Raw genomic sequence first — 114,530 nt, forward strand, 5'->3', positions numbered from 1 at the left:
ATCATCCGCCATTCCCAAGTCAATGGTTCTAGATACTGACCCAATATCATATCTCTAAAACAAGATCCAATCAACAATTTTAAGCACTATTTTCGTTCTCAGTGATCCAGCATTAGTAACGTTTGACTACATTTTTTCGGAAAAATATTGGCTGTAGACCAGTGTATTTGTTTACCAAACTTCTCTTTCTGTTCTGGAAAATCTAAAGTTCTGATGGAAAATTCTACTAACTCTTGAATTCAAATTTTAGTAAACATGTTTAATACTCGCAAGCACGACAAAAGTCAGTGAGGAATTACCTCCATTCACAGCCCTCATTCATAATCATGCTAAACGTCAGGTATGCAAATGCTCTATGCACAATCAAAAGCAAAAGTCAAGCAAACAAATTTTTAAAAAAAACACACACACAAAACCTTCCGTCATAAAGAAAAATAAAGATTTATACAATAAAGCTTTCTTTTACATATTAGTCAAAATTGTATATGATACTATAATAATTAAATTATATAGGAAGGTGTTTTTCGCTCCTTTCTTGTGGTTTCAGATGTGAGAGAGTTTGGTCCGGAAGTTTAATATTTCTGAATTACGAAGTTGGTTAAACCAGAGTCACTTCTGTCAGATTGCATTCCGTCGTTTACATCCTCGAAGTTTGGAACACTTGCAGCGAATTGACTGGATTATCTCTACAGAAATAGTCATTTGCCCCCCCCCCCCCCATAAAGCAGAAAATCTTGAATTGCGATAGTCTTTTTTTTATTTTAAAAAAATGGATTTACATATAAAACGAAGCATTTATTATGATCATTCGCAGTTATACAGAGGAATTTATATGATTCACACATTAAAATGCTCTAGAAAATAGCGAAAACAATAATAGTTTTTTCCTTTTTATTCTGAAGTTTTTTCCCCAAAAGTTTGATTTGGCCCGAATATCTTTCACAAAATCTCTTTCGGCCACACGTTGACATACGTGACACGTTTCAAAGATGGGATTAAAGGTTCATAAATATAATTATATTTCCAATATTTAAAATTAATTTGTGACAAATACAACTGTTTTGTAAAATAAAATAGCTTCTCCATAATTATAATGTCATCAAAAAATGAAACATGTTGTCAATATCAATCAATTCAGAACGAGGTTATTCGGATTTTAACATCTTCGCTAGCCAAAGTTCCGATATGTTAACCCTATCTTCACGTTAGTGGCTCGAGCAGATATTTTAGTGCTTCGTTCTAGCGACGTCTATTGGACTTGATGAGTTGCCTTTCTTAATATCTAATGCCTATTAACCAACAGCGTGTAACAATGGCGCTTTGTACATCGGCCGAATATGGTGGAAGCAACTGACTTCAACAGGATACTTTGTAAGTTCACCATCGAAAGAATGAGTAGATACGATAGAGAAGCCATGTCTGGTGTATTTTAGTGAAGTGTTTTTTATAAACACGGACCGGCAGTGAAAAATTACTTATTTGCGAGTCCATTCAAGTTGTGTACTCCCCTTGTCTCGATCATGTAGGAATTTGACCAACTTAATTTTGATTGGATGCTCACAGACCCGACGCACATAAATATCTGCTCGTCCGCCAAGGCGTAGATACGGTTAATATATCAGAACCTAGGCTAGCAAAGAGAGGCTTTTCCGTACATTTTCTTTACTAACAGAAATTACTGAAGTACCGCTACAGTGAACAAGTGCGCACCACCCAAAAATAAAAATACGGAAGAAACAATACCGTAACATACATGTATACTAGTAACACCGCCGACATCATCTTTCTAATATCAATGAATCTAGTAGATGTGAGTACTATATCTTTAAACCTTTTAATGTTGAAAGATAATATGTATTGATGTCATTCTACTTAAGGAAATCACAAAATGTAGAATAAGGACTGGACATGATGGGTTGGGTTAGATAGGGATAACATGGTTTGTTTCTATTGTTTAAATTATATCTACATATAACAAGATGAATACCATACACTAGTTTGTGTCCCAGAAATGACGATTTAAGAAAACGGCACTTGGATATGTTATATTCTTCTGTATTCTACAACAGACGTTCACTTGTTTGTGGGAAATGATCGACCTACAAGTATGAAAAGAGGAGTGTCCAAATTTATGATATTTACGACAAGAGAGATAAAACAGAATATATGATTCCAATTCCAAATATGATTCTACATTAAGTGCAATTTGTCTATTTTTGTATATATATTTATGTCCTTTTAAATTTAATTATTAATAAATTAAAACAAAATATATTTTCTCTTAACTCTTTAAAGGTCTCAATACCAACTTGAATCAATAAATATGAACATGTAGCCGACACGCTAATACGTTAATACGCGTATTCTCTCTCTCTCTCTCTCTCTCTCTCTCTCCAGATAATACCGACAGAAGTAAATTGACACCTCTGAAATGACATTTTCACCCTGCCATCCAGGTAAAAAGATAATTAGATGCGTTATTTTGTCTTTCTGGCCCTATCTCCTTTCACAAACATCCACGTGTATATATAGCCACACATCACATGTTCACCAAATCATTCATGAACACAGGCAAGTTCGATACATTTACTTATTTTAATGGTCATTTTCTGTTTTCTGTCTATCTGTTTCAGTATCCTTATTCACTCAGGTACACAAGCAAATATAAAATCAAATTTTCACCGAACCACAAAAACAAAAATGCAGATAATTATTTATTTCTGATTTACTATTTCTACCTCTCTTCACAACAACGCACACACCTGAGTACTAAGATAAAGTATCAATTTAGGGTTATCTTTTTTCACTCTCAAGATGGATGCGCAGAAACACATATAGTTTGAAGAGACTTCTTTAACGCAACGATTCTCTCGAACAGAAACAAACATAAATTGATTGATATTCCTCTCTCACTCTTTCTTTATTTATGCATCCACCTCTCTCTCTCCATCACACACACACACACACATCAACAACGATAACAACCGGCAACAAACACACAGAGGCATACACAACATGTGAAACATGCAGATTACATCTAGGATTGAAAACTCGCCGATCTCGCATCTTGCGAAACAGTAAATTCATGGATTGAAACATATAATAATAATAATAATAATAATAAAATTGTTTTAAAAATGAAATTATCCTGTTCTTACAAATTGGGTATATTTTCCATAGAAATATAGTTAACATCAAAGAATTATTATTTTCTATATTAGTCCCAATTTATTCGACACTGGTAACAACTGTAAATTATAACGAAACTTTTACGAACAATTACTATGATTAAAGTTCCATGTATACGTTTCTATTCTTGCACATGATCCAATAGGTGTTGAAAGTGTCACCAAGTTTGATACGTTAGAATAGATTTTATTGCAAATCAATAATAATAATAATAATAATAATGAGGACTTTGTATAGCGCATACTCTTTAGAAGCTCTAAGCGCTTTACAACATTAGACAACACCTATAACATAAAAACATATATAATGATATGATTACAAACACAAACATAGAAAACATTAGAAAAAACATGCTGATTATATTTAAGGCAGGAAATATTATTACGTCTTTAAGTTTGTTCTTGCAGTCGAAATAAGTTAGTTTCGAGAGTACTCTTGAATGTGATCACTGTGTCTTTGTGTCTTAGTTCAGTGGGCAATTCATTCCACGTTGCTGGGCCCTGGTATGCAAAAGAACGTTATCCATATGACTTTATTTTCATAGTGGGAATAATGAGTATACGATTGTCAGAAGAGGAGCGTAAGTATCTTGCTGGTGTGTACATATGGGTGAGGTCGGATAGGTATGTTGGACTAGAGTCCGTCATTGAAAGGTAGCACAGAGAACAAAATTTTGACTGATTCTGGATCGAATGGATAGCCAGTGTTGGTACAGAGCAGCGGGGAAGTGTGCTCTGAACGTGGTACTCTAAGTATGATCCGAGCAGCTGTGTTTTGAACTTTTTAAAGTTTTTGGAGTAGATTTTGAGATGAACCGGACATAACTGAGTTACAATAGTCCAGTCTTGAAAGTACTAATGAACACGCAAGTGTTTTAGTGGCATCAGTTTAAAGATATTTGCGAATGGAGCTGACGCGTCTCAGCTCAAGATATGCAGCCTTGCATATGTTCATGACATGTTGGTACAATGTGAGAGTACTGTCCAGAGTAACACTCAGGTTTGGTACTGATTGTGTGAATTTAATGTTGGTGTTGCTGATATTTATTGTTTGAGGTAAAGGATGTGAATGAGAAAGTCTTTGTGTTGTAATCAGAATGGCCTCAGTTTTATCATCATTCATATGTAGCTTGTTACGTGTCTTCCATGATTTCACATCTGAAATGCACCTCTCTACACTCTGGATGGTAGCATCAGCTTCAGTTGGGCGGCTAGATTTGTATATTTGGGTGTCATCAGCGTACAATTGGTGAGACACTGGATGATGATCTATGACACTTGAGAGCGGCTGAGTGTATAGAATGAAAAGAACAGGTCCAAGAACAGACCCCTGTGGAACACTACAACATAGATCAACTGGGCTGGAGTGTATTCCATTTCCAGATACAATTTGTGTCCTGTTGACCAAGTAGGACTTGAACCAGTAAGGCGGTATCATGAATGCCAAATACATGCTGGAGATGGTAGAGTAAGATATCATGGTCTATTGTGTCAAATGCTGCAGCCTAATCAAGGAGGGCGAGGACTGTAATTTTTCCGCTATCCAAAGCAGAAAGAATGTCATTAACTACTTTAAAAAGAGTAGTTCCAGTACTATGTCAAGGGCGATATCATTGCTAAAAAGACTGTTTGAATTCAGATGAGATACAAGCTGGGATAGAACAACATTTTCTAAGATTTTTAAAATATGAATAGGAGATTAGAAACTGGGCGGTAGTTCTTTAAATCGGTATGGTCTAGTGTTGGTTTCTTCAGCAGAGGCTTTACAATGGCAGTTTTGAAAAATGATGGGAATACCCCTGATGAGAGAGAGAGAGAGAGAGAGAGAGAGAGAGAGAGAGAGAGAGGTATTAATAACATCAGTTAGTGAAGGCAATACTGGATCTATGCACTCAAGCATCACTGATGTTGGAATTGGATCAAGTTCACATGACTTTGGTGCACTCATCATCAGGATTGTACGTACGAAATCCATAGAGACAGGTTCAAATGCTGCTAATGGTTGCCGCTCAAATAATGTTTCCCAACTGTATGGTGACGACGAGTCAATTGAAATTGTGGTGTCAAGCTTATCTCGAATGGTTTGTACTTTGTCACGGAAGAAATCTGCAAACATGTCCGGAAGGTCGACTGGAGAGAAGGTAGTTGGAAGTGGTATAGATTTGTTCCTTGACATTAGCTTGTTAGCAATCTCGAAGAGCTCTTTGCAGCTGGAACTTTCGATGATCTCAGTAGCGTAGTGGGCTGATTTCGCTGCATGGACTATATTTGTGACATTCTTCTTAGCGGCTTCATAGATTTGCTTATGAATAGTGAGTCTGGTGGAAAGCCAAAACCTTTCAGCTTTACGGCGGTCTCTTTTAGCAGTGCGAAGCTGGTCCCTAACACTGCTATACCATGGAGAACACGTTTGAATTGATACTCTGCACTTGGTAGCTGGGAGATGTTTGTCGAGCAATGAACGCAGGCAGTTATCGAGTTGTTCTGCTGTAGGAGGTAAGCAAGTTGTTAGGTTTTCTTGGATGGATATAGATGGAGCTCATAGCATATTTCTATAACTCAGAGCCAATGGTCATAATTCCTCTGCTATGAACTAATGTTCACGTTAGCCTCGAGGATATACACGTACATGTATGTGAACCAGTAAATCTGGTTAATATTGTTGCTGACTTAGACGCATTTTAATTAAACGCTAACATTTTGGGTAATAGTAAAAGTTAGTACAGGAGAAAATGTATAGCTACAGTCTTCTTTCTCTTTAATTCACAACTTTATGATAAAGATATTTATGTGTTTTGTTAAAAAAAAGGATAAAATTATTATCATGTGATTAATGTATTTTTATTGTATATGTACAGACGACAATATATGCAGATATATTTTTGTCTTAAAACGAAGGAGTTAATGTATCTGTCAAATGAAAATTCCGATTGCGTTTGTATCCACACAGTACTAATTATTCACTTCCCAAAGCCTTGTATTACTGAACCCAGCATATACAGACAATAATGCATAATTGTTCAGGCTTGAAGTAACGCACATTAACCAACGAAATAATTTGTCAGAGTCCTGTTGTAACGAACTTTATTACCAAGAGGAAATAAAGCAAGATCCTCTCATTTACACATTATTACATGTGTGACTATTTCGGATGAAACAAACAGTTATTTTCTGCACTGGTTATTTATAATATTTTGTTTACAGGAGGGGCAAAATTGAATACAAAAAATATATAATTCCTGTAGTGAAATGTTGTCCACGTTTTAGTTACTGCTACTGACTTATCTGCATTGCTGCGTTTGGCGAGTTAGACATATGGAATTTGGTCACAATTAGTACTTCCAGTTCAGTACCCGTAGTTCTAGTCTATTTTTAGAACATTTTTTATCTCTTATTTTGGTGGTGATAGAAGAGTTATATTCATGCATTTTTGGTAGGGATATAAAGGTAATTGTTTATTCTTGAGAATATGAACTCAGGGTGTGGTTTTCCGTGTGTATTTTGGCGACAATTCACAGTGAGTAATATGGCTTTGGTGATTATCCGGAAGTGAAATATGTGTTCTGTATACATGCTGCTCTGTTGACAGTTCAGCCTCACAAAGAAATGCAGGTCAACCTTTGACAAGAACTTCACCGTGAAGTCATCTTTGAAGGTATTTTAGATTAACATATGATTTCTATTGATTGTCACACAGTGGAAAGGTCAGTATTGAGAAACAAATGTAGACAACATATAGTAAAATTAATTGTGTTACATGTCCATATGGTTCTTGCAATCGGAATACGTCATAGCTTTCCCCATGTTTAATAAGATTCCGCAGTAGGGTCCAAGCGATGTCTGGTCTGGTTCCCTGAGATCTTTACACGCCGTGAATCTTCCTTCATAACGAAGTGTAACGGAGTTTTGAGAGGTCAGGGAGCCAGACTAAGCCATTCCAGGTTCTAATCTACCCTAGTTCTCTAGGTATTGTTCAATAATGATTTAAGATATTGGGTAATAAAGAAAATAAGTAATGAAGGAGAACCAGTCTAGATTCACACTCACGTTGGACCAAGGAAGGCGGCTCTCTATCCGGATCCTCGTCTAGTTTAATATGTTTTTGATACAAGCGATAAAAACCGATAGCACACGAATGATGGAAAATGAAACTAAAATGGCGAATGTTAGGGAAAGAAAAACTTGTGATATAGTTTTGAAGGAAATTGAAGAAGAGAAAAAGTTGGTTGAGGCTGCAAAATCTGGAAATTTAGAGGATGTGAAACGGCTTCTTGAAGCGGGCGTTTCACCAGATGCATCAGAATATAATAGGAGTTTGTTTTACAAGTCACAAAATTACATGACTCCTCTTCAATATGCATCTGTGAACGGTTACACGGACTTAGTTCGGTTATTGCTTCAGTACAAAGGTATAACGCTAGCAAGAGTAGAACCTTATCTTTTTACTTCGAAGGAAAGGAGAGAGAGCGGTATATAGGAGAGAAGTACACACACACACACACACACACACACACACACATGTATATATATATATATATATATATATATATATATATATATATAATCACGTCGGCCAATTATGCACGTTGGGTAATTCTGTGCAACACTATGTCATTTCTGTAAACATTGGATCATCTGTTATAATTTGTCAAAAATCCCATTTGTATCGAGAAAGAATGATCGTACCATAGCTAAGAAACGTGATATTCATAAAGTGTACAAAAACATACCACATTTTGTCGAATAATGCATATGAAAATGTGATTTTTAAATGTCAGCATGAAGACCCAATCCATGACCTTGAACCTGTAACCCATAAAGTCCTATTTACTAAGTGTCTGTTAGAAGCATACAAATATAACATTATATAAAAGATGGAAATGTTTGCCTTAAAAAAAACTCTGCATCTTAATCCAAGTTTCCAGTGTTGCAAGAATTTGTCCCACACATACAAAATCGTCTGCTACCCATCATGTCAGTTTGCTGATAGAACGGGATTCTCACGAAAAGTTCCCGGCGTATAGTCTCTAAATTATTTAGTGATTTTCCCCCATAAACAAGATGTAAACACATTACATCCTATTCATGTTGTTTCTCTCCCACATAAAAACATTTTTTTAATAAAATGTAGAACTTTACTTATTTTTTTACAAGATCTGTTTAGTTGGCTTAATATCACTTGCTGTTTATTGGCATTATTATATTGAATTTTGTAAAACTAGCTATAAACCTGACCTAATTATTCGACTGAACTGCTGATAGAAACAGTCCAAAGCAATGTATTTCATTTCTATTGCCCGATGGATAAAAATTACATCTTTTCAAAGCTGTGCAAGAATTGGACGACATATCATGAGTCCTGAAAACATGGGGGTGGTCTCCCATGTGTCCAAAATTAATATTATTTTGAGTAGAATATTCTGGTGACAGTTGTCTCTTTTCAAATGGTAAGCACTGCAATATTTTATTTTCATCAATCAGTTAAATAAGGTATTCGTTTTGCTTTACTATTGGAGATGGAAACCTTAGGTTCGCCGAAATGCCAGACAGCATTGTATGTATATATGTATGTATATGTATATGTATGTATGTATATATATATATATATATATATATATATATATATATATATATATATATATATAACATGGCATTTAAAGTGTTGGTGTAACTCAATTTGATATACCTATACTGTTGGTATATCAAGTTGTGATCAGTCCTTTGTGCAGTAATATGCAAATATAAACATTCTTGCAACAGAAGTTAATTCTAGATCAGTGATCAATTTCCATACGTTATAATCATTAGTGACATATGCAAATAACAATAAAAGTTATTAATAATCACCGTTTTCTAAATAAATTTAATATGGTACACATTTTCATTACAATCCTTTCTGCTTTCTGTTTCCCCCCTCTCCTTTCACGCATAATGGACAAACTATGCAGAAATGTGGAGTGAGAGAGATAAGGAATTTGGGCTGGATTAAAACCTTGAAATAGAAATTAGACCATGTAACATACAAGAATATCAGTGATACAAATTTGCAACAATGATACAAAGTTGCAAACCATGTCAACATGAAATGGTAAATTTCTTGGTTACATGGTACACATACTGTAATATATTTAATGTTTTGTTGTTTTTGTTTCTTAAACATATTTTAATGTTCTAAAAGTCAATTATTATTAATTAAATATGAAAATGTCCAAAGGTCTTTCTCTCACTCTCTCTCTGGACCATCGTAACAAGACCATCGTAACAAGATGCAGGCTAAAATCTTTGAAATGACAGATGGAGAGGATTTTCATTTGTGTCATCCCACAACATCTCTGGACTTATGAATGATGGCCAAAAGTTAAATTAAACCAACCAAAGGATGAGAGAGAGTTTTAAAGTCAAACCAACCACAGAGAGAGAGAGAGAGTTTATGGTCAGTGGTACTGTTACTAAAGCAGAGTATTGACTTAGATCAGCTGTAAAAATATTAAAATATTTTAAGTACCTCATGTTGGTTTGTCATTTCACTAAGTTTCTGACTGCTTTGGTAGTCTAGTGGTTAGAGCATTCGCCTCAAATGCAGGGGATCATGGGTTCGATCACATGCAGAGTCATACCAATGACTTATAAAAATGGTACTAACAGCTGCCACACTTGGTGCTCAGTATTAATAGGTTAGTGTTAGGATTGGTCAGCCTAGTGTCAGGATAATGTGACTGGGTGGGACATGATGCTACATGTCTGTGGCATGATGCTCCAGTGCTAGATATCACTATAAACTGCAACACTGCAGATATCATAGCGATATGACTGAATTTTAAAAAAATCTATGTTAAAAATTCAAATCACACACACACACACTAAGTTTATGTTCCGTGTTAATTTCCATGCACCAGTACGTAAATGGCTAAGCATTCATTTGAATGGCGAAGCTAACCAAGTGTTTGTAGTGCTCTACTTTCATCATTAAAACCATCTTTCATGTTTAAATCATAAGTGTGTATTATATTGATTTAATCAATGTGAAGAAAAATAGAAAGTAAAAATATAAATCAACTTATCAATATGCAAAGGTGATTGAGAATAGCCACAAAGGACATAGAACTATATTTTGTAGTGGACACATTCGTGGATGTGGGGAGTTCACTCAGTTAATAAACAGCTGCCTGTAGTAAATCTTAACTCGAAGGGCAAATACATGTATTTGTATGTGACATAAATAAAATAGATGTACAGTATGTATGCTGTATCAATGATATACCACTTGTAAAGATTGTTCATATTAAAAGGAAACTTGGCAAGACTTGTTCTAGAATATTCTGTTCAAAATAATATTAATTTTGGACACACAGGATTAAACCCCTGTGTTTTCATGACTCATGATATGTCAACCTATTCTGCACATAGCTTTGAAAAGATACAATGTTTATGCAGTGGCCTATGGGAAAGAAATATGTAACTTTGGACTCAGCATTACTGTCAGGTAATTAGGTTAGGTTTTTAGCTGGTTTTACAAAATTCAAAAGGTCAAAAAAAGCCAGACAGTGGTATATATATATATATATATATATATATATATATATATATATATATATATATATATATGTAGTGTATGTGCGTGTGTGCATGTATATATATATATATATATACACACACGCACACTTCTGTCGGGCTATTCTGCACATCAAAATTTTCTGTCTCCAGTATTGGTGCAAAATGTATGCCAAATACGACATGTTTCATACATCAATTTAATATTTTTACTTTGCCAGTTTTAAAACTAGTGCAGAAGAATAATGATGATGGTAACTTGTTCCATGCAGCATACATTCTGAGATTCTAAGACAAGATTTAACCAGATACAACCAAATTATTATTTAAGTAGGTGGAAATGATGGCAGTGATTGAAGGTCACTAAATCAAATCAGAACAGATTTTGAAAGTTTACTATTTGCTGCTAGGAGGCCCCGAATGGTCTGAAGCGCTCTCTGTTACGGATCACTGCCATCTCACCTCTGTATGCGTGGGTTCAAGTCTATGATTCAGCTAACGTGGGTATGTGAGAAAGCTTGCCAGTAGCTTCTCATGGGTCGGTGGTTCATCCCAGGGTTTTCACAGGTTCTTCCTCCACCATTAATGCTGGCTGCCATGTATAGACTATCTTGTACTGAAATATGGCATTAAACCCAGCAACATCAACAACAACAAATTTCTGCTAGGTATTGCAGCCCAGATACATATAAAATAATGATATCAGGACTACCTCCTGATGTGGACACCAGGGTGAAAGAAATCAATGATCTGATAATTGACCTATGTGAAGACTTCAACCTACAGTAAATTCCACAATACACATCTTTCTTTCTTCAGAACCAGGATGTCAACCTACGTCTCTACCACAGAGACAAAACTCATTTAGGTAGATAAGGAACCTCTCAACTACTGAGAAATATTAACATGTATGCCTCAATTTTCAGGCACTATAATTATGAAGAGTATTGTCTCTACTGTCAAGAAACTGCGTACGTGACACATATGCCATCATGGCAAACAAATTGTGTGCTTTAGATGCCATAAATTTGGACACAAATGAAGACTCTTGTCAATCAATTTTTTTATACATACTAGAAAGTTGGCAAAGAGGAGAAGGCCACTGCTTCATTTATAACAAATCTGGTGAGACTCTTGACTCTAATTATCCAATAAACAAAGTGCAAAAGTTGTAAGTGCAAATGTTTACAGATTTTCAGGGTCTGTATGTGACTTTTAAGATGCTAATACTGTATATTTGAACATTTAAATATAGAAATAGGATGTTGGAATGATAAAAATAGTATGGAGACAATCTCAGTACCCCATTGCATGATGACATACATATAATTGATATGAAACTAAATACAAAAGGTTTTAACACCGGTCACTTAAATGTAAGGTATAGTGGGAAAAATAGAACAGATGAAGTTAATGTTGTTTTCCAAGGAAAATACAGTAATATACATGTTTTAGGACTCACTTAAACCAAATTAACTGCTAACCACAATAATGATCTATTTCACTGTCAAGGCTACAATAAACCATTAGGCAGGGACGGAGAGACAGCAGGGGGTTGTCTTGTATACATTAGGGAAGATGTAAATGCAGAAAGGCGACATGACTTGGAGTCACATGAAATCGAGAGTATCTGGGTGGAAATTTCTCAAAATAATGCAAAATCATTCCTAATTGGTTTCATTTATAGGCCAGCTTCCTCCTAATCAATTTGGAATGATGACTTTTTGAAACAAATGGAAAATGTTCTTGCACAGGAGAAAGAAACATATATACTCTGTGATATAAATAAGGACCTTCTCAATACTCAAATAAGGAACAACTGGATGGAATTTATTGAATCATTAGGCCTAGTCCAGCTGGTAAATGATCCCTCAAGGGTAACAGAAAAAAATCAAGCACTCTTATTGATTACATTTGTACCAGACAATGTGGCTTGTGTTAATGTACCGAATGTTGGTCTTATCCTACTATTTGTTACCAGAATGGTTAAATGCAAGAGAAATAAGAAAAATAACCATAAAACTAACACTTACAGATCGTTCAATATTTTTTAATGAAGAACAATTTCTCAATGACATATATAAAGTTACATGGAATATGATCCAAAATTTGGGGGCCCAGAGTGGCCAAGTGGTCTAAAGCGCTCTCCGTTACAGATCACTGCCATCTCACCTCTGTCTGTGCGGATTCGAGTCTCAGATTCGGCCGATGTGTGTATGGGAGAAAGCCTGCCAGTAGCTTCTCTTGGGTCGGTGGTTATTTCATGGGGTTTTCCTGGGTTCTTCCTCCATCATTAATACTGGCTGCCATGTATAGCCTATCGTGTGTTGAAAAATGGCGTTAAACCCTACAACAACAACAACAAAAATCCAAAATTTGGATGACATAGATGAAGCTCTGAGAATGTGGGCTGATTTATGGATGTAGTCTCTAAGCATGCACCACTGAAAGTACATCAAGTAAAGAATGAAATCCAATCTAATTGGCTTACTACTGAAATTCTTTATGCTATGAAAACAAGACCAACTCAAGGCTATGGGAAACTGCACAATATAAAGTTTGGAGAAATAACAAGCATTTTTTAAAAAAGCTGTAAAATAAACTTATCAGTCATTGCTTGAAAACAAAAAGGGCAACACACACTCCATTTGGAAAGTCTTCAATGAACTCACTGGAGGAACATGTATATAAAGATCAGACAAATAAAATTCACTCATTTCTGGTAAATGACACCATAGTCACTGATGACACTGACATTGCAAATGTTTTCAATGAATGTTTTCACCAACATTACCACAAAGTTAAAAGAATCAGTGATAGCAAACAACTTCAGTGAACTGATAAAATTCTGCAGAAGCAAAATCTCTAAGAAGAGATGTTTCTCTATCCCACCAGTATCAAAAAATTTTGTTTAAAATTGTCTCAGTGAACTTGATACTGTACCAAGAAAGCTACAGGACTTGATCAGATTGGTCCATGACTCATTAAATCTTCTGCCTCTGCTATTTTAGATAGCATAACATTCATAATCAATTTAAGTATTGCAACCTCATCTGTCCCCAAAATATGGAAAACTGCAAAAGTACTAAGGGACTGAATATCATCAGCAGATCTCTATGCAGATGACACAACATGTCAGACATTCAAAACACAAAGCATGAACTCGAAATTTCCTTACAGAATGCCCTAAACAAACTGGACAACTGGTGCACATGCAATGGAATGTTGGTTAATGTTGTTGTTGTTGTGGGATTTAACGCCATTTTTCAGCACACGATAGGCTATACATGGCGGCCAGTATTAATGGTGGAGGAAGAACCCGGAAAACCCCGGAAAGAACCACCAACCCACGAGAAGCTACTGGCAAGCTTTCTCACATGCCCACATTGGCTGAATCTTAGACTCGAACCGCTGCAGACAGAGGTGAGATGGCAGTGATCCGTAACGAAGAGCGCTTTAGACCACTCGGCCACTCAGGGCCCCGGAATGTTGGTTAATACTGGTAAAACTAAAATATTACTTATCTCGATACAGCAAAAAAGGACAAATCTTGATAGTGACGAACTATGTCTGACACAGAAGGATACAAATTTGCAAATGGTCTGTCATGATAGACTACATGGTGTTTTGGTAGATAATAACCTATCATGGACTGAACATATCTGCAAAAAAGTCAATTTAAGTTTATGGCTTCTCAGTAAGAAAACATATTTTCTCCCTGAAAGGCACAGAAAAGTATTTTATAACAGTTACATACAACCCTATTTAGACTACCGTAATACAGTATGGGGTAATTCAGATGATACAAACATATCAAAGCTGGTACATCTTCAAAAAAGAGCATTTGGGCTAATATCAATCCAGAAAGAAAGCAATGAAAATTTAGCTGGTAAGTTAAAAAAATATTACCTATTAAAGACTGAATCCATTTGAGAAAAGCTAAATTAATGTACTGGATATCCAATAATAGTGCTCCTCAATATTTACAATTACTATTCCAGTTTAGGTTGCCTGGCAATACTCCCCACCTGTGATCCATGTCTACCAAACGGTATAAAATTCACAGACCAAATGAGGAATTATTTTTAAAAAGTTTCCACTACCCTGGAACTTTGCTCTGGAATAGTATTCTAGTTGAGATTAGAAATGCCCACTCTTATTTCCTTCTTCCAAACCTAGCATATCCAGTGGCTTTAGAGATGCAGCTAAAATAGATAAATTCCGTTGTATGAGGGCCTCAAGGTAGATTAGTTCTTAGCTAATTGTGTTACCCTCTTTAAATAAGGTCATTATTATTATTATTACTATTATTATTATTATTATTATTCAGGATTAAGAAAATTATGAACATGTTATGTTACACAGATTGGTTTCATTATTTGAAGTAAGACAGCAAGGACGCATGATAGTGTGATCCATGCTAAATTATCAAAAATATTTGCACTGGAAAATAAATTGCACATGTGCAAATTATGCATCAGGTATTGAATCCCTATCTTTATTTTTTCATTTATCCAGAAAATCTGACATTTTTTCCAAATGTATGCATGAATCTACCTGCCTGCACAAAACTCCCATCATGTCCAGTTCAAGAAGTGATCCTACACGAGTTCTAAATACAATGTGGTGCATTGAGACTTATGCACACAGAAGTGGGAGGCTAGCTGTTGAATTAAGTTGACATTTACTCAAATTAAATTGCTGTTCTAAACTTTGATACTCAGATAGTTGACCAAAGTTTCAGGTCTGACTTTTGCATGATCTACACTTTATGTGTCATCAGATAACTTCAGATGAAAATTATTGATCACTGTGGAGTTTTACAATGGTTGCCAGGTACTAAACAGAGTCAAGAAAAGAAGACATTTGGGTCTATCATAATAAATAACAGGGTAATAGGAATTTATTTCAATATATGCAGCTTTCATTATGACATCACAGCATATACTTTTCAATATGGTTTGTATAGGATTACACCTTTGGGTGGATGTTATCCAAGATTGTCCATAGACTTTAATATTGGTTTTACCATTTTTATGTTTCTTCTTCAGATATGTCACCCAGTCGTAATACCTTAGGAGAACTACTACTACCTCACAAATCAAGATAAACCTTTATAGCTAAATATCTGAAAGTTACCTGCCCACCTAGGTGGTAATAAGGGTGATCTCCCCTTGATACCAGGATTGGCACCAAATCTCATGAATTTGTCCGTTACTGCTTCTGCTCATGCTGAGCAGTGGTCACGCTACCAGGCAAAGTGGGGGACTAAGTCACCTAAAAAGTGAAAATTTTGCCTTTTTCTTTTAGGAAAGCAAAAACAATTTCACACTGTCATTTTTTTTAGATGTACATTGAGTGACCATAAATTTTGAGATGCTCCCTCGCCATAACCAGTTATTTTGGATGTTGTAGCTCAAGGCAAAATGTGGGCATCAAGCCGTCAAATAGCTGGTGTTGATTTCAGTTGCACCAACAAACAATCTCTTGTACATTCACTCGCATGTGTTTTGATTCACCATTAACCCTTTCCATAGTAATTTGTAACAGAAATGTGTTGTATGTGTCTCTGGTTGTAGCAACTATCACTGGCTGATTTCTGCAAGTTACCATTTTATGATAAAAACATTTGTGTTTTGAAACTTAAACTATAATATATAAATAGTAATTTGTGTTTTAAGAACAGAATAGGTGACCTGAAAATCTTAACTGCAGTGTGTGCATTATTTTCTTCACAAAATCAGTTTAAAACCATAAGTGAACTTGTCAAGGGAAATAATAGTGAACATTGCTGTGTGTGGGAAGTACCACTCTGTTAGAATGTCTGTTTTTGTAAACATTTGGGCAAATATATTAATGAAAATATTCAACTCATAGAAAGTAAAATCTAAATATTATTCTATTCATGATTTAGCATAAAAATTCATTTGTGTAGGTCCCAATGTATAGGACTGTTGTGGGATTCGAGAAGCACTGTAAGGTCAAAGTTGTTTTCACTCATTTTTGTGAAAATACAAAGAAAAGCAGTGAATCAGATTCTGTTTAACCAATGCCTGACATTAATACATGTATGTAGATCAATAATAAACCATAAATTTGCTATCCTATCAACAAACTGTTGTAGCAAAGCTAAAATGTGAGTGGTTACATTAAGAAAGCCCATCATTCTAAAAAATAGATGCACTTTGGTTGGAAAGATTTTAGTTCATTCATATATTGCCTTTAATGCTTCATTGTGTTACAGTGTCTGAATAGTTATGGTAATTTTATTGCAACAAAGAAATTGAGATGAAAAAAATGGTGCGAAGATATGTATGCATTTACTGTCATGTACATGTTATAGGGGTTGTTTCAAGCAAGTTTACACTTTTTGTTTCAACTATTATTTTATAGTGAACTTTCATAAAGAAAGCATTTTTACAAACTTGCAATTACAATACTGTAATCTAGTTTTTCCAATCAGTTAAAATTAATTAGAGTACATAGCTTCTACAGTGCTTTTGAGTCATGTGGTCAAAATACACTGCATATGAATATGATATTTTTTTAAAAAGTAAACCAAATGAATATATATAATAAATATAATTCTTAAAGTTTCTACTTGAAAATAAAATATTGCTTAAAACAGATGTTAAATATAGATATACTACTGAGAAATAGAGGGTGAGGGAATGAAAACATATACATGCACAGTATATATATAGAGAGAGAGAGAGAGCATATCTTGCTTTGTTTCCAATTCTTCCTGCTAAGCTCTCACTTCTTCTTCTGTCCAAAAGGAGAAGTTACTTCTTCCTAAAAAGTCTAGCTTTACCCCTGGCTGGGTAACACGCTTTCTATAGAGAGGCCTCACATAATCCAGACAAGCATTATGGAAGTTTTCTACCTCAAAACATGTTGGATGAGTTTCATCTTCTATTGGAAGTTTATTCCATCTGTAAATTTCCAATTTTTTTGTTCTTTGTAACTTTCAGTATTTGTCACTTTGCTGTCTTCGCACACACTTAGGTACGTAATGGTGTCCCCTCACATTTGCTATAGCCATATTAATATGTGCATGTCTGGTGTAAGATATAGAAAACTCATTTAGTATTGCTGTATAATTTCAGTTAAGTTTGTATACTATATTGTCTTAGCATCTAATTTCATGGTTGCACACAGGACACTTTACTGATTTTACCAGTATAGAACGTCATTAGGCCTTTCCTGCCGGTAATATTGTCTCATAATGGATATTGTAGCATCTACTTCATAAGAATCAAAAGTGATGTTTCACTTTTTATGTGCAGGTTTTGTGTGTAATTCAGAAAACTCATTTATTTTACTGTATAGCTTTTACTCTGGTAATTGGATAAATACAGGTAAGCTTTCTATACATGGTTTACTCAATAGTGGCCAGCTCATATGTGTAACTACTATAAGGAATGCTTCATTCGTTTTACCTGTATAGGCAGTCAAAAATTGGCCTTCCTATGGTTGCTGCTAGAATTGATTATTTCAGCTTCCATCTCATACTTTTTCAGTAGACTGACCCACATTGTGCTGCTAAGCACTTCCTGTGGATGATGCACAATCTATAACACACTCTCATGGATCAGTCTAACCTGCATAGTACTGCCAGGCACTTAATGTGGATGATGTCCAGTTTATGTAGGCACTTACTTTGGTCAATCTAACCTGCATGGTACCTGAGTGGTCACTTCAGCATATAATGTCCATCATGATACCTCAGTTCCTAAAAGATGTCTCTTTACTTGCCTACATGCCTCTGCCATCCAAATGGAGCCTTTCGTTACACCTTATAGGGAAGGGGATTTATTCCTTCGTGCAGACTTGAAGAATTTTTCTGCCCACTCCCATCAGAGTTCTGTCCTCTTTCCTCTACATCTGCAAGGTCTACAGTTCTAACATCAGGTGATCATAGTCTACTGAAGAATCTATGTGTACTTTCAATTGCTTGCACAATCTGACAAGTTGCTGACATTTTGGGACTACATACATTATCAATTAGATGTTCCAAGTGTTGTGGACTTTTTTATCAGCAATGCCTCCCTTCAGTTATCCATTTGGACACCTATGAGCTGATTCATAACATTGTAACCATGGGATCAGTGATGCATCTAATATGTATGGTGATCTTTAGTAGGTGGAACACAGCTTACCTTCTCCCACCCCACATCTTACCAGAAATACAAGGGAACATATTTATAGAATGGCACACTTTGTAACAACAGCTCAGAACTTAAAGTCGTTTAAACAAGATGCAATGCTCTGTACCTCCACCTTTCTTAAAGACCATAAACAAACCTATGCTTGCAATCTTAATCATCTAATCTCTTCTAAAATGATTAGGTTGATGGAATTCACAACAAGCCACCAAGGATGCATTCCTTCCATCATTCAGTCTCAGCTGTAGCAGAGGGATTTGCAAGGTAGCCAGCAAAAGATCGTAAGGATGTCCCTAGAGCACACACAGCTAGGAAGAATTCCTACCTAATCTTCAACTCTTGAAAACCACATTTCTCCCATACCAATTGGAAGAGTCAAAGGGAGGTTGATCATTTTCATCAGCATTCCACAAGCCCCTCACCATCTCAGATGACATACATTCATGCCCCTTTATCACAGATCTTGGTAGGGTAAAGACTCCAATCTTTTGTTGCCAAATGGGGAAGGTTTATTATGACCCGTGGACCTGAAAGCTTTTCATTGGTGGCCAGAGAACCTACTTGAGAATGGAGTTCTCATTGTCTGACAACTCCACTGGTGACAGTTTGAGTCATATCACTATGATGTCTGCAGTTTAAGGTCTACATATCCTACACTGGCTAATTTATTGGAGGATTCGTTGTCCTGTAAGAAGAAATTAGTACAAACTGAATGGTCTCTTCATCCTGTAGTTTTCACTCAGTAGATGCTCGATGAGGTCGACCTATGTTGGACCTATTGATTGCCAAAATCCCAACCATTCTTTCACCAGTATTGGATCAGAAAGGCCTGGATAATTGATGCTCTTTCTATGGATTGGAATGGCCAGATGTATATACTTCTCCAAGACCTCTTGTATTAAGGTTACACAAAAATTAAAAGAATCAGAGTACTCATCCTGGTTGCTTCACTCTGATGGGAAACTTGGATCATCCTCTATAATCTTGCAACAGAATCGCCATGAATTAAGATATTCTCTCAACTGTGCTAAGCAACCACAATGGTACATATTTCATCCCAACCCAGAGTTACTGAACCTGCATGTCTGGATCTTTATAAAATATGCCCTTAAGGAGAAACATTTCTCAAAAAAATGGTGGAGAATCCCTTAAGTGAGGTAGTCATCCACCTTAGAGACACACAGAGGCAACAGAATAATCTCATTGGAGTGCACATGAGCACTTTATACTAATGTAGGCATCCATACCTCAATAGCTAACTTCCTTTGGCTCTTCGATAAGAAACAGTTAGCACTAATCACAACTGAAAATACTATTCCATGATCACTGGCACATGGTGTTATCATGGAAGAGAGGATATCAGAAAAAACAAAGTGGAATTTATCATGAGGATTAACCTGGCTGAACAAGACATTATTTGAACTGCTCTCAGGAGCTTAATTAGTTCACCCCTCATATCAGTCCTGCCTCTTTACTGCTTTTGCAATCAGCATTCAAAATCAGTGAATACAGTATTGGTGAACCTATCTACATGAGCTTCAACAAGAGGGATCAGTATCACTCATGAATCCCACTGCTTTCATTGCCAAAAACAAGCTACTGGTAATAATTCCTGTCTACTCTGGACACTTCATATCAAGTTCATCTATAGGACCCAGTGCGAGCTCTGAAGTGGTATTTCAAGAAGACAAGCAGTTCCATTGAGGGCCATCATGACTAATTTGCCTTCAAAGAGCAGGAGGACAAGATATCAACATAGACACTTTCATCCTGAATAAATTGGTTATCAGTTCTACATATCCGACTAAACCCACGCCATTGAATTTGCTTTGCATATCAGCCTTGAAGATAGGACAGTCTCCATAAACCAGAAACATTGCATATGAGTGAAACTGTTCTCAAGTGGTAATTATCCATGTCAAGGGATGGAGATCCAAGTACATGTCTCCAGTGTTTATCAAAAAATCTTTCATCCTAAAAGGCTCAGTTTGATCTGGAAGAGCCTTTACCAGTGGTGCAAAAGGTTACATTTCCAGGTTGTCTGAAAGCATCATAAAGATGTGGCTTCATGACCTCCACTGGGTTTGTATGAGAGAAAATTTTCCCTTTCGAAACCACTCCCCTACATATGGTGTCTATTTTCCATTTGGGTTCTCTAGAAGCTGTCTTACATACTGTAGGAGACTGGAGATGGTCTCTCCAGGGTTAGGGGATGTATATCTCGCCACCTATAACCAATTCTCCTCAGATATTATGATTGGGTGACTATTTGAAGAAGAAACCAGTTTATCCTAGTAAAATATGTTTTCTTTGATAATACTTTCCCAAGCATAACAAACATACATCCTTCCAGCCTCCCTGCAGTTACATCCATGTAGAGAACATGCCCTGTACAGTCTTAATTCACTGGATTTGGTGCCAGTCTTGGTATCAAGGGGAGATCACTGTCACCTAGGTGGGGAGATAAATTTGAGCTATTTAGCTAAAAAGTTTTAGCCTGGGAGGGCTGGCTTTGCAAGATAGTAGTAGTTCTCCTAAGGTATTATGATTGGGTAAGTATTAATGAAGAAAAATTTTTACTTGAAAAAAATTGTATTTCCTAATGACCTTCCAAAGGAGTGTGGATATATAATGATCCACATAAAGTTAATAATTGTCATTTGAAGGTATATGTAATCAGATTCTAAAAAAGTGACATCCATTACTGAAATAGTTCATACTGAATGCCCAGATGACCTTACTACAGCAGTAAACATTAAGGTCTTTTTGAAGTACAGATTTTTAAGAATGTAATATCACATCAAAAACTAAATTACAAGCAATTTAAGTTAAATGATAAATAACTGTTTCACATAGGTGGAAGTTTCTGGATAGTGGCTCATTTTTAGCATTTTTCAGAAACATTGACGTTAAAAATCTTATTTAATTGCAGCAGTTTGTGAATAGGCTTGATTCAGCATATTAAGCTGATGTCTCTAATGCTGCTTAACAGCTTAGACCATTGCCTCTAATTCACCAAATCATAAGCTACTGATTTATAACAGTGCACTCTACAAATAAGATATATTATGTTGGGTAGTTTTATCACCTGTTTATGAGATCAAAGCATAGTGTGTTTTCCTGAATAATTTTAGAAATGCTTAAAATAACAAATAAATTTCTCAAAGACCCTGATACATGGGTAAGTATAATTTTTTGGTGTGTAAATGTTATAGTCATTAAAAATAATGTAAATATTATGTTGGTTGTAATGCAGTCTGCCACAATATACGTACTCATGGTTACAGGTAAATTTTAACTACAGTGTATTGATATGCATTATATCAGTCATGTTTTGATACTTATAGTTCTTTTTAAGTCACTTTTCCAGTCATCATTGTAGATTGGGTTATTTGTATTATTAATTGCAAACTCTATCCATTTAGATTTTTAGATAATAATTCCATAAATTGTTTCATGTGTCTATTGCAGTTAAACAGGTATATTTTGGCAAACCTTAAAATTAAGATTTTAAACAGAAAATAATGCAAAAACTTCATCAGCATAAAGTAAAGCACATTCGTGAAAAATCAGTGAATATTCTTCATTTAATGTTGATCTTGTTGGGTTTTTAAAGTGTTTACTTTATATTCAGATTTGTAGAAGTTTCCAGTTTTTAAACTGAAAAATTAAAAGTCTAGGATTGGTGTACATGTACATTTAGTCAGATAGCAGTTTTACAGATATAGCAGATGCAATTACATTTTTAACAAAAACTTCAAACAAGGATTTGTTTCAGCTGTTGGAATACTTATCAATAATCTCCATTTTCAGTATAGACTGCTTAAGAGAACATTTTTACAGAAACAAATATGTGATGAATCGTGTGTAAGGAAGTATAATTATGTCATTAATTATACCAATAAAGACCATTCTGGTGGCCTACATGATTAGAGCATCTGCCTTGGATGCAGGAGGTTGTAGGCTCAAACCCTTGCTGAGTCACACGAAAAACTTCTAAAAATGGTACTTCCAGCTGTCTTGCTTGGCACTCAGCATTAAGAGGTTAGTGTTAGGACTGGTCTGCACTTGGGGGTCAAGATAATGTGACTGGGTGGGACATGATGCTACATATCTGCAGCATGATGCCCCAGTGCTAGACATCACTATAAACTGCCATACTGCAGACATCATAGCAGTATGACTGATAAATTGTTAAAGCTTATAATGTTAAAAATCCAAGTCACACACACACTTTATTCTAGTAGTGTTTTAGGAGCGTGAAAGTGGATTAATAATGATAATAAAACAGCTAACAAGTTGGATGAGGATGTTGCCAGTCAGGTGTTGGCAATAAATTTAATCAGTTTTGGGGATTTTAGAAAATGTAGAAAAAAAATATTGACAGCACTTTAACATTATAGGTCATTAATATTTGGTATAAAAACACCAAAATGGGAATGCTACTGGGACCTCCCAACAGGACATTTTTACTGCACAGGACCATATATGGAAGTCTTGTGGTATATATTAAAAGACTCTAGTGCCACTCATTGAGGACTTGTACCATGGGCCAATGCATAAATTGAAGATGATATTACTGTGTAGATATGCAGGAAATAAATCTGTTTGAATTTTGGTTATTAAGAACACCCGTATTCTATAGTTCTTATTCATAGAAGATCTAAAGTTTTACAGATGTCTTCCATAATATAGATTATAATATTAACAATTTTTTAAAACATTTTTATTTGCCAGCTGATGTTGATGCTAAGGACAGATTTGATGTGACAGCACTCCATATGGCAGCGGAAAAGGGCCACACCGATTGTGTGAAGCTATTGCTGGATGGGTGTGCAGATTGTAATATCAGCACAAAATACTCTAAACATGGCTCCTATACAGGTAAGGTCTCACAAAGGATTCCAATGAGTAACATAATTAAGGACTTGAATTATGGCAGTTTATAACACAAATACAATCTCATCATTTGAATCAGAGAATAAGTTCCCTCAATATATTAAATTGGCCTTTGGGCTGAATATAGGCCCCAATTACAGTGTGATTAGGTCACATTCCCAGGGTAAAACAGTAAAATATTTTCAAATCATCCATAATTCCCAGTTTCAGTACGAACAGATTCCAGGCCTTCTTTTGTCACATGACTAGAATCTTAAAGTTAATTGTGGACTTGTGAATCAGTATTACTTGCACATTATGGTTGCATTCTAAAGCAGTAAAGGTACTTGGTTGGTCAAGCTGTCAAAAGTGCTCACCTTTACCAGTCATTGTCATCTCACCTTAGTCTTATTGGGTTTTGAGTCTTGGTTCTTAGTCAGTGTGTGTATATGAGAAAGCTTGTGCAAGGCTTCCTCTGGGCTGGTGGTTCTTATTGGGGTTTTCACAGGTTCTTCCTCCACTAGTTATACTGCTTGCCTTGTATTGCCTATCTTGCACTGAGAAATGGCATTAAACCCAAAACAACATTACAAAAATAACGCTTATGTTTTTAGTGAAATGTCAGGAACAAAGGTTATTAGGTTCTAACAGATTTGATTGTTCTGTATGAAAATGTGTCTGTCTCCCAAGTTTCTTCTTCAAATATGTTACTCTGTCATAATACCTTAAGAGAGCTGCTATTACCTTGCAAATCCAGCTCTCCCAGAAAACTTAATATTGCTGTGTAATTTTCGCTTTGTCTGGATACTTACAGGTAAGTTTTCTATATTATTTTTTCTTAGCATCAATGTTGTAGTTATATACTTGACAGTTTACTGATTTTACCTGTATAAAACTTCATTGGGTCAGGTAATATTATCTCACAATGGATGTTGCAGACCTGCCAACTGTCATCATTTGGGCATGAATTTCATGATTCTCGATACCGATTCACAGATTCATGTTGCATGCAAAAAAAAATCATGAATCCTCCAATTCTTAGTCACAGAAATCAGGAAGAAAATAACTTTGTCTCATTAAATACTAGTCAAAATAGCAGCAGTGGTCACTGATGCCAGTAATGACCCAGTATTGGTAGTTGTGATGTTAGTAAAACTATCTCCAGTTGTTACAGTTTGCCCTGTAGCAAGCATTGTAAAGTATGTAATCTATATATAGAACAAAAGTTTTACAAATATTCATGAAGAAAACTGGGATGTGGCTGTTTTTCTTTTAAAAAAATGGCACATACTCAAAGCAACTGTAATTTTTATTTTAAAAAAACACTAAATGAAGACTGATTTTTTGAGTGTAGGAATTTTTGAGATATTGAAAGATTAGGATGTATTGGAATTTTCTTGAGTTCATATTTTTCTACGATGTGCCGACACCACTAACCATTAACTGTTCAAAATATCATCTTCTGGATTAATACCATTTTGCAATTAAGCTACATTACAGTTACAATGTTTTCACCTCCAGGGAAAAAGATATGTATTCCACAAAAAGTAAAGTATACATTGGAGTACACCAAAGTTTGGCCTTGCATTCAGCCATCAAACATCGATGTACATTATGCTTTTCACTCAGTAGTGTCCAGTGAATTTTAGAATTGGAAATGTGCACGTGGGCTTGTATTGTTGCTGATTTTAATCAAATTGAAGCATGGCGTGTCATGCTAAAAATACAATTTTGTACTTCCAAACTCAATCGTGTTTCGAGAAAACACAATTTTCAGTAATCTTCAAAAGTAGACGAAATCCCACCGTCACCACTTTCAGTATATGCCCGTTACATGTAGCATGTATAAACGGTAAACAGTTATGATTGGAGCTGATGTAAAACTATCCCATGCGCAGTTTAAATGGCAGCAATTAAAGGCAAAGAGGTCTGGTCTAAACCTCCATTTCACATATGACTTAACTGGCTACCAATAGCTGTTGAAGATGTGTTTGAAGGCTGCAGTGGGTGAGCCCCTCATTGTGTGACAATATCAAAAAGGGGAACTTTTGTGCGTGTGGAATCAATATCCGGACTTGACAAATTTCAGTCATGGCTTGTAAGCTTAATTTAGTCACCAGCCCTGGGCTTCTGTCTAAAAAAATTATTTTTGAGCACTGGGTATAGGTAGTCAGAAAATTGGCCTTCCTACTACAGGTAACTTGCTACTAAGATTGATTATTTAGCAGTACTCTAATTCTCTACCTGTACATGCCACTTGTGCCTTTTACAGGTATTTGTCATAGTGTGAATCTTAACTGGGACACTCCCAACTTCATAAAACAGGATGTGTGCTGCACTATACCTGTATATATTTCTGTTCAGTTTTTGTCTAACAGAAATAGACCATGGACAAGACCAAATTGACAACCACTCTACATGTATAGTTTTCTCTGGTTGTCATTCTTTGAAAACATGTCAGACTTGCATTTTAAGGACAAGAGTCGATGTGTGACAAGTCTGTGGGTACTGAAGGGGAAGGCACAGAAGCATACCTTGAAGGGTGAAGACATCACCTTGCACACAAAGGTTCAAAGCCAGATCATATACTGGGGAGTGAGATATAGAGCAACAACAGCCTAAGTTACCATCTTGCATATCAGAATTTATGGAATGCCTACCTGGATCAGTATCCCATACCCAGCCCCAGCCTCAAAAACTGAACAGCATCACGCCAGCCAAGATAGCCACATTCCTTCATGACCAGATTTGTCCACATAATTCTGACCAAGATTGGCAATGACACAATTGATCATACACTGTCAGCTACCAGAAAAATGAACTTGTCCAGTTCCATGACTCTCACTGAGCCTCAGTAACCATGAGCCCAGTTATACAAGAATCTAACCCTCATAGTGCTGCTAGATTCTTCTTGCAGACACCATTCAGCTTATACAAGCACTCTCATGGATCAATTTAGCCTGCATGGTGCTGCAAGGCACTACTATAGATGATGTCCAGTCAATGCAGGCAATGTCATGGATCTGTCTAACCTACATAATCCTGCCTGATACCTCCTGCATATGACACAGTTTATATAGGCACTCATGGATCAATCTGAACCCACAAAGTACCTCTTACACTGCTGGCATACAATGTCCAACTTGGTGCATCACTTTCAAAGAAATGTCTCTTCACTTGTCCTTACATCTTTGCAACCCAAAGGGAATATCTATTTAGCGACTTCTTGGAAGTAATGGGATCTAACTCATGCTGCAAGTGTAGTGAGCCACCATCCTTGACATTCTTCTACAGCTTCTTTGCAGGTGGCACAAGAGACATCTGCTTTACTACTTCAGTCTAAAAATGAAAAAGTTCCCATTGTTTCTATTAGATCTTATTATGATACTCAGCCTTATACTAAGTTATAGGCTTGGACTGAAGAAGTTTTCCACATACTCCCATTGGAGTTCTACTCTCATTTCACTACAATACTTGCCAGTTGTACAGTTTTGAGACCAGGTGATCATTGATACACAATTTCAAAATGACCTCTGCAACAAAGAAAACTGAAGACAAGATCTTGGTCTGCTCTGCAGCAGACTGCAACAGAGAGAAATAAAATTGATTCCAATTAGTTTTGAAATAAATATTTATAGTTGAAAGGGACTATTTTATACATATGTGAATTTTATTCTTCTTTAATGCAGTGACATCTGTTCAAAAATTTTTGTAAAAGGAGAATTTAACATGTTATCATTGATGAATGGTTTCACACGCACTGCCTATTGCTTGCTCACCCATTATTTAGTTACGGGTGTTGTTTTAGTGACTTGCAAACATGCTGCATCATTAATTTATGCATTTTTTGTGCTTTGACTTATTGCTGATGGACTCACTGTTCTGGCAGGCACACTTTCCATGAAGGATCAAGTCATTCACACAGAATGTTCTCTCCACCTATCAGTCTTTCTTCAGATTTATGCGGTTTGGGGGTGTCTGATGATAAACTTGTTTGTGACAAGGTGGAATAACAAGTCTACCTTCATCTCCCTTGTTCCAGACCCAGAAGCATGAGCTGTGGATGCACTGACAATAAATGGGGAAGGGTTCTGGGCCTTTGCCTACCCGCCCACATTCTCAGTACCAAAAAAAATCTAGAAATTAGCCCCTCTCTGATGGCCAGGCAGAATCTTCTCAAAGAACCACTCATGCAAGTGTTCCACCTCTACCTGGAATGTTTTTTTCTTCATGCATGGCTTGTGTCCAGACATCCTTGTGGAGCAAACAATTTAAACCAGCTACTCAGAAGGCTTATGAGGGAAAATGTCTGGTCTTCAGGGAATAGTATCAAATCAGTAATATCATCCCTTCAGTTGCCTCAATTATACAACTGGCAAGCTTTTTAATCTGGCTTTAGAGGAGAAAAAGTTGGCTCCAATTTCTATCAAAGGCTATTGCTAAATGATCTCTGACACTTTCAGACATCATGGTAAACACAATGTTGAACTTGATGAAGGTCTGTCAGATTGGTGACCCTTATGATGACAAGACCCAATTAAGAGTCAACACAGCCTATTAGTTTTGCTGGATTTGCCAGCAAAATCTTGTAGGTAAGAAGATTTTGATACAGCTTTCTTAAATGTATGGCGATCGGTATCATGTGACCTAAGGCTTTTGTCTATTATGAGAATGGGTTATCATTCACTTGGGGAATCCAGCCATATTTCCGTACAAGGATAACTGAGATAGAGGTTAGATGCTCAGCATTCCTTTCTCCTGTTACCTATTCTCATAATGTTAATGTAATGGAGGAAAATATTTGAAGAAGAAAGCAAAGTTTTAAGTAATTTGTGTATTTCAGAGAATACTTACCCAATCTTGTCAATTAGAAACCCTCTCAACCATCCTGCCATGCGAGCATCCGTGTTCACACATCACTTAAAAACTGGTGACACCTGGCATTGGCAATGGTAGGTAATAGGCAAGAATTATTGCCTTCTGTCCATGTGAAATAGATCGAAAAAAGACAATTTTCATCTTTTTGGTAAGGTTTGATTTTGAAGCTAATAGGCTTATTATCAGACATGAGAAAGCTTGCTAGTAGCTTCTTGTGGGTCGGTGGTTCCTTCCGGGGTTTTCCTGGGTTCTTCCTCCACCATTATTACTGGCCGCCATGTAAAGCCTATCATGTGCTGAAAAATGACATTAAACCACACAATAACAACAACAACATTATTTTCAGACAAACAGAATTTAATGACAAATTTTTACCACTTTTTTCATGCATTGTTTTCATTATCTATATTATGTAAAAACCCATTTGATATAAAGTAAGAATCCAAAGCCTCTCCTTAATATGTCAAAACAGATATCATTTATTGGTGCAGTAATAAAACTGCACAAGTAGATCACACACAGTGTACTTTACAGCTAATGTAGTCTCTCTCTTTCTGTCATAAATCTTGAATAAAATTATCAAAGTTTTGGAACAATCATAGCATGGAATGATTTATTGAATCTAAAGACCTTTCAGGTTGATACAAATAATTCCAATCTGCCATAAAATATGGCTGCAATTGCTAAAAGCAGAAAAACCTTTAAATGACTTTTTGTTCTACAGATGCATTACCTGATCACATTTCATTAAAGAAAGGACAACATAGTGGTTCAACAATTGTAAGAGATTCAAACTAGCAGAGGACATTCATAAAACATACCTGCGCTGTACCAATTGTTCTTTATTGCGCGCATGTGTGCAGTATGGACAGAGTACATAGTTTAATGACCCTAAAATGCAGCTCAATGGCCACAGAAAAAGAGCATTATCTAATTCTTCTCAGCATCAGGTACTGAACCAAAGTCCCAGTCGACAGTCTCTGAGAAGTCTTGTGGCAGATGGCAAGATGCCCCCCTCCACTCTTCATTGGGGCCTTGAGTGGCCAAGTGGTCTAAAGCGCTCTCCGTTACGGATCACTGCCATCTCACCTCTGTCTGCGTGGGTTCGAGTCTCGGATTTGGCTAATGTGGGTATGTGAGAAAGCTTGCCAGTAGCTTCTCGTGGGTCCGTGGTTTTTTCTGGGGTTTTCCCGGGTTCTTCCTCCACCATTAATACTGGCCGCCATGTATAGCCTATCGTGTGCTGAAAAATGGCGTTAAACCCTACAACAGCAACAACAACCACTCTTCATTAAGATTCCAAAGATAATGCCAGATCTTAATATAGTTTGAATCAGAGACAGTTCCAGCCAGGAGTTAAAATTATGCATTCTCTCTCGAATAAATAAGGATTTATCAAGATTGTTGACAACAGAACAGGATTTCAGAATCCCATTGGGAATAAGTCTTCAGCTTTGCGCATGAGGCATGAAAATTAAGATTTCACCCCACCTTTGAGGACTGAGAGTGCAGAGTCATACCTATCTCAGTGCGTAAGGTGTGAATATGCAATACTTAGTACTCCATCCATGCACAACAATATCTTTGCTGAACTGTAGTGTGTATTACTTGACTCAAATGAGTCACAATTTGACTTGTACAGACTGATGGCTGGCCGACCTTCCATCTGGCTGTACCATCCGACCATCATGGCATTTATTATCTGCCAAATACCTTTCCGACTGTTGACCAGCAGGTCCAGCCTTGTGAATGTGCAATGTATGACTACAATAGTCATGATTCACATATCTTGGACTGGCAAACTTGGACTGGTCCATCCATATATTCTGACAACTATTGTGTCCTATTCAAAGCATGCTGCACAGTGAAACTGATCAGCTGGACCAAACATTAATATACAACTTCAGAGCAAACCGACTATTAATAGAACGTCCAGCTGAGCCGAACTGGCATTCTGATATACTGCCACTTTTAATGGCGTATCCTATGGAAATGATGATATCAGTGATACGTCATCATCATTGGGATATAAAGTACTCCTTCCATTGGACCCAAGAGGTACAAGATATGGACAGTCCCTAGCTAGATGACAGGGATGAAATGTAAATGCCTGAGCCATCCAGTTCAGCAGTGGAAAGGATGGAATTCAGCTTTAAGGCAGCTATAGAAGGAATCTATGATATTCAGTCTCAGTCCGAATATCTGCCTCCTCCTACCATCATTCCTACCTACAAGGTCAAAACCTCTGTTGATGTGGATGGTGACTGATAGTCCATCATTTAGGACATTGCCTCAATCAGCAAAAGTTGCAGAAGTCAATGGACTTCTATCAGGAAAAAAATTTGACCCCGATAAGGCAAAAGCCTTTTTTCCACGAGTCATTTGCCAGCTAGTTTCTTGTCTCACTGGTATAAGTCACACTCTGGTGCATATTATTTGGAAATACTTAATATTGACAAGAATTTTTCCACTTTTGGCATGGCTACACCACTTTGTTATAAAGTGGATTAGCAAATCTTCAGTGCCACCTCCATGCTAGTGAAGAACATTATAGCAGTTTACCCTCTACTTGATTTAGCATCCTGGCAATTTTTTGCCTCTCAGAGAAGGCCAGAAGTGATCACACCTGGGACTAAGTGAGCTGTATAGCCAAGTTTGTCAATAGGGTCATCTAACACCCTTATGTTTTCCTGCAACATGGACTTAGATGAGATGCACACTTATTTCTGTTATCAAAAAGGGGGAAACTAATAATAATACCCTCCACTGCTCCCAGTAATCAGTTGGGAGTAGGGAAGAGCATTAAGCTTAGCATTAGTTTCCCATTTTGTTACTGATAGAGACATATTTATAAATTTCACATTGTAAGATCTGTGAACAACGAAGCAATTCTAGGATTTAAATATGTACTCATTTATTATGGAAGTTTTCCACTCTGTTGTGATAACCCATTTTTGTTATATGCCTATCATAAGGCAGAGCATATTATGATAGAGCTTCCATTTGTCTTGTACCAGTTTCATTTCCATAAAAGAGCTTGTGTTGTCCACCATCTATAGTTACCACACGCTGTGGATTTCTTGTACATGATGTGCAGTAAGGAACATGTACATGATGTGCAGTAAGGAACATGTACATGATGTACAGTAAGGGACATGTACATGATGTGCAGTAAGGAACTTGTACATGATGTACAGTAAGGGACATGTACATGATGTGCAGTAAGGAACATGTACATGATGTACAGTAAGGGACATGTACATGATGTGCAGTAAGGAACATGTACATGATGTACAGTAAGGGACATGTACATGATGTGCAGCAAGGGACATGTACATGATGTACAGTAAGGGACATGTACATGATGTGCAGTAAGGGACATGTACATGATGTGCAGTAAGGAACATGTACATGATGTGCAGTAAGGAACATGTACATGATGTGCAGTAAGGAACATGTACATGATGTACAGTAAGGGACATGTACATGATGTGCAGTAAGGAACATGTACATGATGTACAGTAAGGGACATGTACATGATGTGCAGTAAGGGACATGTACATGATGTACAGTAAGGAACATGTACATGATGTGCAGTAAGGAACATGTACATGATGTGCAGTAAGGAACATGTACATGATGTGCAGTAAGGAACATGTACATGAAAAATTATTTCTGCACAACAATTAAAATGTTATGCAACCTATATGACTTTTGGTATGGTTTATATTTTTATTGATTTTGGGAATGAAATGTTCAAAGTCATGGTAATTATAACTTAAAGAAGGAAGATGGTGAACAGTAATATTAGTTCATCTCAGAGACCATTTCATATACAGTAGCATAAAATCTAGCTTAAAGATCATCTCAAGTCTGTATATTATCCACCTCAAAGATTATCTCATGTTTGCTTAGTATCTACTTCAAAGACTATCACATGTCAAGATCTTATCCACCTACATCATTTCATGTTAACATAGTATCCGCCTGAAAAAACATCTCATTAACATATTATCAACCTCAGAGATCTTCCTATGTTAACATAGTATCGATGGCAGAGACCATTACATGTCAAGATCTTGTCGACGGCTCCGGTGGCCTAGTGGTTAGAGTGGCCGTCTTGGAAGCAGGAGATTGTGGGTTCAAACCCCAGCCAAGTCATACCAAAGACTTACAAAAATGGTACTAACATCTGCCTTGCTAGGTGCTCAGCTTTAAGAGGTTAGTGTTAAGATTGGTCGGCCTGGTGTCACGATAATCCGACTTGGTGGGAGATCATGCTACATGTCTGCGGCATGTTGCCCCAGCGCTAGACATCACTATAAACTGCCACACTGCAGACATCATAGCGATATGGCTGAATAATTGTTAAAGCTATGTTAAAAATCCTAATCACAAACACACACAAGATCTTGTCCACCACAAAGACTCACTCGTATCAGCATTTACCTCAAAGAATGTACTCATCAGTGTCTTTTACACCTCAAAGACCATCCTGTGTCATAAAAAGACCTCATGTCAGCATATTACCTGCCTCAGAGACCATCTCAAGTCAGTATATTGTCCACCTCATGTTAACATAGTATCCACCAAAACAGGTTAGCATATATTACACATAAAGATGATCTCATTAGCATAGTATCTGCCTCAAAGACTATGAGGTATCAGTCTTCCCAACCTCAGAGACCACTTCACATCAGCATCTTGTCACAGCAGCATCTTATCTTCCTCAAAGACTATCTCACATTGGCACATTATCTGCCTTGAAGAGAGTCTCACGATAATATATTAGTTGTTTAGAGTTTGCAGCAAAAATGGCTGGAGTCAAGTTCTTTTTAAACATTTCATCTTTTTGTTACAATTTTCAGCTGTACCGCATCCGGGTGGGACAACTCCACTCCATCTGGCTGCTAGCTCTGATCATGTGGCCTGTGTCACTCATCTAATTTGGAATGGTGCAGATTACAATGCAGTGGATGAAAAAGGGAGAACAAGTCTGTACATTGCATCACAGAAAGGATTTGAGAGATGCATACATGCTCACTTAAATAATGCTATATGGAGGGACATTTTATCACTACCTGTAAAAGAAACAGGTATTTATTTTGTTATATACTACAGTTAGCCACATCTAACATGTACCCAAGTGATGATAGTATACCAGGCTTGACTTTGCATTAAGGGCAAGCAAATCAGGTCAATGGTATACAGCTAAAATCATAAGTAGGAGAAACAGGATAGACCCATTATTTGTTGGCACATTATCCACCAGTAGGCTATGTTGCAACAGTAGGCATTCGCTTCTATACTCTTTGGATCAACGAAGAATTTCCGCTGATTAATCAGTAGTGATGTAAGAAATTAATGAGAAAAAATTATGAATAATTCCCATTTTCTAATTGAATTAAACAAGATAGACAATTACATCAGAATCGTTTCTGCATTACATTTTCACTGTCTCAAATGCACATGGGACAACATATGGGGAAAGCTGTGGAATGAGAGAGAAAAAGAATTTGGGCCTGATAAAACCTTTGAAACTGGACTTAAACCAAGTAAGCTAAAAGAACCTGGGTCAATGTAATGGTATGTGTACACTTTCCATGTGATTTAAATACAGTGTTCACAATACCAATGATATAAATTTGCAACAGCTTGTCAAGATTAGTCTGTACATTCTTGCTGAAGAGGGGCAGACATACAGTAATATTTCATTTTTATTTTTCCCCTTTTTTAAAACCTAAAATAAGGTTCTAAATACAGACTATTTAAAATATCTGCTCCCCCCTCCCTTCTATCTCACTTGCTTGTTAAGGCAGCAGACAAATTGACTAACAAAATGACATAGGGATGGACAATAAAAAAATGCTTTTATGGCAAGTCTTTCCCACCATCACCAACACCACCATGTCTCTCTCTCTCTCTCTCTCTCTCTCTCTCTCTCTCTCTCTCATTGGTTGGGCTGTGGGTATATTTATGTTTCCACAGTGTATTTCTCTCACTCACTTTCTGTCTGTGGATCTGGACTGTCATAAGAAGTAGGTGAAAATCCATGCAAAAATGAGCATAGCAGATTTTTGCCTGTGATATGCGATGATGTTTCTGGTGTTATGAATGATGGTAAAATTTACAGTCAAATCTATTAACAGCATTGTGAAAGAGAAATAGAGGATAGAAACAACTTTATAGTTGGTAGCAATATTATTTAAGGGAATAATAATGATTTATATCAACTGTAAATAATTTAAATGTTTAAATTACCTACTTTTAGTTTGTCATGTTGCTTAGTTTATATTTCCCACATTTTTCAGGATACTTGCTACTAAGTGAATGGCTGTGCAATCAGTGTTCAGAAAGCTAACCACGCTGTGTTTGGAGTTCTCTCCTTTCTTTATTTAAACCTTGTATCATGTTTAAATCATATATTACGACTCTATGGTCACTAATAACAAAAAACAAAACCAACAAGTTTTGCAAAACTTAACAAACAATTTAATTATCAAATTTATAAATGAAACTGTGAGATAACTTAAAGTATTATGAAGTGAATCCAAACTAATCATTGCAAAGGTCTATGAAAGTCCTGAATGAATGAGAAGTTCCTTATAAATTTCAAGACCAGAAATGTACTTATCCTTCAGGAACCATGACATTGTCAAGATGTTGTTATCCAGAATTCCTTTGAGTAATTTGCAATAGTTCCAGAATAATATTATAGTCCAAAAAATAATGAGCACTTTCTATTTCCACTGAACAGTCCAAACAAATATTTTTCATCTTAAATAATATTGAAGTACAACATAAAACATGTCTGCAGACTTACAACAGGAACACAAGAAGATCACATTACTCATTTTGTATCAGACTTGCCTATTCATGTCACCTATCCCAATCAATGTAAAGTTAAATATTCTTCCAGAAATATTAAAACACCATCAGCCAACAAGTAATTAGGTCATAAGTGCCATTTAAGTCTTATTATTAAGATTATTATTAATACATGTCACCACACACGAAAACATCTATTTATAGATCCTGTGCAATACTAAACTCTTAAGATACTCAAGTCACGTAGGCAAAATTTAACTAAAGATATTCTGTAAAATTTATAGCCATGAATAAAAAATGATAAAAGTTAGATACAGTCATGTACCAGGAGTTAAAAACATAGATATACATAACATATATGTGTATCATATATTTATTTAATCAGTATGAATGAAAATGGAAGCTCAAAAAAAAAGAAAGGAAGAAACTTATAAAGTTGCAGCGAGGATTGTGAATAGCTGCAAAAGTAAATGACTACATTTTGTAGCAGACACACTGGGCAGGGATGTGAAGTTCATTCACTGTCAATACACAGTTACCTGTAATCAATCTTAACTGCATTGGAAGTGCAAGTATATGTATTTGTATTTGATATTAATAAAATATTTGTATAGTATGTATATGTACACTGTATCTTTGATATTCCACTCGTAAATTTTTCATTAAAAGGAAACTTGGCAAAAGCCTCATTTTCCTTCCTCTCAATGAAAAATTTGTCTCATGGTATATCAGTGATACAGTGTACATACTGTGATTTGAAATTGAATGGTTTTTAATTCAAGGGCTGATGTTTCCATGAGACAACATTTAAAGATTTTTAAAAAATCACTTTGAAGGCTAATTTACATTGATTGTCAAACACAGATTTAAAAAACAACATAATTATTACCTAAAATATCAAGTGGAGAGTAAACAGAACTTTGAATATATCACTTAGAAATATAATATTTCTAAATCAGTATAAAAAAATATTACAGTTACTTTGCAAATGAATTACGTTCTTCACTAATTTTGCAATTTAAATTGTTTCAAAACTTTATTCTAATCAAAGCCATATATATTAATACTCTTCAATCAATTATCATACTATTGGTATGATCTGTTTGTGATATTTAAATTTGGTTTTTGTGCTCATTTTGAAGGAGTACCTTCTTTTGGTTTCGTACTGCCATGTTTATTTTCACAGTCTGAGTTATTCTCATTCCTAGAGGAAAAACTCAGATTACTCCCCTGAACCATTGTATTTGTTTGTATTAATATGTAAATGTGAAAATTAATTTTGTTACAACACCATGTCACTAAAACAGTAAAATTGAATGATGCACACTTTGTAGCAGTAACATTAGAAATGATTAGGTATGAAATAGTCACTTATGTCCTAGAAGTATGACAGAATAGATAGAGAATCAATTGAGATCAATAATTACAACTTTTTTGCACATATTATGACATCATTGGAAGAGATATGCAGTACTTATCATAATCAGTTCTCTTCAGTTTCTATTTGCCATTTTTAGTCTTCACAGCCGATTTCCCATCAAACTTTATAAATGGTGCTAAATTCCAGTCATCTCAATCAATGTCACGCAAAATATCCTTTTATCTTACAAAACAAAGGATCAAAGTTGACATCTATGTCATATATCAGTAATCCCACACAACCATTACAACTTCTCATTCATGCATCAAAACCTGGGAATATCGGTCAAAAGGATATGTGTGTGTGTGTGTGCAGAGATTTACCAATCCACTTGCCTGTCTCCATGTACAGGCTCAAGTTCAATTTGGGCAAGCTCTAATTTGCAAGGCACTTGCCCACAGGCAAATCCAAAATTAGAGAGGAATACAAGATACAGTGTATGTGTGTGATTAGGATTTTTAATGCAGCTTTAACAATTTTTCAGTCATATTGCTACGATGTCTGCAGTGTGGCAGTTTATAGTGATGTCTAGCACTGGGGCATCATGTTGCAGACATGTAGTATGATGTCCCACCAAGTCACATTATACTAACACCAGGCCAACCAGTCCTAACACTAACCTCTTAACGCTGAGCGTCTAGCGAGGCAGCTGTTAGTACCATTTTTGTAAGTCTTTGGTATGGCTCGTCTGTGCATTTGAACCCACTACCTCCCGCTTCCGAGGCGGACACTCGAACCACTAGGCCACCGGAGCGGTCATACAAGATATAATAAATTTTATTTAATATTGGTGGGCAGGCTAAAATACAGTAAATCTGTGTGAACTAATTTACTGACAAGGGGTCATGTTCAGTTAGTAATGCTAATGTTCTGCAAGTTTTATACCCTGCAATCTCACCACAAGATGTGTGTGTGTGTGTGTGTGTGTGATAAGTAATAAAGGGATTTGAGGTGGTTCATGAGGACTTTCAAGTCTTATAATACAGATCTTCTGATTTTTGCTTTTTGTATTGTTGAATTATTCTCAAGACATTTAAAGAGGAATATTTAATGAAGCCAGTGATTTTGTAGTTCAGTTTATGTCAAAATGCCAAAACATAATCTTTCACCCAATAATATAAAAAAATGAAAATGAAAAAAGAAAAAAAAAAACAGGCTAAGAAATGTAAAATTCAGGAATACCAGCTCTGAAACATTTCTCCTTAGGATGAACTGGCTTAGTGGAGTACTGGATTGCAATGACTGAGCAAAGTTTTAAAAAAAACAGCCACAGTAGTTCGATATTTCTTGCAGGCTGAGTGTGGTTGTTTTGTCATTGCCACTTTCTAATGCTGATAGAGTGAAGACATTTTTCTCAAAATAAAATTATTCAGATGTAAATCTTGACCATAAAACCATTGAGTGCCTGTTAAGTGTGAGACATAATCATCACGATAAATGCCCTTAATGATCTTGTGAATGAAACTAAAAAGCTTGTTGATTTTACTTTGACAAATTTTTGGTAGTGAACTACAAGATATACACCTGTTCCTTTGTTAGATTGTCATACACAGCTCGTAATAATTAATCACAATGGCAGACTAATAGTATATTTTCTTTCATGTCTCGGTCTAGGAAATGACATATTAGAGAAGATCATTATGACCCTCAGACTAAAAAAAGCCAGAAAGTTAGCAACAATTGCAAGGAGAAGGAGAACAAATCATCCTAAGGAAATCTGAAGCATCAGTTACAAAATACTGCACAAGTGTTTCCCATTATTCAGCACGAGACATGAAATCATGAGCATCAGCTACAAAATACAGTGCCAGTGTTTCTCCTTCAAATACATTCCCCAATCACATTAACGTTAGGGATATAAGCCTGCTACCTCTCGAATCCAGCCCTACTAAAAGATGAAACTTCGTCTTTTCGGTCTATCTCATATAGACCAAAGGGCAATAACTCTTGCCCCTTACCTCCCCTTGCCACCACCGGGTGTCACTAGTTTTTATGTTGTTGTGGAGTTTAACGCCATTTTTCAGCACGATAGGCTATACATGGCGGCCAGTATTAATGGTGGAGGAAGAACCCGGAAAACCCCGGAAAGAACCACCGACCCACGAGAAGCTACTGGCAAGCTTTCTCACATGCCCACATTGGCTGAATCTTAGACTCGAACCGCCGCAGACAGAGGTGAGATGGCAGTGATCCGTAACGAAGAGCGCTTTAGACCACTCGGCCACTCGGGGCCCCCACTAGTTTTTAAGCTTCGCTTGTACTGATAACACATACATTATACCTCCAAACAATCCAAGCCATCTTAGCGTTAAATTGGACCATCCGAAGTTAAATTTGGATTTATTGTGTTGGACAATCATTCTTCTACAGGTTCTATACATTATTTTAACAATTGTTTTTCAAAATTGAGTGACTTTGTCACCCTTACGGATTTCATTTACTAAAGACCATGTTACACACGCTATCGTGGAACTCGTGTTGTCAATTAAGAGTTAACGCGATATTGACTAATTTCGCTTACTCCGTTAGTAACGGTTGTGGTATTAGCGAATTAATAACATGCTGAATTGATAATTTGTGCTTTGTTTTCTTTTCTTGTGTCGTTTCAGTAGAAATGTCAACCAAATGCATGAAATGCAAAAAGTTCAAAGCAAAAGAAGACAACCATGACTCTTGTATTTTATGTACTAAGTGTACATCATCTATACCATGCAGCGTGTGTAATACTTGGACAGAGCAAACGTGAGCTGATGTAGTCCAGAAGGCAGCGAAAGGGAGGGTTAGACGGAATAAGTCGAAGAAAGATAGCATTGATGTCCTCGGTATACATCCAAAGACAGCCTCCATTGCGAGCCTTGTGGGGGATGTTGGGGTCCCCCCCCCCTCCACCTAAAGTTTGTCATCTGCAACCATCAGCCACAATAACATCAGCGGCAATGGAGGAAAATAATGTTGACAGGGTACAACAGTCCAACTTTGAACAGATGCATTGTTTGGTTCAGGAAACGACGACACAGCTATTGACATCAGGCCAGATATTACCCTTATTTCCCTCGCTCGCTTCCACAGCTTTTTCTGACTCTTTGGGGGAATGTTCCCCCAATGTTAGGCTGCCCAGTGGGCGTAAGTCCCCCCGCATGTCCGAGTATGGCCTTCGGGCCTGTAAGTCGGGACGCATGGGGTTCTTACCGGATCCATCGGATCCATTTCTTTATACAACCTCTACATCACCGGCCATCCAGCTGTCCCAGCATGGGGACCCTATTGCTAAAACGGTCCAACCAAACATGACTTACGGGGATTTTAGTGATAAATCCGTTCGTCAAGCTGTACCGCCGGCAACATACCAATACTATGGCGGAGATTTTAGTGAGAAATCTGTCCGTCCAGCCAGGCCATTGGAGCAGCCAGTACCAGTGATAGCAGTACCGTTGCCAATATTCAGACCGACCACAAGCCGGACAAACCAGCCAGCAGGGCCGGCCGTCCATATGTTCACGGCTTATCCACAAGGGAGAGTTAGTGATGGTGTTAAGGATGACGGAATCGCGTCATCTATGCCACCTGGTATGCACTATCCAGAAATGCAAGCTATTACAGAACACGACTCGGCACACAGTGAGGGTGACAAAACTCCTGCAAATCAGCCGTACGCAGATCCAACCATGGAACGGACTGAGTTTGGCTCAAGGCAGCAGTGGAAGAAATTTATAGGGTGTTGGCAACTTCAGAATGCCCTCCACCTCCTACCGCCACTCAAGACTACAAAGTTAAGACGTCTGTAGATCTTGACGGGGAGGAAGAGACGCCGTCCTTCCGGCTCCTTCCCCAGTCGGCAAAAATTAAGGACATCAATGATCGTCTATCAGGACGAATAGGTGATCCGGGGAATGCTAAGGCATTCTTTTCAGAAAGCCAAGTACCAACGACGTTCTCGTGTCGCTGGTACAAAACTCATTCAGACGCCTTCAGTACGGATCTTCCGGCCCTGGACAAAAATATGGCAGCAGTTCACATGTCCGCTCCACTGTTTTACAAAGTGGACAAAAATGTGTTCCATGCCACGTCAAAGATAGTCCGGAACATAGTCGCTACATCTTCAATGTTAGACTTGGCTTCATTAGCCATTTTTCTGACTCACAGAAAAATCCGACAATGACCACGCTTGGGAAGCGACGGCCCGGATTGCTAGAGTTATTAACAGGACAGCTCACCATTCCATGGCTAATATGTTGACTGCTTCTGCCAACTTAGACCTGTTACGATGTGATGCAAGTCTGCGGTCCATGTCGCAAAAGCCCCATCATACTCTGGCTTTATGGATGACTCCGTTTGGGGTCACCTTTACTCTTTGGAGGAAAAATTGAAGAAGTTCGGAAGCAGGCAGCTCAGGAACTGCCCCTCCAACTCGCCGCCCAACCCTCGCAGGCGTTTAGAAAAAATCAGCCTCTGCCACAGTAGAGGGATGATTGGCGGACCAGGGACAAGGGATCCTTACAATCAAATGTGCAGTATAGATCCCAACCCAGTGCCAGGAGATAACAGTCTAATCAAGCTAGGAGGCAACCATACAGAGGCGGTAAGAAACAAAGTTTCTCCATCTTCAAGTCTCCTAACTCTAAAAATTTACATACCCTCTCTACCACCCACGGACAGCCAACCTGTGGGCGGCTGCCTCCTGCAATTTCAGGACCACTGGACCACCTTTTTTTCCTCAGAACAGTTGGGTGATCCAGGTCATTTCGGAGGGACTTCGGATTTCATTTATCCAACCCCCTCCCCTGTCCTCCTCTGCCCTCTTCACGGACGTACCGTCTGATCGGGAGAAGGATACCTTTCTACAACAGGAGATACGGTTGCTCATAGAAAAACGAGCAGTGGAGATTGTGGAAAAAGAAAAAAAGAATAGCAATCGCCAGGGTTTTATTCCAGGCTGTTTCTTATCCAGAACACAAGGCAAGTTGAGGCCGATCATCGACCTGACTCACCTCAACCAATACATTTTACCACCGAAATTCAAGATGGAAATGGCGAGATCAATCCGTCTTTCCATCCAGCGGGATGAGTATGCCATCAGTCTAGATATGACCGACACATATTTTCACGTCCCTATCCACCCCGCGTCATGGAAATTTCTCCGATTCGCTTACTGCGACGCGGTTTATCAGTTCCAGGTCCTACCCTTTGGCCTCAACATCAGCCCTTGGGCTTTTACCAAGGTTATGGATTGCGTCGTCACCCTGTTCCGCTTGACTTCATCTACAGGGATGGCAGTGTACTTGGACGACATCCTCCAGAAACATATGGTAAGTTCTATTCTGCTCAAAGGCAGAAACGATCTTTTAGCACTTTTAGATCATCTAGGCTTTCTCATGAAGTGGGAAAAGTCCAATCTCCGCCCATCCCAGTGTTTTGTCCATCTGGGTATGGAGTTTCTCACCGATCTGAATCTGGTACGGCTTCCTTGCGCTCGCGTAATCCGGATCGTCAAACTCGTCGTGTCCGTTTCCAACAGGACGTGGATTTCAGCGAGAGAATTCTTGCAACTCCTCGGATTATTCAATGCGGCGGCGGACTTGATCCCGCTTGGCCGTCTTTTTATGTGTCCCTTACAAATGACATTACTGGCACAATGGCTCCCCTTTTCAAGTCTCCTCGATCAAACAGTAATGATCATGCCCGAGATACGATCGTTCCTGCATCAGTGGCACAACCCCGGTTGGCTGTCCATGGGGATTCCTCTGGAGATGCCCCAAGCGGAGATAATGGTATGTACCAACGCCAGTACCTACGGTTGGGGTGCCCACCTGTTGCTGGACTTCACTACAGTCAGCGGCACGTGGGAGCCAGGGGAGAGGCCTCTCCAGATCAACCTTTTAGAAATGAGGGCTGTCATCAATGCCTTTCATTTCTGGAAGGATCAACTCTCAGGAAAAACTGTCCTCATTATGTCAGACAACTCTATGGTGGTGACTTACCTCCTCAAACGAGGGGGCACCAAATCACCAGACCTGTGCATTCTGATCTGGCTGTTTCTACGTTGATGCGACAACCTCCACATCAACCTACAAATCAGACACATTCCCGGCAGACTCAATACCTTGGCCGACACTCTATCAAGGAAAGGTCAAGTCATTCACACAGAACGGTCACTCCATCAGTCAGTCTTTCTTTGGATTTGCACACTTTGGGGGCGTCCAATGATCGATCTTTTTGCGACAAGGTGGAATCGCAAGTTGCCCACCTTCATCTCTCCGGTTCCAGACCCAGAGGCTTGGGCCGTGGACGCTCTGTCAATCAGCTGGGAGGGGTTGTGGGCATTCGCCTACCCTCCCACAGTTTTGGTACCGAAAATAATCCAGAAGTTAAGGGGTCAGAACTGTCGGATGATTCTGATTGCCCCTCTCAGATGGAACAAGTCCTGGGTCACCAATCTACTCGATCTAGCGATAGATCTACCCAGGAAGATTCCAACCAGCCGAAATCTTCTCAAACAACCGCAGTCACAGGTGTTCCACCCCTGCCCAGACTGTCTTCTTCTTCACGCTTAAGGCTCTTGTCCGGGCAGCCTTGCGAGACAAACAATTTAAACCTTCGATTGTGGAGAGAATCTCAAGAGCAAGAAGGCCCTCCACTCTGAAGGCTTACGAGGGAAAGTGGCGTGTTTTCAGGGACTGGTGCCATATCAATAACATCGTCCCTTTGAGTGTCTCACTCCCTCAACTGGCCGACTTTTTTCTCTGGCTTTTCGAGGAGAAACAGTTGGCCCTAATTGCTATCAAAGGCTACCACTCCATGATATCAGACACATTCCGCCATCATGGTAGATGTGATATTGGGCATAACAAAGATATTAGATTTTTTTGCCAATTTTGATTTCAATCGACCAAAATCCCTCACCCTGTTTCCAAAATGGAATCTGTCCTGGGTTTTAACATGGCTCAATTCAGACAAATTTGAACCTTTAGCCCACACTTCGTTAAAGCTACTATCATACAAAACATGTTTCTTGATAGCCTTAGCTTCAGCATGCATGGTGAGCGAGTTACATGTCCTTTCCAGTGACCCGAACTTTCTTCAGTTCAGATCAGATGGTTCGGTGGTCCTCCTGACACAACCAGGCTTTGTAGCCAAAAATAGGTTACCATCCATTGGCAATCAAAGAATCATCATTCACTCGCTCTCTTCCATAGATAAGTCCAGAGCAGCAGCCATGCAAGATCCTGTTCATGCACTCGAGCACTATTTAAAATGCACAGAGGCGTGTCGGGACACACGTAAGCGCCTCTTTCTTCCGGTCACAGCTGGTAAACGGGATATCACCCCTCAAGCCCTTGCTTCATGGCTGAAGTGGGTTATACACTCAGCGTACTCTGAGGTCTCACAAGATCAGAGTCGCTTCATGAAGATTACGGCTCATGAGATTAGAGCAATCTCGGTGAGCCTGGCATTCGAATGCAATGTTTTGATCTGAGATATAATAAAAGCTGTTGGCTAGCATGCAGAGTCAACCTTCTCCAGTTTTTATCTCAGAGATTTGGCTTCGCAGAGGCAAACCTTGAATCTGGTAGGTCCGGTGTCGGCAGCCCAGATGACCACCAGACCCATTTAAAACAATCAACACAGCCTATCAGCTTCACTGGATTTGCCAGTGAAATTTCGTAGGTAAGAAGATTTCAATAACTATCTTCTTAACCGTATATAGGGGTCACATATAATGGAACCCTAGGCTGTGTTGCTGATGAAATTAGGAGAACGGGTTATCGTTCAGATGGGGAATCCAGCCATCATTCCCTAGAAGGTACCCCAAGTGGAGGTAGGATGCTCAGCATTCCCTCCTCCTATTACTTATTCTCCTAACGTTAATGTGATCGGGGAACGTATTTGAAGGAGAAAGCAAATTTTTAGTAATTTGTGTTTCTCCGAGAATACTTACCCAATCACATTACTTAAAAACCCTCCCAACCACCCTGCTATGCTAGCATCCTCGTATAATATATATCGCTCAGCTTAAAAAATGAGTGACACTTGGCGGTGGCAAGGGGAGGTAAGGGGCAAGAGTTATTGCCCTTTGGCCTATATGAGATAGACCGAAAAGACGAATTTTCGTCTTTTATTAGGGCTGGGTTCAAGAGGTAGCAGGCTTACATCCCTAACGTTAATGTGATCGGGTAAGTATTCTCAGAGAAACACAATTTACTAAAAATTTGCTTTCCCATTATTCAACATGAGACAAGAAATCATGAGCATCAGCTACAAAATACAGTAGCAGTGTTTCCCTTTATTCAACATGAGACAAGAAATCATGAGTATCAGTTTGCTCCAGGAATAAGAAACAATCCCAGCTATGAGATCATGACTCAAAAATGTGTGACTCTTGAGATTTCAGGTTTGACTTTAGAGACTTTGGGGTCAAGGGTCAAACTTCTCTTCAGTTTTGAAATCTATTGAGAACCATGTATGTGTGTGTATATATATGGCTCAAGCTCCAATGCCACTGTTTTTTCATAAATTTTACAATTGTTTCAATCCTAATCAAAGTTTGGAAGGAAGGAAGTGAATGTTTAAAAAACAACTATCTGACATTAACCATTCTTTGAAATAATCAATATATTAGGTTTAAATGATGTTTGGATATTCTGTTTAGAATTAAGAGGTGCTGCCACATAATTCATTTGCTGAAGTTGCTCATATTTCCATTAATTTTCGGGATTGCTCCAAAAGGAGTGACACCATGCATTTGACAATTCCGCTTGTGACTAATAACAACTTTTGAATATGGCAGACAAATTTTTTCAAGAGGGAAGGAAGAGAGCTATGTCTGCCTTTTTAAGCAGATCTGAGAAGTTTGAAATTAAATAAGTTTGTACACATATCATAAACAATATGTTTGACCTTTTTCTTCATTACATATAAAATTTATTTATATTTGGATTACCTACTGCATCTGACATAACATGGTGTTGGCTTTTTCTGTTTTTAATGGTGGCATTATCAAATCTTGTGTTCCTGTGTTTGTCTGAAATTAGTTGATGCCTGGTGTTACTATGCTCTAGGCACACAGACCTGCATTGTGCTTACCTTCTGAAGGGTGAATTTTCACCAAAGTAGATATGCCGACGGTGTCAGACATTATTGTCAAGTGTGTTGACTTTCACACTGTAAAACAGTTTTGTTTGCTATGAACTAGATTGTTGCTTAGTCACATTGGTGTTTAAGGTGATGAAATAGCAGGTGAAGTATATAAAGCTGCCATGCATTCATGTGTTTCTGAATGGAAGATTCCATATACTGACTTCATATATTGTATAAATAAGCATGTTCTTCATAACTGACAAAACACGTAAAATGAAAACTCAACAAAAATGTTTGGAACATTTACCTCCCCCCCCATTTTGATAGTGGCATCCCTCATATAGAACATGCTGCAGAGATGAGGTGGTGTTGTGTATTGGACACATATACCTGATATATGCACATCTTCTGAAGGGTGAACATCAGCTGGATTGCATACCTTGTCAGCATCCACTGACAGTGGAACACATTTTGTGTGTTGGAACACATTTTGTGTGTGTGTGTGTGTGTTTGTGGTTATGTAACAAATTTGGAGCATATGTTTTAAGGATTTTACGTGTTTTACATTTCTCTTTTATTTTATAAACTTTTATTTAATTTTAGCATCTGTATATTTTAACTTTCATTGTTTAGTACAATTTTTTTGCTTAGGTTTTTTTGGAAGGCTTTATCTTCCTATTTGTTTTTGTTTTGCAGTTCTTTAAATTTTTAGAGCTATATTTTTAATTTGCACCATACAGCTTATAGTGCAGACACTCGCAAAACATCGGGGCCTTTGTCGTGTTAAAACTGCCAGCATGTCAGTAGATGCTTTTTCCTTGTAGAGGTGAATTTTTATTTTCTTCTGAAGGATCTATTTTTTATTATTGTAGCAAAACTTCATGATCGTAAAATACAACAGAGAATACAGTTGCTTGTGATTATTTAAGACAGGTCACACCTCTATGACTTTACAAACATATGCTCATGCTTCTTGAGGTGCCAAAACTCTATGTGATAAAAGCCTTCAGATTTAGAGAGTGAATAGTAAACAGTGTCCACATTTGTTCAGGTCGTTTTTGGAAGTACAATATTAGATTCAGCACCAGTTTGAAAACAACTGTAGCCTTGATTTGTGCTGTTGTTATGAGTCTATGCTCTTAAAATAAGTAACAGAAAAGAATGAAGACAACAAGCTTTGTAAAATTTAACAAATAATTTATTTCATAGAATACAAAGTAAAAAATGAGAAAAATGAACTTACCATTTTACTAATTAAATCTAAAAATAATCCAAGAGTTAAAAAACACAAGTCCTATCAATGAAAAGTTCTACATGAATCAAGTCCCAATGAAATTCAAGATGAAAGGCATTGATGTCAGAAATAGTCATTGTTGTACTGGTGTGTCAACAGTCTCTTTCCAGGGAAAATAATCACTTGAATTCATTAATTTGAAGAAAATAAAAATTCAGCTCAAACTGGTTACAACATAATACAACTTAACTTGTCAGATGGTAAAGCATGACTAATAGAATTCTTATCAAAACACCAGTTATACGCCTAAGATGCAAAACATATTCCCAGATGATTCATCAGTTCATCCTTCTTGAAAAAATGGAAATTTGTTTACCAGTTGACACATGCTTTATATCACATAGTCCAAGTATAACCTTGACTCAACTTAATGATTCTTACTTTGAGAAAGATATAACAAAAATTAAAAGTTGTTTACCAAAACTGTCGCTGGTTTTGAAGGTCAGCAACTAGTTACAATGTTTCAGTTCTGGACAATGTAAAATCCAGTAAACAATGTTATATTACAATAGCATGTAATGAAATATAAAAAAATTAAAACTGACAAACAATTAAATTAAATATACATAACACTGTAAAGATCTCAAAATGCCATGTGTTGTTTTTAATTTCTATTTTAGTTGTATCACCTCTGCTGGCAATAGTAATAGTTGTTGATAGTTATAAATGTAGAGAATTACTAAAGACCGATGCCATTAGGCCAACAAAAGAACCAGTTACTTTTCTGTCTTGTATCATTCACCTTATTCTTTCCAGGTGATACTCCCCTTCACGAATGTGTGAAGAATAACATGTTTTCGTGTGTTTCGGCTTTATTGAGACATGGCTCTGATGTTAACCATCGGAATACACAGGGGTTTTCTCCCCTTCATCTAGCTCTGAGAGCTGGGGAGAGATTCTCCATGGAGATACTAAAGGAACTGGTCACCAAGGGTTACAATACAGATGTCAACAAACCAGATGGATTGGGTATGTTTTTAACAGTATAATTGCTATCAAAGAAATATGGCAAGTTTAGTTGATTAGGTTTAATTATCAGCGTTTTAATAACTGTTTAATTTCTGCATTAATTTTGTTGCAGTGGTGCAGTGTGCACACACATCACAATAAAAACAGTATGTTACAGTAGATTGAAATCGAATAAAATAAAGACTGGAAGCACTGTTTCATAGACTGTTGAAGACCAGAACCTTTCAGAATGACCCCAATGTTGGCTGGCATGTGATGTCCTCAGGGAGAATGTTCCATGGATCAGGGGAAGAAACAATTTTTGTAGATGGTAGTACTTTATATATGTTGGAAACTTGTGCAGTATCCCCTCATTATAGAGGTAAGATATCGCTCAGAAAATGTGTGAACTAGCTGTTGAGTATTTTTGTACATCGTTGTAGCTCTGGTAGTAATTCATCATGTTTGCAAGGTCTCTCACCCCAGTTAGCTCAGCACAGCTGTCATCCAGTTGGTATGTCAGTGGTTTTTCATAACAAATATGGCTGCTTTTCTCAGGATTAGGTCAGCACTGTTGATGTCAAGATTAGTATTTGGGGCTTTGCTTGTAGATCTATTTCTCCAGCAAATATATTACCTGATACATTACATTAGGATAATTTTCCTTGCTATCTCTAAATCCATCCGTCCCAAACAGAAAGAAAAGTGTTATTTGCTATATATTATATAGACGAAGGAAGGCAGTTCTTATAGGTTAACTCCCCTTTCTATCTGCTAGGTGGCTATTACCATATCTAATTTAAACCAGCCGCCACTTGCTGTCATCCATGGTCTGTTGTCCTTTGAAAACAGCTCAAGGGCTGCAAATAAAAAAGAGCAATATGAATTTCTTCACAGCATGAGTTACTGAGCCTATGTCCCACTTCAGAATGTCTCACAACTCTCACGATGGATGCTGATATGCTCAATCAACCTATCCCCCATGAAGATTCAGAAGACAAAGCCAGGTCTTAATGCACATGGAATGAGTGACAATTTCATGCTTACATGATCACGTTACAAATAATCCCTCCCATCTTTCCTCAGCAATGTGAGTAGTCTTTAGGATGTTGCTCAAGTTAAAAACTGGTTTAAGCCAGATATACCTGGTGGGTAGAAAGTTTCCTTGTGTATATAATATATACTCAGATACTTTCCATCTTTCTGGAAGACTGGAAGTATAAAAAAAAGTTATCCTGTAATGTGACCAGGTAAGTATTTTAGGAGAAACATAATTTGCTAAAATGTGTGCTATTTAAGTATAGGTCAGACAGGTTCAGGTTTCTGTTGTTGTTGTGGGGTTTAACGCCATTTTGCAGCACACGATAGGCTATACATGGCGGCCAGTATTAATGGTGGAGGAAGAACCCGAGAAAACCCTGGAAAGAACCACCGACCCACGAGAAGCTACTGGCAAGCTGTCTCACATACCCACATTGGCTGCATCTTAGACTCGAACTGCTGCAGACAGAGGTGAGATGGCAGTGATCCGTAACGAAGAGCGCTTTAGACCGCTCGGCCACTTGGGGCCCCGGTTCAGGTTTCATTCCAGAAATGGAAAAATTGGTGCCAGAAAAAAATGTATTTCACAGATATTCTTGCCTGTTTCTTAACTATTCATTGCATTATGGCAATCAAAATGTGAATGACTTGCCCAAGCATTTTCCAATCAGTAGATGTGAAAAATATTTGTCACTAGTTAGCTCTTGAAAAGTTTCTTTGTTTGATGACTTATGCAACAAAGACAGTTTTCCAGTTTACACCCATTGCATTTTACGGAAAATCCATGTTCCTACAGTGGACCTTAATCCTTTCCACGCTGTGTCATCATGGATTGTTCACGTCATGTTTTGTAGTTTTAATGTCTCAGAAGTCACAGCAATAAAATTATGTTATCTTGCATGTCCACCACATCGTGTGCAACTCACCTGTTCGTTCAGCTGCAGTACACAGTGCTGATTCTCTTTTTAATCTGTACACAATACCATTTAATATTCAAAGACTCACCCACTAAAAAAGCAATCACGTGTATTTGAGAGATTACAGATTTCTGATCAAATAAAGCTGAGATTATTTGTGTTTCACAAAATATACAAAGCTTAATTATAGTAATTTTAATAAGAGAGAGAGATATTCTGCTTTTAAATACCAAAATGGGGGGGAGAGAAATCACATGTAAGTATTAAGGGGTTTCATTCTGACAGCCACTTTTAAATTGTCGCTTAACATGTTCCTACACAATGAAATATACACAGTACGATTCAGTATGCATCTACTGCCTGTTTAGTACTTGTGACCCAAATATACTTGTCCATGCTACACATTGTTTCAGGAACTAGATTACTATTACCATTGACCGATTGCTTTCACTCAAGCTTTACAATGATGCCTAATTCTATGATCAACGGTTCAATAAACGTACTTAGAATTTGCTGGTTTGGTCATCTGATGAATTGACATGTAATATGACATAACAGACGGGTGAAAGTGATGGAAAAAGTGTAATCACTTTAATATATTAAGTAGGAGATAAACTTGTATGTATTATTTTTAATTATTTGGTACATTACATTCTTTCGGTCTGCATGACAATTGCTGCAGTAGCAGTCAATTTCTCCCGTGCACAGGTCATCATCTTCTTCTGCAGTTCAATGGAAATGCCTACTATTATGCAGACTTTGTTGCGAAATGGGTTTCTGCAGTAGATTCATTTGTATTTACTGTACAGTAGATAGCCTCTAGTTTTGTGTGTCTGTTTATTTTTTCTTCTAAAGACTTTAATTTCTTCTTATTCATGCCTCTTTTTCCTCTTTGTTTAGTTGGTAAGCTGAACACATCATATCTATCAATAATGCCTTGTATGCCGGAAGTGGCTAAACTATGTACACCACTCCCTCGATAACTCGCGCACATCGGGGTCCAGAAACATCGACTGCATTATAAGTGAGGCGCAAGTTATCGAGGGACCTATAAAATAAGCCCAAAACCAATGAAGTGATTGACGACATAACGGAGAAATAAGGGGGGGGTAGGCAGATTATACTGTTGAATACTTACTTTATAATCGTTCTGAGATTAACTGTTAATAAATATCTCTTCATAACGGTGTACTTTATTATTTCCTCATAGGACAACATTAATTTCAGGATAAATTATAGTATATTGAGGCGATTATCGAAAACATTATTCCACGTGGTTTCCGTTCGCTTAACATGTGTACCACTTCACACAATGTGTACTACATCACTAATTTTTATGTTTTTCGAGAAACAGTGTCGATCAAACGATAGATAGATCTGAATGCGATAGAAGTAAAATGGAAAACAAAAAAAACAAGGGTTAATCAGTACTAACATATTTAATTGGTCTACAAATTTAAAACAACGTAAATTAGAACAAGTTAATACTTGCCGTTTGTGCCACGCTTGACAAATATCAATTCACTTTTTGAAAAAAATCAGTTTTTTTTTGTGTGTTTTTGTCCTTGGTTTCTCTGCTGCCGAGCAAAATCCCTCAGATTTCTCAACTGCATGAGCTTTACGTAGTCAACATTTTGGGTCTCCAGCCACCTTATGGCAATATCAAAATATTTGATTACTTCCTGTGCAGAGGGGTGGGGGGGTGCACCATCTGCGTCTGCATCACTTTCAACACCTGTGTTACTCCAGTTAGAATCATCTTCTGCTGCAAATTTGTTCGCTATAGAAATAATTATGATTTCATCTGACATGTATTCGGCTGTGGGGCAATCATTGTCAGCACAAATCCACTCCTCCATATCATCAAGAGAAACACCCATCTCAGGACCATGAGTCTGTATGAATTTCTCTCAAACAGCCTCGGCATTAATGACATCAGTTTCACTGAAACATTCGAAGTCACTATCATCGTCATTGTCTCTGTTACTGTTTTGCTTTATGTCAAAGGCAGCTCCAAGACTCTTAATCCAGCACCCGAGGTCTCTTGTAATCGATTTTTTTTTTTAATGCAACAAACACTTCCCCAAGTTGTTGATCAAAACAAAGCCGGCATGTACATGTAATTAGGTTCTCACAGAAGTACTCGCGGGTTTTGATGTGACGGTCGATTGACTCTTTTCATGTTTTCAATGAACAGAATATGTTGTGATTATAATGTTTACACTAAAACGGAATTAAAGGATTAGAACGTGACTTTCACACAGGAAGACGTTTAATTGGTGTTTATTTCATTCTCTGTTGCCACCTGTTACCATTTACCAGAAGTTTTCATTGATCGCTATTTCACCAGACTGTTTATATACAGTATACTGACAACTATTTATCATAAAAACTTACATAATATATGATATCTTTAAACAGAGGTCTTGCTAGGATTTTAAAACTGCGTCTTTCTGCCTCTGAATTCTATCACTAAATATCAGTACATTTTCTCACTCGGCCACCAGTCAAAGCCTTTGAACTAGCCGCCTAGCTCTTGCATCATGTTCTTTTTTTTTAATGTACTCTTATAAAATGGCAACAGTACATCAAAGAGTCTTTCAGTCACTGAATTCTGTCATTGTAAATATCAGCACAGTTAACTGATTAACACATTTTTCCACAAAGCAGGTGGCTGAAACAGGACTGGCAAATCTTTGAATTTTCCCGCACACCTATTACATGCGTACGGAGGACTCCCGCCTCAGTGATTTTCTGCGTCCCAGATCAAACATTGGCGTCCAAATATGCGTAATTAAGCGTTTTCGAGATCTCTGAAATTAATTCTTCTTTAGAACTTAAAAATTTCAAAATATGGATTATATTTTTATGGGCATTAATCACCATTTTCGATGATAAAACGAGCAATGTATCAAGGTTTAATTTATCAATTCTTATCGTAATTTTTTCATGTTCAGCATATTTTAAAGATATTTTAAATACATTTTCTCTGGAAAAAATCGGGAGCCAAGACGGACACCGCGTTATAAGCAGGATCGCGAGTTATCCGGGCGCGAGTTATCGAGGGAGCAGTGTACTATGCATTTGCCAAGTTTATAACATTTATCTCAGATTGCACTGATTGTTATTAATGTTCTTATTTTTCACAGCTTTAAACAGATATCCCTTGTAGAACTTCCTTCACTCCATACTACAACTGGAATAGGTTTTGTCTTCAGAGGTTGTAAATCCCTATTATTTCCTGTTTATCTTGAACCGGTTTGGTTTGAGCTTTATCTAAGTGGAGTTTCTTTTTGTTCATACTTCATGCCACCCTCACCCCTCCACCCTGTTGTTTAACTAGTACTGTATTAGGCATAAGCTGAAAACATCATATCTGTCACTAATGCCATGAACAGTCACTGATAGACTTCAATACTGTGTAGACCAATATGGTGCATTTAAAAAATGATCACACTCTTAAATAATCAGTCATATTCTAAGTCTGTGGATAAAGGTATTTGTATACTGAAAAGTTTAGGAGTTCATCAAGGCCATTAGACCTATTTTTATAAAATTTAAGTTAAACCATAAGTCTCTAATTGGGAAAATAAAAAATAATTATATTTAGTTTTTTAGATAGCCAGTGTTTCCCTTTATGCACATTTGTGCATCAGGGATGCACACTGGAGAAAATTGATGCACACATTTTGCTGCCATGCATTCTTTTGATGTAAAGGATTTGCATAATGCAGTTAGGATTTATTTAATATCCTATGCTTTGGATGAGGGATGGCATCGTGTATACTTGGAGCATAGGTATAGTCTGGTTCCCTATTTCATATGCTGCCTGCGTTGCACTCCGCTATATGGAGCATATGAAACAGGGAACCAGCCTAGCATAGGCAATGTTATGACAGAGTAGCTTTCCCTAATCTTGTGAGCTCTCACACAATTTCCATTGAGCTCAAGAAGATGTCATCCTGATGTTTAACTTCAATGCTTGTTGCACTAAAAATGTGATCTCAAGATTAAAACGGCATGCACGAAGAATCATTAGCCAAGAAAGTGAAAGAAGCAGAACACAAAAGAGTAACTATGGATCTAACTTTAATGAAAAATGGAGAAAATAATTCCCTTGACTGGAATACAGCCCATCCATTGGGACTACCGGTGTGACTTCTGATTGCGTGATTGCAAAGACTGCAAAAGTGAATAATCCTTCCTTGACAAGGTTTTTAGAATTTTAAAAAATCTGCCCTTGTTTGCCAAAAGATATATGGAGAACACATTATTACCTAAGACATTCACAACAAAGAAATCAGTAAACTTGCAGAGACAAATGCATTATTTGGATTACAAAAACAGGGTGTCATTGCAGATTTTGTTGGTTTTAACTTTGCTGCAGTAAAAGAAAGATCTTAAATTTAAGGGTAACTTATTAGAAAGAAGATTAATCATTAGCCTTTTGATTTTTTGATAAATGTGTTCAAGGACGAAGTACAATGAAACTGAAGATAGTACATATTTCAGTAAATTAACTGCCATTTGGTTAAAAAGATTTATTTGGCTTATTGTATTGGCATATATGTAATGTGTTGGTCTATAATATTGCAACAAAGAGATTATAAGGAGAGTGTTAAAAGTATGACTTTAAACTAAAGGTACATTGAATTAATAAAATTATTCTTTGAATGGACAATGCATTTGAGTGTTAATGGTGTGTGTTGGTTTATTTGTATTTTGAGAGAGAGAGAATGTTGTGCAAGTTGCAATATCCTATTTCAAACTGAAATAATTTGTCACTACATTTTTGACCCACACATTTGTTATTTGTCCCCCAGTTCTAACGCAATTTTTTTTTACCCTCAATTTTACACCGCTGGGTGATACACTGCATATAGCTGTAGAGACCAGTTTTATGTGATAATATGAGAACTCAACATCAAATGCATTTCTCAGTCCAATTTTTTTGGTAAAAAAACAAACATCTTTTTCATTTTAAAGTGTGTGATTTTGTGATATTTTCTTTCGCTAGTTAATGTACATTTTGAAATGTTGAAGCGTGACATTGAACAGTAGGTTGTACATGTGCAAAAACCTGACTGACTGTTGTTGACTGGATGCAGGAAGCTACAGTAACAGGTGTAGTGGCTCCTTATGTGTGTACTGTATGTGATATTTCTCTCATCTAGGAAGATATGGAAATGCCTGGCAAGACCTTGGAACAGCTATCTGTAGCTTCCTTCAGCATTTTACCTGGAATTTATTCAGGGCCATATGCTCTTTGGGGGTTCATTGGGAGCAGAGTAACAGGAAGGACCCCCCACAAATCACACCTAATGGGAAAAGAGCCTTATAAACCCTCTTACACATTCAGAAGCAAGACAGTTTTCAAGTTTGAAGATCAACAAGAAACAGAAAAAAAGATTGTTTTATATCTAGTTTCTTGCCAAATAACCACCTTCCTGAAAAGAAGACATGCTCAAATTCCCCTTGTCACATATTTTGGTGTGTCACCAGGGGTGGGGGATTTAATCACTTTGCTTTGGAGTGGGAAAGACTTTGCAGTAACAATTCATGAATACTCAAAGTTGGCTTGGGAGGGCTTGAGAAACATGCAAAACCATCACCATATCCATGATGTTTTAGCTACATGTACATGTAACACAAAATCACTGGGTGAGTCATATTTTAAGTTAAGATGTGAAAACCCTTGTTTCACTTCTCCACTTATGATTCATTGTCACCAAGGACAAATCCAACATTGTTACATCTCAGTATTTCATCCACTTGGGGATAAAGTTCAAAACATGTGAACAGGGTCTATTACTTTCAGGAATGAGCATTGAAGACCATCTCAGAATTGTCTTCAATACCAGCAAAGAATCATATCTGAGGCAAAAAAATTCTCTCACTAATGAGACTCTTCAGTGAAGCAGTAGATGTCTTAGTCCTGGGTTGCCTGTGCATAAGACCACTGCAAACATAATGTCCCAGTCATGACTAAAGCTGTGCATAATGTAGTCTTAGTCTTTGTCTCTGATTATATGAGAACAAATCTCAACAAATTTAAGCACCTCACTTGGGTTATGTTATGGCTAGTGTTCCTCAAACTTTTAAGAAGAATGATTTGTCTGGATGCCAGCACCAATGGTTGGGTGCATACCTCCTGCCATTGTCTTGGGAAACATCAGAATGTAACCACCTCAGGACCATTGTTAGGATATCAATCTCCTAGAGATGAAGGCCATAGTGAATGCATATCATTCTTGGCAGGACATGCTAAATGGGAAGGCCATACTCTTTGTATTAAACAACTCTGCTGTGGTGAAGTATCTCAGAAGGCAGGGAAGGATAAAATCCCCAGACCAGTGTTTGAGATTTTCTCAAATGGTGTCATCAACAATAGATCATCAGTAATAGGTCAGTCACATGCTGGGAAAACTCAGCAAATTGGCAGACTCTGTTCACCAAAAGCATTAAATTCAAACCGACTGGTTGATTCACCATATGTAATTCAGTTGAATCTCTACCCCTTCACCACAGGGACATCAACAGTGGTACCTGAAATGTAATGAGTATGCAAAGAGAAATATCTCACTTATATATACCTTTGAAAGAGTCAAAAGTTGATACTGTAGTTTCAGAAAATGTTGTGGGGAACCAATTTTCATGGACTTTATTGTTGCCCCATATCACAATTTAAAAATGCAAAACTATTAGTCATATATCATGACACACACCCTGCTCATTTTCTTACTGTGTTTTTTTGCTAGATACTAACAGAGCTACTAGAATTTGATAAATCAATATCAATACTGTAATCTAGTAATAAAATAAAAAGCTTTTACACGTTTGTTTTATTATAACACTTTGAACAAAATTATAAAGTTTTTTTGGTTCAGTACACACATATTGATAACTTAAGGTATCCATTAGCTATTATTTCCAAAGCTGCCTTAAACTGAGATATGTGAGATAAGTAAGGATAGAAATGAGAGAAAAAATGCATATGTATTCAGACACTAGTAATACTGAAAATGAAAGAAAGAATAATAAAAATACTAGTCCGTGATAATTATTCAGTTCAGTCCTTCATTTGAATACAACTGTTGTTGAAAAATGCAAATCCTCCTGAAAGCACATTTTATTTTATATATATATTGTTAATCCATAAGAACAGCAAGTTTGTAAACTATTGCTTGAGGCACTATTAATAATGAAACACTATGTTTGTACAATAATTACAGCAGAGCATTAAAGCTCACACTTCACAGGTTTTCGGACAAAGCCACTGTATCAACATCATGTTAATCAAGGCTCATGATACATACAAATTCAGGCAGGTAAATAATTCCCAAATTGCAGAATTAGACAAGTCCAGCTTTCTCAAAACCACTGATAGTTAAGTTGAATCTTTTACTTATTGTTGCATGAGCTGTATTTAAAAATTCAGCATGAATTGGCTTGATTAATGAGATTGCAAATTTTGCTAATACACAGCTCCTTTTCTGAGATGGCTTCCATGACTTGTTTAGCATACAAATTGTGAAAGTGTGATTTTTGTTTTTCTTTATACTCTTGGTGTATTGTCAAGTCTGGTGATTGAAGTTGGTCTGTACATGAAATCATGCACAAAGGATTGATTCCACTGTCTTCAGTTTATTTAGCATCTTTGCACATTGGTTATGTTGGCTCAGATGGTAACATGGTGCAAGGGATTGATTTTGATATGTGTTCATATAGGTGTAGTATTGTTTTAGAATTGTTGGTTGCATTGGCTTCCATTGATGTTATTCACACTGACAAAAATGGTGTAAGTATTGAACTTGTCATATCTTTGATTTGTGCTCATACATGTTGTATTGTTTTAAACATTCATGTGATCAACCTTTGTGTCAGCATAGTTTTATTATTTTGTATTCTTTATTTTGTGTAATTGTAGAGGTTGAACCACAAAATTTAATACTTACCAGTATGCAAACTTGACAGGCATAACCACAGATTTAAGTACCCACAAAAATGTCTTTTTTTTTATTGTATAAAACCACGAAATTGAGTCCAATGAAAATAAATGATGCTACAGTATTTCAACCTAGGCTGTGTTGGCCTGGACACAATGGGATATTTACTCAGCACATAGAGAACTAACCCAGGATCAGATTAAGTTATTGCATAGTTCAGCATATGAGGTTAACGTCAGCATACTGTTTTGACCATAACTGTTCTTTAAAAGACACCATACAAGCTGTGGGATGGAGAGCAGAGATGACTTTCTCTAGCTTTTAGTTCTAAGATGTTTCATCCCAAAATGCTTGATTTGAGTTCATGGGACCTACAGTAGCAGTGCAAAAGGCTACCTTCTCAAGTTGTTCAGCAGCTTCTCAGTGACACTGTGTTGGCATCTGCTGGATGTTGGAGTGGGGAATTTTTCTAGTCAGTTGCATTTGGGTATATGGAGTTGCTACTCAAGCCAGTATTTCTCTTGAGCTTGAAGCTTCCTTATATACCTTGGGATACCAGAGATAGATCTTCTCTGGAGTAAAGGGATGTAATTCCCTCCCCATCTTACATATTTACTGAAGGTATTATGATCAGGTAATGTATTTGAAGGAGAGACCAGTTTTTTTTTGGGGGGGGGTAAAATAAGTTTTTTTCTTCAATAATACTTACATAACCATAACATGGATACACTCTCCCAACCTCCCCATACTTAAATCCTGATGACAGAGTGTGCATTCTGCTTGAATAATAACTGAGGTGTAATTGGGATTTGGTGCCATTCCCAATATTCAAGGGGAGATCCTCATGACAGAGTGTGCATTCTGCTTGAATAATAAACTGAGGTGTAATTGGGATTTGGTGCCATTCCCAATATTTGAGGGGAGATCACTCTAGTCTGGCTTCAAGGGGAAATCACTCTAGTCTGGCTTCCACCTATGTGGGTAGGCAACTTTGGCCTTTTTATACCTGAAAGTTAACTTGGGGTGGCTGGATTTTTATTGTAGTGTTTGTACTCCTTAGGTATTATGATCATGTAAGTAATATCATAGAAACAGTTTTCTTGTCCAAAAATAACTTTATTTTATATTTCTGATATTAAATTTACTTCATTTGTAGCGTTTACACTTGCTTGTTTTCTGTGTTAAAATGATATTTGATATGCCATACATACATTATTAATGAATGAATATTTTGGAAAATGTTAAAATGTGTTCAGAATTTTGTGTGTAATAATCATTCTTAAGAAGCATTGCTTCATAATAATATGAAAAAATATATAAAATGACAGTAAATTCTTGGGAATTGTATTCATTGTAATAAAAAATAAATTTACACATAAAGTACTGTCAAACATTTGGGTTTACATAGATAATAGAAGTCAAACTTTGAAAAGATTCTGCATCCTTTTTAATTCTAAAATAGTGCACTGGTATATGGTATAGATATTCAAAGAAATGTTGCTGTTACCATTAAAAGACTAATGACTCCCTGTAAGCATGAGAGTGGTGAAGACCATTTGTATAGATGGGATTAGTTTCTTCAAGGAGACAAAGAGAGAAGAAATGGCAGTAAGTACAACAGATGCCTATGGCTCATGTCTTGAAGAAAGTAGTTCTGAGAGAAAGAGAGGCATCTCAAGACAGTTTACTGCAAATGCTTGAATAATAATTACCTATTTTATAGCATGATTTCCAGTCCGTGCTTGCAGCAAATTTAAATCACACAATGATAGTTTTACATAAATTTGAGATGGAGGAATGGATATGTATTTGATATAAAGGATAAAGCTATCTTTACTGGATCTTAACATGGAGAGTGATTATATACTTATATACTCATTCTATTTACCTTTGAGTGCATACTATCTACATATTAACCAGAAACATTTTCTAACATCATTAATATTATTTCAGAAAACTGTTACTGTTAAACTACAATTCATTTGATTTACTCAGCATTACTTTGATGTGCATTGCCTGTACTGCAGATGCATTGAATAGGACATCATACTTTAAGATTATATTTCTTATTCATTTTTATTGGAGTATCATATCACACATATAGGACCTTTAATACCACTGTTTAACATAACTTTTAAACTAACTACTGCCAGTCATGCTCATATTTGTGAATCTACAACACTTTTGTCCATTTAGACTCATTGTGAACTTAGTTTACACCAAAGGAAGTATAACTGTTACAGTGAAGGATTCAACATATGCTTTTACTTTGATCACATCAATACATTAAATAAAGTGCATGTAATTAATGGGTTTACATTTTGCTTACAAAATACACTTAAACTTGTTGTCCATGGAAAGAGGAAAAGTATGGTTTGGGTGTAAAACAGTGTTTCTGTCCAAATATAATAATATAAATAATTTCAGTATCTTTTATGTTACCACCTAAAGGGAAGAAATCAAATTTTCTTGTTGCCAACTTGAGTAGACTTTTGATACCTAGTAATCTGAGGAACTCAGTTGTTGCTAATACTATAAAATAACCTATATTCAGTTTCACACAAAACCACAAACGGTAAAAGCATTAGTTTTTTTAAACTATGCAATAATAATAATAATAATACTTACATTGTGTGCTAAATGTTTGTCTATGATTGTAAATTAATAAACAGGATGTTTACATAGCTTTTGTCCATGAATGTAAAGTTGTAGATAACATGCTGACATAGTATTTGAGTTTAAAATATTCTAGAAACAGACTTGTTTAGAATTGGATTGGAATTTTCCATTGGAATGACTCGCATCTGAGTCAAGTGAAAATGTGTATAAGCGGCACTTAATAAAGAAATAATTCATTCCTGTCTTAGGTCTCTTGAATCTATTTCTTATCAAAGATATTCAGATATAATTCAAGAAGCATTATTGATTTCAATTATTCATTGGAATAATTAAGTGCTTATTGACTTTGGATATACGCTACTTTGGGACTATTGTGAACTCATTCAAAGATACATTGATTGCATCATAATGGTACATCTTAATTATTTTTATTTGTAACTTAGAGAAATAAATTGATTGTTGTTTTTACATACAATTGTTGGTTTCACTTTCTTTCTGTTACTAAAGTTAAGACAAAGAGTCATGACAAATAATAATTACATTCAACTGCCATATGCTTAACAGGTTGTCATTTGCAATTTTCCTTTTATATTTGTATGTACCTCAAACATTCCTTTCAGTCAAGCAGTTAAATGGAGAATGTAAAATCAGAAGACAGATGGAATATATTAATAGAGTAGATTGAAAAGAATGTCTTAGCTGAAGTTGTTTATAGATGTAATGAAATAATATTTAGTACTGAAAATATTTTAAAAAGTATTGTCAGTATAGTTAATATGTGTAGTTATTACTTACATCATTAAGTTCAGCTGTATGAAAAATTTGTTTTTCTCTTGTCATGGAAAACTGTTTCAAAGGTGTACTTTGTCAATCAAAGATTTGTCTCTAATTATTGATTGTATTTGAAATCATTTCATAATTTCATTTAAAGTTATATTGTTTAAATAGATGAAAAAAAAATATCATGACTTTCATCCCCATACATCTTTTACAAAGGTGGATTATTTGCATCTGTTTGTCTGTCCTGCCGTTATTAATGCAATGCATCCCCTACGCCATTAAAGACATAGACTTGAAACTTTGTGATATGATTTGGGAGTTGTCTTAAGGTTTACACAATTGTTTGAAATTTGAAGTTTCTGTGGATCAGTATTTGTTTTAAAAAAAAGAATCTAAAGATTTGAATTCTTGTAGGTAGAGATTTGAAAGTTGGTTTGTGTTGTCTTCAAGGCCAATGCTATGACATGTATATTTTTTAGGAACTGTAATTTGCAAACTTAAAGACATTAGGCTTGGATATGGCAGTACATCATGGTTCAGTGATGTCACTTGGACTTTTGGATTACACTGTCTGGTCTTACCCTGGGGATGGTTCCTGTGGGTAAGCGTCTTCTGTGTAACAGCTTGGAAACTGCTGAGGTTTTCACCCAGTAACCATGTATAGGTTTGAAGGATATGATACAGAACCAGACACACTGGTACATCCAATACAGACCCTATAGATTGTGGGCTTTCCTATGGGCAATAACTTGGAAGTAATTGAGATCCCCACCTATTAACAATAAATTGGTTGAAGAACATGAGAATAAATTGTGCTCATTTCTAATACCTACCCTGTAGAAGGAAACATGCTCCTGTCCATGGATAATGCCATACCCCATACCATATAAATTGGGAGCATGGTGATATGCTATGCCATGTCATTTACCTTATTCTAGATTTTTTTCCTGTATCTCACTTTGGATTACATTGAATTTGATGGTTACCCAGGCAATCATCCAGTGTGAAAACTTTATAAGTGAGATTGCCCACATACCGCTTGAAGAAAATGTGGAATCATTTTATATGGATACTTGTGTAATTTTTGTACAAAATCTTCTAATATTATTCATCTTGTAACTCGCCTATTGGCTGGATGATCTTGTGTGAATTTTTTCAGAAGTCGTGAGTCTGTTGTTTTTCCTTCTTTAAGGTCAGGATCATGGTATGGTTGCCATTTTAAGTGTGTTGTTTGTAAGTCTGAATCTAGTAGTGGTATGAAACTGATAAACTTTTACACATGTGTAAAACAAGGATTTCAAATTTGCCACTTTCTTATTTTACATTTAATGGTAAAAGAGGGACAAGTACATGTATATTGTTTAGGAACTGTAATTTGCAAACTTATAGACATTAGGCTTGGATATGGCAGTACATCATGGTTCGATGATGTCACTTGTCACTTTCATGGATCCATCCACAAGGCCAGGTCTCAGGTCAATATTTTTTGTGACGAAACTGTCATCTGGAAGCTATTGTTAAAGATCCATGAAATGAAATGTTTCCCCCGTCAAATCATAGCATGATGGTGTATCATTTGTACTCATGTGTATCAAGAGCATGAGCCTATCATTGTTTATAATGGGCTATATTCAGTTTTTCATGATCACATGACCATTCTTTTCCTGTGTTCAAAATATTGTTTGTACAGGTCAGTTTTCATAAAACTGTTGTTTCAGTCTCAAAATGACTGGCTAGAAAATTAACAACAACAACCATGATAAGCTTCTTTTTTTTTGTAGAATGTCATACCAATTGCAGTTAGCTCACATGTTAACACATTAACCCCTGGTGATGAGTTTGCGTGGCAGGAGGTAGTAGCCTACTGCTGAGCTCTGTAGCTTCAAGGTCATGTACAATACACTAAAGTGGGTGGTATTATAGAAAGGTAGACCGATGTAGCTCTACAATGATACCAAATAATATGGAATTTCTATTTGCACTACAAAATACAGAGGGTAAAACCTCATTCTTTGGACCTGATTTTTTTCTACCCGAAATTCGCCTGTGGTCGGAATCCAATTTTGTGTCTGGATTTTAGACTTTTTGGTCTCAGATCTAAGGCAATTGGTATGAGCTGCAAACAGACAGATGAACCTTTGCAAAAAGTAGGATAAGATGGGCATTTGGAATAAAGAGTTGTCTCGATAACGACAATTATGGTCTGTTAAGCAACAAAATAAACAAATAAAGCCTCCAATATTTACCCTTCTGCTCCTGCACGAGCCAAATAGCCGGTGAAAAAAGATATTTCTAACACAACTAGGCAGTATGTTTTTGGAAGATCATCTGGAAATTGGTGTTTTAGGATGTATTCAGAAATAGCTTTCAACCATGTTTCCTACTCGAATTTCAGACGAAAACAACAAAAACCTCCAGGGGTTAATGTGTTAACTGGATCAAACACACAGTTTTCTTGAACATGTTGAGATCCTGCAAAGAATTTTCAACAACATTGAGAGAGAAAAAAATCCAGTAAAAAATAACTTACCTAAAGGGATTTATGTTTGTTGTTAGGGGCCTTGTTCATTACTATCTTGTTTCATTCTATTTTTGTCCTGTATCACCAGTTTGAGTCCATACTGTGATACACAATCGTTAGAATAAATAATGTGATGTGTCGATGAGATCAAACTAGCTCTTTTATAAGATCCTCTTCTCCTACGGAAAATCAGAACTAAAGCAATACACTATTTTTTGCCCTTCCCATGACCCTTCTGATGAAAATGAAATAGTGACTATCCAGATGAAAAGCAGACTGGTCCAGGCTAAAAGATACTATAGTCCACTAATGCATCGCTGGTCCAAAGAACTACTGTGCAGTGTGTTTTAATCAAATTAGTTTAAATTGTTGGTTATGTATGGAGTGCATATATTCTGGAATTGCAACATATCCAGGGTACTATGACACAAACTAATTATAACACTGTAAGTTACTGTTTTTACTGATGGATACAAAAAAAAAAAATTTCTCTCCAACCATATTTCTGTTTCCAACTTTGATCAAGTAAAATGGACATTTTTTTCAGCATTTAGAAAATGAAACTGTTGAGTACTTGTTTATACACCAGGACCTGGATAAAACATTACTTTTAATGTAATCAGTTCAAATAAAATTTTAGTAGAGAAGGTCACAATTTATTGATACAAAAGTACACTTACCATATAAGTCAATTACACAAGGAAAATTAGTCAGTTTAAAGTGTTTTATATAATCTTTTTTAAGTTTACCTGCATCAATATGGTGTCAAACAAATAGTAAAAATATCTTTGTTGGGCGAATAAATTTTGAGTTGGGGCAGATGATTGTATAAACCACTTGCCCAATACCAGTTTCAGAAAAAATTTCTTTGAACAATTTGATTTCTGTAGTGCTAACTGTGCAACAGCAAGTCACAGTTGGAAGGTCTGCAGTTCTATTAGCTCATAAAATTATACACAGACAGGACATAATCAAATTTAGATCATCTCAGTTTTTACATTTCCATAAAGCTGGTTAAAAAGGAGCTAATTATGGGTGAGTTTCAGTACTTGTCTATCTAGGAGCTTCAAAGTGGATTTTTCCAGATGTTTAGATCTCGAGATAAAGGCAGATATTGAAACCAAGCATTTTGATTAGAATTGTATGCATGAAATTTGAAAATGCTGCATAGACAATTACGTTATAGTGTATGTATTATAAATGGAAATGTTTTTGATGTCATGTATTTGATATAGAATAAAAAGGATGTTTGTTATTTCAGGATTTACACCTCTACACTATGTGTGTTTTCATGAAAACATCATGCAAGAGCGGCGACCTGAAGCTGCGGCCCTTCTTCTGGCATATGGTGCTAACTGGGAGGTGAAAAACAAGCAGGGAGACAATGTGCTGCAGAATGAACTCCGTAGCCGCACTACAGATGTAATTATTCTTCACACCATCGCAAAGTGTACAGCCCATCTTCCCAGTCTTGCATCCATTGGTTTAAGTTTCTTTGATGCAAACCCGACATTAAGTGTTGCAAATTATCATTTTCCAAGGATATTCTCTGATGGACAAAATGCAAAAATGCGTTGGTACAAAGATTTGTTTAAAGAACCACGCACTCTACAGCACTACTGTCGCTGTGTCATTCGGGATTCTTTAGGGCAGCAGAGGCTTAGAAAAATTGACACATTGCCATTACCCACGACACTTAAAGAGTACCTCTTGTTAGAACACGAAGAATTCAGATGAAGAAAATGGACTATTTTATTGTCTTTTATTCATACAGTTTCGTTCATGGAAATTCATTATGATACAATATTTTTTGAACAATTTATGAATGCCCATTCTGAATACCATGTAAAAATGGATATATCTATGCCATTTTTTTTAGGATTTTCAAGGTGTCGGTCAAGACTGCATTCTCAAAACGTTTATTTTAGCTCAAGATTAAAATAATGTGGTTTGGACAATACATAATTTCCATTATAAAGTAGAATGGTATTGAAATATGTGAAATTATGTCTCGTTTTCTGCTACTCTTTGCATCTAACTTAACCTGTTGCAGTTTTTTTGTTTGTGCTACATTTTGTAGTTTCCTTAAAGGGTAGTAGTAGTCTGATTGATAATATTTTGCGACTTGTAAAAGTAACACAAACAAAAAGAGAGAAAATGTGAGGTTTTGATAGTGAGAAGTAAGACTGAAACCTAGAATTTTAGGGATCTTCTGTCAGCATGTTGTATTTCAGAATTGCAGGATTTTAAGTTTGAGTTTGAGTTTTGTGCAAAAACACAAACATATTCAGTGTAAACCAGAGTGCTAAAAAATTTGAGATAAATGCCAAAACTCATAAAACCCTAATATAAGTGAAATAAAGTCAAGTGTAGAAACAAGAATGTATATCCTGGAAGGAAATATTCTTAAAGACCTGTCTGTCTATATTGGATGCATTCAGATTTCTGTCAATTTATGTTCAGCTGAGAGAAATGATGTTCCCAAAGCATTATTAAGATTGTATTCATTTCTCCTTCAATTTCATTCCCAGATCACAATAACATTAGGACTATAAGCCCCACTACCCAACCCCAAAAACCAACCCTCCCAAAGACACAAAGATTAAATAACTCTTGCCCATTACCTACTCATGCCACCTTCATGTGATGCTTGTTTTAAACTTAGTGGAACTTCATGGGATGCTCACATTGCAGGTAGGATGTGAGTGTATTAAAGTAATGTGATTGGATAAAGTATTGTGGGAGAAACATAATTTATTGAAACATAATTTATTGAAAAATGTGCTTTCTCTGATTAAGTTCCCCAATAACATTACTGTTAGGAGAATAGGTAATAGCTGGAGGTAATGTTGAGCATCCAGCCCATACCTTGAGCAACCTGAGGGGAGATTATTTGATTTCCTATATTAATGATAACCAACTTTCCTAATTGCATGCAGCACAACCAGAAGTGATAGGGTTTACATCTGAAAAGAATAAATAATGAGATCTTCTAACCACATACATTTCTGGTTGAATCCAGTGAAACTGAACAGGGTACTTCTCTGGAGGTTGTGCTGATGTCAGTTGGGTCTGGTAATCGCTTGTGCAACTGAGACTGAGCCTGCCAGATCCAGAGCATGTCATTGTGAAGCCAAGTCTCATAGATAAAAACTTGAGAGCGTTGAGTGTGTATGCCAACCAATGGCCTTGATGATATCTACAGCTGAAGGCAGGGCCTGCTGAGATTGCTTTTATTTCATGAGCAGAGATCATCATGAGGTGGCTGTGTTCTGTCAGTATGTCAGAGTTTGCCTGTTGCCCACTTCAGCCATGGTGAGAGGGCAACCTGTTTATGGTTACAAAACAGGTTTGTGATGTAAGGACTGCCAAGCCATCTGAATGAAACTGATGGTATGCTGGGTCAACAGAGAGGGCATGTAATTCATTGAACTTTCGTCTCCAGACCCCATTGGTCATTGACAGTATTGAAGTCCAGAAACAGATGGGTCTCTCAACCACAGGTGCCTGTGTCTGTATATCCTGGTGTGGCCATTCTAAAGGTATTCCTGTCATGAGCCAACCTTGTCCAGGAATGACATTATCTTGCTCATCACGCTGATCCTGTAATTGTGAGGCATGAAAGAAGGGTGACCTTGAGATATAAAGGTCATCTGCAAAGGGTGCAGATTGAGGTGACCCAGTGGGATAAGATCCATTGCTGTATAAAACAAGACTAAGCATTGCAGAAAGTCCCTTTTTGTGATCATTATGTTTTATTTATTGCTGTTTCAGGGACTTCTTTACAGGAATAAATATGTTGCAGAGTATGGGGAAGTGTAGGCATAAAATGTTCCCATGGAACATGCATACCTTTCATGCACAAGTATTGCACATATGGATGGATGGCTGAATGCTTTATTGTAAATGGTCAGACAATGCCTGGAACCTTGGAGAGTTTTGGCCTACATATAAAGGGAGGCAGAAAGATTAATCTACCTCCTATCTACTCCATCCCAGGAGCATATCGAAACTTTTTCTGAGTCCATCAGGACTTAGAAGACAAATAATTCTTATTCCTAGGATAGTATTTAATAATTCTCTTGGTTCTGCAGCACTCAGAATAAGACACCTCAATCTCAGGAGGGTATGGGATCATTTGCTAAAGAGAATCCAAAGGCCATATGACCTCTACCAGCTGATTTAACTTGGTACTGAATGGGATTTGGTCCAGGGTCCCTCCTAAGGGAGGAAAAATACTGGAAGAGAGCAATCAGAGCATGATCAGCAGTCTTTGAAAGAGAATGAATGTGAGCCCTGATTAAGATGTGAACAGTACCATCTCAGTGTGACCTGCAGAGTGTGCCGCTATCCAGGGGAGAGCAGCAATCAAACACTTTAAATTTTGAGGGGGACTCTACCATCAGATCCGAGTTGCCTTTCTGGTCATTGACTGGGCAGCAGTGTTTGAGTCCCAGTCACTGGTCATTAGAACTCCATTGGAATGGGGCCAGGGAACGAGTAGTTGCATTTCCTCCCTCACCCCCAGTTCTCTACACTGCATGTTGGAGGACAGGGAATCAGCATAGTTATACACATCAGGCTAAGAGGGGGATTATATTGGCATCCCCTCTTCTCTATGTTCCCATTTAGTTCTTTGAAATGTTGGGGTATCCTATTCAAGAAAGTGAACTATCTTTCCTATATATGGTACTGTGGGTGTCCATGCCTTGTCGTAACTATAACTGATTTAATTGGACTTTGCCCAAAATCATTTGCTTTTTGGAGCAAAAGAGACATGAGGGGCTTGATTTTCTTGCCCCCATGCAGTCAAAGAAGGTAGAGAAATGTTCTCATTTGTGTACATTTACCGCTGGGAGCAGTCCAATCATTCCTTAGTGGGAGTTGAAGGACATGATCCTCCTGCTCCTAGGTCTCTCCACAGCAGCAACACAAAGGTTCAGAAAGTCTTGAATCCTTTCAGAGCAAATGCAGGATGAGGAATCCTATTGGTCCCAGCTGAAGTTAGTCACTTTGACAAGAGACAGTTCTTCCTCCTTCTTTCGGGTCCCCAGCCTATTTCCACTAATTGGCTGAAGCAGCAGAAGAGGAGATATGGTCTTTTGATAAGTTTACTGCCTTCTTTTCGGATTGTGTCCCAATCCTTGTGCTTAGAGGATGACAAAAATCTGTCCCTTTACAACGCCCCCCACCCTGACTATGGTTAGGGAGCTCTCTCAAAGGGTATCTTGTCTCCCTACCCCTACAGTAAGGCAGCTGAACTGAGTCACCAGCTATAGAGCATAAAGTACACTTCTGTTTATCCCCATAAACCTATCCCCTTGCTGGATGTTGGGGTATTACAAGCAGGGAATTCAACAACTGGGCAGTCTCTGTTAACCAAATAAGGAGTCATTGCCTAAAGGTTTCCTCAGGCAACAAGTATACCTCAGGCCGCAAGGAGGTACACATGCATTTCTTTGCATATAGGTTTGGAACCTCCTTCACTTGGCATCCTCATAAAGGATTATCCTTCATGTTCGCCATATTCCAGGTGAGGCAGGGTAGTCCTCAGAGAGTTGTATCTGCATCAGTTCAGACTAGAGTCCCTTTTCAGCCTGTTGGGGAGACCTTTGGTGGATCTGTTTGAAATGAGACTGAGTAATCTCCCCCTTTACATCTCCGCAGTACCAGACCAGGGCAGTGGATGCCTTCAAAGGTTGGGTCACCTGTTTACTAATGCCTTCTCACCCTTCATGATGATTTCACATGTGCTCCACAAAGTCAGATTTTCATTACTGAGCTCATTCTGATAGCCTCTTTATCACCCTAGTGATTGTAGTCCAGTGATCTACTTGCCGTGTTAGTAGACCAACCGAGGAAGTAGCCTCGGAGGAAGAACCTGATTTCACAGCACAGCAGGTTCCTTCACAACAGCAGACAGATTCTCCACATTCACATCTAACCAATAATTCTGAAAGGAGAAGTTTTGAGACAAGTTGTCACCAGCACTTCCATGTCTAAGATATACAATGCAGAGTGGAGAATCTTCTTTGATTGGTGCAGTAGGAAGCACATTGATCCTAGCTATCCCTAAGATCAGTGGTGTTATTTCACTTGTTACGCGAAGACATAATATTTCGTTTCTGCTGTAGGGCACAGGGGTCCAGCCATAGGCTCCAATTCTCACTTCTCAGAGCTTATAAAGTATTTTGAGCTTCAGAGACCTGTATCATGCTCATTAATGCCTCCATAGATTCTCTTATTTATTTTGTTGGTCTTATCAAAAAAACCTTATGAGTTAGTTTGGGTGAAGTTTCTTTCAAGAACCTTGCCTTTAAAAAGTTTTTGTGGTCTCCTGAGTATAAGCAAGGATGAGTGAGATTTGTGTGTTATTGTCCACAGACAAGGTTGTTTATGGTTCAGTGGTGGGTATGAATCTGTTTCTTTCCTTTGTCAACCAGGTTTTCTAGAAAAAAAAACAGATTTCTTCAGTAAGTCCATTCCCTTTTTGAGCTCTCCAGTCTTACATTGTCTGTGCTGGCAATGACCAGGATAGACTTATCTGCTCAGTTAGAGTGTTAATCTTCAGTTTGGCTACTTTAAAATGAGAAGAAAGGGTAGGAAATGACTTTTCCTACTGATTAGTGTACTGTTGATATTTTGGTATCCACCATTTCTAGATTGGTTGCCCTCACTATTAAGATAGTTTATTAGGCCCTTTTTAGAGGGACCTTTTGTTCATGGGAATTAAACTGATGAAGTTTGGGCTGTTGCTACTTTATTGGCTTATGTTAGTCATTTGTCTTTGGAAGATGTTATGAGAGCAGTGTTTTAACAGTCACATGCTACTTTCTGTCTTTGGAGCAGTAATGCAAGGGCATTTTTTTCCCCTTAGGCCCAGTAGTTGTCGCACAAAAAGGGCCCAATCTGCTGAGGACTTAGAGTAGTCAACATTTTTTTATACCAGATCTTTAAAACACAAATTCAGCAAGGCATTAGGGATAGGTAATATATTTTTTACTGCTATTAAAATTTTGTATTGGGTGGAGGGAGGTAAAGCTGACTTGAAGAATGTAATAGTTGTCTGTCACTATTGTGAGATTTCCACTTTGATGTCCCTCAAGTGGTCTGGTCGAAGTAAGACAGGTGGATTACTAGGCATGTATCTGTTATGTGTGAGTCAAACTGGGTCAGTGTTCTGTCTGTTTTAAACCATCAAGAACAACCTGTCTTATGGGAGGATGAATTTTCTAATGTGGATGAGGGAAATTTTCATCCATGATGAGGTGAGGTAAGATACATCTTCTCATGATTAAGTATCAGATATGAGCTTTTGAAAAAATGTTTCTTTGTCATTATGGTAAAATTATTTTCCAAGGAAATATAGATTACATTGTGGTTTAAGGAGTGAAGAGATCATAGGTCAGAGTCACAGCAGGGGATGGCATTTATCACAGGTTGCAGTGCCAGTATGGCATTTATCACAGATTGCAGTGCCAGTGTGGCATTTATCACAGGTTGCAGTGCCAGTATGGCATTTATCACAGGTTGCAATGCCAGTATAAACAAAATCTGTATCCTTTAATTGGAGGATCTCGACAGTCTAAATGAAGGATTCAAAGAAAAAAAGCAGTATATCTGCACAATCGCAACAAAATTTTTATGTTCTGCGCTCATTTTTAGTCAGTCACAGCATATGTGAAGGTGGGTGTACAAGTAAATTTTACTATTCATAGATAAAACTATGTGTTTTGTCCTGAGTGGGCAGAAAGAATGAGTTTGATATGGCATAGGAATATGTTACGGCTATCAGCCAAGCCATGTTCCTACACTGTATCAAGTTGAGGCTGTCAGCCAAGACATGTTCCTACACTGTATCAAGTTGAGGCTGTCAGCCAAGACAAGTTCCTACACTTTATCAAACAAGTTCTTCCCACCAAACTCTGAACAATGGACTTGCGTAGTTTTGTATTTGTTACATATCCCTTTTTTAGTCACACATTCTTTTCATTTTTTTTTAAATATGTTCCTTTAGACAATGAATTAGGCACTTGGCTTTTTATGAAAGACTTGTATAACCCTCAGAAAAATAAATGGAAAATTAGGTTGTGGACCAGTGAGTGAAATAGATTTTTAATGTTCATTTGGATATTTTTAACAAGAAAATTCAAACAATATTGTTCTCTTTTCTTTTTATTTTCTGCTTGAACAGTTGCAGGAATTTAATTTGTAAACAGACATACACTTCCCTGATTGTGCCTCAGCGATGAAAAAGTCTCAAAAGCATCGTAATAGGATGTAATTCTCAGTTTGCATCATTGTCAAAACAGCTGCTGCCCTTTGTTATATGGCAGTCTGTATGTTGCACATGATTGTGTTTTATCCTCAGATTCACTAAACAAATTTGATTCCTGAGTAGTATTAATAGACAAATTTAATGTTCCTCCACTTAAACTTACTCCTTAAAAGAAAATATAAAAAACAATTTTTCCATACACTATATGTTTGAAATGCTAAACCTGAAATGTATATCAGGTAAGTTTGGAATTTTAGATGATTTACATTGTGGAATGTCTCCTTTCTGTGTCATCTTTGATGTAGCTGGGCATGAGATAAATGGGTTCAAAAGTTTTTGTTCATCAGTTTCTTAGACCTTGTTGTGCCCAGAATTTAGCACTTTGTGGCAATTAGCAAACTCATTTAAATGGTGTAGTTTCTGTCCCTAAATTATATGTTCATCTTGACATCACTCCAGAGTCCTTCTTACATTTTCTGGATTTTTTAAAATTTTCAATACAGGATTTCAGATGCAAAGTACTTGCTCTCTCTTCCTATCTCATCATGTTTGGTGTCACTTTGCACACCAGCTTCATCTGAGAACTCAATGTCAAACATGCTGTCCAAAAATATTGTTGTCAACCTCAACTAACGCTAATGTTTGGGCAGTAGATACATTGAAAACCCCATAAACTGCTAGTCGCTACTTATGGTACTCCCCCAATATCCTCAGTGGTAAAAGCAGTCATTTTCACCCAGTATGACTGTGTTTCTTAAAATTACAACTAGTGTTTATAATTTTTGAATAATTTAAAATGTATAGCAATAAATCATTCCTGATGTTTTATAAGTGGACTATTTACTATTTCAGATTGCAAAATGGTTCAAAACTGGGTGTGCAGTATGGAAATTTTTGGTGACCTGTATCAAATGTTAGATCAGCCAAGTACAATTAAATGGGTGTGTAATGAACAAATATATTTTATATATTCAGCATCGTGTACATACTGTATAGTAAAATATATTAAAATACATTATCTAATTAGTAAATATATTAGATGATACATTTTTTCCACTTACTACTGTTTCTATTTATGTGTATAATGTACACAAATGTGCTTAACACATACCCAGATCCCTGGTTTGACTCAACATCTAAACCTTTCTTCTCCAGTTCAGATTTTCAATATCTGTTTTTATTTATTGGTTTCAAACTAGGAAGTTTTTAATAGAACAAAATTAAAGCTAATAGAGATTTAAATATACCTCTCTCTCGATAACTCTCACAGAATGGGGTCCCACGACATCAACTCTATAAGCAATTGTGCCAGTTACAGAGAGGCCAATAAAAAAACTAATAAAAGGATGCAAATCGATGAAAGGAGGCAAAAGATGAGCATGGGAGGCAGATTACATTGTTGAATACTCATTTTATAATCATGTTGAAATTAACCATGAATAAATATCTCATTATAATGGTTAAGTTTTTTTTTTTCTTTATAAATTACCATTAATTTCAGGAAAAACTGTGTTGAAGAGATTATTGAAGTTTACCAAGAGATCTGACAAAATAAATATCATTTTCCACAATTAATTCTGAGTTTTATTATCCAGACAATGTTTTGTTCGGGAGGCATAATGGCGGTGCAAGGTGTGCGCACGTTGCATTATAGGTATTTGTGTACATAATCATGATATCATTGAAAACAAAGGATTCCACATGATGTTTCTACATTCTAAACATGCGTGCCAATAAACAGATTGTTTATTACATCACTGTTTTTCGTGTTGAATTAAATATATGCTAGTTTTATTGCTTGTTCAGAATTTAATTAGACATTCATTTTGAGAAATAGCCATGTTGAAACTTGTGTTTTCATTCTTTTATTCTTCTATCACTAGATAGTTAGATTGATCGATAAATAAATTTAGTTACAGTAGAACGCAAAAAATTCACCAAGGTTAATCATTACCAAATATGAATTTAATGGGTTATGGCCATAATTTATATCCTGTATTCATCCGAAATTATTTTTATTTCTTTTCCAAGAAAAACTGAAGGATTTCCTCAAATCTGAACAATTTCTCAGCTTATTTTTAAAGAATTAAAGGACTTCCAGATGCATCATTTTCAGAATTAAGAGTTACTTTTCATCCTTCAGTAATATCTACTTCTCACAAAAAAGGCAAAGGGAGAAAGTTCTCAGACTCCACCTCTTCTCAGTGAAAGGGAGTGATAGCACTTTAAGCCTACTTGAGGCCTCTAGGGATTCCCATTTTCCCATCCTTGATTGGTTGATGCTTAACATCCTCAGAGAATCTCTCCTGAAGGACTTCTTTTCTTAGCATACTGTGACACATCTTGGGCTACCACACAAACTAATGAGGTCAGATCTCATCCCTTCTCAGGATTTTGTTTCCCTGGTCAGATTTGGCAAGGTCCTGTCACTTATAATGGCTCTTCTAGACAATATGTTTATCCATCTTTACCTTTCCCTGCTGGTGATTCTGTACTCTGTGGCAAATTTTGTCCCTATAGGAAGGTCTTTTTTGTGTGCTTTCCAGTTTCTATTCTGGCAAACTGGTAACCACAAACTGGGACCCACTATCTACATGTATCTACCTGGGCTCTGATTCTTACCACCACATGGGGTGGTCTCTAAATTGGGACCAGTTTTGTACTTCAGTCACAATCAACACACCCAGCCTACACTCTTTTTTTTGTGTGCACTGTTATACAAGATTTGTGGTTGGGGCACACATTTAGAGCTATAAGGCATAGATCTTCATGGACCTTAGTCCCAGGAAGTAATATCTGTTCATGTAAACAACCTGTGAGAGCCCATTCGGAGATGTGTCTGTCTTTTTGAGTCACTGCATTGAGTCTTGTCAGACAACATGTCAGTAGTAATGTACCTCAGGGTTAAGAACGTATTCATCTCACTTTCACTAGACATGGAAGTTTGGACCTTCCAATATAACGAGAGGGCAGATACTGATAAGAATGTATTGCCTAAAGATTCCACTACTTCCTTTTGGAATGTTCTTTGCATCAGGAGGTAGTAGAGTCACCATTTTGACTGCACAGGAACCCCTGGTAAACTTGTTTACAAAAACATGGGTCAGCAGGCCCCTTTCTATGTGTTCCCAATCTTAGAATGTGTAGTGAGTGAACATCATCAGTTGAATTTAGCAAGACTTTGTTAAAATGCTTATTTTGGTAGCTCTTCAATGGCTTTTGTTGGCTCTTGGTTCAGCAATTATCTTGACCTGTTTGGTACACAAGCTCAGTAGGTTACAGCAGAGTAGGAACTTAAATGTCACACCAAAGAAGGGTCTCTACTTCACAGCAGCCGAATGATTTACTACCTTGATGCTTGATCGCATGTTATCTAACAGGACAGTCTTAGAGCAAGATTACTAAGTACAACCTTCCAAGCCTTATAATGTATGTCAGAGAATTATGGAGAATTGGGGCAGTAAGAAGTACTGTTTCCTTCCTGTCTATCACAAGTGTACTGGCTGACTTCTCTTTCAGGAGAGAGACTGTTTTTGTGTTCACTGCTAAGAGCTATAGGGTAGCAGTAGTTATTTATATATGTCACCCTTGAGTCAAAACAGGAATTCACATTACAGTGTAGCTTTATTTTAGGGCATAGGAATTGAACATTGCAGATGCATTTTTACATAGTTTGAAGTTGTCAACCTTAAATGGTTTTATACTATTAAGTGTTTGTAGTGATCAACATCCAGTCATCAACTATCTAACACCCCACACTATACCATCATCATGCCACATGTTGTGAATAACACAACACACTATATCATTCACACATCATGTTTAGTTACCATTAGTCAACAATACATATTTACTATCCAACATGCCATGTGTACTGACCAATACCTAACACTTACTGAAATAATGTGTTTATTGTTTAATGAACAACGCCCAGTCATCTACTATTCAATACCCCACACTATACCATCAACATGCTGTGTATAGTTACCAGTACCAAAGATTTACTATCTAACATGACATTTATAGTGACCAACACCCAGTCATCTCCTAGCTGATATCACGCATTTTGCCATCAGCATGTGTGTAGTGATCTCCTGCCTGGTGTCTCTATGCATATATTCAAGAATTTTATATGACTATAACTATATGTTGGATCAATTTGGAGGTGTCAGTATATTTGCATATATTATACTGTTCTATATAGCATTAGTGAAAGCAACCAACTCATAATCACACTAAAACTGAACTGCACTAAACAAATGATACAGTACTAAAATTCTGAAGCTATAATGGGGGTAAAGACATGAAGAGAAAATCCCTCAGAAGTAGTTCAAAGATTGAGAGAGATAATATATTATATGATATTGCGTGTCAAAGAAGAAAATTTTAAACAATTAATCCCTCTTATTGAAACATCTACCTATACTACAGAGATGATAAGGGATTCATTTTTAAATACCAGACAGTAATCATGAATGTATTTACAAGGTTGGCAATGTTGTGGAGTAAGACTATAGACTTCCAGTGTTCATCTAATACAGTGTCATTGTACCATCGATGCACAAAAGCTATACATAGAAATAATATTCTCAAAATGACCTTTCTCTTTTGTTATCATTTCTACAGAAATCACTTCTAAAATGTGCTGAATGTTTTAGGGGGAATCCATGACAACATTTATTAGGAAAATACAATTTTGTCCACACTTTCCTTGCAGTCTCACATTATTGAATTGAGGGGATATAGCATTTTTTCGTAAAGTCTATTACATCATTTTCCAGAGAAGTTAATTCATAAGAATCAATATATTACAGGATGTGGTTATTCAGAAAGTAGACAGCTACAAAATAGATCTCTTTGTGATGACTCATCCGCGATGATGGCATAGGCTTTAATACAGTTAGGGTCCCAAGGATGCAGTTAATTTTTAGTATACACCACTGGAGATCAGGAAGCTGTGTATGCATTGTGAGTCAGAAAGTAGTAAAGTTCGTGGGTATTCACTCTTTTCACTGATAATGATAAGTCATGAGTCCATGCTTGAGTTTTTGCTAGAAAATATATTAATGAATGGGAAGCCTCCATCTCCTTACTGTTTGGCAAGATTGCTTTGATGCCTTCCATTTTCAAATGAGGTCATTGGAGGAAAGGAATGGTTACTCAGGTCTTTATATCACTCTTTAAAACTCTCTTTTGAGATGGGTTCCATGCATCTTACAAATATTCCTCCAACTTGTCTTCTTGGCTCATCTACAAACAGCTGTCCTGTTGTTTCTGACTAGAATGAATGACCTTACAACCATTACAATGTTTCTCTTGTTTACAACAATACGGGTCAGCATGTTTCTCATTTACTCCTAGGGTTTCAAATATCTTACTATGCTCTTGACTATTATCTCGATTTACATGTTGAAATACCAGGAGCATGTGTTTTGGTGCAGTAAGGCCATGCTGGGTACTTATTTGCCAACTAGATTTTCCAGCAGTAGCAGTTGGTGGGTGCATGTCTGTGGTATGTGCGAGAAGCAGCACCGTTGGCATGGTTTGCAACTGCATAAATGTTAACAAATGTGACTCTATACTCAGTGAAGGACTAGATGACACAGACATTGACAATGTTAATGTTTCTAATACAGACTTGCCAGCAGCTGCACCTGCATGCAGCATCCCAAATTGCATCTTTGGAGTTGCTTTTAAGAAACAAAGTGACTGTGTGTTTAGCTCCAAATATAACGTCTCTATAACACCCAAAGATGTTACTGAGGTGAATTATGCATGAAAACCTCAGTGAATCACCAAGGTTGAAATTTGGGTTAGAACTACTCACCAAAGGGCTGTGGCACCAGGTCTGGGATCCACGACAATAGGTTATGAGTCCTTACAAGAATCCTGCACAACTTGCTGACATTTAAGTAGTTTATGATCTGTCTGATCAGTTACATCTTTGACAAACATCATTGTTGGGCCAGCGGTTCTTGTGTAATTATTGATATAACTAGCGTGTCCGAGAATCGTTGTGGTCACATCAACATTGTCCTGAGTGGGTTCTATTTCATTTTAATCGATGGAGTAACATGCACTGTTGAACAACACCATAATACCATTGTTGAAAAATCCCACTTGGACATTGGTATCGTAATTGGCATTGTTCTTGCGCTAAAGTTTTCTCCACCTCCAAGAATGCCTTATAAAGAAGGAAAACCCTAAACGTGCTTTCTACTAGCAATTATATTTTTAATTAATTGGGATCCCTGGCCGGATATGAGTAATACTGAAAATCTCTCTTGTTCGATCAACAAAAACAGACACCCCATGTCAAATGCTTCATCAAATAACTCGTTGAACTGAGTCATGGTTTATATATTATTAATTTTCTTCAATATCGTGCAAATCCACAAGCCATTGCCAGATTTGCAATCGTTGAATCTGATAATCGCTGTTGAGTAGCTTACTTAATGAAATTAATTGATTCTGTTGATGGAAATTTAACTGGAACCGTCTTTGATGGTGATTGTCCTCGTGTTACTTATTGTCGCATTCGATCTCGAAGTGTCTGAGCAGCCTCATCGCAGTCGTTTTAATCAATCCACAGGGGCATTCTTAACGCAACCCTGTACAACTATGTCTGTCGTGTATGGTGGCATCACAGGTTAAACTGATTTGTGTTGTTGAAGTAATTCTCACAATGTCAGGCATGACAGGATATTCCACACGCAAGAATCCGATTATAGTCTAGATTGTGGCCAGACCAACCTAACATTGACCTCATGGACAACTGTGCAACATCAACCACATACGTTTGCGATTCAATGGCAGTGACAGAACTGATTGTGGGCTTATTGGGATGTATTGAAATTTTAGAGTCTTTGCCAGTCACCACCGAAATTACTTGTTGAATTTCTTCATTGATTGAGTCTATATCGTACATGCCTGAAGAAAGTTCAATAGTATGCCAGTTCTCACCTGCGTCTGCTGAAAACACAACTGAGTTATTTGTGGGCAGACCGCCAAACAGTTGGGATCGATTAGGCCAACTGTAATACACTCGCAGAGATGCAAGTGAGATGGTAATCATCGAGTCACACTCTGGGCTGTATTACCAACCACCTGCTGCATTGATGAATAGATTACATGGCAAACAAGTGTCACAACAGCCTTTGAAATCATCATCGGTGAACAAACTTTGTTTGTTGTAAACATCATGAAAATCTTCAACAAGTTCATGCATCAATGAACGATATGTGTCTCTGTCCATAAGATGATTGGTGAGCAACCGCTGACAAATCGATTTAGCTTCATTAATAACTTCCGAGGCATTGTTGCTCGCATGAACTGATCCTACGAGTATTTCTAATCGATCAGCAAGATTTATAGGGCCACACAGTCCACTACTAAGGCCCTCTTCTTCTTTTAGTCGTTTCTCCTTCCACAGCTGCGTTTCTTTTTCTTGCCCATGCCATGATTTTACTTTCCTTTTTCAGTCCATTTAGATTTTTCTCACGGTGCATGTCGCTGCAGACTTTGTCTTTTACCTGATTTGGATAGACCACTTCCCTTTTGGGGTTGCTGGCCAAGATGTTTAGATTTTTCCCACTCTTCTACTTTATTCTTTATCCCCTCATCTTGTTCTTCCCCAGAGCGAAATTGAGAGACATTTTGTTTCATTTTCCACTTGTTAAATTGCTCATGCACAGTTACAGATGAAGCATGTTCTTTTCCTTCTGTATGTTCAGGAATTGGTTGAGGAGTAGTGAGAACCCCAGACCTTTGTCTTGGCAATTCTTGTTGTGGCCGTGATTGTAAAAATTCTCTCAATAACTCTTCACTTTCTTCAGTTCTTCCATCCACAAATGCATTATGTTTGCACAAATTGAACCCACCGAGTAATAGTACCTTGTTTCTTTCCAGTAAACTCCCTGAAAGCCGTTTTAGGCCATTCCCAATTCATGTATTAATCATGTGTCTTTGTTGACATTTGTATCATGTACTCTTTCCAATCGGGAGGTCTGCCCAAAATGACATGCATAGGAGTTTAAAAATCACCTGATGAGGTACTTAGTTAAAAAAAAATGAGATGGTGTTGACAACTAAGACTTGCATTCAGGTGGCACGTTTGTTATTTTGGCAAGTGCCTCTCTCATGTCTTTGCTAAGTGTCTGGGTACCTTTAGCGAGTGTACCCTGGACCTCTCCAAGTTCTTCAACATTTTCTTTGACTTTCTCAATCACATCTGGTAATGTGTGATAGTTTCTGCAGTTGCTCTTGTGGACTTATTGATGGCCTTGGTACGTTTCGCTATCTTACGAACGAGACCAGGGGCTACTTCTGTATCCATAAGTGCTGCCACTTCTACCTCTCTCAACTGTTGTGACCTTAATGTCATCAGCACGTTCAGCAATTTCTTTTGTTGGCTTAATCAGCAGTGAAAATGTGTGTTTAAATCCTGCTATGAGATCTTATTTAGTCTGTCTCGACTGTAACATATTTTGGATAATTTTTTGGCCTTTCATTGCTTTATGATTTCTTGCTTTTCATGAGCAGCTCCACAGCATCGTCTTTTGTACAATTTTAAAGTATCAGTGCCAGACATTTTTTATTATTTTTATGCGACTGATTATTTTATTGATGCATCCGTGTGAAACGTGTTCTGCATTCATGAAACTTGCGTGGTTCACCAGTCAAATCAATCGTGAGAAGCCTATATGGGTCCGAAGTAATCCGTGCAAACAATTCACGAAATTCATCCCACTAATTGTCGGCAGCACACCAAGTCCAATTGATATTTACAAGACCATGCGCATCAATGCCATGAGATGTCATCAGCATGTTACAGTTGTCACAAATCACTTTTGGGACATGGACAAATAAATTACATTGGTGTCTTTGTGTCAGGCTCGTGAAAATATGTGCAGAATTGATTTGATTTAAAGCATCACATCGTCGTACAACACCAGATTGTTTTTGTTTGCATCTAAATTGTCAATTGTAGATGCGTCATCAATAGTGGAAAAGAAATCGATGGAGTAAAACTATACCAGTATAAACAATTGACTAAATAGAGCCGCACATTATCCAGAATATACTACACTTCACATGAGTATTGGAGAGGTGAACCTGCTTGAGTATGGTTGGCCAAACAAGCGCTGTGGCAAATTTATTTACCCATACGAAGAAAGTTTTTATGCAGTTTTTTATGCTCAAATACGTAATGCGAGTCATCAAGCTGATGTTGAATTCTTCCACACGATCATGTTCGTGATCAACAAGGCTGATTACGCACCTACAAACACGCTCTCACTATTGTCGATGTGGCTAGCAGATACAAATAAACGGAGCCGCTGACATCACAAGATTCTGCTAATGTTGCAGATCCACTCAAGCGCGTTTATGTATGCGGACTACTCACATGGCCACGATTTTCGCAAGTTGATTGTGACAATTTCTTGGCTCTGTGGCTGTGTTTCTGACAAAACACAATGTCAGTGTACAGCGTGACCAAGCTTATTGTGGAACGATTTAATCGCACACTCACACAACGGTTATTCAGTCGTCAGTATGCACATGAATTGTTGATGAGGCCATAACTGTCTCAGAATGGGGTAGCACGACTTCCATTTGTCACAACATCATTAAAGTCACATGCATGACGGGATTAAAACCTGACAACGTGATTCGACAAAAGACTATTACTGTTACTCAGAAAATGACTTCACATCCAGCACTGTTAAAACCGCTCGGAGACAAGTTTGTTCGGTATTGTTATGCACCTGGAGAGTTGGAAGGCAGGCAATAACGTCATGCTACTGACCTAGTATGGTCTGTGCAAGTATTCATGATCTCGAAACGGATTGATACTCCAAGACAACCAACATGTTACCATATATGACAGTCATTGAGTGGAGCAAAGCCTTACAGCTGAGCATTTGTTCAAGAGGAATTAACCATGTCAGTCGCAATAGCATGATAACCAAACGCGTAAGTGGCGATTCCTTTTCTTGGTATTCACAGGTACAAACTCACTTTGGTGGATGTGTATACACCCATATGATGATTCTTGGATCCGATCATATAATTTGCAGTGTGTATAAATTTATGACCATCTCGAAGAAATTCTAAGTACAGTTTGTGTTTGCAATCTTACTGCACAATCACTAGTGGAAGACCTTTGGTCTTTTGATGCTCTTGCCGGAGCTGACCACAATCAAGTACATTTTGAGTCGGAGCCCACATACTCTTCGATTGGTTTATCCGAGCATTCGTCTTTGAACTTGACAAACACCTTTTTATTAATGGCACTAAACAGCGGCTGTTCTTTCTGATAATCACTGGTATCAAACTCATGCACCAAACTTGGCTGTGCCATCTCTGCGTACACACCATCAGCAGTGATGTGCCTCTGCCGCAAGTCAATGTTGTTGTACAGCATCTCTACCTGATCTTGATAAAACAATTTGATCTTGTCATAGTAAAACTCATGCATGAGCTGCTTGGACAAGTTCGTTACGGTTGTACCAACATGGATTGTTTCCTCATTTTCAGTTTTTATTTTTTTTCACTGTGAAAGGCACCAGGTTCACCATCATTTTTCTGGATTCAAAGGCCAGGTCTTTATTGAGCCTTCGAAACTGCCTTGTTCACTATGATCATCAACAAGATTGACTCAGCATTGACCATAAGCTTGAAAAAATTCTTTTTAAATTCGTTCGCGGCCTTTCTGCATAGGTCCATATTCATCTGAATGTACGGAACTATCCATTCTTGCTTGCGAAATCCAATCACTCGATGAATCTTTGTGACATGCATACCTAATCGCAAGTGCAACTGCAAATTTCGCACATGAAGTACATAGTTCTGTTTGGTCCAAATAATTGGTACCAGTTTGTTGTATTCATTGTATTTGCGACCGGACTCTACTACCATTGAGCACTGATACTGGGACAGCCACGAACCGGGCACCAACACCGCTTCTGGGGGCAGCGGATAATCGTTGTGTTCCTCATGTAAATGCTTGGGATAATCCAGGTTAACTTCAAAGAAATATCCGTGGTCACCTTGTATGTTGTGATTGTGCACGCGCTTTTGTAGATCAATGTGCGCAGGATCGATCCACTGAAATCCACCAACCGGAAGTTTCTGCATCATGACCTAACCATACAAATTGTCATCAAGATACATGATGACATAACTGTTTAGGTCAGTGGGGTTATACCCGGACACGTTTGATTTGTTGGCACAAATGTTTTTATGACTCACTATGGATATTGGGCCATGAAGTAATCGCTCGATAACAGATGCTGGTCAATATTGGTGAGCAATTCCAGCTCGATTTTAGTCTTGGACAACAAAACATCTCAGCCCATACCCAGGGACGAAAAACTAATGGGCGGCATTGAGATTGCATGTATGACAATGTCTCAAAATGACTCAAACACATCAATGAGGAACAACACATCCATGTGCAGATGTTGTTGTTGTTGTAGGGTTTAACGCCATTTTTCAGCACACGATAGGCTATACATGGCGGCCAGTATTAATGGTGGAGGAAGAACCCGGGAAAACCCCGGAAAGAACCACCGACCCACGAGAAGCTACTGGCAAGCTTTCTCACATACCCACATTGGCTGAATCCGAGACTCGAACCCTCCATGTGCAGATACAGTCGCCGAGGTTTATGCATTCGAACACAGACCATACTTTCTTTGCATGTTCATAGTCATCAGTAGAAATACCTTAACGCGACAACGATGAATAAAATGCCTCATTTGGTGGCAACTGAGTTTCAGAAAATTGGTTGCAGTCGTTTATATACTCATACGGATGCAAAACTGTCCTTGTTATCAGCTCTGTATTGGTTGGACAGTATCGACGAGTGTGTTTGTTCTTCTCCATCCGATTATTCACTAACTTCTCCATGGACGAATTCATAAGCTGTATCGAATCGATAAACTGAAATCGTCCCAACGGAAACGTCTTATATTTTCCATGTTGTTGGGGATCATGTTTATCGGTGTGTCTAAAGCTGTGGCTACTGCTTACATGATCAAGTGGCCATCATACCCATGCAAGTTATGAAGCACCACAGGAAATTAGTTTTGTTTAGGTAAATTCTCGACTGCAAATTACATGCATTGTGTGCGGCACCTCTATACACACCAATGATGTGACAGTGATCACGAACTTTGGCACAAGTACTTTGACTTTCATTGCTGAACGGGCTTTGCTTTTTGTCAGTATAAAACCTTTGCTCTTTGTCAGCAGAAGCTTATTCACAAATCCAGCAGTGAGTGGCTAAAAAAATCTCTCGTATGTTACCACCAGTCATAATTATGCATGCTGGTAAATTCAATTTCCTGTGACTTATATTGATTTGAGGAACACCTCAACTGTATTTAATGCACTGGCACTCTGGGCACGATAAAGGACTGACTACCCTATTTTTCGATCACCTCGTACCACTACATGGCATAACCTGTATGGGATTTGCTATGCGACTTGCAGTATTTAATCGAGATCAGTTGCATCTGTATATTTGTTTGCAGCGTCATCCACTGAAACATTCAGGCATTCAGAATTCTCGTGGATGATATACAGGACCTTAGTTTTTATCGTCTTTCGTTGTACTGCAGTAAAGGTCGCGACTGGTGAGCAGTTCTTGAGTGTTAAATACATGCATGCAACATATGCATGGATATTTTCTTTTCCTTATTCATGATGTGCCTGTTATGCAGCCGATCAAGATCCTTTATCCAAATGTAGTGTTATATTGATTCTGATTCTTTTCATTTTATTCAATAGCAATGCATCAATCTGAATTCATCTATGGTGACCATGAGGAATAGTGTCAGCGGATAAAAGCCTTTGTCGTACGTGAATACATTAACAGCGACAAAGGTTAAATGTTTCAGATTTCTTCAGTGTGGCATTGGTAACTTGCACAGGAAACGCGATATCACTAATGTTGAGTTTACCCAGGTGTCACCGATATTTTCAAGGCATATCTTGGTGATCACTGATCGAGTATAGCGCCGACAAATCGCACAAGGCTGGTAAAGTTGGTTAGTTGATTTGACTCCGATGCCACATTTCAGGCAAGGTTGTGCCCCAACCCCTCACATAATATTTGCGTGTGTGGTCTACAATACTCATAATGGCACGTTATGCCATAGGATTCGTATTTTCCAAGACAGGCAACTTTGCATTTGTTGTGTCCCAATGCCACTGAGCTTCATATTTACATACGCGCGAGCGTTTATCTAATTGACAAAAACACTGTTTTGTGTTATTAGCAGCACCCACACTCGTACTCTCCATGGCGCACGTGAAGCTCAAAGTCAACGTTTGCCAAATATTAACCATGCTTATCTCAGAGTATCCACAGTGAAATCCTTCTGCGGTGTTGATTGAAACATGTTTCAATAAGCGCAAATTAGTCATCATATAGTAATGACAACATTAATTTTATCAGGCAACTGTCGCATGTTCCAAATAATGTTAAACCACTTCTCCTGAATTTGATCCACTTTGTGCTTAATGAGAGCGTCCACAAATTTTGTCATATACCTGCGCTGCCTGTTTTCTGCATTGTGGTGTGCTGACATAAAATCAAATTCGAGTTCGGATGCCATTCTTATATGTATGGCCTCAAAGCATTTATCTAATTATTAGCATGTTCTGAAACATCTTCGTCACTGACCTTATAACAAACGTCACACCTCAGATACAGTGGGAGAGTTACCATGTTTATTTTGAGGGTGTACTCTTTTATGCACGATATTCCAGATTTTTTAAATAGTTTTATTTGCCTCAAAAATCTGTCAGAGATTTTTTTCTTTTTTCTTTTGTTCTACTTTTGAAGTCACTCACTGACTCACCAAATTATCAATGTGTTGTGTATTTGTTTCGGAGAATTCATATAGCATCTTCTGTGCTTCTTTTATGAAACTGTGCAACACATTCAAACGATATAATGATTTCAATTTGTCTGTCACGCATTTGACATCCCATTCTTTAGGAAAATTTACACCACCTTTGAAACTTCCACTACTTTGTGACTCAATAGTTTCGTTGCAACTCATCATTTGTATATAAAACAGTCACTGACAATCTCTTCAGTATGAGAATATTTCACAACTAGACTAGTTATACTATACAGGCTATATAATGCACTGCAAAAAATCAATACACAGCATAGCTGCTATAGTACATTCATTCATTCATTCATTCATTTATTCAGGCTTGGCATGGAGTATATTTGATTACTACCATAGCTTTCCCTGACTGAATATATCACTCTCTGCAAGATTTTTTCTGGCGTTTCTACAATCCCTGCAGACTAGAGTGAGTAGTACGAAAGGCCGGTGTTTGTCCACACTTGCCCAAGTTGCCGGCATTTCCATCTGGATGAAACTCTACCCACCATGACTGAATCACATGGATGCTTGCATGTGTATGGTCAAAATTAAAGCGAACTGCAGACTATGCTCAGATAAAAGCTAAATGGTCATGTTGGATAGAGGCAAGAATGCGTGGAAAGGCAGCAAAGTGGACCCGTAGTTCCATACTACTCTATAAATAGTTTGAACTGATAAGACTTGGATCACAATTATTATTTCTGGTTCAATACCCACAAATGTAGGCCCTGACTATTTTTATGAAATGTTTTCCGCTCTCATTTTGGTGGTGATACTAGAGTTAGATTTAGGCATTCTTGGTATTGATTTAAAGGTAATTGTTAAGAACTTAAGTGTCGTGTGGTTGTCGGCATTAGTGTACGGTGAGTAATGAGGCATTGATACTGATCAGGAAGAGAAATATGTGTACGCTGTTTTGTTTATAGCCCATACTCTCAACTAAAAATGCCGGTTAACCTATAACAAAAACCTCACCGTGAGTTCATCTTTGAAGGTATTTTAGATTAACATATGATTTATTAGGATTTAGACACAGTTTTAAAGTTTATTACTAAGAAACAAATGTTCAGACCATGTTGGAAAAATAATTGTGATCCGAGTCCTATATGGGCCGAGATCTGCAGTCACCAAGTGTATCCACCAAGTCTCTAAGCCAAGAGGTAATCATATCTGCTCCATTCTGTCTCTTTTACAAGATAACCGGGTGGGATTTTCGGATTCATAACAGAACAATTTTGACGATGATATAAATACAATGTTTAATAACGGATGACTTGAATGAGCAAATAATGATGAATATGTGCGTGTATATATAATCCAAATATTGGATTTAATTAACATAAGAACGCACAAACTTAATGATGAAAAATATATATTAAATTAATTTACCATTTACAAAGACAAGGGGTGAATGGTTCACAATGATTTGACAATGAAACGATGGATATAGTTTACTCAGTAGTAAACAATGTAGAATTTTACACATGTAGTAAAGTGAATTCACTCGGGTAGTGAAATTATGGTGATAAAAAAGGGACAGGTATACAACTTATCTTTACAGTCCCGAAAAATACATTGGGTTTTACGAACCCCAAAATTAGCCGACGGCTTACAAATTACATGTAAGGAGATACACTCCGTCATCAGTTCACTTTGTTTCAGCTCCACGGCTGCTACGGTTCAGCTTCACAGCTGCTACAGACTCCAGACACTCAGAACACTTCGAACACCCAGAACACTCCAAGCATTAGATCCTCCGGACATTAGACACTCCGGACAGCCCGGACATCAGACAGTTGAAAATATATCCAATACCTTGTACTATACATGACACGGGCATAATAACGTAATGATGTTATACACGGTAAGTTATAGAGATTACATTATCAGCACAATAATTGCAAAATGACAGGTTCAAAAATAAACCTAACCCGGCTCGATAGGAATCCTACTATATTGAACAGTCCTCAAAAAAAATGTAGCTTTACATTACTAATATAAATCGCTTGCTAAGTCAAAAACAAGAATAGAAATATGTGCATTATACTGCGTACACCAAAGTTACATAGCAAACATACCATAAACATGGTAATACAGTAGTTATACTTTATAGTCTAGAAATTAATAAACTTAACATACCTCTACAGCTGAAGATGTGCACATCCTTAAAGCAGACTGCTGGCTGACAAGACATATCCATATTGTAAAGAAATGTACGTACGGTGATTTATTTATACACAGACATAGTCTGTGCATTGTAGGCATTCGGTTCGTCCCATCGAGAGCACTTCGCACGTGCGGCATGGGATGAACCGAACTCACTATTTCAAAATACAACACAAAAGGCATAAATCACCCTCGGGTATCGTTGTACACGAAAAAAACGAAACCCGAGTACATGTATTAAATAAAGAAAAGAATTTAATTCCGTGACAGTCTCTCTCTCTCTCTCTCTCTCTCTCTCTCTCTCTCATACACACACACATGTTCACTCAACCATATGAAGCGCAATAGTACAGATAATCACTTATTTCTAAAGAAATTGATTTTTCTTGCTTTGTGCCTTTCAAATTTTTTGTTTCTCTCTCTCACACAAACCGACACACCTGAGCATGTATATAAAATATCGCATTACAGCTGGATCTCGGCCTATGGCATTCTTCACAACGTACAGAGAAACACGCACAGATCTGAAATGAGCATTTCTTACCCAACGATTCTCTCATAAAGAAGCAAAGATTTATTTATTTATTGCTTTGTTGCTCTTTCTTTATTTCTGCATTCATCTCTCTCTTCACGCACACACACACACACACACATGCAGGAGCATGCGAACACGCATACATATGGGCGTACATGCAGGAAAGTACTACATCCGAAATAACACACAGTTTACATGTTAATAGTTTGAATGAATTAATGACAGCTCACTCATGTAACATTTCATGAAATGATCCATTCACGAATTGAAACACCTCAGCTGTTTCTTCTTCTATTACTAATACTACCACTACTACAAATAATAATCCTATTGTTGCATGCTGGGTGTATTTTCCAGTGTATTATCACTGTCATCAAAGAATGATGATTTAGTATATTAGTCCCAGCCTATTAGCCCCAAGTTCCAGCTTTACACTATAACAAAACGTTTATAAACAATTACTGGGATTAAGATTCAATGTATACCATTCTATTCGTACAAATAATGCAATATGTATCAACATTTTCATTTGTCAGAATATATTGTGTTGTGTTAATCAACATGGTTGGAGGTCAGAACATATTTCTGGAACTCAGAGTCCAATATTTTTAATCCCATTTATGTTTCTGCTGACTTAGATGTATTTCGATTCATTCATTACAATTTCGGGTAACTGTAAAAGTAATTACCGGAAACAATTCTCGCTTCATTCTTCCTCTTTGTTCATTGCTGCAAGAAACCTGTCAAAATTTTAGGCAAGTATTCATTTGGGTTAAAATAAAGATATAATTATTATATGATTTGTTTGTTTCAGTTCAGTTGGCACATGTGGGAATAGGCAATATTTTAAGAGATAGTTTTGTCTTTAAAATAAGGAATTAATGTGTCTGCCCATGGAATTTTATATTAAGAGAATCCTTCTGATTTCTCCCATGGTAGAGCGGGCTTGAAATCTGTAAACTTGACTGTGTAAATATAGGCCGTGGTTCTAAATTTTCTGGAGGAGCATTTTTCTGTCTCACCAATGTGGTAATACTTTTCGGGTGCTACTGACTTTCGATGGCGGTAGACTCTCTTGGTCTGGGGGCAGATGTAAAAGGCGTTGACTCAGGTAAAAAAACAAACATCCCCTACCCGAGTGAAAAGGACAAATTGGCAAAGATAATAATACAGTTAGAAATTCTTACGAGGAGGAAAGAAAATCGGATAAATCAAAATTAAAGTCATTCTTTTCTGGAAGTATGATTGTGGATGTTTTGGTAGCCGCCATGCCATCACTCCTAGGATCTTCCCCAGGTCATATATATATATATATATATATATATATATATATATATATATATATATATATATATATATAGAGAGAGAGAGAGAGAGAGAGAGAGAGAGAACTATTATGTCTCTATATTCTTATATATATATATATATATATATATATATATATATATATATATATATATATATATATATATATATATATATATATATATATATATATATATATATATATATATCACACCAGCACCCACTTCCCTTACATGCAGGAAATTATTGGATAACCCTTACTAAATGAAGGACAGACCTCATAGACCATACCATTATTACAGTATGCTGACCCAGCATTAACAAGAATATGACCCAATTACAATTACCCAGATTTGTCATTGACTTGCGAATCCCACAAACTTATGTTTTCAACTGTCCTTGATGCTGATATGTTTTCCAAATTCTCCTTCCCAACTTGTTAATTTGAAACCTAAAAATGGTAACTGTTAATATGTTATTTCCTGCACAGCTCTTTTCTCACACTACAATCCCTATGGTCATCTAAGCCTGCAATGAATCTTTGGCAAAAAAATTTCAAATGTGACATAACAAAAATACTATTTTCAGCCGTATTCGGTTGATTGCTATCTATAGCTTGAATTTACTGACTTCGAAGGAAAGATGTTTTAGTTATTGTAAACAATATCCTAAACTGGAAAGTGTTGGAAGTTAACCAGTGTGTTTGTGAGTAATTTCATGCATTTCCTCTCGGATGAAATATTGGAGGGAAGACTTGCAGCTGTTTCTAAATCATCTTGTCGGTATTTTCAAAGAGGAAAACTGTCCTGCCATTCATAAGATGTATCTGGAATTCAAAGAGCAGTTCAGAGGGTGAACAGACCACTTGCTGGAAGGTCCATTTTTGAACAATAAAGCTTCCTACGAAAACGACAAAAAATAAGGTCAATAACGTCAAACTGAAGCCTCTTACTTACCGAGAGTTTCTCTAATTGGGTTATTTTTTTTGTTGTTATTTTATCTTTGTCATTTGTGTTTTTCAATAGTTTGTTTACCCACCGTGTCACACCCTCTCTGCTGCTATAAATGTATGAGTAATTAAATCATTATTATATCAATCTCTCAACTGAATATTTATCAAGACCAATACGATATCGCGATTGATAATCAAGTAAATATATTGTTATAAATCCGTGTGGAGTAGATTGTACTTTTGAAAAGAAGTTTATGAACTTAATCTTGTCCATATTCCCACTCCACCAAGTTTGATGAATAGTTCACAGAGTATGTGTATCAACTCCATTAAACATAACTAAAATATTACAGTTATCTCTAATGACTTTAGGTATTTGTACACATATTTAAGTAACATAGATAATATCTGTATTTTTATGCCTTCCACGGGAAAATATTCTTGCTGGATTTGCTTGTTTGTCAAGTATAACATCATCATACACAATTATTCATAAATCCGTCTAATTCATCTACGGACGGTGCTTCATTAATATTTGTAATAAAATTAATAACTTCATTGCCATCTTCATTTAATAACTTTGGTTTTCATTAAAATCTTTAAGAACATCGTAACATTTCTGATCATCAACTGACAGAGCCACTAAATATAACCTATCCCATATGAGCCATCTCATTATCAAATTAAGTAATAATTGCATTTTACCAGACGCAGATGGTCCTATTATTATCATTCTGATAGAATTAGGTAATGCCGAAATGTTTGACTGGCTCTTTCTTTTGTGTTGGTGAGAAATCAGTGACATCCGTGTAATACAAATATAATAAATAATATGGATTTATATTGTGTTCGATGTAGAGCATCCACCACCACAAGTGGATTAACAGCAATAATAGCAAAAAAAATAAAAAGCGTGCACTTACAGGTTAATGTGTAAAATGTGGTACAAATAAATATTAATTTATTTCCAATAATAAAATTTGTACTGATATCGCTACTTCATTGGGAAAATTACCAGGAACTCCATGGGCTAAATACCCAGGAGAAAAACATCTTCCAGGATATAATTATTGAAGTCATGGAATCCGACTTGACGAGGGAGATCAACCAAGACCTGGTGAGTATCCAATAAATGCTATTGATCAAGCATGTGATGTAAAAGTAAATATCTGCAACAACGACATATTGCAGATATGAAGTTGTTTCACTTGTTAAATACCATAAAAAATAAATCTATTAGAGAAGCATTAGCTAATTGTTTGGTAAGATCTGCGATGAAAGGTAAATTATTATTCAGAGCTTGTAATTAATCAACCGATCATTATAAAATAATGCAATCAATTTATTATAACCCAAGAGGATATTGGAAAGGTACAGCAGCGATTAGTAAACTTGCTGATGCAGCAAATGTTACACGTTCTGTTCCTGCAAAGTGGTTAGCACGACAGGCAATATGGCAAATTTAACTACCATCACCTAAATGAATTCATTGTGCACATTTTGATGTCAGCACTCTTAATGAAGTTCATCAAGCAGATATTTTATTATTACCACATGATACTATTAAAATTGGTAGACGTCAATTAACATACAAATAAGCGTTGACTGTCACTGACGTTGCAAGTAGATATAAGGAAGCAGAGCCGTTATCAACTGAAACAGCAACTGAAGTTTCTTCTGCTTTTGAACGAATTTATCAGCAAAGACCCTTACGATGGCCACAACTATTACAAGCTGATCCTGTCAAGGAATTTTAGGTGTAGTATCATCTCTGATGAAACCACATAATGTCAAAATCAGACGAGTACACACTGTAGTTTATCGTAATCAGACAATTGTTGAACAATTTAATCGAACACTTACTGAGCGGTTATTTGGATATCAATATGCAAAAGAAATAATTCAGAAAGATAAGAGATCTCGTGAATGGGTTGCAAGATTACCAATTGTGATAAATGCATTAAATAATGAAATTACTCGAACAACTGCCATGAAACCTATTAATGCAATTTTAAAAAAAAACCCACATACAAATACAATGACATGAATTTTCAAAACAACCAGTACTTGGTAATGTGATTGTAAAATATTTATATGAACCCGGTGAACTTGTAGGTGGTAACAAAAGAGCGACAGTGGTCCTATTTGGAGTATTACAACACATACAATTTCTAGCGTGGTAAGATCTACGGAAGACCTGCAATCTACAGATTAGATTCAACTGCTCCTCAATGTGGATTTGTACGTGAACAATTACAAGTATTTCCTGAAGATTCACAATTACCACCGCATTCATTTTTGTAAACTAGCACCTCTACGTCGATTACATTCAAGACAGGTCAGCATTATATTTTGGCGTGTATGAACAAGACTACTATTAATTCTGTCTACAGTAAATTGTCTTGGATTATTATTTGAAAACTCCCACAACATTACTGTATTACAGCTCACACAATGAGTATTTTGCTGTTGTTTCAAATTGTCATGATAAATTCAGCATCGAGATCAAAATCGCGTTGGTTTTTTTTTTTATCTTCACATTGTTTATAACTAATTGGTTTCTTACAATATCATTGTCAATAACATCGCTATTACCAGCAGTTTCTGTGAAGTCTATGACAATTCTCCGCAGCTGAGATATTTTTCTGACTAGAGACACTGCGAGATAAAGTTTGACTGTTCGATACGATCATCAACGATCCAACCATTTATATCAGAGATGGTTTATCCTTGTAATGAATGAATTGTTATTGCGTATCCTAGCGTCCATGAAATTTTTCCACGGTTAATGCGCTCTCAACAACATTGACTGAAACTAAATACAATTTAATACAAGATTTTGTTTTTCTGACGATACTGGTATATCAACGTCGATATTCTTTCGTCGTGTATCTGCTGGTCGATAACATAATTGTACAGCTAGATTTAAAAAAGTTTCTTTATGCAACAAAAATAATTGTCGTTGAAACGTATCACGAACTATCTTTCTACTTGCAACTATCAAATCATCTGGCGCCATAAATTCCAAAATATATTAATAAGTGTTTCTGAAATTATTTTACGCATTATTCCACATTGAATTGTAATTGGTTGTATGATTAATTTCTTAAACTCTCTTACTTCTGGATCAAGTGCTATACGATCATCAGTTATTTCTTCATAATAATCTACAAAATTCCTCAGCAATTCATGTACAGACAATCCAACAAAAGGCGGTGGTTGACCATGATCGCCAAACATTATTACAGCAGTATCTTTTGTCAATAACCATTCAAGAAATATTCTTAATGTTTTAATGAAACAGTGCATATTTTATCCCAGACAATAATCATTGGAATATATTTCTGTCCTATTTGTTCAGGAGTCCATTTGTCTTCCTTCCATCGAAAGAATTTATGATAAGTGCATGATTTAATATTTCTTTCTGTCATTTCTCTTGCGAGTCTGTGTGTAGTGTTAATACAACTATTTCTGAACAACTGTTCAAGAATAATAAAATCACAATAGTAGTCTTACAAGAACCTCCAGGCCCATTGAGATAAACCGTTTTATGTCTAGCTTAAGGATCATATACCAATGGTGCAGATGATAATTTTGATATATGATTTTTTGGGGCAATAAATACCCTTAATTTCAACGTCGGCAGATTCAGAATAATTGAGTATATTTACTCTTGTTTTCTCCATTCACCCCATGATGCATAAGTGCCGATATGTAGTTGTTCCAGCAATTCTGTATTTTTTTATTGATATAAAATGAATCCGTAGCGACTCTAACCGCGGTATCAGGAATTATATTTATCATCGATAATAGATTTATTGAATCATACGCAAGAATTGAAGATCTTAAATGAGCAAACTGGGGTGACTCACCATCAATATAACTCACAACTGTGCCTAATTTAGTTCCGGCTGATAAATTAACATTACTTCGACTTATAAACGTATTTCTTTTCGTTGTATCAGCAATTATAAAATCTAGTTCAGCATCGTCTATAATCAGTCTTGTACAACGTAATGAAACTGTTGGTGCCCACATTTTGTTTCTGAAAAATGTTTGCCAAACAAGACATAACAAATCGGATGAAGATTTTCGGCAAACTAAAATGACTTGATATAAACAAATCCAGTCAAAACAAAGTCTGGTAATGATCCATTTATCGATACTCCGGTCATCTCGTGTGTGGGATGTCCAAATCCCTCAAAATACTTAGTATACTATCCCATACCAAGAAAACTTCCTTGATAACATGCAACCATATCAACTGAAATAACATCTCTATAATCGTATTTAGTATTCCATAATCCACTGTGTCCGTATTCGACACGGCTGCGTTGTATTTCTTCAAGAAAATCCAATCGTGTTGGTTTCCACGAGTTGTTCTCTTTAGCAAAATGAGCAGCAACTGACGGAACTGTAAAACAATTACTCAGTAATTGTTCAGCTTCGTCATGGGTATATTTCAACCACAGGAATGTGTTTTCCATGTGTTTTTTCTCAGTTTTTTGACTGATTTTCGAGTAAAAAATGAGAATTTATCGAAAAATGGTCAAAACCAATTAATTAATAGCAGGGGTTTTCAACCTCAAGAATTACGAATCTGACAGATTTTCTTCGACAAGAATATCAAAATAGATACAAAAAATAATTTTGTCATCAGAATAAAATAAATCTGACTTCACGTTGAGGTTGAAAATCGTCAAAAATCTATAGTTATGATTTTACGTAGAGATTATATTATGATTTTTATTTCATAAATCAATTAAGTGTTCGCTCTGGTCAGTAACTTCGAAACGTATTCTTGACAATAAATTATTATGACATCGTAGATAAACCGAATTCATCGGTTCTTGTACGATTAAATAATCAGGAGGTACTTGAGGTGTAAATGTATATAAAAAATATTCTTGTTGAGCTTGACTAGATTTTTCAAGAGCTATTTGATAGCTGCCATCAATTGCATCACATTTTGTTATATTTACAATTCCTGGTGAAATCTGTATACCGCCACCGTATAGATCATTGTTATATCTGAGAAGAGATACTGGTGGTGATGTTTTTCTCCATGATTCAGCAATTATACGAAAGTTTTCGTTGATAAGATCGTTGACTGATTTTTTAATTCGTCAGTTTCGAATCCCGGTAATACAAATTTTAATAAATTCGCTTCAGCTATTTTATAGTGATTAATATATAATTGCCTGATGCTTCTTATGTTTTTACTTCCTATAGCATAAGTACTAGCATTTACTATTTCAATAACAACTCGATTAGTAAATTCAGGATCTGATACAATTTGATTTAAATGTTGTATCGTTTCAATACTTTTCCTTTTAAGATCGTTATTAGGATACTCCAGGATATAATTATTAAATAATTGCACTAATGTCGTGAATGTAATTATATGTACAGTTTTAATTTCATCAGCCATTGATCTGAAGTCTTTTTGATAAACAATATGATCGGAAGTTTTTCTATCAAAATAAATTATTGAAAATGGTGTTTCAGGAAATATTCTACCATCAGGAAGTTTAATACGATCATCTGCATAATAATGACTCCATAGATATCCATCTTGATATTGTGGAATTATTATAAATCTTTTTTCGTTTGTAAAAACTTCATTTAACTCTGGTTCTGGTAGGGGTTTCTTTTATAGTCAAGTGCTATTTCAGTCCAACCTAAAACAGATCGACTTGACGATTGATAAATATCTACAACGTAATCTGAAGAATATATTTCAATTGCAGATGATAAAGTTGGTTCGTGAACTGTTATAGATGTTTTGGATTCTCTTCCAATTTTAGATTTTACTATGCGCTGCAATTCATCATTGATTTGTTCAATTTGATTATTGCCTGTTGGTATTTCAACAACTTGCCATTTGGCAGTTCCATCATCTGATATTTTCCATCACTTAGACTTGTTGATAATAACGATGATAATTTGGAGGATGCTAACGTCGCTGCATGTAATTTTATTATATAATCATGCAATTTTTTTTGTTTGTGCACGTGCATATTTGTTTTGCAATAAAATAAAGAATACCGGCAATTGTTGTCGCAGCTGAAACACAAATTATTACAACTGCTGGTGCCATCACTAGCGATGGTGTTATTGTTGATAATAATGCACCGGTTCCAGCAGTAACAACAGACGCTGAATAAACAGTTATGTCAACGACAACTACACGTCTGCGATTTTTTTAACTTTTACTGTATGTTTGTCGACGATATTTTTTAGATATGTTTGCCATTCACGTGCTTGGTTATATCTAAAACGTTGAATGTTAATCGGAAGGCTCATTATATTTTAATTAGGTGGGAATTTAGCTCCTAATTCAAGACACCAATAATAAATCAAGCCGAATTTGTTTTTCTTCTGGTTATCCAGTAAATGTTTCCTCGTCGTTTTGATCATACATCACTAACATAGATCCAGGAGAGCCACCTGACAGAGTCACTGGATAACGCCGTGAAATTGTGGTAGATTTTATAAACGTTACAACACCAAGTACTGAAAGCCTGTATATACCGGTAACCTCAGCGCGATGTTTATTGAGTGGTAACGATAATGCCTGGTCAGCGCTACTGTATATACTACGTTGAAAATCTGCCTCTGGGGATTTTTAATCAGATTAATTTTTTTAACGATATCAGTAATTCCACTATAACACTCTCTAGTCTTTTTCTAATATCATCGATATTACTCTGCGCTATCGTGATTAACTCTAAAGATGATTTAGGATCCCCGATAACACCTAATCGTTTATCAATTGTTTCAATGTCTGACATTGCTGTTTTAAAATCGCCGAGTTTTGTATTAATATCAACGAGTTTTACGTCAACAGTCAACAGACTTCCAAAGAATTCCTCTGCGATTTCATTTTTTTTCTTCTAAAACTTCTACGAAGACTTGTAAACATATTTACGTGAAAGTCATAATCAGCTCGCAGCGTGGTTAATTTAGTATCTAGTATTAAAGTTAGTGTCTATATTTTTTGTTGCGGCATTTTCATCAGATGTTGAATCTCTTAAAACAACTATTTTATTTCCATTCATGCTGAGTTCACCTGTCATTATATCACCGGTAGATCGCAAAAGATTAGCAACGCTCTCTTGCAGTTTCATTTCTAATAGTTACGATTGATATAATTGAGTCTCTGATTCTACCACTGTCAGTAAATACTGGAATGTTATCCTCAGTAGCACCGAGAACTCTACCAATCAGTCCATTTGATATTACTCGTCTTTAAAACACCGTATTTATCCTGAAAATAACAACTTCATCTCGGTCAACTCCAGAGAGATTCATAATATCGGCAAGTTCATCTTTAGTCGAGTAATTTGACAAATCAATATTATCTTTTTCTTGTCTTTGATAGAAGAAGATCTTCCATAAATATCAACCATTATATTGACTGCTGGTGTATAAATTAACAATTTTATTTGGAGGAGGATCAGATTTTGAAACAGCATTTAATACATTAATTACTTCACGACCACATATTGGCGGATCAGTTAGTGTTTGTGTTGGCAATGATGAATACCAAAATGGAATGTTTTTGGCGTATTTTAAAAATTCTGCTGGCGGAGGAAGTCCATATGAATAAAAATAAATAGACCACGAGGATCAAATGCGTATGCAACCCAATGCGTACCATGCCCAGAATTATTATCAAGATTAATGATTCCTGTTTCAACAGGGTTTGGCCATTCTAGTAATTGATCACGCAAAAATCTCCTCTAAAATTCTTTATTTTCAGTTTATTAACTAAATCAATTAAATCATAGTTAGACATTGGACGGATTAACGAAGTCTTCCTGGAAGTCTCAAACCTTTTCCCTATCGATAAGGAGTTCCTGGAAGTCTCAGACCTCTTCCTCTTGTTTTAAATACTTTTCCTGTTGCTTTCTTTAATGCCAATCCAGCAGCAGTTCCAACAGCACGAAGTACAGCTGCTTTTGCAACAGCCGGAGCTTCAGCAGCTATTAACGCTGGTAAAGCTGCAAGAAGTAGAATTATACCAGCTGTTGTAAATGAATTTTTAATAGCGCCGGCAGAAAGATTAAGTTTAACTCCTATTCCTGATTGTTTGGCGTTATTAAATTGTTTAAATTGACGTTCATTTAACGATAATTTATTTTGATCATCTGCGATTTGATCTTTTTTAAATGATATTCTTAATACGCAATTCTTTGCTGAACTTGACTGAAGTTTTTTAATCTGACCAGGAGTTAGAGTAATGTTAACATGATGATATGACATTTATAAATATCGTGAGTGATTTAATTACATATTTTCAACTGGAGCGTCAATAACTCTCATTCGTCCACCAATATCTTCAAGTAACATTGCTTTATTGCTAAGTATAACAGCAATTGCTCTGTTATTAGCACCAAGGGGGGTTACACGAGATCGAAACTGAATGTCAACAACAGATTATCTAGATAAATCTAAATGTTCCAATGAAAAATAATCAATATGATTCAGCGTTGTAAAATCTAGCTGAGATATCTGCAAACCAGTATCTATATTTAGATCACGTCCCAAAAATGTCATTAAACGATGATATGCACATGTTACATGATTTCGGTCAAAATTTAATAATATATCTTCAGATTATTCTTGATGTCTATTTATCCGTAAAGAAACTTCACTAACTGCAAGTGTGTCAAATATCATATGACTATGTTCTTGTGAATCTAGTCGATTAGCATTTTGTAAAGCAATAAATATATGCCTTGGTGCAGAAACTCCTTGCTGTGATAATATTTTCTATGTAAATAAGCCAGCAACATTACTTTGAACGCTATCTGTGGTCATTGTTAACCATGATAACAATGATTTTCCACCTGAATTCATAAAAGAAAGTAATTTTTGTTCTTCAGCAATCGATGGAGTCATCACTGGCATCCACAGTGAAAGTTTTGTTAATCTTACCATACAAATGAAGGCAGCAGCAGGACGCCACATTGCATCGTTGTCATTAGCTTTTTTTAAAGTACAACTGAATGGTTAGCTCCAAAAATAACTTTTCTAACATTTCTACAAAATCCAAAGAGATGAGATATTGGAATTGCGCATGAAAAAGCTTCTTCATCATTAAACATCGTTCTGCGTGTAACAAAGCCAAAGTTGTAATTTTCGTTCATCGATGCAACTTCAGTTCCAGCTGCATTCATCCTTACGTTCATGTGTTCAGGGTGATTAGATTTATCTTTAGCAAACATCATTGATGGGTCAGCTGATTTTGTATAATCATCTGAATATCTTACAAGACCAAATATTGTTGTAGCAGCATCAACGTATTTTTGAATTGTTTCAATATTTTTCCGTCAGTCATGAACGTAGCGTTGTCAAACAACGCCATAATACCATTGTTAACAAAACTAACTATATCACCAATTGCAACTCCTGTACCATTCACCTTGCAAAATTCTACCTTCTATAAACGCGTCAGCAAGTAAGAAATATCTGCTTGTATCTTGAACTTGTAATTCGATTCGACCATGTTGATCTGGTACACGTGCGTCGTAAGAATAAAACTGATAATCGCGTATAGAGTCATCTTTGAGAATTGGTGCGTCCATATCAAACACTGGATCAGATATACGCTTAAACATTTTATTATAATTATCTTCGTTAAACACGAAGACCGCTTCCTGCTGTTAAACTTGCCGTTATTTTTTTTTATTTTTATTTTTTTGATTGAGGTATATCAGTTAACTCCGCTAGTTTTTCATTTGCAGCTTGATTTATTATTTTACTGATTTTTGCAGGCGTAATTTCAGTGCTGGGTAATTTTACTGGCTGTGGTTTTCTTCGTACTAATCGAGCTAATCTTTCTTTGATTGCTGAAACCAGCAACAGCACCAATACCTTTATCTCGAATAATTTCAATAGTTTTCATACCTAATTGTTTTGCAATCGGTATTCCTTTTGGGGCCATTGTTCTAAATAAACCTTGAACAACATCATCAAGTCCATCTCCATAAATTGCTTTGTAAGTTGGTACTCGTGAGTTTACTAATCTGACAATTACAGGTCCACGTTGAGCAGTGTGTATAATCATTTTTTAAATTACACGCTGATTAATTAGTTGTTTTCTAGTCGCTGTAATAATCATCAGCAATTTCATTAATAAGAGAATGATAAATGGTACGATCAATAACACCACCTGTAAATATTCTTCGACAAATATAAAATATTTCATTAATAATTTATGGAGTATTGTTTCCTACGCGTTTTCCTCCAATCAGAATTCTAATCGGTCAACATCGGTAAGAACACTGTCGGGACACATTTCTAATCCACTTCCGGTTTTTGGTAAATCAGGTGTTTCTTCACCCGGTTTATCAAGGGATTCCAGATATTTCCACCTTCTTTCATAAGAGTTTCAGCACAAGATAAGCTATACATGGCGGTCAGTATAATGGTGGAGGAAGAAGCCGGGAAAACCTCGGAAAGAACCTCCGACCCACGAGAAGCTACTGGTAAGATTTGTCACGTACCTATATTGGCCGAGTCCGAGACTCGAACCCACGCAGACAGATGTGAGATGGCAGTGATCTGTAACGGCTAGCGCTTTAGACCACTCGGCCACTAGAGGCCCCACACTCATAAATGAGATACTACTCACTTATTGTCAAATAATTTTAATGAAATATAAAAAGTGTATCTTAGTGCTTTTGTATTCTATTACTACTGAACAATTATCTCAGAAATTATATACTACTCAGTTATTACCAACTGCAAATCAACCCTCCAAAAGTGCGTTCATGTATATTTTAATTCCATTAATACTAATACTAATTCTGTCATGAAAGAGACAGTGCTCAGTTATTAACAAATATTATGCTACTCTTAATAGTTGATTTTGCTCATAGTGAAACTTGCAAGTAACCTATGTCTACATAATGAGGGGGTCAATTAGACAATAACAGTGATCGTGAATATTTGCAGTCATTATTTCAGTATAGGCTACCTGGTAATACTCCCCACCTGCGATCAATGTCTACCAAACAGTATAAAATTCCCAAGCCAAATAAGGAATTATTCATACAAAAGTTTCCAATATTTATTAGTTGATTTTGTTCATAGTGAAACTTGCAAGCAACCTAGGTCTACATAATGAGGGGCTCAGTTAGACAATAACAGTGCTCCTGAATATTAATTATGTGGGTTCAATATGTACGGGCAAGTACCCATCTGGTGAAAGGAAAGAAAGTAAATATATTGTGTCTATACGTGTAAATGTTACTATGTATAGGTATGCATGCTTGTGTGTGTGTATATATATATATATATATATATATATATATATATATATATATATATAGATAGATAGATAGATAGATAGATAGATAGATATATGTGTGTGTGTGTGTGTGTGTGTGTGTGTGTGTGTGTGTGTACTTGTATATAAATAAGTTCCATGGTAATGACGGCCTCAAGGTAAATTAGTTCTTCAGCTAACTTTGTTACCCACTTTGCCAGCAGATATAAGAAAATACGTAACAAGTGAAACGGAAAGGAAATCATTCTATTATAATGAGTGGCAAATACACAAGTGACAATATAAAATATTTTCATGTCACGAGTTAAATATTTCCTTACATCTAAATTGACTTTCTATCATAATGATGATCATATAGTCGGTATACTTTACGTATAGTGTGCGTAGTTTTTATATATTTTATATGACAACATTTTACCATATCACTTTATATGGTTCTAATTGGTCCAAATAAGCCCATGAAATTCTTGGACCATTACAGTTTTAGTGATTGGCTGCGATCATGGAATTTTCCTTTCCCGCCTTCTGTAACTTTTTGTTTTTACTACTACGATCAGCAATTTGGCGGCCATTTGTTTTTGATCGATTGCTCAAAGGGCATTGGGGAAAAAGGTCATGTTTGTCGGAATATGGTCAATTTATCCCAGAGGGTCACATTGCAAATAAAATTAATGGTATTTGGTCCATGGATAGAGGGCCTGGGGGCTATTTGTAACATTGACTCCTCCCTGTGACAAGCGTGATTGATATACTAACTTATAGTTGTAAATAAACTAATCTCCGTTCACAGAAGAATGCGCACATAAACCGGTATCCCACCTGACAGAAAGTTATACAACCGCAGCATTTTTATCTAAGTTATAAAATGAAAATGTCAGAGGAACTTACAGTATTATGAACTGAACAAAAATAATCTTAAAAATTTATATACAAGTCCAAAAGAATCGAATGTTCAGAATGAAGTTCAGATCCTCGAATTACGTATCACAGTGGCATTGTCCAGACCTCTCTTGAATAATTCACAATAGTCCCAGAATAATATTCTAGTCAAAATAGTTAATTTCAATGAACAATCCCAACAAATGTTTCCTGTCAAATTATCTTAACACATCTGCATGCTGATTTCAACATATCAAAGAAGAATCCGAAATAGGAATGAATCCAAAAATAGGAATGAATATGATTGCTCGGTTCTTTATCCTAATATGCACCTTCAAGAGGTTATTACGACCATATGTCACAATATACCCCCACTTGACAGATCGTACTACTCAATCTAAGATTTAAAAATACCAATTCATGAGACCTAACCCATACAATGGGAAACAAGTTAATTCTTCTAAGAACCCACCATACCTATTCTCTCAAATAGGAAATAACCCCAAACTAGTAAACAAGTCTTATTATTAATATTATTATTAATGGTCATAAACACATACGTCAACAACAATATATAGATTATATGCAATATACACCCTAAATATTCTAAAATAGAATTTAATACCCCTGTACAAATATAAACTATCTAATAGTTTGTCCATAGATGATCATTACAACTTATAATCATGAATAAAAACTACATATAATATAGACACAATCATATATCAACAGTTTATATATATATATATATATATATATATATATATATATATATATATATATATATATATATATATATATTGCACTTTTGCTGCATTCATTTAGTTTACGTTTCCGCTCTAGCTCTTTAAGTTATGCCTCGCTTTTTTCTTTTCTTGCCTATAATTCTTTTCAATTTTCTTTGCTTTACTTGCCGGTGAAATTATTCTAATTATATAAATCATGTTATTAAGTGTATAATTTACAGTCGTACAATATGAGGTCAATTTAATTTCTTTGATATTTAATTAAAAGTAAGACCGAATGTTTCAGTCCAATTTTTTTGTGTTTTTATTTTATCATTTTGTGATATTATAACTTAACTTGCTTTAAAGAAACAAGAAAACTCATTGAAAATGTACTTAAGATGCCAATATTGTTCAACTCAATTAAAAATGTCAGTCCTTTCAATTATTATATTCAAGTATCAATGCTCCATCATATGCTGTATTACCTTTATATGGCTTTTTATATTCATTAATATGTTTCGGACCCTCCACCCGGCACACAAGGAAACAAAGGTACATTACAAAATTGGCATCCTTCCAGTGTTGAGACCGCTCCTGTTGCCTAGTGGTTAGAGCGTCTGCCTCGGATGCGGGAGGTAGCGGGTTCGAACCCTGGCCGAGTCATACCAAAGACTCATAAAAAATGCTGCTAACAGCTGCCTCGCTAGGCGTTCAGCATTAAGAGGTTGGTATTAGGACTGGCTGGTCTGGTGTCATGATAATGTGACTGGGTGGGACATAATGGTACACGTATGGGACATGATGCCCCAGTGCTAGACATCACTATAAACTACCACACTGCAGACATCGTAACGATATCACTGAAAAATTGTTAAAGCTAAGTTAAAAATCCGTATCACACAAACACACACATTCCTTCCAGTGTTGTGTCACATATACATTTTATAGCAGTGAGGATGGTCCAGTCCATTTAGGGCTGCGCTTCACAGATATCATGTAATTCTGATAGTGTGGCATGTGTAATGTGAAGTTTTTTTTTTTAACCCTTGCAACATGCGCACTAGGGATAATGCTTGCCTACATGTAGGCTACTTTCATGTACTGTGGCTGAAATTTCTTTACATGTTGTAATTGTGGGAATTATTCATGATCTAAGGACACATCAGTAGTGAAATAAAATACGCTTTCTGAATCAAAGACCCTGTTTTTCCTCAGAATAAATACGAATTTTCACGATTTGAATATCCCAAGGATCCACACGCCAGATCCTCTAAAATTATTTCTTTTAGAGGCCGCCAAAAAGGTTTGCGGTTTCTGGCACAGATAATCTTGAAATACGTTTTATGAAAATGCGTGTCATCGTGAAAAATAGGGTCTTTCATCCAGAAACCCGTCTTTTATCTTAATACTGGCGAATCTATACTAAAACGTTAGATAAAAACTTTTATCAAATATATAACATAAAATGAATTATTCTGATAATTCTATAAAAACAATCTGCTTTGGTCTTACAAATAGAAAAGTAAGAAAATTAAATTTAGTAAAAATGCCTTAAGATATACTAAAATATTAATCGATATTGTTAACAGATGCATGGGAGGATACAATTGTTTTAAATCTAAAGAATACGATTCTCTGTAGCTATTCTTTAGAGATGATGATGTAAAGATAAGAGGTTGTCATGAAGATCCAATCTTATATATTGGTGTAACGATAGATAATATATCGATAAAACAGCGATTAATGTATCCCGATCTTATAGAAAACATAAATATATCTTATTTTGTAGACAGACTTTACTAAAACATCAGATATTTTTTTACTTATCTGAGCAACCAGTCCAAAACGCCAAGTCAACCAAGATTGAGCTCAACATTTTGAAAGTGATAGAGCGCAAGTGTATTAATTCCATCGGAGCAGTATCGTTTATCGTCGAAATTACACAATCCCGATTTTATAATAACGGCATTTCTATCTTATGTCGATTTGATCTTCTGATGGTCATCATTTCCAAAATATATTAATAAGTGTTTCCGAAATTATTTTACGCATTATTCCACATTGAACTGTATTTGGTTGTATGATTAATTTCTTAAACTCTCTTACTTCTGGATCAAGTGCTATACGATCATCAGTTATTTCTTCATAATAATCTACAAAATTCCTCAGCCATTCATGCAGAGACAATCCAACAAAAGGCGGTGGTTGACCATGATCGCCAAACATTATTACAGCAGTATCTTTTGTCAATAACCATTCAAGAAATATTCTTAATGTTTTAATGAAACAGTGCATATTTTATCCCAGACAATAATCATTGGAATATATTTCTCTCCTATTTGTTCAGGAGTCCATTTGTCTCCCTTCCATCGAAAGAATTTATGATAAGTGCATGATTTAATATTTCTTTCTGTCATTTCTCTTGCGAGTCTGTGTGTAGTGTTAATACAACTATTTCTGAACAACTGTTCAAAAATAATACAATCACAATAGTAGTCTTACAAGAACCTCCAGGCCCATTGAGATAAACCGTTTTATGTCTAGCTTAAGGATCATATACCAATGGTGCAGATGATAATTTTGATATATGATTTTTTGGGGCAATAAATACCCTTAATTTCAATGTCGGCAGATTCAGAATAATTGAGTATATTTACTCTTGTTTTCTCCATTCACCCCATGATGCATAAGTGCCGATATGTAGTTGTTCCAGCAATTCTGTATTTTTTTATTGATATAAAATGAATCCGTAGCGACTCTAACCGCGGTATCAGGAATTATATTTATCATCGATAATAGATTTATTGAATCATACGCAAGAATTGAAGATCTTAAATGAGCAAACTGGGGTGACTCACCATCAATATAACTCACAACTGTGCCTAATTTAGTTCCGGCTGATAAATTAACATTACTTCGACTTATAAACGTATTTCTTTTCGTTGTATCAGCAATTATAAAATCTAGTTCAGCATCGTCTATAATCAGTCTTGTACAATGTCGTTTATGATCATATGATCCTCCTTGGGTGAATTTACCGATTATTTTTCTGCCAAGATCTTTTGCGATTTTATTCTCGAAATCGGTTATATCGGGATTTTCTTCATCAGAATATTTCTTTTGTTGTGGTAACCAAACTTCTTTCTGCGGACCATATTATATAATTGCTTCACTTACTGTCAACAATAACAGTATTTTTACATCTAGCATATACCGTAATAAAACTGTTGGTGCCCACATTTTGTTTCTGAAAAATGTTTGCCAAACAAGACATAACAAATCGGATGAAGATTTTCGGCAAACTAAAATGACTTGATATAAACAAATCCAGTCAAAACAAAGTCTGGTAATGATCCATTTATCGATACTCCGGTCATCTCGTGTGTGGGATGTCCAGATCCCTCAAAATACTTAGTATACTATCCCATACCAAGAAAACTTCCTTGATAACATGCAACCATATCAACTGAAATAACATCTCTATAATCGTATTTAGTATTCCATAATCCACTGTGTCCGTATTCGACACGACTGCGTTGTATTTCTTCAAGAAAATCCAATCGTGTTGGTTTCCACGAGTTGTTCTCTTTAGCAAAATGAGCAGCAACTGACGGAACTGTAAAACAATTACTCAGTAATTGTTCAGCATCGTCATGGGTATATTTCAACCACAGGAATGTGTTTTCCATGTGTTTTTTCTCAGTTTTTTGACTGATTTTCGAGTAAAAAATGAGAATTTATCGAAAAATGGTCAAAACCAATTAATTAATAGCAGGGGTTTTCACCCTCAAGAATTACAAATCTGACATATTTTCTTCGACAAGAATATCAAAATAGATACAAAAAATAATTTTGTCATCAGAATAAAATAAATCTGACTTCACGTTGAGGTTGAAAATCGTCAAAAATCTATAGTTATGATTTTACGTAGAGATAATATTCAGATTTTTATTTCATAAATCAATTAAGTGTTCGCTCTGGTCAGTAACTTCGAAACGTATTCTTGACAATAAATTATTATGACAATGTAGATAAACCGGATTGATCGGTTCTTGTACGATTAAATAATCAGGAGGTACTTGAGGTGTAAATGTATATAAAAAATATTCTTGTTGAGCTTGACTAGATTTTTCAAGAGCTATTTGATAGCTGCCATCAATTGCATCACATTTTGTTATATTTACAATTCCTGGTGAAATCTGTATACCGCCACCGTATAGATCATTGTTATATCTGAGAAGAGATACTGGTGGTGATGTTTTTCTCCATGATTCAGTAATTATAGGAAAGTTTTCGTTGATAAGATCGTTGACTGATTTTTTAATTCGTCAGTTTCGAATCCCGGTAATACAAATTTTAATAAATTCGCTTCAGCTATTTTATAGTGATTAATATATAATTGCCTGATGCTTCTTATGTTTTTACTTCCTATAGCATAAGTACTAGCATTTACTATTTCAATAACAACTCGATTAGTAAATTCAGGATCTGATACAATTCGATTTAAATGTTGTATCGTTTCAATACTTTTCCTTTTAAGATCGTTATTAGGATACTCCAGGATATAATTATTAAATAATTGCACTAATGTCGTGAATGTAATTATATGTACAGTTTTAATTTCATCAGCCAATAATCTGAAGTCTTTTTGATAAACAATATGATCGGAAGTTTTTCTATCAAAATAAATTATTGAAAATGGTGTTTCAGGAAATATTCTACCATCAGGAAGTTTAATACGATCATCTGCATAATAATGACTCCATAGATATCCATCTTGATATTGTGGAATTATTATAAATCTTTTTTCGTTTGTAAAAACTTCATTTAACTCTGGTTCTGGTAGGTGTTTCTTTTATAGTCAAGTGCTATTTCAGTCCAACCTAAAACAGATCGACTTGACGATTGATAAATATCTACAACGTAATCTGAAGAATATATTTCAATTGCAGATGATAAAGTTGGTTCGTGAACTGTTATAGATGTTTTGGATTCTCTTCCAATTTTAGATTTTACTATGCGCTGCAATTCATCATTGATTTGTTTAATTTGATTATTGCCTGTTGGTATTTCAACAACTTGCCATTTGGCAGTTCCATCATCTGATATTTTCCATCACTTAGACTTGTTGATAATAACGATGATAATTTGGAGGATGCTAACGTCGCTGCATGTAATTTTATATATAATCATGCAATTTTTTGTTTGTGCACGTGCACATTTTTTTGCAATAATATTAAGAATACCGGCAATTGCTGCAACTGCTGGTGCCATCACTAGCGATGGTGTTATTGTTGATAATAATGCACCGGTTCCAGCAATAACAACAGACGCTGAATAAACAATTATGTCAACGACAACTACACGTCTGCGATTTTTTTAAACTTTTACTGTATATTTGTCGACGATATTTTTTAGATATGTTTGCCATTCACGTGCTTGATTGTATCTAAAACGTTGAATGTTGATCGGAAGGCTCATTATATTTTAATTAGGTGGGAATTTAGCTACTAATTCAAGACACCAATAATAAATCAAGCCGAATCTGTTTTTCTTCTGGTTCCATAGTAAATGTTTCCTCGTCGTTTTGATCATACATCACTAACATAGATCCAGGAGATCCACCTGACGGAATCACTGGATAACGCCGTGAAATTGTGGTAGATTTTATAAACGTTACAATACCATTTACTGAAATCCTGTATATACCGGTAACCTCAGCGCGATGTTTAATGGTTTTATTGAGTGGTGACCATAATGCTTGGTCAGACGCTACTGTATATACCACGTTGAAAATCTGCGTGTGGGGATTTTTAATCAGGTTAAGTTTTTTAATGATATCAGTAATCACCTTCTAGTCTTTTTCTAATATCATCGATATTACTCTGCGCTATCGTAATTAACTCTAAAAATGATTTAGGATCCCCGATAACACCTAATCGTTTATTAATCGTTTCAATGTCTGACATAGCTGTTTTAATATCGCCGAGTTTTGTATTAATATCAACTAGTTTTACGTCGACAGTCAACAGACTTCCAAAGAATTCCTCTGCTATTTCATTTTTTTCTCTAAAATTTCTACGAAGATTTGTAAACATATTTACGTGAAAGTCATAATCAGCTCACAGCTTGGTTAATTTAGTATATACTGTATTAAAGCTATTGTTACATATTTTTTGTTGCGGCATCTTCGTCAGATGTTGAATCTTTTAAAACAACTATTTTATTTCCATTCATGCTGAGTTCACTTGTCATTATATCACTGGTAGATCGCAAAAGATTAGCAACGCTTTTTGCAATTTCGTTTCTAATAGTTGCGATTAATATATTTGAGTCTCAGATTCTACCACTGTCAGTAAATACTGGAATGTTATCCTCAGTAGCACCGAGAAATCTACGAACTATGTCATTTCGTTTGATATTACTCGTCTTAAAAACACCGTATGTATCCTGAAAAATAACAACTTCATCTCGGTCAACTCCAGAGAGGTTCATAATATCAGCAAGTTCATCTTTAGTCGAGTAATTTGACAAATCAATATTATCTTTTTTCTTGTCTTTGATAGAAGAAGATCTTCCGTAAATATCAACCATTATATTGACTGCTGGTGTATAAATTAACAATTTATTTGGAGGAGGATCAGATTTTGAAACAGCATTTAATACATTAATTACTTCACTACCACATATTGGCGGATCAGTTAGTGTTTGTGTTGGCAATGATGAATACCAAAATGGAATGTTTTTGGCGTATTTTAAATATTCTGCTGGTGGAGGAAGCCCGTATGAATCAAAATAAATAGAACCACGAGGATCAAATGCGTATGCAACCCAATGCGTACCATGCCCAGAATTATTATCAAGATTAATAATTCCTGTTTCAACAGGGTCTGGCCGTTCTAGTAATTGATCACGCATAAAATCTCCTCCAAAATTCTTTATTTTCAGTTTATTAACTAAATCAATTAAATCATAGTTAGACATTGGATGGATTAACGAAGTCTTCCTGGAAGTCTCAAACCTTTTTCCTATTGATAAGGAGTTCCTGGAAGTCTCAGACCTCTTCCTCTTGTTTTAAATACCTTTCCTGTTGCTTTCTTTAATTCCAATCCAGCAGCAGTTCCAACAGCACCAGGTGCAGCTGCTTTTGCAACAGCCGGAGCTTCAGCAGCTATTAACGCTGGTAAAGCTGCAAGAAGTAGAATTATACCACCTGTTTTAAATGAATTTTCCATCGCGCCGGCAGAAAGATTAAGTTTAACTCCTATTCCTGATTGTTTGGCGTTATTAGATTGTTCAAATTGACGTTCATTTAACGATAATTTATTTTGACCATCTGCGATTTGACCTTTTTTAAATGATATCCTTAATACGCAATTCTTTGCTGAACTTGACTGAAGTTTTTTAATCTGACCAGGAGTTAGAGTAATGTTAACATGATGATATGACATTTATAAATATCGTGAGTGATTTAATTACATATTTTCAACTGGAGCGTCAATAACTCTCATTCGTCCACCAATATCTTCAAGTAACATTGCTTTATTGCTAAGTATAACAGCAATTGCTCTGTTATTAGCACCAAGGGGGGTTACACGAGATCGAAACTGAATGTCAACAACAGATTATCTAGATAAATCTAAATGTTCCAATGAAAAATAATCAATATGATTCAGCGTTGTAAAATCTAGCTGAGATATCTGCAAACCAGTATCTATATTTAGATCACGTCCCAAAAATGTCATTAAACGATGATATGCACATGTTACATGATTTCGGTCAAAATTTAATAATATATCTTCAGATTATTCTTGATGTCTATTTATCTGTAAAGAAACTTCACTAACTGCAAGTGTGTCAAATATCATATGACTACGTTCTTGTGAATCTAGTCGATTAGCATTTTGTAAAGCAATAAATATATGCCTTGGTGCAGAAACTCCTTGCTGTGATAATATTTTCTATGTAAATAAGCCAGCAACATTACTTTGAACGCTATCTGTGGTCATTGTTAACCATGATAACAATGATTTTCCACCTGAATTCATAAAAGAAAGTAATTTTTGTTCTTCAGCAATCGATGGAGTCATCACTGGCATCCACAGTGAAAGTTTTGTTAATCTTACCATACAAATGAAGGCAGCAGCAGGACGCCACATTGCATCGTTGTCATTAGCTTTTTTTAAAGTACAACTGAATGGTTAGCTCCAAAAATAACTTTTCTAACATTTCTACAAAATCCAAAGAGATGAGATATTGGAATTGCGCATGAAAAAGCTTCTTCATCATTAAACATCGTTCTGCGTGTAACAAAGCCAAAGTTGTAATTTTCGTTCATCGATGCAACTTCAGTTCCAGCTGCATTCATCCTTACGTTCATGTGTTCAGGGTGATTAGATTTATCTTTAGCAAACATCATTGATGGGTCAGCTGATTTTGTATAATCATCTGAATATCTTACAAGACCAAATATTGTTGTAGCAGCATCAACGTATTTTTGAATTGTTTCAATATTTTTCCGTCAGTCATGAACGTAGCGTTGTCAAACAACGCCATAATACCATTGTTAACAAAACTAACTATATCACCAATTGTAACTCCTGTACCATTCACCTTGCAAAATTCTACCTTCTATAAACGCGTCAGCAAGTAAGAAATATCTGCTTGTATCTTGAACTTGTAATTCGATTCGACCATGTTGATCTGGTACACGTGCGTCGTAAGAATAAAACTGATAATCGCGTATAGAGTCATCTTTGAGAATTGGTACGTCCATATCAAACACTGGATCAGATATACGCTTAAACATTTTATTATAATTATCTTCGTTAAACACGAAGACCGCTTCCTGCTGTTAAACTTGCCGTTTTTTTATTGAGGTATATCAGCCAACTCCGCTAGTTTTTCATTTGCAGCTTGATTTATTATTTTACTGATTTTTGCAGGCATAATTTCAGTGCTGGGTAATTTTACTGGCTGTGGTTTTCTTCGTACTAATCGAGCTAATCTTTCTTTGATTGCTGAAAATGCTTTACTAGCAACAGCACCAATACCCTTATCTCGAATAATTTCAATAGTTTTCATACCTAATTGTTTTGCAATCGGTATTCCTTTTGGGGCCATTGTTCTAAATAAACCTTGAACAACATCATCAAGTCCATCTCCATAAATTGCTTTGTAAGTTGGTACTCGTGAGTTTACTAATCTGACAATTACAGGTCCACGTTGAGCAGTGTGTATAATCATTTTTTAAATTACACGCTGATTAATTAGTTGTTTTCTAGTCGCTGTAATAATCATCAACAATTTCATTAATAAGAGAATGATAAATGTTACGATCAATAACACCACCTGTAAATATTCTTCGACAAATATAAAATATTTCATTAATAATTTATGGAGTATTGTTTCCTACGCGTTTTCCTCCAATCAGAATTCTAATCGGTCAACATCGGTAAGAACACTGTCGGGACACATTTCTAATCCACTTCCGGTTTTTGGTAAATCAGGTGTTTCTTCACCCGGTTTATCAAGGGATTCCAGATATTTCCACCTTCTTTCATAAGAGTTTCAGCACAAGATAGGTTATACATGGCGGCCAGTATAATGGTGGAAGAAGAAGCCGGGAAAACCTCAGAAAGAACCTCCGACCCACGAGAAGCTACTGACAAGCTTTGTCACGTACCAATATTGGCCGAGTCCGAGACTCGAACCCACGCAGACAGATGTGAGATGGCAGTGATCTGTAACGGTTAGCACTTTAGACCACTCGGCCACTAGCGGCCCCACACTCATAAATGAGATACTACTAACTTATTGTCAAATAATTTTAATAAAATATAAAAAGTGCATTTATATTCTATTACTACTGAACAATTATATCAAAAATTATATACTACTCAGTTATTACCAACTGCAAATCAACCCTCCAAAAGTGCGTTCATGTATATTTTAATTCCATTAATACTAATACTAATTCTGTCTTATTAGTTGATTTTGTTCATAGTGAAACTTGCAAGTAACCCAGGTCTACATAATGAGGGGGTCAGTTAGACGATAATAGTGATCCTGAATATTTGCAGTCATTATTTCAGTATAGGCTACCTGGTAATACTCCACACCTGCGATCAATGTCTACCAAACAGTATAAAATTCCCAAGCCAAATTAGGAATTATTCATACAAAAGTTTCCAATATTTATTAGTTGATTTTGTTCATAGTGAAACTTGCAAGTAACCTAGGTCTACATAATGAGGGGGTCAGTTAAACAATAATAGTGCTCCTGAATATTAACTATGTGGGTTCAATATGTACGGGCAAGTACCCATCTGGTGAAAGGAAAGAAAGTAAATATATTGTGTCTATACGTGTAAATGTTACTATGCATAGGTATGCATGCTTGTGTGTGTGTGTGTGTGTATATATA

General features: G+C 36.5%; 1 protein-coding gene across 2 annotated transcripts; it reads left to right on the plus strand.

The window, feature by feature from the left end:
* Positions 1-7,326: 7,326 nt before the first annotated feature.
* Positions 7,327-74,084, plus strand: LOC149795335 (ankyrin repeat and SOCS box protein 16-like). Of its 2 annotated transcripts, XR_016422308.1 has the most exons (6): positions 7,327-7,597; positions 23,645-23,791; positions 33,532-33,759; positions 48,037-48,249; positions 65,314-71,491; positions 71,552-74,084. XR_016422308.1 is itself a non-coding variant. In XM_089965107.1 (5 exons), exons 1-5 carry the CDS (start codon positions 7,327-7,329, stop codon positions 65,787-65,789), a joined length of 1,335 nt encoding a protein of 444 aa, XP_089821233.1. In that variant the 3' UTR covers positions 65,790-74,084. The 2 variants fall into 2 exon arrangements, 1 of the variants encoding a protein (XP_089821233.1); XM_089965107.1 differs by having other exon boundaries at positions 65,314-74,084.
* Positions 74,085-114,530: the final 40,446 nt, after the last annotated feature.

This window comes from Sinohyriopsis cumingii, chromosome 7, assembly GCF_028554795.1.
Source record: "Sinohyriopsis cumingii isolate HCF-2022 chromosome 7, ASM2855479v2, whole genome shotgun sequence".
Classification (NCBI taxonomy): Eukaryota; Metazoa; Mollusca; class Bivalvia; order Unionida; family Unionidae; genus Sinohyriopsis; species Sinohyriopsis cumingii.

Excerpts from the sequence above, each read along its gene's own strand:
- LOC149795335 (XM_089965107.1), top strand. The coding sequence starts at position 7,327 with ATGGAAAATGAAACTAAAATGGCGAATGTTAGGGAAAGAAAAACTTGT. Across the intron at positions 7,598-23,644 it reads GTTATTGCTTCAGTACAAAG|CTGATGTTGATGCTAAGGAC; the intron begins GTATAACGCTAG and ends TTTATTTGCCAG. Across the intron at positions 33,760-48,036 it reads ACTACCTGTAAAAGAAACAG|GTGATACTCCCCTTCACGAA; the intron begins GTATTTATTTTG and ends TATTCTTTCCAG.